Source organism: Desmodus rotundus, chromosome 1 (assembly GCF_022682495.2).
Source record: "Desmodus rotundus isolate HL8 chromosome 1, HLdesRot8A.1, whole genome shotgun sequence".
Taxonomy (NCBI): domain Eukaryota; kingdom Metazoa; phylum Chordata; class Mammalia; order Chiroptera; family Phyllostomidae; genus Desmodus; species Desmodus rotundus.
In genome coordinates, this window is record NC_071387.1 from 124,941,021 (window position 1) to 125,062,916 (window position 121,896).

The 121,896-nt window shown below is 38.2% G+C and overlaps 1 protein-coding gene and 1 pseudogene across 1 annotated transcript; one reads left to right on the plus strand and one right to left on the minus strand.

Annotated features, from left to right (window-relative positions):
- Positions 1–57,333: 57,333 nt before the first annotated feature.
- Positions 57,334–121,378, minus strand: DTWD2 (DTW domain containing 2). The gene is given in 8 exon segments (XM_053917042.1): positions 57,334–57,576; positions 63,966–64,065; positions 64,067–64,092; positions 85,997–86,189; positions 88,406–88,500; positions 97,653–97,743; positions 120,603–121,021; positions 121,289–121,378. Coding segments are annotated over 8 exon segments (1,257 nt in total).
- On the plus strand, positions 89,119–91,077 carry LOC112315020 (large ribosomal subunit protein uL18 pseudogene; annotated as a pseudogene).
- Positions 121,379–121,896: the final 518 nt, after the last annotated feature.

Genomic DNA, 121,896 nt, shown 5'->3' on the forward strand with positions numbered 1-121,896 from the left:
AGTCCAACCGAAATGATTCTTTCTCCTTGGAGGCTGTCCCTAACCCCAAGTTCACCATGGTCCTTAGCCTCAGGAAAGTAAAAAAAAAAATTATTCATCTATTGTATTTTTAATGTCTTTACCTCTTGTCCATGCACTGCCCTGTTTATAGCTGCAAAATGTTTGGGATCGGATGTCTGCTCCTCAAATCTGCTACTTTTGGCACTGCTTTCAGTAATACCTAAGGGTACTGTTTTGGACTATTTCAGGAATTCTCTAGGAAAGCTTACAAAGGACCATTCTCTTAAGATGCACTGGAATGCACTCTCATTTGGTACATTTTTATGAGCTCAGACAGACTCGCCTCTCCCTCTCTGTTTAAGGCAGCCGGGAAACAAAAGTATGTTGTGCCTTATCACTCTGAGACTCCTAGTAAATCACTCCCGAGCACACTCTGCTTTGTAACGTATTGTGTTTATTGTCTACCCACCAGCGAGAAGGCAAGCTCCACGGGGGGCAAGGATTTGTCTTTGCTCTCTGATTCACCCCTGTGGCCTGTGACAGAGCCTAGCACAACCTGTAAGTTCAATTTATTTGTTGAATTTATTAAGTAATTACCATCCTGTTAAAAAAGTTTAACCTAAATGCTTTGGCAGTTGGCATGTTGAAAAAAGATGTACATTTTCAATGGAGAAATACCTTGTGTGCTTTGGGGAAAAACTGAAAGGAAATCATGAGCATTCCATCCATTCATAATGGTTTGAATTATTCCATGAGGGATAAGAAACATAGTGTTTATTTGTTTCCCAAAATAAATCAAATCTGGCTCAATACCCCCCCAAAAACAAGGGTTTTTTTGAGAAATCCAATAAAAATCATCTTCTTGGACTACCTCCCCTTTCATTTTTTCAGATAAGAAATATGGAGCCATGAAGTTCAGGGAAAATGGGACAGGAGCTGCTACTCTATTTTGGTCACTGATGTTCTCAATCGGTGGTAAAGAAAAGGGCTCCACCCACAGACCTCTCTCCCTCCCTGCTCAGCCATGGGGCCTCTCACTGAAGCTCCTAAGACTTTCCACCTAGAGCCCAGTCTACGCCCACACGACCATCTCCCTGTGAGATTCCTATAGCCACAGAGGCATTGCTTTTCAGTGAGATCACATCTCTCTCCACTACTGACTGAAACTATAAACCCCAATTTCTTTTCCAGCCCTCAAGTAACCATCCAATATCCCAGAATTCCTTTCACTTTCCTCTTAAATCTGTTCCCTTCCCATCCCTCAAGAAAAGAAGTTATTTGTACCTGTTCTTCTATCTCTCGTGTTGTTTCATGACTTGTCCTTATAGGTGGATAGACATCAGCGTTAGAAACACAAAAAGGTCTGGTTTGTCTTTCTCAGGGAACAAATAAAATTCAGGCTGTAGGACATTCCTATGGTGATGGAGTGGGGGGATTCAGCTAGGTCTGGGTTCAGCTGCTTGTGACATAATCCCAAAACAACAACGGCCTTATAAAGTCAAATTTTTATTTTGACCGTATGTCCCTTAAAAGAAGTTCTGAGGTAGCCCCGAAAGCTGACGTGGGGGTCTCTGCCCTAACACTTCTCCAGCGGCAGCATGACGTTGCGTGACGGAGGACACCTGCTCAGACATCAACCAGGGGTCCTGAGAGGGTAAACGGCGCCCAGTGTTGTCACAATCTTTCCTTACGTCTCATTGGCCACTACATATCCACACAGTCAGACTAGTTATGCAGGAAGCTGGAAAAGGAAGTCTTTATCCCCTATGGCCACATTCGAAGGAGGTCATTTTCTGAGATAGGGGAAGGTGAGAGGTGAGTAAAGGGGACTTGGAAATTTGAAAAAAAGTCATTGAGGAGTGTGTGAGAATGAGAAACAAGAAACATAGCGAGATGCCAAGGGAGGGTTGAGAGCCCAACTGGGAGGCACGTTCATGTTCCTACATACTGGGTATGAGTGTGATATTATACCCCCCAAAGGTCCCTTGGGCCGGGAACCGTCTTTGTACTCAGATACGTGTAAACAAGTAGTGGGTGCTTAATGTATTCTCATGGTTTGTTTACTTCCAGGCTTCAGTACCAAGGATAGCTTTGCCTCTCAACTTACTACTCTGTTTCTTACGTTAGGAAATCAGTAAGTTCTGTAACATTTACATCAAGTGTTAGAAATGTTGTGCTCCATTTGTTACCCACTTATGACAGTGTCCGGGCACTTTGGCGCTTGTGGCATATACTTGGACAAAGCATTACCCTGATTTTATCTTCTTAAAGTATTTGTGTTTTTTCTTTTCTCCAGTTTTCTCCTTTTTTATAATATATTACTGGGTGAATATATTGAAGCCACATTAAGCTCCTTGTGGAATGAGGTAAGATGCAAATGATAAGTCAACAGTAAAACCAAAGTGTCACTTGGAATTTAATCTAATAAAAAATATAATAACTATTATAGATATAGATGTATAAGCGTGTGTATACAAATATAGATACACATGTATAGATACATGTAGATGTAGCAATGGTTGTTAACAATTCCTATGGAAAGAAGGAATATAAAACTTAGCTGAGTTGCTACTCTAATAAATAATAATAATTTAGCATTTTGTAGAAAAGGAAGATATATTTATCCATATATTGGTTTAAAGTTCTTCACAAAACTATCTTTATTCATTTTCTTTAAATTATAAGCAAGAAAAATTAGAATCCAAGATGATTCGATAAAATGGTGAGTTGAGGGAAATATAATTTTTGTTTCTTACAGTAGGTTTGTCACTATTATAAGAACTAGGGAAACATTTAAAATGATAGTCTCAAAACAACTACTTTTAGGAAAACAAATACTTTAAACTGAAGCTTCTTATATGGCAAAAATTATTTGTTTTCAGTGTAATTCACACTGAGTAGTATCAGTGCTGTCCTGACTGTGATTTTAACACATCTAAGAGAGAATCAGCATGGCGTCGTGGTTGCGACTGTAGGAACCAATCTCTATTTGACCTTTCTCTGCCTGTGTGACCACATGAAAAACCCCAAACATGCTTCACATCTGAATTGTTAAGACTGTACTTTCAGGGATCATGTCTATAGTTCATTACTAGATTGTTATGAGGATTCAATGAGTTACTATATGGGAAATGTGTAGCACAGTGTGTGGTGTATAGTAAGCATTTCACAAGCATTCGTTGTTGCTATTATTGTTGGTGTTGACACTATTGTTATCGTTTGTCACCATCTCCATCATCTAAAGTAGAAACTGTCTTTGCTGGTGTTTCTCCCAAGTGCCACCAGAAGCTTAACACACTGCAGGTAACTAATTTAGTGTAAGTGATAATGACTGAGGTGGATCCTTTGCCTTTAGGAACATCCCATCTGCATTATCAAAGGGGCAGAGCATACCTTCCTTCGTATTCAAAAGGCTGAACCAAAAAACTAATGATCCCAAGTTCAAGTGAAGGAGAGTCAGACTGGCCTAGCAGCCAGGGTGCCCTTAGCAGCATCCAAGCTCCTGTTTCACATGCTCAGCACCAGTGACACAGAAAGGCATATTTCAGCTGGCCTCCTCTGCCTGCCCCTCAGGTCTCTGAGCCCTCAAAGTGGTTTTCAGGAACCTTCAGACAAACTTCTAAATGCCAAAGTGTTCCCCCCAGGGAAGTCCTATCCAGTCCCTCAGGAATCATCTGGATTTGTTGGCAATTAAGAAGCAAACAATAAATGCAAATAGGCATCAGACAAACTGAAGTCGTCTGCTCTTCAGTTCTGCCACTCAATAACCAATAGCTTTTTCCAATCCCTTACGCTTTCTGAGCCTGTTTCCTTAGCTGTAAAGTGGAGGTAACTAATTAGAGATGTGGCCTGGGATAAAGCATCTGGGTTACCTTGGCCTGACGGTCTTGAGCAGAAACCTCCCACTTCACACTCTCTTCTGCTCCAGGACCCAGATCATCCTGGAAATCCTCACGTCACCCAGAGTCATATGTCACAATTAGCAGCCATTAATATATTCCCTGTACTATCAACAGTCAGAAGTTTCTGATATCAATCCTCTTGTTATTCCTTCCTGGAGTCTGAATTCCCAGTCTTCAGCTTAGAGCAGAGGCGGTTTAGGGGAATTTGAGGAAAAAGCAGAAACAGTGGTGGGTGAGAAGACTAAATGGTTCTGGTCAATTGTTCATACTACCTACAATAAAAGGATGCAGAAGAGTAGAATCCTGTATTGAATCACACTAAAAATTTTAAGAATTTGATTACCCTGGGAATAAAGGTATGTTATGAATAGTGAGGACAGTGAAAGACTCCTGGGGGTTTTCATTTATTATGATAAAGTATTATGATTGTGTCTTTTTGTCCTGTCCTGCCCACTGTAGTCACTTTATTGACAGCCTTTACATTGCAGTGCACAAAAATTCCTAGGTCTCTTTCATATTAATTGCTAATATCCAGGTCTTCTCGGTTGAGTTTTGGATCCTGAAATCAGATATATTGTACTTGTTAATGTTCTTCTCAGCAACCCCACCGCCCCCCAACTGTTCTGATGGGAGGTGATTTTATTTTGGGGGGATTTCTAGCTGTTTATTTTTTAATTTAAATTATATTTTATTGTTTATGCTATTACAGTTGTCCCAAATTTTCCCCCTTTGCCTAAGTCTACCCAGACCCCGATCCCAGCTCCCTCAGGCCATCCCCACACCATTGTCCATGTCCATGGGTCCTGCATGTATATTCTTTGGCTACTCTATTCCCTGCGCTGTGCTTTACATCCCCAGGACTATTCTGAAACGACCAATTTGTACTTCTTAATTCCTACAGTTTTTTCACCTGTCTCCCCAACCCCACTCCCATCTGGCAACCATCAAAACATTCTCTGTATTTTTAATTCCGTTTCTGTTGTGCTTCTTCATTTTGGGGTTTTTTTTTTTAGATTCAATTATTGATAGATATGTATTTATTACCATTTTATTGTTCATACATAGTTTTGATCTTCTTCTTAAAGAAAATGGTTTAACAATTCCTATAATAAGGGCTTGGTGACGATGAACTTCTTTAACTTTACCTTACCTGGGAAGTACTTTATCTGCCCTTCGATTCTAAATAATAGCTTTGCTGGAGAGAGTAATCTAGGTTGTAAATCCTTGCTTTTTGTCACTTTGAATACTTCTTGCTAACCCCTTCTAGCCTGCAAAGTTTCTTTTGAGAAATTAGCTGAGAGTCTTATGGAAACTCCTTTGTAAGTAATTATCTGCTTTTCTCTTGCTGCTGTTAAGATTCTCTCTTTATCATTAACACTTGGCATTGTAATTATGATGTGTCTTGGTGTGGTCCTCTTTGCATCCATCTTGTTTGGGACTCTCTGTGCTTCCTGGACATACACGTCTATTTCCTTCACCAAATTAGAGAAGTTTTCTTTCATTGTTTTTTCAAATAGGTTTTCCTTCTGGCACCCTATGATGCAAACATTGGTATACTTGAAATTGTCCTAGAGGCCCCTTAAATTATCCTCATTTTTTAAATTCTTTTTTCTTATTGTTGTTCTGATTGGGTGTTTTCTGCTTCCTTATATTCTGAATCTCTCAGCTCCACCCCTGTACTACTGTTTCCCATAAATTGTTCTGCATTTCGGTTAGTGTACCCTTCGCTTCTGACTGGGCCTTTTTTATGCTGTTGAGGTCCTTGCTAAGTTCACTGAGCATCATCATAACCAGTGTTTTGAATTCTCCATCTAGCAGACCACTTGTCTCTGTTTTATTTAGTTCTCCCTCTGGAGTTTTGCTCCATTCCTTCATTTGGGCTGGGCTTCTTTATCTCCTCATTTTAGCAGCCTCCCCAGTTTTCACATAGTAGGTAGAGCTGTTAGATTCCCTAGCTAGGTAGAGTGGACTAATGTAGTAAGTGTCCCATAGAGTCCAGTGGCACAACTTGCCCTATCACCCAAGCTGGGCAGTCAAGGTGTGCCAACTATGTGGGCTGTGTACATACCCCTCGTGCAGCCAAGCCTTGATTGCTGTTGGCTGGTCAGTGGGAGAGATTTACTCAGGCTGATCAGCTTCAAGGACTGGCAGTGGCCACTGACTACCAGTCTGTGACCACTGTGGAGGCTCAGCTGTGCAGGGGCCTACTCCGCAGAGCAGGACTTACTTCTGCAGGGCTCTAGTGCCCACTGAGTCCACCCCTTGAGTGTGTCACTTGTAGAAGTGGTTGATGGTGGTGCTCTGATGTGGTGTGTAGCTAACCACTGGGTATACAAGTCCTGAGGCCTCCTGGGAGGTGCAGGCCAAGGTCAGCCACCCCTGTGTTCTTTCTGGGGCCACCCAAATAAGCTACAAAGACATTTGCAGTTGGCTGCTACTTGTGCTGGGCTTGGAGGTTCCCAAGTGAGTCCAAGCTGTAAACCAAGGCTGGCTGCTGTTAGTGCTGGGCCTAGGGCCACTTAACGATAGTCATGGGGCATGCTGAGGCAAGATGCTATTTGTTTAAGAGAATTTAGGAAGATACAAAGCCTGAGGCAAGGCAAGCTGTTACTATGGAAGACATTGGAAAGAGCCTGGGTGGGCCAAAATTCAGGTGGGGCAGAGCCTCAAGGAATCCCCAGGGTGGAGCAAACAGTGTGAGCCAGGTTGATTGAGACTCAGATATGGAGCCTGCCTGCCAGCTCTGTGGCTCTGCAGGAGGAGGGCTTGGAAAAGGAACAGTGGCCTCTGCCAGCACTTCTGTCTGGGAGAAAGCTGCCCCCCAGCTCTCACCCTGATGCCAGACAATTCAGTTCCTCCCCGTATGTCTCTGATGCCATTGAAGCTGATGCCCTGTGCTGAAGCTCAGAGGGAGTGATTCCGAGTAAGTCTGTGTGTGGGCCCTTTAACAGAAACTGCCCAAGACTCTAGCAGTCTGTCTTCCACAGCCTCACTCCCTGCTGGTTCTGCAACCAGAAGTTATTACTTATGCTCCTGGCACTGGAACCCTGGGCTGGAAGTCCTGGTGTGAGGCTGGGACTCCCGCTCCTGTGGTATCCTTCCCAATTTTTATCCACCACATGTGGGTATGCGACCAGCCAGTTCAGTGTTTCCACCCCTTCTACCAGCCTGGATATAGTTTCTTCTTTAATTCTGTAGTTGTAGGATTTCCATTCAGCTTGATTTCTGACAGCTCTGAATGATGGCTGTTCTACAGTTTAGCTGCAATTTTGATGTGGTTGTGTGAGGAATCGAGCCATGTTTACCTACACCCTCATCTCAAACCCCCTCCTCTCTATGAGGGTTTCCCATCAACAAAGCCCTTGACACCTACAAACACAATCCATTTCTAGACAGTATTTTTTCCCCATCTTTGTTGTTGAGCATGGTTGAGCATGAGTACTTTCTGCACTGGAATGCTACACCAGCACCGAAACACAAGCTAACGCATTTTACTTTTATATAGTTAACTCACCAAGGCAAAATTCGTCTTTAAATGTGTCAGGGTTTCTTGTCCCAAGTTTGGTGAACAAAAAAACTATCACAATAGTTTTGGGTTAATTAAATTTTGGAGAATGCAAACAAATCTCATTATATTATCCTTTATTTTATAAGGGGAAAGATCACGTCTTTGCGTTATCTAACTACAATTTAGATAAGAAGTGGGTGTGCTTTCTCCTTATAGTCTTTGCCAGTCCATTGGTTTTATGCAAAGGATTTTGAGAGTCTAGGAGATGGTGGAGCCACAAAACAGGAGGAAGCTAAGGCCCCAAATTTCCACCCAAAGGAAAGTCATTTGCCTATGGACCAGAAAAACCCACTGTGTTATACAACTGAAATTTTGTGGCTTATTTGTTGTAGCAGCTGTTACTGTAACCAATACAAAAGTTATATTCCTCATGTAAATACTCCCACACAATTGCAGATCTTTCCTTTACATACCTACAATTAAGAATGAGATATAAGGGAATGGTACAAAAGGAGAATGTTAAGACATTCCCAACAAGCTGTCATATATGATTACTCTGCTGACTTCAATAACGTATTCTCACAGACAAATCGTTCTCCATTATTTTACCCACACATCTGAGAACTAGGATTAAATTCCCAGATACAATAGTGGATCTCAAAAAAAGGGGGAGGGGGACCAACAGGTAGAGACACAGCCTGCTTGTGAGGAAGAAGAGAGAGAGAGCCGGCTCCCCACAACAGTCCCATTGGGAATTCCTTCCTTGGGCCCAACTATATTTTCCCTCAATCTTTCTTAACATCCAAAAATGTCTCCAGGAACTATGTGTCCTGGAAGTACATCAGAGCAATTTTGTTTCAAAACCTTATAAGCAGCTCTATTTTGGCCTATGTTTCTATTCACTTAAATTAATCATAAAGGGGTAATTTTTTTTGAACACACCTCCATTTAGCAATCACAACCTCCCTCCCTTTGTCTGCTTTGCATCATTTCACTTTTCATTTCCAACTATTTGTTTGAAGCCAGGACTATGAGAACCGCCTGACCATCTTCTTCCCATCAGAAAATTTCTTCAACATCTGGTCTTACTAATTTTCTAGACTTCTCTCCAGACTCTGAACTTGAAGGAATCATATTTAAAAATTATAGAATTCCTTAAGGTGATCTTTGAAGAACTAGACACTGATTGAACCAGCCCTTTCTTTTCTAAACTTACATTTTAGACATATCTGATCAAACGGTTTTCAAGCAGATAAAAAGTGGTTTCCTCATATTCAACAATAAAAACTTCAGGTAAAGTAGAATTCGTGTTCATTTGAAAAAGGATTGGACCCACAGAAGAATTCTGGATGCGATGCAAGTAAAAGCGTGGTTGTTAATTATTCCTGGGGCTCTTTGTTTTGTTTGTTCATGAAAGGATAAGATACAGTCTTAGGTGTTTAGGGGCATGTTACTCAATTTACTGGGAATTCCTGAATGTTCTGTAATTAGAAGCAGAACAGCATGGAGGATATAACCTACATATGAACAATCTATTCACACAATTCCCTGGAAAAGGAAAGGGTGGCATCGATAACCGAGGCAAACGTTGCCAAGCATCCCATAGGCTTCCTGTCATTTACACGGTCACATTCCAGCCGCCTTCTGTTCTGTTTCCCTCTGCTGGATGCAAACGCAGCTTGACGAGCGTATCGAGTGTCTACTCCACGAGAGGCCAGGGGGATTCAAAAATAAGTAAGTCACGTCCTCAGCCGTCAAGGGGCTTCTGGTCCGGGTCAGAAATTAAAAGAAAGTAAAAGGAATCGGATGAAGGAGGACGGGAAAGTTCTGGAGAGCAACAGTGGTGCCTGCACACCAGTACGAACACGTCGTTGTCAACGTCACTGGGCCGCACACTTCGCAACAGTTAGGCCAGATGATTCTGTGTCATGTACATTTTACCACCACCAAAAAAAAAGGAGCAGAGACTCTCTTCTCCCTTTCTTCTGTCAGAGGTAAAATCAATCAAAGTAAAGCCACTGGCGCCAACATCATTCCTTGAGCAAGAGAAGAGCATGAGAAGCCAGTGTGTGGGGTTTCCTTTTAAGAAGCTGTCAGGCCTAGGCAGACGGTTAAGACTCAAACATGTCACAGCAACACCGTGGGCCTTCTCTTGTTCCTGGAGGGCAAAGTCAAAGTCACACCAGCAGGGAAATGTTCTTCCCGGGAGATGTGACCACGTTACCTCAAGGAAAAATTAATGACTTTAAATAGTGTGATCCTTGTATAGGGGACCCAGGAAAGCAGCAGCTGGGTTCCTGCTGGCACAGAAGAGCAGGGCCCAGCACACAGGGCCCAGCACACAGGGCCCCTATCTTTGGCTTAGGGCTCTGTTGTCTCTGTCTGGGAATTAATAATTTGTCCAACAAGAGGTCCCACCTTATCATTGCACACTGGGCTCAGGGGATTAGACAGGCCCCTCGTCCTCCATCCTCATCCATCCTCGTCCAGCGAGTGTGAAGGGAAGAAAGGAAGAGCAGTGCTCAAGAAGGCAGAGTCTAAGACATTCCGCAAACTGTGAGAAGCCAAAAGGAACCCAGGGAGAGAACTCTTTCGTGGAAAGGAGCAGCGCCGTCTGGTCAGACTGAGACCAAAGATGGGGTTTCGTGAGTACGTGTGTGCAGGATACAAAACTGGTCGAGAACGGGGACGGCATACACAGGTCCTAAGCTGAAATGCCTTCCTTTGGGGAGTACAGGACAACTTCTGAGTTAACTATGTAAAGTCTTGACCTCTATTAAGTCTTTCCTGCAGTACTCAAAACGGAGCTTTGTATATTGACATTAGAGCCAGTCATGAGGGTCTCCTGGAGGCTGATGGGACAAGCCCTGGGACAGGCTGCTTTGCTTTGACCCTGTCCTGCTGAGCCCCACTGGAGAAAAGCACGGGCACCAACAGCTCTAGCACCTCACGTGCCAGGCCAGCGGGGGGGTGTCTGAAGCAGCAGTCTCCCACAGCACAGGACGCCCCAAGGAGGCCCCAAACTTGGCCCACAGGGAGACCGCAGGAAACAAGACCCCCAGTGTTGTGTAGCAACGTAGACTTTGTCATTATGACGTAGTTAGTATCTCTTTCACTACTATTTCAAAATTTTATCATGGGTATATAAAACTGACTTACTGAGGACTGTCAACTCATTAGGATATGAACCTGATTGTTCTGTTTTGCCAGTGACTATTCCTGGATATCTTATATAAGTGATGCCTTCCTTAATATCATCTTGACCCAATTCCGTAAGTTTTCAGACATTTGGACTTAATACAAAGAATATCCTTCCACTTTCCGAGACCCAGCACCATTTATTTTAAAAACTACAGTATTCCATTTGATTCAGATCTCTTCTCTCCACCCACACTTCGCCACCCCAAGCACAGGCCGCAGCTTTGCCTGGACTGACCTGAAAAGGAGGGGTGGGTCGCACAGTCTGACTTTTGCTTCTCTCCTCTGCCCTTCCTCTGCTCACTGGCTTCTCCCCCTGCCAGCGTGGGCCTAGAGTAGCAGACGAAACAACAAAAATACCTCCCTGACCAGGCCAGTCACAGTCCTGCCTGAGGTTGGTGGTTACGCTGTTCTGCCTCGTTGTACTTGCAGTCCACATGGCCGGTGTGGACAGATGGTGGCTCCAACATGGGCCACTGGTAAACAGCTCACTCCCCCATCTGATCGTCCCAAATTCCCTGGCAAAGCAGACAACCTAAAACAACAATAAAAACGACAGTCACCCTTGCTGTAGGTTTACCTGTTTTTCCAAACAGGAATTCATTTGGATTTCCACTTGGCCTTAAGAAAAGCAAGCATCTCCTCCACCGACATGTGAGTGGGGAAATAGCCTGTCTTCTCCTTGTATTCTCAGTGTGGAGGGATGGTGGTTGGTAGAGAGCTTGTTCTGAATTTTTTTCCGTACTACCTACACCTGAGAGGAGAGAGCTGAACCACCTGTTGGCTTTGCTTTCCATCAAGAGTGTGGGATTTAGCATCACTCTGGGACAATTTGGGAGCTTGTGTCATTGCCTTTATTAAAAATAAAATAAAATAATAATAATACATGACCTGGGCAGTGATAATAGAGGTACACAGATAGGGCATTTTCATAACACAGTGGAGGGACACTTCGCCAAGCCCACAAGAGAAAGGATCAAGGGCAGTTTGCCAGAGGAGAAAATGTCTTCGTCATAATTGGAAAGCAGAAATTACGCTGCTGGCAACGTAGAAGGGCAAGGTTTCTCGGCCTTGGCAGCAGTGCCATTTAGGCCAGATAACTCTTTGTTGCGGAAGGCTGTTCATGCACCCCTGGTCTCCTACAACTAGATGACAGTAGCACCCCCCTGAAGTTATGACAAAGAGATATCTCCAGACATCCAAAAGCATCTCTCAGGGAGGCAAACTGCCTCTGGTTGAAAACCACTGGGGCAGACTCTTAGGGACGTCGTGGCCAAAGGCTCAAGGTGTGAAAGAGCACAGCATTTCTGAAGACTGCACGCAGTCCCTATTCCTGAAGTATGGAGAGCAATGCAGAAGTGGTGGGAGGTGAGGACGGAGAAGCAGGAGAGCCGGAACGAGGTCTGGTACAGCCTGCGGAGGTGGAGCAATGTCACCTTTAGTAATGATGAGTCTCAGAAAGAGAACGACATATGGGATTTGAGTCCAGACAGAAGGAAAGAGGACACAAGAAAAATAGGACTTTAGGCAGCTGGATCACACAGGAGCTATGTCAGAAGTGAAGACATCCAATGATGAAAAGCACCTGAAGGAGGAGGGGCAGGAGAGACAGGAAAGGCCAGAATGTGTGTAGGAAGCCTGGGTGGGTGGCCCTGCAGCAGGTGACAAGAGCACACAGAAGGATGGCTGATCCCGTTCCAGGACTGGGAAGATGACAAAAAGTCTGCATGTGTTGAATTGTGGGTGCCTCCTTTCTCTCTTGTTGGTTAATTTAAGAGCTTAGCCTATGGAAATCTATTTCGTCTTGACAGTTTACTGTTTTTTCCAAGGATGAAATGTTCTGAGATGTCAAGCAACTAGGACACTTATATTTTTATCTTTACCATCTTAGGCAACTTGTTCAACACACAATGTATCACAAACAAGACAGTTGTGCCTTATCAATAGTTTAGAATCCATCATTCCAAACACCACTGTGACATCACTCCAACATCGGCCCATTTACCAGTGAAGAGCTGTCACGGTTTTGATACTATCTCTGGCAAACTACTGAAAAGAAAACAGGAGGCCAAGGGAGCTCCTGAGAATTTGATACAAATGACTTTGCCCATATTGGTATTTTTTTTTCTTAGAAAAGAATATGTCTACAGCTTTGATGGGATGCATTATGAATGAACTCCAATGGAAACATTTCTGAAAAAGAAACCATGCGGCAACAGTGTGTGCGCACAAACAAAGCAACGGCCTTTGCAGAACTGATGAGCAAACATCATCAGCATCTTTAATGTAATGCATGGAGTGAATTGTGTGAAAGATTTGGCCCGTAAATCAGTTTTCATGATAAGCAACCTAGGAAGTTAAGCTCCCCTTATGAGCCTCTTTTCTGCTCTTCTCCATGGCCCAGATCATTTAAACAGAGAAGCAGCAGCTGAACTGCACTGAAAGCTCCTGAGAAATAGTAGCTCAGGGAGGGCAGGAAACTGGAAAAATTCAGCTCTAGTGACATAAATCTCAATGCAAATTCAAAGTCTGGCATGTGTGGCCACAATAGTGCCCCCAAATGACACAGAAAGGCATTTGCCTGATCTCTCAAGTATATTGTTCGCACGTTAATGTTACAAGGATGTAAAAAGGACTCCATTTCCTGCTTGATATGTTTTTTCCCAATGTCTTGCAGGTCCAGCTGAATATCTGGAGACTCTCCAAATGGCACATAATGACGTGAGAGGAGGAAGAAGGTGGATTTGGGAAGTGGGGCGGGAAGTTAAGAGCAATTTGCATCTATGTCCCCCACTTGTTTAACAGGCTATAATCAATATCACCACTGATTTGGCTTCAGCTAATGCTCAGGAAAGCTGATTTCCAGATAAATAAATAGTATGATGGAGAAGGATATGGGTGTCATCTATTAGGCTTTCCTTGGTTAATGCATTTCCAAGGCATCTGCATTTCATTCTTGGTTGCCTGATCCAAATTGCTTCACTTCTCTAAGTAGCCCCGTCCTCCTCATCAGTCAAGTGGGAACAATGCAGCCAGCACCATTCTGTGAGCAGCGGCTTTCTGTGATGCCTGATTTGACTGCTCTAGAAATACCTCTAGAGCAGTGCCCCTCAACATATAGCCCACCGACCAGTAGCATCAACATCATCTAGAATTTTGTTAACTATTCTGAAGGACAAGCTCCACCCTAGATTTACTGAATGACTCGAAACCTGCATTTTAACACGATATTCCAATGAAGTACATGGCTTGATACCCTCTGAGTAGCGCTGCCCTAGAACCACGTGGGTGACCGACACCCCTCCTGGTCTTGGCCACTGCTACATCAAGTACACCCTGGGAATAAGCATTTAAATCTTTCACAGTCATTTGACATTGTGCCACATCCAAGCACATGAGTGTGAACGCATGTCCTTCAAAAGCAATAGACCAATGTGGGGTTTCAGCACTTGCGTGGAGAATGGCATGCGGTACAAGCTTCCACCAGTCATGGACAACTGAACTCCCATCATCACGATGGGTTTTGAAAAAGAAAAGAAAGACTACTCCTTTGTCAGTGTGAAAAGCACCACTCTAGAGCCAGGGCCAGGAAACCCTTTCTGTAAAGGGCCAGATAGCTAATGTCTTACGCTCTGTAGATCATAACGTCTCTGTAGCAACTACTCGACTGTCATTATAAAGCAAAAGCAGCAGTGGATGATGTGTCAGCAAATGAGTAGGGCTGTGTTACAGTAAAACTCCCTTTACCAAAACGGGGGGAGGGCCAGATGTGGCCCGCAGGCTGTCCTGTGCCAGCACCTATGCTAAAGGATGACTAGTGGTCAGATACGATGCCACCAGAAGATTATGCTGAATCACTTGACCCAGCACAACTCTTGCCTTTGAGACTTGAGGAGGAGATGGAACAAATGGCCACTGTCTCGTGCTTTTGTCGGTGATTTTCCCTACTTGCAGTGGGCACAGAAATGGAAGCTGCTCCTCCCCTTGTGTTCCTATAATACTGAAAAATCTGTGAGGACAAGGCCAAGCACAACTGGGCAGCCCTCAGCTACACGCCAGCAAAACAAGAGGATCAAGAGGAAATGTCCGTATCAGAGAAGGAAAAGCTAAGTCCCCTTCCTCTAGCTCACGGGTCTGCAACAACGGCCCGTTGTTGAACGGCGACTCCCAAATCCAGTCTGCCATCTGTTTTTGTAAATAAAGTTTTATTGAAATAAATCCACGCCCACTCAATTACATATTGTCTGTGGCTGCTTTCAAGCTACAGTGGCAGACTGGAGTAGCTGCAACTGAGACCTTAAGACTCACGAAGCCTAAAATATTTACTGTTTGGATCTTTGCAGAAAATTTTGCACCCACTGCTGTACTTCCTCCCGTGACTGGCTGCCCCTGGTTCCAGGGGGAAAGGGGACAGGGTTCTCTGTTGCCCTCAGTAGGACGGACGCGTCTACTCCGTCTGGAAAACCTTCCTCTGCTGAACAAGGTGCTCACAGCCATGCAGGGACATTGCTGTGTTTCTCCCAAGTTTCTTGGTGGCTTCCAAGTTCCTTCTAAGTGAGTTCTATTCCTATTACAAACATGTAGACAGAGTTATTCATTCATGAGGTTGTCTATTATGGAAAGACAGTATTAACTTGGTGCCTTTTTACATTAAATCCATAAAAAGAACGTTAAAAGCCTTGATGAGTACAGAGCTTGACAGGATGGACGACAACGACCTTGCACCTAGACCCCTGGAACATGCCCTAAATGGGAAAACAGTTCCTAAACAAGCGAGTTCTCTTAATTCCCAGAGAACCGGGGTCTGTTTTTGTCAAAAACTTCAAAGAATAGAAAGCACCATAAACACGTGAAGCAAAATTCAACAAACACAACTTTCCGGCCTTTGAATTCATTGTAAGTAACTCTCCTAACAAGGCAGGGAAGTAGTCTGCAGTGGTGTGGGTAAAAGCACAAATCCACAAAAAAGCTTCTGTGTAGCACAGTGATAACAAAACACAGTTGTTTCACTTTTAGCCAGTTCGAAAGAAGTGCTTCATCAGTTACCTAGTGTTCTGCAGCAGCACCATGTAAATACTACTAGTGCCATCTTCTGGTCATCTGTTTCCATTGCATGCACCAGTCACATGTGGCCTCATTTTTCCAAGCCAGTGAGTGATGAGCATTGTAGAACCACGGGCACCTAAGAAGAGGCATCTGCAGAGATCTCTACAGATCTTTACATATTACAAGATCCCAGACCAAGTTGCCTTTTAATTGACTTTTAATGCTTCAAATGCTTCTTTGAGACCATAGTTTGATCATGTTGCAAAGACCAGATCACTTCTAACACTAGTTTTTTGCTCCGAAAGCTTGAGAATTCTCTGTCAGCAAGGGAGATATCACTGTACTACTAAACTTCTGCTCACTCACAGTTCTCCCCATGCCCCAAAGGGAGCCAGGCAAGGGCGGTCCTTGGAGAGGACGAGGTACGTTACTATTTGGAGCCGCTTCCCCCAATAGGAAGGAAAGTCACTCTCTGAGGTTAGGGACAAGGTTTCTTTAGCCAGGCTCCCGTACTTCCTCCCCCTGAGTGTATTTTAGGGGTCAAAGATTGGTAGGAAAAGTAGTTGCTCTTCTGTTTGGTAATTCTTGCTGCAGAAATCAGATGAAGTAAATAAAAAGAGCGCACAGAACCTGCTGGGGAAAGCCCACCTACACAACTACAAGAATAGAACCAGCCCTGCTCCTCACAGACAGGGGCTCCCTGCCTTGCCGCCTTCACCCCAACCACACTGTGGGAACAGGACAGAGCAGGACCGGGCCAAAAGGTTTCTTGGAGGAAGATCAGGAAAGGAAGGTTTCAAACATGATGGGGTGGGGGCAGTGAGACCCAGGGGGAAATGCACAAGGGCCTGGGGAGACAGAGTTCGGTTGTCTCTCCCTTGGCAGAGATACAGGCCTGGCCTGCCTGTGCAAAATCCTTTTGCTTCTGATTTGAAAAACATTTGACTTCCTGAAAAGTAAAAACTATTAGAGGCTTTTTCTTAATCCATCTTGCACACCCTCAGAGCTGAGGTCAATAAGCCACAAAGGGAGTTTCTACCAATCCTCCAAGGATGGAATAATGATGGCAAAGATACAGGCCCAGTGTGCCCCAGCATCCCCGAGGGGGAGGGAGGGAGGATGTTCACAGGGATCTTCTGGGCTCTGTCAGGAAGAGGAAGAAACACCTCCCTCTGAGGAAAAAAGGCATTTGTCTCAGAGAAAAATGGCTGCATTGGGGGAAATGTCATACTTAATGAAGCTAACCAATGGTAAAGGAAACAAGCTGCTATCTCTTCCGAATGTTAGAAAAACAGTGTTTGTGTTTAGAAGATTTTGTTATGATTTACAATTATAGCTGCCATTTATTGATGGGCACTGTTTTTCTTTCACCAGGCATTTACACCCGTTTTATACAGTGTGACGAAACCAAGGTTCAGAAAAGTTCACTCGCGTTACTAAGGTCAACAGGATATTGGTTGAAACAAACTCAGCTCCGTCTCCAAGCCTGCGTCCTGTTCACTCTGCCCTCTGCTTCCACGGTCAGAGAGGTTGGTTTGCTCTCACAGAACAAAGCCTGCACACGAGCACTCGCATTGAGATCCTCACATTTCTGAAATGAAGACCTGAAGCACAGATTTCTGCACTGGATCAACCACCTGCAAAAGCAGGCTGGAAAACTCCCTCCAACCTGCAAACCGCCAGCTGAAATGGATCGGGGGGCTCAGGGCTGGCTTTAGCAACTCTCTTTCCGCAGCCAGAGCCATGGTAGCTGCTCCAACTCTTGCCAGGTCAACAGCCCAGAATGTACTGCCCATTCTCAGCCCCACACAGTTCATCTCCTTTGTCGTCTGCACTTTCTGCCTGGACCCTTCCAGGGTGAGAAAGGGGCTATGATTTATAGCGGGTAGACGTTCTATACTGAGCCCTGACTAGGAGTTTCACCAGCTATAAGCTCCTACAGCAGATACCAGCAGGACACCAAATGACCAAGAAAGATAAGGAACATCTCCACAGTAACCAGAGAGGATCCAGACAGAGACTAGCTACCCTACACCGATTCCCTTGAGGCCCCCTCGCTGATACCCACATGGCACCTTAGGGAGCAGCAAGTGGAGGGGCAAATCTTTGAAAGGACAGAAATGCCCCATTTTTGGTAAAAAGTTCAATTCTTTTTTTTCTAAAGATTTTATTTATTTATTTTTAGAGAGGGGGGAGGGAAGGAGAAATAGGGGGACAGAAACATCAATGTGTGGTTGCCTCTCACCCGCACCCTACTGGCTACCTGGCCCGCAACCCAGGCATGTGCCCTGACTGGGAATCGAACCGGCGACCCTTTGGTTTGCAGGCCTGTGCCCAATTCACTGAGCCACACCAGCCAGGGCAAAACTTTAATTCTTGAATTTGAATGAATATTTTGTATGAAGAACACTGAGCTAACCTAACAGAGACTATTTAAAAACAGAAGAGATCAAATTACCAATATACCAAGAACTGTTTTAGATTTTTCTTGCTCCCAGATGGAATACGGAATTGAGGACAAGGTGAGATCACTTATGGAAAACAAAGAATACAGTTTTTTTCACATTTAAGTTGTAATGTGTAAATATCGTCCCACGTGTGTTTGTGTATGTAACTGTTATGTCCAATTGGCCCATTTTCTTTCTGACATGGTGAAGACATGCAAGGACTTCAGCAAGGCCTTTTTTAAAGTCTCCCATGGTGTCTCTGTGGACAAGATAGGGAAATGTGGGCCGGATGATAAAACACTATGCGAACTCTCATGCTGCCTATATTTTGTGCCTTTTGGACACCAAATTTTCAAGGAGACATTGACAAAGTAAATTTTCCTTTAAGAAAATGGCCAGAATGATGAAGAATCTGGTAATCCTATCCTAGGAAGGATGGAATATTTTATCTGAGGAAAAGGAAGACTCTGGGCGAAGGGGGAAGGGCTTACAGCTGCGACAGAGCAGAGTGAGTACTCTCTTGGAGGCAACCAACGTTCAAATAGTGACTCCCCCTTCACTACAAAATGCCTGTGTCATCCACATGCACTCACCGTGCTCTGTACCATAACTCCGCTGTTTGCGACTATAGCTACAGAGCAGGGGGCCAATGTAAGACACCAGGAAACAGCTAGAGAGAAGGGAATGGCAAAACTAGGACATCTGGGAGATGTCCCAGTTAACACCAGCCCAAGGGAGGTATTAACCTTTACAAAGTTCATATGCTAGATATAGCTTTTTGGAGTAATTCTGCTACTGATAGCCTGGAGGAAGATCTCCACCCCTGAGCAAAATGGTGGCATGGGGAGGTGTTGTATCAAAGAAACCTGTCCATCTAACCCGGGAAAAAGAAGGAATTGGTTGGGAGCCAGGCCTTCCCAAAGCATGTGGAAGTTTGGGCTAAGAAAACCACCTGGTCCAGCCCACACAGGAACCTAATAAAAACCCAGGGGAAGGAAGGGACACACTCTCTTGCTCACCTTGCAAACATACTGGCTGGTGTGTTTGCAGGACCTTCTGGCCCTGGAAGCCACGTGGCCAGTGCAGCCACCGGCCCCACACGCGGGTTCGAAGGAGAGAGGCTGAGGCCTGCCTGGATGACCACTCAGCATCCGCCTGCAGCTCTCAAGGGACATGTCATACTTGGAATGGGAGAACAAACTGGACACTGCCTTTGGCTTTGGTCTGGCTGAGGGCGGCTGGGTTTTCCTCTAGGTTTCTGGAGGGAATAGGTTTTTCTTGAGACAAGAGTCTGCCATTCTCCCAGACTGTGAAGCACTTGAATAAAGACCTCTTTATTTTTTCACCATCCTCTGCCTCCAGAATTTGCCTATTGGTGACAACAGGCAGCCAAACCCTCACTTTGGTTCAATAACAATTTCAGATGAAAAGCAATAAGTTTCTACCACAAAGAAACACAGAGAATGTGGCTTCAGAATGGTCAAATGGGTGGAGATGGCAGGAGGGCCAAATATGAAGTAAGGCTGTATCCAAGGAAGAACCGTTCAAGAACAGGTGGGGAGATTTGCAAACAGGGTAGAACCCTGGATGTGGACCTGGCAGGAACACAACTGGGAAGCAATCTACCAGCCTGGCTACAAGGGAGAATTTCTCAAACACTCCACTGAAGGAGCAAGGAGAAAACCCGGAGATAAAGGAATTTGCCTGCCCACGAGGAGATAATGAAAGCCACCTCTTCCTAGGCCTATTGCACAATAGCCTGAAATTCCACTTTAAGATGACCATTTCTTTGACGTAAATTTAAGTAAATGTTCCTTAAATGTTTCTTACCAAAATGCCAGCTTCCTTGAAGAAATAATATATTAAGCATTTCAGTGCATGAATACTTTAATGAGGCTTAGTTCCAGTAGTGGCAGCCAGCTGAGATCCAGACTTAAAGACTAGGAACCTACTTTGCTTATTTAGATGACTGGTGGGAACCTAAAGGCAGGCTTGCATCAAGCCCAGGGCTGGAGGGGAGGAACCGGGCTGCCTGCCTGCTGGCCTGAGAGCCCGCCTATCTGGAGGCAAAAACACAGGTTTTCTGGAGAATGAGGCAGGCAGCAAAGGTTCCTTGAGGCAAACCTCATCTACATCATAGTTCAACAGAGGGCCAGGCTAACCTATTGCTGCTTTATTTCACATCCCTCTGCCAACAGCAAAATAAACATGCATTCATTAAGTTTCTTTAATCATTTGAAAACATATTTTTAACAAAATAGCTGAATGAAAACCACTCGTTCGTTCATAAAGAATGAAGTCACTAAGATTACATTGTTTGATCTGAGGTCCTTCGAACTAAAAGTTAGACATTTGCCTTGCAAAATGAAAAAAAACCTTCATACCTCAGCTTTTCTTTCATACTCAGAACCCAGAAAATAAGAGAGGAGAGACACTAGGAAGCCAAACGAAATCGTCCAAAGTCAGTGCTTTAAACGCATGCACTTGGACGATGCACCAGCCGTTGCAGTCATCCTCACCTTAGAAACAGAAAACAGGAGGGAAGCCCAGGAGCCCCCTGAAAGCAGGTACACTGATAGTTGTAAGAGGTGACAGTTACCAGAAATAGAGAAATAACATAAAACTAAGAAAGCTTAACAACCTGGGGTCATACGCAGAGAGAGAAAGGGTGCTAGTTGCCTCAGAATCCCTGAGGACATGGGAATGTTGAAGTTCATGATTAAGGCAAAGTTATTAAGAAAAGAGAGAACAGAATTAAATGGCTTTAGGAATACTCACCTCCAGTTAAGCCTCACAGCCTTTATTATCTATATCCTATATTGGTGTCCTTCTAGTAACTGAAATTATTAATATCTTAAATGCATCCCTAGGCATAACGGTTAATAAAGATTAAACAGCCACTAAATTCTCAAGTCTTGGACCGATGAGAAGTAGTCATTGGTAAGATGCCATGCTAGGGAAAAAGAAAAACGTAAAAAAAGATTAGTATGTCACATAAATCCAGATGTGAATGGAACTCCAGTGTCTCTCCACAAACATGAAGACACAGAATTTGTTATAGAACTAGCATGATTCAAAGCAAGAGAAAAAAGAAAAGGAAAACCCTGTCTGTGAGTGAAACAGCCACATGAATTTCAGACATGTACTGCATCCCTCTATGTGAGTCCGGCACACAGCATTACTCGAAACTGACCACATGTTAGCCTGTCGGCTTCAAACCCAAGGCACAGCACATCAGCCTCGGAGCCAGTCCTGGGACCTCTGGGCAAGGTTAGCCCAGTCCCCTTTGGTTCAGTCCACGCTGGCTCTGGCTCTGTAAGGCAGTGCTCACAGGCTCTAAGATGGAGAAAGCCTTTAAAGTGTTTCTTTTTGTGCGGTTTCTATTGAAACCAAGAAAGCCTCCTCATTGTGGTGCTGACCTCACCACTCTGCACACATTCCCCAGAGGTATGAACAGTAGCTGGAGCTGAGGAAATGTCATTCAGCAGTTTTGTGCAAATGAGATTTGAGAAACTTGCACAATGCATGTGGAGCCCATTGTTTGCATGGAAGCTTACTAGCTGTTTTCCTCCGGAGAGCACAAAAGAGTTACTAAGAGGGAAAAAGAAATCCCATCAGATGAGGGGAAACCTGAGCGGCCTCCCGAAGGACCCTTCACTGCAGGCCTCATTTCACTCCCAATGAGTTCTGCGGAGGCCTGCTGAAAGGAGGTCACAGGTATTTACCTTTCCTCCCTGTCTCTTTCAATTTGTTTTATAAAGAAGAGAAAATGCCAACGCTCTCCCCATTCTTGAGCTCTCAATGCATTCATTCTGCAGATTTTTTTTATGGAAGGGTAGACTTTTAAAACAACAAAAGTCCTTGGAATAGACTTAAGCTTTATCCACAGATAGACTGACTTCTTACCTTAGGCACACTAGATTATATCTACTCAGTCTTGCCATTTTTTAAATTGATGGGGTGACATTGGTTAATAAGATTACAGAGGTCTCAGGTGTACGACCCTACAACACCTCACCTGCACACTGCATTGTGTGCTCAGCGCCCAAAGTCAAGTCTCCCTCTGTCACCATTTACTCCCAGTCTTGTCATTTCTTACAAGTCAGAACACAATAGTCATGGAGTTATGGCCTGACCCACCCTTCAACATAACCCACCCCGAATAATACTGCAACAGTATCCACACAGTGAATTGTACAAGGGGTGAGAAGAGGATGGGATAACAGATGACAGATGCCATTATTTGATTATTAGGCTAACGTATGTAGAACTATGTAATGTATGTAAAACCAAAAGGGCAGATGTTCCAGAATCTATCTGGTATATATGGTTAAATATGTCTGGTAATTAACCTCAATTCATATGTATATGTTTCCATTCAGCAAATATTAATTAAATGCATACTTTATGCCAGGCACTGTGCTAAGTACACACAAAAACGATAAAGGAATATCTGCCTTCAAAGGTTTCTTTCTCTGGTAAGGAAAACAAGAAAACAGACATGGTTCTATAAAGTCTAACTAAATTATATAGACTATTAAGGAAATGAACATGTATTAAGGTACAAGTATGAATAGAACAGGACACATGGCTAACTGCCACGAAGCTTCTCAGAGTGGCCTACGCTGATAAATTTCTGCATATCGGGCCTGGTCTACTCCCTGGGAAACTAAGAAATCCGATTGTAAGCACGCTGAGCATGAATCTGTCTCTGGGACATTAACATACATTAACTGAGCTTACCAACACGAATGCATAACCCAGAATTCTAATTCTAAACTAGTTTACAATAAAACTTGCATGGTCTGCAAAAACAAAATCGTTTAGAAAAACAAGCTCCTCCCTTCTTTCAGCTGTTAAAATTAAACTGTGCTGAAAAAGAGAAGAAACTTACATTTCCTTGAGAATTACAGGCAGAGGGCTGAAGATGACACAGCCAGCTCATTCTGCTTCTGAAAACAGATCTATGTACACACTCTCAACCTCATTTATACTCAGAAGAATGTTTATATGAATATAGGCTCAAAACTAGAGAAATTACTTGAATGCGACACATTTGATGACTTCAGGCTGCAAAAGCATGAAGAACCCATCTCCACAGGAGTGAGACCTGCTGAGGATACGTGAGTAGTTAAGATAACAGTCACCCTACCCCTGGCCAAGGCCACGGCACACTTTCCCTGCTGACCAACTTACATTCATATTAACTCATTTTTTAAGTTTTAATGTTATAATTTTAATATATGTGCATATTTTTTCTGACTGCAAATTAAAAACAAAATTAAAATGACCTATAATCACATCCTAGCTTTTGGAATACAGTTTCTCTCTAATCTTTACTATATTTGCATAGATAGATAGACAGACAGACAGACAATAGATGGATAATCATATACACATATGTGTATATATCCTACGGCAAGCCCTATGGTAAGCCAGGAGCTCTGGAATATTTCATGTCAGCATGCTGTCATACCCAGAGATATTTCAGTTCAGCATCGAAAATAATTGAAAAGCAATTTAATATCTTCAATAATCTTTTATAAAAAGAAGACAAAGCAGGAATATTTTAGCAAAAATCCTCTAAAACCTTTTTATCTCATTCGATTTATTCTCTCCATGCTCCTCACCTATAATTATCTCCCATCCCCCCCAAAAATATTTACCCCCTTCACAACTTACTCATTCCTTTCAAATGAACAAGTCCTTGCTCATTCCATTTTCTTCTTGGACCTTTCCCAGTGTAAATCCGGTTATTATCCCAGCAGCTTCAGTGCTGTTCAGCATCTATTTTTCCTACTAATCCATAAGCAGAGTGAGGAAAGTGAACATGACTTTCTTTTTCCCAAGCGAGCCCCTGTGCCAAGCAGTGTGATTGTGATTAACACATTCGTGATGACTGAACACACAAACACACACACACTCATGCACACTGTACACACAGGGTTTTATACAATAGGATTGAATGAATCCTCTGTGTACCTCGAGTCACTTACATTTCACATTGTAGCAATTCCCCCAAATCAACAATTTCTTCCTATAGACCACTTCTTATTGGCTATAATATTCCATTATATTAATATAATGGTTCCATAATCTCACCATTTCCCAATTTGGATTTTTCCCTTTCCTCTGCATACATAATACATCAATAAACATCTTTGCACAAATCACCTATGCTTATTCCCTTAGAATGATTTTCCAGAAGTGAAATCATTGGACTTGACTCAATATGAACTTTTTAAGGTCTCAATACAGACTGCCAAATTGCTTTAGAGAATAACTGCAATTTCAAGTTCAATCCCATAGCATGTGAGAGCACCCTTCTCCCTGAGCCCTACCAGCACAAAGTATTGGGGATTTCTGGCTTTTATCTTTTTAAAATTGAAATTTGAAAAACCACGTATTTCTTGAATATACCAATACCTTCAGTGAGGACTGACTTAACAGTACATATTAAATGTTATAGGTTATACAGTTAAAGTTTCCAAGGTGATCCTGTGTCCTCTATTTGCAAGTTGATTTCTTATATTTTTTTGGAACAAGGTAAAGTACAAATGAGTATATTCTCCAAGTTCTGGATGCTGATCCCAGGAGAGATAATTTAAGACTACCCCATGTACAAAAGAAATGCATAGGAAAATCTCTGGAGATGACACAGAAGGCTTTTTTAGGGGAGAAAAATGATCCAAAAGGTTTTCAACAGAAGTTATAGAACAGTTAGACAATGGAGGTGAGTACAACAGATTGTCCTGTCAGTGGCCCCCAGGGAAGCATGCATCCTGGCACCTGGACCAGTTCCCACGCTGCCTCTGTGCTTGACCACACGACCTGCTTTGACCAAGGGGATATTAGCAAATAGGACGCCAAGGAGGTGTATAGCACCTGTCCATTAGGACTCGCCCACCATCATATGAAGAAACCCAGAGCACAAAGAGAGAAAGAGGGCCAGTCAACTCAACTATTCCAGTTGAGGCACCAGACATATGAGTAAGGAAGGCCAAATTTGACCCTTTATCCTAAACTGTCAGCCAAGAACAGCCACATAAGTGAGCTCAAATGAGAACAGTGAGAAAATTATGCACACATATCTACAAGGGGGGACCCCCAAAAATAAAATTATCTTCTGGAGGATGGGCCCCTGGCAGGACAGGCTTTCCCTGCTAGGTGAGTGTTCTAGGGACCCACTTGTATCAGCGTACCCACTGGCATTATTGTGAGAGGCTGTGTTTGGCTTCACTGGATTTTTTTTTTTTTTTGAAGCCTCTTTCAGTGTGTTTGCCCATTTCGTGACGGGTGATTTATAAGCTCACCTGCCCACACTGCACTGAGTGTTCAACAGTTTTGGATCAAAAACAGCATGACCCCCATGCCCCACCCTCCCTGTTCACCCAATCTCACCCTGATTGACTTTCTTTTTGTCTTTCCAGATGAAAAAGTCCTCAGAGGGAAACATTTTGCCAATGTGCAACAGGTAAAACAAAAACTGGCAGAAGCACTAAAAGGCATCAAAATTGATGTGTTCAAAAACTGTTTTGAGCAGTGGAAAAAATGTCTCAATAGGTGTATTGTATCAAATGGAGAATACTTTGAAGATGATTGAAGTTTAAACGTGTAAGAATAAAAAAGTAATTTTTTATAAATAAATGCTGTTTATGGAATCCCCACTCATACATACGTTGCTTTCATCCATACATATAGTTTGTTATGCAGCAATTGAAAAGTGATCCAACCCTTTCTGGGCACAAGAAATACCATTCCTTCAATATTTATTGAGCACTTAGAGTGCACAGTCCTAAAGGAATGACTCGTGAGTTAATGAAAATACCTGTATAGTGTGACAAGGGCTGGAATATTTGATAGGTGGTAGCAAAGAGGAAGCAGTTGTCTACTCCACTTTGGTTAATCAGAGGTTTCACAGGAAAGGAAATACATGACCTTTGTCTTGAAAAATGACTAGGCAGACTAAGGAGGAAAAAATTCTAATAGGTAGAAGAAATAATACTGGTGTAGAGATGAAAAATAAAACAGGATGCTCAGGGACCACCAATAAGTAGGTGTTGGAGAGGAGTAAAAGATGCTAGCTATTCAGACTCAGGTGAGGGCTAAATAAATCCTCACAGCTATTATGTAGGAGAATGAGAATAGAAGTGAGTCTGTGCTTTTAAGCATAAGATGCCCCCCCCTTTATAGGATGCCCAGATTATTTGGATCTAAATGCATCATGGTTTATAAATGTCATGTTGCAGGTCAGCCTCGGGTGATGAGGTGCAAAGTTGGACAGAGGTAGTCAGCAGTGTTAGACCATATCCCACTTTGGATGGCTCATCCAGCAATAAGTTCATTCCAGCACATTCCTCAATCTGTGCTAATGTCTAACACATAATTAAGCAAGGTTTTAGAAAATTTTCTTAAAATTATTATAGAAACTTGATCTGATGTAAGCCAAAGAAACAAAGTTTAGAAGATTTGGGAAATGGATATAAAGATCGGAACGATATCCAACCAATCACACAAAACAAGCAGCTTTACACTTTAGTGAATGTACTAATTGCTTATACTAAATAAAAGATTAGGGCCAAACTTGCTTTAAACAGCCAATAAGACATTTTCTTTTTTAAAAAGTTTAATGAATTTATTAAGGTGACATTGGTTAAGAAAATTATATAGGTTGAAGGTGTACAATTCTACAATACATCATCTGTATATTGTATTTTGTGTTCACCACCAAAAGCCAAGTCTCCTTCCACTACCATTTTTACCCTCTTGTACCTATTCCCACCCACTTGGCCTCTGTGACTGACTGTACACTTGTCTATGTCTATGAGGGTCTTTTCCTTTGCTTAGTCCCTTCACCTTTTTCACCCAGCCCCACGACCTCCCTCCCCTCTGACCGCTGTCCGTCTGTTCTCTGTATTTATGAATCTGTTTCTATTTTGTTTGTTACTTTTGTTTAGATTCCACATATAAGTGAAATCATATGACACTCGTCTTTCTCTGACTGGCTTATTTCTCTCAGCATAATAATCTCCAGGTCCATCCATGATAGCAAAAAGGGTAAGATTTCCTTTTTATGGTTGCACAGTTTTCCATTGTGTAAATGTACCACAGCTTTTTCAACCACTCATCTACTAATAGGCACTTGGGCTGCTTCCAAATCTCAGCCATTGTAAATAATGCTGTAATAAACACAGGGGTGCATATATTCTCCCAAATTTGTGTTTTGGAATTTTTAAGATATAGTCCTATAAGTGGGAGTGCTGGGTCAACAGGAAGTTCCATTTTTGTTTTTAAATGTCCAAGATTTTACTGCCTATGATTTCTTCTAGGACTTTTTTGGTTTCAAGATGAACATTTAATCCATTTTTAGTTTATTCTTATGTATGGTGTAAGAAGGTGGTCTATTTTCATTTTTCTGCACATATCTGTCCAATTTTCCCAACACAATTTATTAAAAAGACTATCTTTACCCCATTATATGTTTTTGCCTTTGTCAAATATTAATTATCCATAACTGTGGGTTTATTTCTTGGCTTCCTATTCTGTTTCATTTTTCTGTGTCTGTTTTTTGTCAGACCATGCTGTTTTGATTAATATAACTTTGTAGTACAGTTTGATATCAGGTAGCATGATTCCTCCAACTTTGTTCTTCTTAACCAACATTGCTGTGGCCATTTTGGGTCTCTTATGGTTCCATATAAATTTTTGGAATATTTGGTCTAGTTCTATAAAATATGCCCTTTGTATCTTGATAAAAATTATTTTGAATCTATAGATTGCCTGGGTGGTATGGACATTTTAATAACATTAACTCCTCCTATCCATGAACATGGTATATATTTCAATTTATTTGTACCATGTTCAATTTTGTTCTTCAATGTCTTATAATTTTCTGAGTACAGGTCTTTTACATTCCTGGTTAAATTTGTTCCTAGGTTTTGTTTTTTTTTATGTAATTGTAAATGGGATTGTTTTCTTAGTTTCCCTTTCTGATAGTTCATTACTGATGTATAAAATACCATTGATTTATGGATATTTATTTTGTATCCTGCTACTTTACTGAATTCATTTATCAGTTGTAGTAGTTTTTGGTGGAATCATTAGCAGTCTCTATAGTGTCACCTGAAAATAATGAAAGTTTTACTTTACCCTTTCCAATTAGATGCTTTTTACTTCTTCTTCTTCTCTGAGTGTTGTGGCTAGTATTTCCAGTACTGTGTTGAATAAGAGTGGTGAAAGCAGACATCTCTGTCTTGTTCCCAATCTTTTGCCCATTGAGTATAATATTGGCTGTGTGTTTGTTGTGGCCTTTACTATGTTGAGGTATGTTTTCTCTATTCCCACTTTGCTGAGAGTTTTTATCATAAATGAGAGCTGGATTTCACCAAAAACATTTTCTGCATCTATTGATGTGATTATGTGAATTTTATCCATCATTTTTTTATATGGTGTACCATGTATATTGATTTGCAGATATTGCACTAACCTTGCATCCCAGAATAAGTCCCACTTGATCATGGTGTATGATCTTTTTGATGTGTTGCTGGATCCAGTTTGCTAATATTTTGTTGGGGATTTTAGCATCCATGTTTATCAGGTATATTGGCCTATAGTTTTCTTTCTTTGTAATGTCTTTATCTGGTTTTGTAATTACAATAATGCTGGCTTTGTCAAGTGAACTTGGGAGTCTTCCCTCCTCTTGATTTTCTCTGTAATAGTGTGGGAAGGAGAGGTGTTAGCTCTTTGAATGTTTGGTAAAGTTCACCTGTGAAGCCATTCATGTAGCACTTTCGTTTGTTGGGGATTTCTTGATTATTGCTTCTCATTCATTAGTTATAATCTGTCTATTAATACGTTCTGATGCTTCCTGATTCAGTTTTGAAAGACAGCATGTTTCTAGGAATTCATCCATATTGTCCAGATTGTCCAATTTGTTGATATAGAGTTGTTTGTAGTATTTTCTTAAAATTCTTTGTATTTCTTTGGTGTCAGTTTTTATGTTTCCTCTTTCATTTCTCATTTTATTTATTTAGGTCCTCTCCCTTTTTTTTCTTGATGAGTCTGGTTAAAGGTTTGTCAATATTATCTTTTCAAAGAAGCAGCTCTTGGATTCATTGATCTTTTGTATTGGTTTTTTTAAGACTCTATTTTGTTTATTTGTCCTCTGACCATTATTATTGTCTTCCTTCTGGTTCCTTTGGGCTTTGTTTGTTGTTCTTGTTTGGGAGCCCTTTAAGTGAAAAGTTAGGTTGTTTATTTGAGATTTTTCTTGTTTCTTGGGGTAGGCCTGTAATGCTATGAATTTCCCTCTTAGGACTGCTTTTGCTCAGTCCCATATATTTGAGATTGTTGTGTTCTCATTTTCATTTCTTTCAAGATATATTTTGATTTTTTCCCTAAACCTCATTGTTAACATTTTTATTGTTTAGTAGCATGTTATTTAGCCTCCTTGACTTTGTGTGTTTTTCAGTTTTCTTCTTGTGATTGATTTCTAAGTTCATACCATTATGGTTAGAGAAGATGCTTGATTTGATTTCAGTCTCTTCAATTTATTGAGACTTGTTTTGTATTCTAGCCTGTGGTCTCTACTAGAAAATGTTCCATGTGTACTTGAAAAGAATGTATATTCTGATGTTTGGTGTGAAATGCTCTAAAGATATCATTAAATCCACCTGATCTAGTGTGTCACTTAAGACTGCTGTTTCCTTGTTGATTTTCTGTCTGGAAGAACTAGTCATAGATGTCAATGGGATGGTAAAATCCCCTACTATGGCTGTATTACTGTCAATCTCTTCCTTTATGTCCATCAAGATTTGCTTTATATTTTTTAGGTGCTCCCATGTTGGGTGCACAAATCCATGTTTTCAAGGATTATGTGCTTTTGTTGTAATGCTCCCTTTTAAATTATGTATTATTTAAATATATTTAAATTATGTATTTAAATTTGTTAGGTGTAAGTATTGCTACCCTAGCTTTTTAAAAGTTCCATTTGAATGAAATATCTTTTTCCATCCCTTTACTTTTAGTCCTGAGGTGGGTCTCTTCAAGACAGCATATATATGGGTCTTGTATACTTACCCATTCAGCTATCCTATGTCTTTTGATTGGAGAATTTAAGCCATTTACATTTAAAGCGATTATTGATAGGTACATATTTATTGCCATTTTATTCTTTTAAATATGTTCCTCTTTTTTTATTCTTCTTCTTAAGGAAGACCCTTTAACATTTCATGGAAAATAGGTTTGATGGTAATAAACTCCTTTAGCTTTTTCTTGTCTGGGAAGTTCTTTATTTCTCCTTCACTTTTGAATAATAGTCTTGGTTGTAGGTCCTTCCTTTTCATCTCTTTGAATATTTCTTGCCAATCCCTTCTGGCCAAAAATGTTTCTGTTGAGAAATGAGCTGACGGTATTATGGAAGCTCCCTTGTAATTAACTGTTTTTCTCTTGCTGCCTTTAAGATTCTCTGTCCTTAATCTTTGGCCTTTTAATTATGATGTGGCTTGATGTGGGCCTCTTTGGGTTCATCTCGTTTGGGACTCTCTGTGCTTCATGGACTTGTGTGTATTTTCCTTCACCACATTGGTAAAGTTTTCAATCATTGTCTCTTTAAATCGATTTTCCATATTTTTGTTCTCTCTCTTCTCCTTCCAGCATCCCCATGATGCAGATGTTGGAATGCTTACAGTTGTCCCAGAGGCTCCTTACACTATTTTCATCTTTTTTGCATTATTTTTTCTTTTTGCTCTCATGATTGGGTGTTTTGTTATCCCACCTTCCAAATCATTGATTCAAGCATCTGCTTTATCCAACCTGTTTATTCTTTCTAGTGTATTCTTCATTTTAGAAATTATTTCTTCAATTCTGACTGGCTCTCTATGTCCTTTTTTATGCTTGCTGTCTCTTTGTTGAAATTCTCAATAAATTCCTTAGCATCCTTATAACCATTTTTTTGAACTCTGTATCTGCTAAATCGCTTGCCTCCATTTCAATTAGTTATTTTTCTGGAGATTTCTCCTGTTCTTTCATTTGGGGTATGTTTCTTTGTCTACCCATTTAGGCTACCTCTTTGTGTTTGTTTCTATTTATTAGGTAAATCTTCTGATTTCCAGTCATGGTAAATGGCCTTATGTAGTAGGTGTGTTGTGGAATCCAGTGGCACAGTCCCCTTGATCACCTGAGCTGGGTGTCCAGGAATATCCCTTTTGTGGTTTATGTGGATCCTCCTGTTATAATTTAGTCTTGATTTCTACTGGTCTGTTCTTGTGTGGGGTTGACCCCTAGGCTGGCTGCCTGTAAGAATTGATCTCTACCTCAGTGTAGAGATCAATGAGCTGCTGTGCAGGTGATGAGCACAGAAGTAGAATTCACCTCAGAAGCATCTGGTGCCTACCAAGGTCTTCCTTTGGATATGCCGCTTGTGAAACTAATTGGATGTTGCTCTGATGTTGTCTGAAGCTGGCCACTCAGTGTGTTGGTTCTGGCAGCTGCCCCCTGCTGAGATTGGCCTTGTGCAAAGAAGGCTCTGCATTGCTCAGGCATGTAAGGGGAAAATGGCCTCCATCCTAGAATCACTAGAATATACCTGAGAACACATCTGAGTTTGCCTTCCCCTGAGTTTCCCCGCTGAGTTTCCTCCATCCTAGAACCACTAGAACACATCCTAGAACCCAACTGAGTCTGTTCCAGGTTCTTCCAGGAGCCAAATCTCAGCAGGGTGGAGCTGCCAGGAGTCAGGGGGAAGGGACAGTGAATCTCCGATGAGCAGGAGGTACCAATCCAGCTTGGGGGAATGTGGTGGGAGTGGTCTGCCTCCACATAGTCACACAACTCAGTCTGTCCTGAATTCTGTCCAGACCTCAGCAGGACAGAAACACCAAGAGTTGGAAGAGTGTGGCGGCCAGGACAATGGGGCTAGCAGTCTCCCATGAGGGGGAGGTGCCAGACAAGTTTAAGTGAAAGTGGGAAAACTGGCCCCCACCCCAAAGTCATAGAAGTCAGTCACTGGTATCCCAAGTCTGTGTAGACTAATACCCCCCCCAGCCCAGGCAGCTAACTCCTCAATAGGGTGCAAGCTCTGCAGGTTGGGGCTACATGGAGTCAAGGTGTGGGGCTATTGCTTTCCCCCCAGGCTGATGTCATATGGAGGGGAGTACTCTACCCAAGAAGGATGCTGTCTACAGTATTGGAAAATGACTCATCACAGGTATTCTGGTGGCTGTCCCTTCAGCTCTCCCCCAGAGCCATAAATCCCAGACTTCCCTCACAGAACTCTAGTCTACTCTGCCCTCTCTATACCAAAGCCCAAGTGAATGGCTGGAAATGAGATTCTTTTTTGTGTTGGTTTCCTAAGAGGGGCACCTATGTCTCTAGCAGACTTCATCTCTTCCTGGAAGATAGAACCCCCCTGATTTTCACAGCCACATATTATGTGGATGCCTCTTCATGGCTCTGGTGCTCTGAACTGGGGACCCTGGCTTGATGTTGAGACCCCACATTTCTCAGGGGGACCCTTTGAAGCTGAACTATCTCTCTGGAGTCTCAGCTGCCACCTGTGGGAGTGGGGCCAGGCTTTTTTGCATCTCCACCCTTCCTACTAGTCTCAATGTGGCTTGTTCTGCAAATCCTTGGTTATTCAGGTTGATTGCTCTATGTTTCAGTTGTAATTCAAGTTTGGTCCCAGGTGGAGGTGAGTGTAATATCCACCTACTCCACTGCCATCTTGGATCTCTGCCACTAAGTTTTTTGTTACAAAGAAACTGAGCATAAAATGAAACAGCTAATCTTTAGCCAGTAAAAGTTATTTATTTATTGAATTTATAAACTCCATTTCCATATAAAGGCAGGATTTTACACTAGTAAATGTATAATGTAAAAAGTTAAAGAATAAAGTGAAGACAAATAAAATTTTAATTTGTAAATACCTGTATTGGTGTTGGCTGTCCAACAATTTGTTGTATGTGCAAAAGAGACAGCTATCACTTGTAATTTGCTCTTAGAAAATGTGCTAGGCACCAAGCTTCACACATGGTCCTCCACACAGACACAGTGGACCCAGAATAGATGGAGCCTCCTTTAACCCCTTTGGTTGTTGATATTTACAGAGAAGCCTCCCATTTGCTCCAGATAAGGAATGACAGACCATGCAACAAAATTAGTAAGGGTCAATAGAACAAGAGTCAGCAGTTAATCAACTATAGAAGGAAAGCTTCAGTGAAAGGAGCCAGACCCCTGTTTTCTCAGTATAATCAAATGCCTGACTCATGGAGACTCATGAAATTGACTTGTTTTTTATTGGTCTAATTGACTGATGCTTGGGTATTACATAAACCTTGTATGTCCTCAAGATAAGATAACTGTACTACTTTACTAAAACCAGACATCCAATTACTTCAATCCACTTGAAAATAGGCCAGTGGAATGGATGGATATCTCTCCCACTAAGACAAGCTTTTGTTTTGAAAGTTTCAAGGAACTCTGTGTGAGCCATACTGAGGAACACCTTCCGGAAGTCCTGACAATGAGATAGATCTTTAGTTATAAAAAGTAAAGAAGAAATTATAACTACAAAATACATTACATATATAACATTTATGCTTGATTCTGTTTTGTCTATTCAAAACTGATTCTAGTATGATATTTTCCAATTTTATATCCAATTGTAAATCTATAGAATATTAGACATAGGAGGGACTTTAGAATTTTTGTGGCTTAATTTATCACCCCCAAAGAGAAACCTAGTGTATAATATCTCTTGAGATTAAATATAAATGTGCATAATGAAATTAAAGAAGAAAAATAATTATTGAAGTAAAAATAAAATCTCAAAGTAGCACATTTCATTTTTAAGTAGTTCTAATTATTACAAAAATGCTCCTATAAATTGAGGCTAAATAGGATTCTTGAAATTTCTACCCAATGTCACCTTCTGGAAATGCTAGTTATTAACCTAGTACATTTGCTTTTGTGCGCATACAAAGCTGTATAACTGAATTTTGTTACATTTTGCTTTTGCAGAATTTTTAGTATTTCTGATTTAAGAAAACCTCAGTTTAACTTCTATATTTATACACAAACATTTTTCAAAACTATTTCTTTATATACTTAAAATGAGTAGTTTCTAAATGTGTTTTATCCAGTATCTCCATCAGTAAATATTTTGAATACTTCATATATATATAATATACAAATATATATTAGTACAAGACATATCAATATAAATATTTAATAAGATTGTTTAGGAAAATAAAGAGTTGTATACACCCATTAAACATAATGGATTATACATACACATTTATTACTACTCTCTTCCCAACCCCCAAAAACTGACAGTAGAAGATTTAGAGATGACAAAATTGGAATCTTGCAAATAATAGGGGTGAAGGAAGGAGATTGAGGGAAATAGCGTGACTGGAAAGGTCAGCTCACAACACTGATTTCAGAAGGACTTAGGAACTAGAGACACTGTGTAGAAGTCTTAGTTGAAACATGAGGATTGGCTGAAAGAATCCATCTACACTCTATTTGGCTAAAGGACTCCCCTCACCTCTCACTACAAACTATTTACATTCTAGCAGAAGACAATGAGGTTACTCTCTAGAAAGCTTTGCATGGTTCAGTAAGGCACTTTGCTGATAATGATGAAGTTAAAACATTGGGTTGGCCAAAAAGTCTGTTATATTTTTTCCATAACATAAAGGACACATGTTTTGTTTCACCGATATAACTTTTAGTGATTTGGATATTCTGAGTATGTCGGCTATCTTCTGCTATTGGCTTCTAGTGGGTAGAGGCCAGGGATGCTGCTAAACATCTTCCAATGCAAAGACAGCCCCACAGCAAAGAATTTGGACAAGTATCAACAGTACTAAGAAACTTCGCAAACCACTTTTGACAACACAATCAATCACAGCACCTTCTCCATACATCACACAAATCTTTTCATGCATTTCAGCTACGTTTTTACCTTTCTTGAAATAATGGTATGCTGAAAATGTTGTATTTCTTCCATCTTCAATATTAAAATGGTTGCACAAAAATTAACCGATTTTGATATTTTTCTTAAATGTATGCTGATATGATAGCCGTCACAATACAAGCTAACAAAATTGTTCCAAATGAAGTTAAAGACACCTAAGCACTACCAGAGCCATCATACAGAAAAAACATAATGGACTTTTTTGGCCACCGAATAGAAAGGAAAGACCTCCAACCCCCTCCTTTTACTCAGCAACCAGAATACTAGAAGTGAAGTTTATTCCATCCATGCATGAGACTGGAAATTCCTCTGAAGAAATGAAACCACCAAACGAAAGTTCCACTATTTGGCTATTCCAGTGTGAAAAAGCCTGCTCATTGCCTTATCAAGAAGCTCACAAACACATAAGCCACAATCCTGCACATGGAAATTTCATCAGGCTTTTTAGTGCATCACTCTTTAATATGCACAGAGCCAAGGAGCATCAGAAATTTGAGGCAGGCTTCTGACATACAAAATAGAGACTAGAACTAACAGAGAAAAAAGGCACTCAGAAAAAACAGAGCACAAGTTTAAAAAAAAAAAGGCAAACAAAAGAGCAATCTATGATTAGAGCTCTAAAAGAAGATATTATATTCATGAAATAAGAAAAATGGGTTATAATCGAAGAATAGTTGTAGAAAAAGAAAGACATCCATCCTAAAATTTAGAATCACTGGAGGAAAAAGGAACATTCATAAAAGTTTCCAGAGGGAACCAAAGGATTGGGAATCAATGTGGCATTAGATTTCTTGATAGCATCTCTGGAAGCTAAAAGTATACAAAACAAACCCTTACAAAGAAAAATAAGTTTAATTATATACTACTACCTCATCAAAACTATCCATCAAGGCATTTTCAGACATGTGAGTTCTTCAAAAGCTTCTCTCCCACATGCTTTCTATCCAGAATCCACTGGAGAATGGGATCCACAAAAATGAGGGGGGAAAGCAAGAAAAGGAAGAAATTAAACACAACAAGGTAGGAAACCACCACCACCACCACCACCAACAACAACAACAACAACCACAAAAGAGGCACAGAGAATTAATTCCAAGACAGTGAAGAAAAGTCAAAGGGATAATAGCTGTACCACATACCTAGAAAGCAACCAATATATCGCCTTTATAACATAAACAGTGAATATTAAACAAAACTTATATGTAACCCTACTGAGACAACAGCAGTAAGGCAAGAGTATGAGTAAGCAGAACACATAACAACAAAATGTTCATCTTTCATAAAAAGTAAACAGATAATGTCTATAATAGAAAAATCAAATAGAAGCATAGGGATAAATGGCCATGGAAATAGCCTTTGGGGAAAAGAAATGAGTGTGGTAATGCGTTTAACCAGAAAACACTAATTTTCTGTTATAGAATTTTTAATTTTTAAGCTTTGTAAATGTATTTCATTCCTACAAAGGAAAATTGATGGTTCTAATATTTTTCCTGGTAGTGAGAGGATCATGGACTCTGAGTATGCACGTTCCGTTTGGAACCGTCATTTTATGTAATAAGACAAATAAGATTTCACTTCAATAGCAAGGAAGGGAGTCACAGGAAAATGTAGAATCCAAACAGAGTGCTTTAGCCTATCTCAAATAATCCATTAATGACACTTCAGGAAGAATCAGGTAGTCTGCCTAGACCAAGTCAGTCCTAGGCATTCAGAAGCCCAGTTGCCTTTTCCCGTACAAAGCAAAGATTCTGGTTCCACAATTCCCAGAAATACGCCACCTGAAACATGAGTGAAAAATGCAGACTCCATGGATTTCTCTTTAGTAGACATTATAGCACTGACACTCAGGAATCTGTATGTTTACAATTGTCACAGGTGATTTAATGTCACCGATGCCCAGATCTTTAGAAAAATCATCAGGGTGTTCTTCCTAAGTTCTTTGCTTGAAGGGCAGGGTTTGGCAAAGCTTTTCTGTAAAGGGCCAGACAGTTTATATTCTAGGCTTCCCCTACCATACAGTCTTTATTGCAGATACTAATTGCCGCTATTGTAGTGTGAAAGCAGCCATAGACAATATGTAAATGAGTAAATGTGGCTACGTGTCAAGAAAAGTGTAATTGTGAAAACTGAAATTTTAATTTTATATTGCACAATTTTGATGTGTTACTAAGTAATATTCTTCTTTTGATTATTTCTAACCATTTAAAAATGTAAAGAACATTCATAATTCTAGGGCCTTACAAAAATAAATGGGAGGCCTGATTGGGCCCATGACAGGTAGTTCACTGACCCCTGCTTCAGGGCACCCCACAACCACTGGGTGAGCAGTAACCCCAAGGGCAGTACCTGGGGGAAGGGAGATCCAGAAACCAGAGCTAGAAAAGATCTGTGATTTGACATGAATCAGTCATGGAACCCCTGTTACCAACAAAGCAAACTGAGCAAAACTGGCCCTCCCTGCCTTCCACACACATGCAATTACGGAGAATGATTTATGAATTCCTCCCATGCCCTACAGTCTTACCCCTTCATCCAGAACTTTCCTCGATGATTGTATCAATCTGATTTCACCCAAATAAAAATCATAGATGGGAAAGTTGAAGTTCACAGTGATTTCCTCAGTCTTCCTTCCTTCTAAGATTACATTGTTTTCCAGAATCAGGCTTTCAAAGGGATTTAATATTGTGTTAACCATATGAGTTTTCAGGTTATTTAAGTAAGTCAGAATTTGGGGCATCCAGTAATATGTTTAAATTCTAAATTTCTCTGAATTACTAGATACCCTGACACAAAACCAGAATCTTAGTGTCTAAATGAATCATTAATTCTTCTTGTCATTGATTTGATAACATTTATTGTATGACACTACAGGATACAAGAGTTAATCATTACACTAGAAGGTGACTTAGAGTACTTGGTCCCTATAACTGAATGTGTTCACAACCATGATGATTTCTATGTCATTTTACGGGGTTTCCAAAGCATTCCTTTGACCAAAACATTAGATGATTCTTCTCTCAGGTTTTGGGCTTCCAGTAAGATGATCTGGTACCTGAAAGTTTTTCTCTCTCTCTTATTTTTTTCTTTTCATGCAGCCACATTTAGATCAACAACTAATTCAATTAAAGATGAGCTTCTAAACATCTGAATGAAGTTTCCTGTCCTTAAGGTTTAGCATGAAAACACACAGCCAAGGCTGACATACATCGTTTTGCACTGTTTCATCATTACTGTGTTGTCATGTCTTAGATTGTTTTCTGACTAACCAAATAAGCTTATCGTACATTTTTATATCTTCAAGTTATAAATGGGGATGCTTTACAGAAATATACTAAGTTAAAACTATTTCATAAATTAAAATTTGCATATTAAGAGCTTAAATTATATACCTTTGATTTCATCATGAAAGGCAACTGATACCCCCAAATGTAGTGCAACTTAATGTTAGAAGTTGAAAATACAAAGGAAACGGGTACCTCTGTGCGGTGTTTGTAGACTTAGTCAAAGCTGAAATAATTTCATGGCCTTGGAAATGAACCATTTGTAATCTGTTAGTAGCTCTGCCCCATGTGCTTCCTAGGTGCCCCTTCACATTGAGATGAACAGCTTTCAAAAAGTCAATTAAACTGTAATTTGCCCCATCTTTTCAGTAATTCTTAATGATTTGATCAATTATGCTACCTTGGAATTCCTTGAAAGACTAAAAACAAATGCAAATGTCAGTAGCAGCCAGGGGAGCGGATGTGTAGAAGGGTAGACAAAAGTCTGGCACTGCAACCCTATACTCAATCGCATCCCCCGGGTGCCTGAGCTATTTCCAATCCAGTCTGAATCCCTCCCTCAAATCACATACACACACACATGCATTTCCTTCCTCCCTCCCTCTCCCCACAATATCTTCTCTTTCATTCACTGCTCTACACCCACTCTACTCCTGATGCTCTCCAGAAAAGTTGGCCACTTTTACACTTACATTCATCTTCCAAAATCAGAACAGTTCCTCAGATGCTCACTTGGTAACATACGCTTTTAACATCTTAGTTCAACTTAGCAGTAAAAATAAATATAAAACAAAGCATCAAGATCTCACGTAAAAAAGTCCTCAGATTGATAGGAAAGCAACAGAAACGTAACCACTTTTGCTTTAGTCTCTGGCACACATCTTCAATACCCCCTACTTGCCACCCCCAAGTACAAACATTCTAGGAGGGTAGAGAGAACAATGAAAGGTGAGCGACCTCTGAACGTAGGATCAGTTAGAGCCAGTGCTGCGTGTGACCCCACTAACCTGCTGTCTCTTTCTGCAGTCCATGTGATACAACTATGAACCATTAAAGAACTTGTTCATTCCTAACTTGGTTACTATACATTCCTTGGGGTGTGTTCAAGACAGACACCATCCCTTCAAAGCAATTTGCTCATCATTCCTATACAATGAAATTTTCCTCAAGAACTGGACTTGGAATCAAAAGTATGTAGTATGTTTCAAGTGCAAATAGAAGCAGCAAGATATGTCCTCACCCTGCCTCAGCCCCAAGAAACACAGATTTTGAGCCACGCAACTCAGTTCCTATTAAAATATTGAAACACGATTTCCACCAAAGACTTATACTAGTACTTCTAGCAAACTTCCATGTCCACAGTAAAAGCTGAAGAAAAAGCTTAGAAGCAATATTCTCACAACTGTTAACGGTGTCCCATTGTTGCATCGTTCAGTTTGACGGAAATGGTGGGAGCCATATATTCGTAGCTATATCTACAATAAACAACCTAATGATGCCATTGAAAGAATGAAAACACTTTCTTAGTATCTTAGTTGTCTACAAGGAGATACATCCTTAGTAGGACTCTACACAACAGTGGTAGGCTCGAATGAGGGTAGGAACCAGGCAGGGCACCCATGTGACTGGGGTGGGCCAGGGACAAATGGAACCAAAGAGTGCCTGTTACAGGGGTTAAGCAAGGACCTCCACCTGACTGTTGCTGTGAAAGAATATAGGTTCAATGAGGTCAAATCTTTTTAACTTTTTGAAAGAAGTGAGAAACCTGAATTCTTAAGTGAGGTTTCCAATGTGAAATGCTGGCAACTATTTTTTTTTTTAATTAAGCAATGTGCAGGTTGGAAAAAACTTGTTAGTCCATGCTTCACCAGTCCATTCATCACAGCCCCTCCAACTCTGCCATCAGCAAGCAACTCTCCTGAATGAGCCTGTGACAAAACTGAGGCAGCCAGTGTCTCAGAATGCTGCCCCATCAACTCCCTTCCTTAGGGCTAATGACCGAATACTTTGGTAAAAGAAATGTAGCACTGTGATTAGAAGTCAGTTAATGCAACATTCGTTCTCTTCTTTCAAGAGCGAACTTAGTGCATGAGAGAGAATAGTAAACTAGGTTGAAAATGCAGGAGGCCCTAAGGGAAGGTGGCTGGCCTTCTGTAGATGGGCGACTTAGCAAACACCTCTGTAGAAGGCTGAGGGGATAGAACAAGGCTGCAAGACTGAGTTCTACCACGTCATACAGCTGTAATCCTAAGGCTTGGATTGCAGCTCCTGATTATGCCAGGGGAAGGGCTGATGCTTCCCCCCAGTAATTTATCTGCAAAGTCCTATATTCCAAGGTCTGGGCCCCTTGCCCAGAGCCTTTCATTCAACCCTATTGTATTTCTGTGCTCTGCCCCCAGAAAGTGAAGGGCATTGAGGAGCTCACATCTTCTATTGCTCCTCCTCCATTTGGCTTCTTCAAAATATGCTACCAAATATGCATCAAAATATATGCTTCAAATATAGGCCTGGGTGTGCAGTCTGGCCATTCACTCTTGAAAGGCCTCCAAGTAGATCTGGATGGAATTTTACGGAGAGAGCAAGGTCTAGCCAAGAAGTATCCAAAGAAGAGTCTCTGATGTTTAAATATGGTCAAGCTCAACTCCCAAAGGTTGAAAGAAAAATGGGGGTTTAGGTAGGACAGAAATCTAGCCACAAATGCATTTCTAGCAACTCTCCTTTGTCAGAACTCTCCATAATCAGTGACAGACAGGGTCCAGTGAAAGCTGGGTTTACAACTAACAATGGGAAGCTAATTATTTTTGCTATAGAAAAGAAGACTGGTTATAGCAGAGAATGCTGTAACATTACAACTTGCATTTACACAATGGAATGCTGCACAGCAGAAAGAAGGAGCTCCTACCCTTCATGGCAGCACGGATGGAACTGGAGAGCATTATGCTTAGTGAAATAAGCCAGGCAGTGAAAGACAAATACCATATGATCTCACCTATAAGTAGAACCTAATGAACAAAACAAACAAAGGAGCAAAACAAAACCAGAGACATGGAAATAAGGAACAAACTGACAGTGACCAGAGGAGAGGAGGGAGGGAGATAATGGTGGAAAGAAGGGGAAATGTCTAGTCAAGGAACATGTATAAAGGACCCATGGACATGGACAACAGGGCGGAGACTGACTGTGGGAGCTGGGAGTCGGTGAGGCGGGGGGAGAGTAACAGGGGAAAAATTGGAACAACTGTAAATGAACAATAATAGAAAGAGAGAAGAAAGAGAGAGAGAGAGAGAGAGAGAGAGAGAGAGAGAGAGAGAGAGAGAGAGAAAGAAAGAAAGAAAGAAAGAAAGAAAGAAAGAAAGAAAGAAAGAAAGAAAGAAAGAGAAAGAAAGAAAGAAAGAAAGAAAGAAAGAAAGAAAGAAGGAAGGAAAGAAAGAAGGAAAGAGAGAAATGGGAGGTCATGTGGCATAAAAAAATTATAACTTGCAATTTGCAGCAACATCTTCAAGATCAGCCAAGATCAGTTAATAGTCTTGCTATTGTACTTGTACATCCCTGCTATTTCAGGTCAGCATAAAAGTGACTGGTTATAATATTGGTCAAAAAACAATATATTTTTGGTAAAAGATATTTTGACCTGTTAAGTTTATCCAGATGAAGTTATATTAAGGTAGAGCTCATTGGCCTGTTCAGAAGTTTTAAAGAAGAAAAGATATCCACAGTTATACAAGAAGTGGTAAGTTGTCTAATTACCTGCAAGAGCCATGAAAATTTTCAACATGAAAATATTGGAAAGATAAGACTTAGTTTATTAAGACAGATTGGATTATTGGGGAGTCAAATTTAGGTGAAAGGAAACATAATTGTGAAATAAAATTAACATGAAAAAAGTTTAGCAATTATTTTGTTATTTTGCTCAATTATTTTGAGCAAAAAAGATGAAAACAACTTTTTGGCCAAAAAACATTTAATGTTACAGAAAATATTAATCAGTAAGTAAATGAGTCAGAAAAAAATCCCCAATTCTCTAAAAGCTTTACAATGTCCTACGTAATGTAAATGTTGACTTTTTCTTTCAAATTAGTGGAATCCGTCATGAAGAATTCATGCTACAAGGGCAATCAGGCTTAATGTACAGAAATGGTAAAGGGTTTGGGTTCTTTTTCAAAAGAAAGAAATATTTTCACAGTAAACCTAGGTTTACTTCCACTTTATTATTCTCAGCTAAAATGTTTGAGCACTTGAATAAATCAAATCAGTAATTAAGAGGTAATTTTCTCACCTTTAAGAACATAAAAAAATTTTTTTGATCTGGGTCCTAGATACAATTCAGTTCTAAAATATCACGGAATGTATAAACTCCTGAGCCAATTATGACAGGGGGAAGGGCTTAATACTCTCAAAACTGATGTCTGTAGGTGCAGAATTTTAAGGAACTTGAACTCGTCCTCCTTTGAACTACCTTTTGCCTCCCTTCTCTCCTGTTACCTCCAGTTTGTGAGGGTCTTCGTAAACCAGTGAACAGTTATTTTCTTATTTCTCAGTCATGTATTTTTTATCAGGAAAAGGTAAGTAAGGGAAGCCCCACATCTAGGAAGGCAATCCTAATATAGATCAGAATGTTAGGGTCCAGAACACCCATTCTGCACAGGGAGTGGCAGCATGGGTCAGCCTGCCCCAGGCTCAACAGGGTTTCCTTTGGGTGGTAAACTGTTAATTTACAGTAACAGTCAAGTACCCTGAGGAGCTCCTATTCACCAGTCCTGACAGTTTCTCTCTCTAGTGGTTTTCCTCAGATGAAGCTGCCCCCCTGTACTCTAATACAATGACTACCCATTAGCTTCCACCTTCAGCACTCAGCTGAAAACAGTCACAATACAAAGGCAAAAGGGAGTAATTGGAGAATGAACAGCAAGGCTTAAATTTAAGTGTAAAACGCTTAACCAATAAACTTACCCTTTCCTTCAAAAGGCAATATTTTAAAATTCCACATACTGCAAGGATGAAAGTTTCTCTTTGCTCTTCCTGACTTTCAAGCAAATTAGACAGTCTGAGAGCAGAATACTTGATATTATGATACAGATTTTAGCATTAATTTCCTATTTAAAAGGAGTGGGAAAATCCACCATTGACATGTTTGAGTTGCTGCCACAGAATCTGTTACAGAATTCCTATCAGAATTTTTAAATCAGGCAATCAGGAGCCTGGCTTCTAATAAACCAGACAAAGTCACGATAACTCAAGAGAGAGAGAAAGAAATTTCTGGATTATTTTGTCAAGTATACAGGCAAATAAGTTGAAGGAGGAGCAAGAAGTTGATGCAAAACCTTTATCTTGTAAAATTCTGCAATTTTGCATAGCTGATTGGTGGGATCCTAGCAATGCATAATGAGAATTTTATTTGTGAATTAGGAAACTCAGATTTCAGATCGTGATCATTTGAGAAAATGTTTTGCAGAAGGAAGAGATTAGAGACCTATGTGACATTTCTTACTTCACTTACTCTATGCAGTCCTAAGATAAAAAATTAAAGGTAGTTCAAACAAATGTATGATGTCCATTAATAAACAATTACTTTAGGATTCCTCATATATCACTCTATTTTCTTTTCCATATTATAAGAATATATTTGAGGCCTCTTTATTCCATAAATTAATCTCAGAAACGTTTATCTATATGTTTCTTCACAGATGTTTTTGGCTATGCCTACTTATCATAAATATCTAAATAACTAATGAAATAGATCTCATCAAATCTTGAAAATATACCCACTTCCATTGGTGCATGTTATGTATTGCACTGTACTTACAACCAGAAAGTATTTTTTTTTCCCCCTCACCTTCTGGGGAAACTCTGTATTCACGTGAAGTAACACTGGTTCAACTCCAGACAACAAGCACTCAAGCTCCTTCTGGCTCGATTTTAAGAGATTGTTTTGACAGCCGTAATTGTGGCATAGAGAAGAAATGCCTCTCAAAGACTGTTCTTCAGGACTAAGTTTATTATATATACTAAATCTGAGCTTTAAGAATATCATGCATTTTACATAGAATATTTTGGTTCCAACATGATTTCCTCACTGTAACCACTGGTCGGTCCAACCCCTTGTTACTATTACTTGAATCATAGGCTAGGCACGGCATTTTCCTGTGGAAATCAGCAAGTTAGCCGGAGCAACCTCTCTGCAGGAAGGTGCTGTTGACATGTATTACTATTCTTATTCCGAACTATATTCTGATGATGATAAAGTGAAGTAGGCTAAGAAAAGAAAACTAATTTGCTTTATAAGAAACATCTAATGAAGCTTTTATTCACTTCTGAAAGGGAATCACCACATGTTGAGAGCAGCACTCTGGACTTGGGGAAAAAACAGATTCCATTTTCCACTGAAAAAAGAAATGGATGTGACATGATTTCTGAAGTGGTAAATTAAGGAATTAATGACTAGATCACAGGAATTGAGACAAATAACTTTTATCGAACAAGATATTTAATATAATATTACTGTTGTATGCTTCCTTATAAAGATCCAGAGAGGATTACAGGATTTACTAAAGACCACGGATGCCTACCACTGTGATTAAAGGCATTTTTAAGTATTTCTTTTCTGATAGACATTTATAACTACAGAAAGAGAATTAATTGGATGGTCAGGTTGTACAAATGGATTTTTTCCTTTAAGAACATGACTTTTTTAGGAACATGTATTTATTTGAGAATGTCCTAATACTATCTAGTGTTCCTATCTAAAATCCGAAATATTGGAAAATGCAAGTCACTAGATTTTTTTACATACTTAAGAGAGTACCTGATACCTACTGTGTGTTAAACATATACTTGTTTAATGAATACTAAATAAGATGGACCAGAAAATGAAGAAAGTCAAGTTCTGCATGGTATATCTTTTCCCACCCTTTCCCCCTTTAACCTTGTCTTTATACAGGGTAGGTCAAAAGTTGTTTAGAGCTGTTCATATGAAAACTAATAAATAATAATAAAAGAATAAACTCTGTTTTGTATACTCACAACTGTAAATCTACTTGTGCCATACTCTGTAGTTAAAGTGCCTGGGGCTTCCTATAAAACGCATGCAGTTGGGGTTTCCATCGCCAGCTGTCACTAATTATCACGGAACTGCAAGTCAATTCACTGATTTGGTGTTGTGGGCAAAACACACACACAATGGACAAGTCCTTTAGGATTTGTACTGTATCTTAAAATTCATGGTTGGCCATCAATAGGGTGACTATGTATTATAATTTGCACATTACTCTAATACATTAGTGTTTTTCTAACATCCCATCCAATAGATAAAAGTATCCTCATTTATATAATAAATTAGACAATCAACTTAATTATCAGCAAACTCTCCTGTCCTCTGAGTGTCTCCCTTACCATAACTGCAACTTGCTGTTGTTCCCTGAGGACATTGCTTCCATTGCAGCCCTCTCCAGTGGAGGTCACTTTTCCTCTCCCTTGGCTCACATCTTCTTTGATGGCCATTGTCACTTCCCATGCTACTTGCTGGCTCTCTCTTCCTGTTTCATTAATAGCCTCTAGCCCTTCTGAAATGTCTCACTCACTGATAAATTCAGCACCTACTTCCCACTACTACTCTTATTATTCTTAGGAACTCCAACACCCCAAAAGTTACACATCCAATTCAATAACCTCTTGATTTTTTTTAACTATCTAGATAGAAAAATAAACTAGTCCTTTATCAAACCTCAGCATCATTTCTATACACACTGGAAATTGTTATCAGTAATGATTGTACCACCTTTGAAATTTCAATTTCAAACTTCATGCTCTCTGATCCTCACTTACAAGATTATTCACTATAGAATACCTATTCCAATAATTCTCTGACCTCATTAAGACCTGCAATCAATGACCATACTAATTTTCACTATCCATGATGCAGATATCCTTCTTCCCTCCTTACCCAGCCTAGATTCCCCCAACTCCCTGACCCTCTCTCCTTCCTTTGTGCCATCTAAAAACGCCCCACTCCAATTATCTGCTTACTCCAGAACCATGCAACAGAATGTCACACACACACACACACAGACACACACACACACCCATATAAGCATGCTGACCAGGTCTACTTCAAATTTACACTCATGTCTGAAAGGGGCACACAAGAATGCCAGATAACCCCACTTTCTCCCCCAGTAAACACTCTCTAGGTAACTATTTCATGAGCTCTCTATGCACACATCTCAATATCCCCCTTCACATTTAGTTGATAAATTTGCTATGCTATTCACAGAAAAAAATGCAATCAAATACAAATTTTCATATTTTTTCTTCAAGCAAGTCTGCCAATCCATACTAGAGCTATCTCTAAAATATCACATAACTCTAAAATTAAATTCCTCTCCTTTGTTTTCTCTGAACTATTATTTCTCTAAAAAAATTTTAACAGTTATTTCTATGTGTTCCCTTATTATTTAGCACAAAACTGAAAAGTCACCTCCTCCAGCAAGGCCTTTCCCACAATTGTGACTAAAGTCTTATCATACTATCTTACAGGACCCTTTGCAATAGCAGTTATCAATATGAAATTATTTTTCATTGTTCTTTAAGTACAGTTGTCTCCATTTTCTTGCTACCACTTTCCCCTTGCTCCACCCACCCACACCTCCCACCCTCAATCCTTCCCCCCTTTGGCTTTGTCCATGGGTCCTTTACCCATGTTCCTTGACAACCCTTCCCCTTCTTCCCCCCATCATTCCCCTCCCCACTCTCCTCTGGTTACTGTCAGTTGGTTCTTTATTTCAATGTCTCTGGTTATATTTTGCTTGCCTGTTTGTTTTGTTGATTACATTCCACTTACAGATAAGATTATATGGTACTTGTCTTTCACTGCCTGGCTTATTTCACTTAGCATAATGCTCTCTAGTTCCATACATGCTCTCACAAAGGGTAGGAGTTCCTTCTTCCTTTCTGCTGCATAGTGTTCCATTGTGTAAATGTACCATAGTTTTTTGATCCATGCATTTGCTGATGGGCACTAAGGTTGCTTCCAGCACTTGGCTATTGTAAATTGCACTGCTATGAACATTGGGGTGCATAGGTTCTTCTGGATTGGTGTTTCAGGATTCTTGACATATAATCCCAAGAGTGGAATTGCTGATCAAAAGGCAGTTCCAATTTTAGTTTTTAGAGGAAATTCCACACTGTTTTCCACAATGGCTGCACCAGGGTGCATTCCTGACCAACAGTGCACTAGGGTTCCCTTTTCTCCACATCCTCTTCAACACTTGTTGTTTGTTGCTTTGTTTATGATGGCCATTCTGACCAGTGTGAAGTGGTATCTCATTGTGGTTTTAATTGGCATCTCTCTGACAGCTAATGATACTGACTATCCTTTCATATGTCTCTGGGCCCTCTGTATGTCCTCCTGGGAGAAGTGTCTGTGTAGGTCCTTTGTCCATTTTTTAACTGGATTGTTTGTCTTCCTGGGGTGGAGTCATGTGAGTTCTTTATACATTTTGGAAATAAACCCTTTATCTGAGGTATCATTGACAAATATGTTTTCTCATACGGTTGGTTCCCTTTTCATTTTGCTGATGTTTTCTTTAGCTGTGCAGAAGCATTTTAATTTGATGAAGTCTCATTTGTTTATTCTTTGCTTTATGTCCCTTGCTCTAGGGGACATATCAGTGAAAATATTGCCGTATGCAATATCTGAGATTTTCCTGTCTATGTCCTCCTCTAGGACTTCCATGGTGTCATGACTTATATTTAAGTCTTTTACCCATCTTCTATCCAGTGGGAATTTATTTTTGTGTCCGGTGTACATTGGTGGTCAAGTCTCATTTTTTTGCATATAGCTGTCCAGATCTCCCAACATCATTTGTTGAAGAGGCTATTTTTACTCCATTTTATGCTTCTTCCCCATTTGTCAAATATTAATTGACCATAGAGACTTGAATTTATTTCTGGGCTCTCTATTCTGTTCAATTGGCCTATGTGTCTGTTCTTATGCCAATACCAGACTATTTTGATTACAGTGGCCTTGTAATATAGTTTGATATCAAGTATTGTGATCCCTCCTACTTTGTTCTTCTTTCTCAAAATTGCTGAAGCTATTTGGGGTCATTTATGGTTCCATATACATTTTTGAAATGCCTGTTCTATATCTCTGAAATCTGCCATTGGCATTTTAATAGGGATTGCATTGAATCTATAAATTGCTTTGGGTAGTATGGACATTTTAATGATATTAATTCTTCTAATCCATGAACATAGTATATGCTTCCATTTATTTCTGTCTTCCTTAATTTCTTCAGGGTTGTATAGTTTTCTGAGTACAGGTTGTTTACCTCCATGGTTAGGTTTGTTCCTAGGTAATTTATTTTTCTTGGTGCTATAGCAAATGGGATTTTTTTCCTCATTGCCGTTTGATATTTTGCTGTTGGTGTACAAAAATGCCTTCAATTTCTGAATATTGACTTTGTGACTTTGTATTCCGCTGCTTTGCCAAATTCACTTATTAGGTTGAGTAGTTTTTTTGTGGAGTCTATAGGGTTTTCTTTGTACACTATGATGCCATCTGTAAAAAATGACAGTTTTACTTCCTTCTTTCCAATTTGGATGCCTTTAATTTCTTTTTCTTGTCTGATCACTGTGGCTAGGACTTCCAATACTATGTTGAACAGGAGTGGTGAAAGCAGACATCCTTGTCTTATTCCTGATTTTAGTGGGAAAGCTTTTAGTTTTTGCCCATTGAGTATGATGTTGGGAGTATGATTATGGTCTGTCTCCAACCACCAAAACTTCAACTTCTTGGACACGAGGATCCTGTCTTCTACATCACTGTATTCTCTATTACTTAATATAGGATCTCACACATAGTAAGAGCTAAATAAAAACATCTACTAAATAAATGGTTTATTGGACTAGTTACTGAGAAACATTGTAAACCAAGATCTATCTATCCACTAATAGACACAAAAGACAGAACTTACAGACACTTTTACTATATATTGAAATCTGATATTTTTATGGATATCCAAGCCTACTTTACTAATAATATCATCATGTCCATTATCCAAAACAATGGTAAGTGCATGGAGGGATATGTTATCCAGTAAATTCTTTGATGTTAAACACTATGAATAATTCATATTTCTCAAATTAAATATTTATCTTTTAATAATGCTGTTATTGAGAATCACCACAAAATAAAACACAGCAATTACATTTTTACAAATAATTCAAATAACTTTTTTTCAATTACACTTTACATTCAATATTATTTTGTATTAGTTTCAGGTGTACAGCATAGTGGTTAGACAATCATATACTTTACAAAGTCTTCCTCTCAATATTTCCAGTACCCATATGGCACAGTACAGTTAATACAATATTATTGACTATATTCCCTGTGCTTTATTTTATGCCCCCATGACTGTTTTGTAACCACCAATCTGTACTTCTCAATCCCTTCACCTTTTTCATCCAGTCAGTCCCCTTACCCGCCTCCCTTCTCAACCATCAGTTTGTTCTCTGTATCTATGAGTCTGTTTCTGTTTGTCTGTTTATATTGTTTTTTTAGATTCTACATATAACTAAAATAACATGGTATTTGTCTTTCTCTGACTGACTTATTGTACTAAGCATAATACCCTCTTCTTTTGTTACACACAAAAAATAGTAAAAGCATTATTCAAAATAATTAAATCATTAGTAATTTAATTATTACTTTTAAAATAAAAATTAAGTTTAACACTTTATTAATAATTTACCAAAAATTTGGTATTCTAAATCACACATGTTTAGTTCTAAGTAAATACTATTATACACTATCAACAAAGATATTAATAAACTATAAGCTAAAATGAGGACCAGCTAAAAGTAATAAAATCAATTAGCACAAATGAAAACCAGTAAGTGACATCATAACCCATTTTTCTCATTGTGTTGGCCAAAAAGTCCATTTGTTTTTTCCATAAGATGGCTCTAGTAGCACTTAGCTGCCTTTAACTTCATTGCAAACAATTTTGTTAGATTGTATTGTGACAGTGTTCATATCATCATGCATTAAAACAAACATCAAAATTGGTGAATTTTGGGGGAGGCATTCTAATATTGAAAATGGAAGAAAGTGACATTTCAGCAAATCATGCTTTATTATTTCAAGAAAGGTATAAATGCTACTTAAACACAAAAAAAGATTTGTGCAACGTATGGAGAAGGTGCTGTGACTGATTGAATGTGCCAAAGTGGTTTGTGAAGTTTTGCACTGGAGATTTCTCACTAGATGATACTCCATAGTCAGGTAGACCAGTAGAAGTTGATAGTGATCAAATCAAGTCATTAATTGAGAACAATCAATGTTATACCACGCGGGAGATAGAGGACATACTCAAAATATCCAAATCAATAAAGTTATTGGTGAAATTAAAAATGTGCCTTTTATTTTATGGAAAAAAACTAAATGAACTTTTTGACCAACCCAATCCTTTAATACACTGCATAAACACTTTATAAATTAAAGGACTAGTCAATTTGTTAGTGTATTTTACCTTAAAGTTATTAATTATTTCTATTAATCTTTACTTTTGCCTCAATCACAAAATGGATATTTTTCTTTTATAGGAGATTACATATGTCATGGGTGAAATTATCTGTCATTGTTTGCCACATATTATTGGGATTTTCAAGAGTTCTGAGATTCACTAAAAAAGTATGAATTAAAATATGTTAAGACTGGTTTTGTTTCTATAATTGAAGATATTTCAGAAAAGGAAAAAAAAACAAAAGCTTATATTTTAGATCCAAAATCAAGGTTTTTCATGTACATTTAAAAATGTTTCTTCATTGATTCTGTTAGGAAGCAACTTTAGAAATAAAACCATTTAATAAAGCAAAAATAAAATACAATTTACATTTATAAAATCTGATGACCATACTGTAAATTATTGCCTTTTTCATATCAACCTTTGTTTCCCATAAAATTACACATACACAAAAAGAGGTCATAAGAGATTTTCCACCTCGTGAAAAACATATTTGGGAATGGAAATGGGTAAATGTGATTTGCATGCATAATCAAGGAAAAGTAGTACATCTGTGATGGAAATAATCCTAAGGCAGATGTACTTTTTAAAATATTTTAATTCCTGCCCTGGCCAGGTGACTCAGTTGGTTGGAAGATCACGCTGTATACCAAAAGGTTGCGGGTTTGATCTCAGATCAGGGCACATACTTAGGTTGCTGGTTCGATCCCTGGTCAGGACACACAAGGGAGGCAACTGATTATGTATGTTTCTCTCTCACATCAATGCTACTCTCCCTCTCTCTCTCCCCCTTCTCCTCTTACTAAAAAAAATCAATAAACATATCCCTGGGTGAAGATTAAAAAATAATAATAAAAAATAAAATGTTTGAATTCCTTAATATACTTTTAAATAACAATAATAGTAAATTATAATTTGTATTCAAAGGATATCAACTTGTTTTTAAAAATCCCTTATTAAAAAGCTTCTTTAACAAATAATGCTAATGTTGTTAATTCCAGTGAACAACTATTCAAGACTAAAAATCAATTACCTGATTCTCTAATATGCTTTTTTTAATAGAGTAAAGGAGCCAAGTCATCAGTATGGAGACGTCTCGGAGCACTGCCTGCCATCTTGCCCAAATTTTAATGTAAAAGTGTGATTTGGAAAGACCCCTATAGGATATTTTGTGAAGATAAATTCTTATGCAAGAATACATGAATACTTAAAAGAAAATTGGCACACAGGATAAGGTAGAAAAGGAAACCTGACTGGTGAGGCTCAGTGGGTTTAGCATCATCCTGCAAACCTAAGGGTCACCAGTTTGATTTCCAGTCAGGGCACAAATCTGGGTTGCAGGCCAGGTCCCCAGCTGGGGGCATGAGAGAGGCAACTGATCAATGTGCCTCTCCCACATCGATGTTTCTCCCCCTCTTTTTCTCCCCCCACTTCTAAAAATAAATAAAATCTTTTTTAAAAAAAAGAATAGTAGGAAAGTAAATAGGACAATGAGGACGATAAGAGAGGAAGAGGAAGAGTCTGGGAAGGATGAAAAAGTGTGAAGAGAAAGGAGGAAAACATAGGTGACTATAGTTTATAACATTGGATTGTATAATAAAATTTGCTAACAGGTAGAACTTAAATGTTATTGCAAAAAAAAAGGTAAATAAGTGAGGTGATGAATGTGTTAATTAGCTTGATGGAGGAAATCCTCTAACAATGTGTATGTATCAAATCATCATGTTGTACACGTTAAATATTTTACCATTATATTTGTCAATGATGCCTCAGTAAAGGTGAAAAAAGAGAAAGGAGGAAGAATATGCTAAGCAAATCCAATAAACAAAAATTTATATTGGACAAATTAAACAGTAGTGATTTATTCCATGCTATGGGATGCAATTAAATGTAAAGTTTCGTTACATCTAAAACAGTAATATTTATCTATAAAATATTCACTCATACCTATTTTTAAGGCATAGTAAAAGTCCAGACATATAGAACCTTTAGGTTTCACTAAGTCAAACCTAATTTTTCACTTAGAGCATCAAAACATTCACTTGTATACCAGTGACAACTGTATCAAAGAGTCAACTATTTACCTCCCTGATTCAGCATCATTCAATGGAAAGGAGTCTCTAATAACTCAATCACATTTTTAAACAGCCAATTTCAGGCTTTCTACATAAATAACTATAGTGGTAGTGATTTAGGAAAAGAAAAACCTGACACTGTAATGGGCATGGCTAAGGAAACTTAGGTTTGGAGTCTTAAAGTGAGGGAACATAATTTTTCCTACTATAAGTCTCATATTCCACTTAAAAAATATTGTCATCCAAGGTACAGAAAGCTGGCAAGCACTGTGACTTGCTTCATATACTATAGTCCCCAACCCTTCATACTGATGTGTGTGAGAAGCTCTCAAAATACCATCTATTACACAGTGATCTCAACCCACCAAAAACACGCAGTCACCCTGTATATAACACTACTTTCTAATTTACATGGTTTAAGTAACAATTCACAAAACCATCTCCCCACAAAGTGTAAGTTAAAGTGTACATGCAAAGCCTACTGTCGGTTACAAATCCACAAAACCAGGAATGAGTCCAGGCAAATAAAGGAAATAAAAAACATCTGAATTTAAAAGCCAACTAATAAAATTAAAAACTTTTAAAAGCCAAATTAAATTTTCAGTTAACCACCTCACATAATACTACATACTTTGAGAATTTTTGGAAACTGAAAATATTCATCACAGATTTTAAAACTGTTTAATGAGAGCAAGTAACTAAAGAAAACTTGTAGAGACGATTAAATGAAATTATATTGCCAAGAGGTCAGTAAAAATACAAATAGTAAAATAATTTAAGAGATCAGTAAAATAATTTGGAAAACTATATATATTTTCATTTTAAAATTTTATACATTTCCAAAATAATTAAATTTTAAACTTCGTTGCATTACAAAATACCCTAAAATTTTGTATTTAAAAGATAAAAGTAGTAATTACATAAAAATTAAAGTAAAATTTTAAGATTTAAATGGTGTCTTTTTTTTTCCCAATACAGATTTTTTTTTTTCAATTCACAAGGCAGACATAATAGTCTTATATTTGAATGCAGTTTAACAAATTGTCTCAAAATTTGAAAAGTGAAAATTAATAGAATTAAATGGTGAAATAGATAAATTCATAATCATATGGGAGAAATTAATGCCACTCTCGCAGTAGGTGACATAAGAAGCTGAAAAAAACATACATCAGAAAGGATATAGGAGATTTTTTTAGCATAAACAATAAAATATACTTTTTTTTGCCTTTCTTTTTTATTTTTTTTTAATTTTTATTCAGTTACAATTGTCTGCATTTTCTCCCCATCCCTCCACCCCACGCCACCCCGGTGTCTTCTGCAGGAACTTTCTTTTTCTCAAAGGTTTAAGAAATGATTATACATTATTATATACTATTTCTTTTCTATTATACCTACATAATCACTTGCCAATAGCCAATAGGTGGTTTAGATTCATGAGTTAATTTGTTTTTAAGTCCAAGGAAACTCAACAGTAAAAGGTATAAATCTAAATTTTAATATTTCAAAATATTTTCTGCAGTCTCCCCAAATATTCATCAGCATTCTAATTATGACCAGCATTAAAGCTTTTAATAGGGGTCTACTCCAAGTCAACAATAAACTAATAAATAAGGATAAAAATGGTTAGAAATATCTTGGTGTATGCTCACATATTTTATATGTATGTGTAAAAGTCAGCTTGATGTATATTAAGCTGACTTTTACATCGCATGTTTAGCTTTTCCTTACAACTTAAGACTGGACCCAGGAAACTCTAGAAGCCATAAAGACCAAAACAAAGTCCCCTCGTATTGGCAAAATGTGTACATAACTGAACTAGATGTAAGTTAGATATAAACACATATTAGATACATGTCTCTTATTCTATACAAAATCTCAGGAACTATTTTCCCAAGTACATGGGAGAAATGTCTTCTTCCAAACTGAAAGTTTATGCCCTCTAAAAGATTTAAATAGGCATAGTTACAGAAATATGTTCTTGAAACTACAGTTGTATTATATTCTACTTTAGTTATTTCTATATGAAAGCATTGATAAAACTTATTTATCTGAGTCAATAAAACTGTGCAATGAATACTGAAATTTTAAACTTCTCCAGAGTGATTAGAAATAAAAATGTGTGCTTTTTCAAAATTACACACACCTCTTTAAAAAGTTAGGGCTACTACCCAGAGCAATCTTATCAAAATACCAATGGCATTTTTCACAGAAATATAATAAACAATCTAAAACCTGTATAGAACAACACAATACCCCAAATAGGCAAATCAATCTTATGAAAGAAGAATAAAGCTGGAGGCATCATGCTCTCCGATTTCAAACTATCTTACAAAGCTACAGCAATCAAAACAGTAAAATACTGCCATAAAAACAGACACACAGATCAATAGAACAGAATAGAGAGTTCAGATAAAAACCTGTGCACATATGCTCAGTTAACTCACAACAAAGGAGCCAGGAATGTACAGTGTGTAAAGGACAGTCTCTTCAATGAGGGACTTTGAGAAACCTGGACAGTTGTGCACAAAAGAATAAGACGGGACCACTATCTCACACCAGACACAAAAATGAACTCAAAATGGATTAAAGACTTGCATGTACAACCTGAAACCGTAAAAATCCTAGAAGAAAAAACAGGCAGTAAGCTCTCTGACATTAGTCTTGATGATAATGTTTTTTAATCTGACACCAAAAGCAAAAAATAAACAAGGAGAACTACATCAAGCCAAGAAGCTTCTGCCCAGCAAAGAAAACCATCAACAAAATGAAAGGCAACCTACTAAATGGAAAAAATATAAATGCAAAGCATATATCTGATAAGAGGCTAATATCCAAAATCTATATAGAATTCATGCAACTGAATAGCAAAAAAATCTTATTTGAAAATGAGCAGATTATCTGAATAGACATTTTTCCATTGCATACATACAGATGGCCAACAGGTACATGAGAAGATGCTCAACATCACTAGTCATCAGGGACACGCAAATCAAAACCACAATGAGATACTGCCTCACACCTGTCAGAATGGCCATAATTTAAAAGACAAGAAGTAAGTGTTGGTGAGGAAAAGGGAACACTTGTGCACTGTTGTTGGGAATGAAACTGGTGCAGCCACTGTGGAAAATAGCATAGAAGTTCCTCAGAAAACTAAAAATAAAACTACCATATGATCCAGCAGTTCCACTTCTGGGAATTTATCTGAAGAAAATGAAAACAGTAACTCAAAAAGATATGTGTATGCACCCCTTTGTTCGTTGCAGCATTATTTACAAGAGCCAAGATATGAAAACAACCTGAGTGTCATCAATAGGTGGATGGATTAAAAAATTATATATAATATGTATATCCAAGTGGAATGTTAATCAGCCATTAAAAGAATAAAATCTCATAATTGTGCCATAGATGAACCTTAAGGGCATTATGTTATGTTAAGGGTATGCGTCAGAGAAAGACAAATACTATATGATATCATTTATATGTAGTATCATTTTTTTTTAAAAGGTCATAGGTACAGAGAATGATGGTTGCCAGAGATGGAGTGTGGAGGAGGGCAAAATGGGTGAAGGGGGTCAAAAGGCACAAGCTTCCAGGCAGAACATAAATAATTCATGGAGATATAACATATGGCTTGATGATTACAGTAAATACCGTACTGACTATTTTCAAGTCGCTAAAAGGGTAGTAAGTCTTGAATGTTCGCATCACAGGAAAAAAAAACTATGCACGGTGACAAATGTGAACAAGAAGTATTGTGGTGATCATTTCATAATACACAAATATCAAATTAATATGTTGTTTACACCTGAAACTAATATAATGTTATATGTCAACTGCACCTTAATAATAATTAGGGATATTAATAGAACCTTTAATCACATTAGCTGAGTTTAAGTTCAGTCCCTAAAGAATACTTATTCTGTTTCCTTATTCTGTTATACTGTTTTATGAAATAATTCAATTCAATTTAAAGTGCTTGATTATTATTATTTTGTTACTTATTTCAAACCATAACGTTCCTGTATACTATTGCAAATTGATGCGGGTACCCTCTAATATAGGTCTACACCTAATTATCTATAAAACACAAATGGAAACATTATTGTTCCAATCAGACACAATTTCCTTCCACTTTAAAATAAAAATTTCTAATTCAGCTCAACAACTAATCACACCTCAAACCAGGGATTTGAAAAAATGTATTAGAGGCACATTTTTAAAAATAAATACAAATAAAAACAAAATTTTGCTTTTCACTGGGTCTGTGCAAGTTTTGTTCGTTTGCTTTTATGGCTACATGGTTTATGTCGTTCTTCTGGGCAAGCTCAGCGTGCAGCCCTCGTTCTTTAGACACTCCAAAACCCCACAGGCTTAAACTGTATGAGAACTTAATCTGACACTGTCAGCCGAAGACACCATAAGTAGCACTGTAAGAACATTTATACTAAATTTATCACTGTTCATTAATAGCTCCACTTTCCTGAGTTTGTGTTTGTTCGTTGGCATTGGCTTAGGATATAATCCATTTTTCAGAAGGTGCTCCTTGCGGAGGCAAATTCAAGCAGCACACTGAAGCTGAAAAAATCGTAAAGGCTGAAAAGGGCAAACCAAAGTCTGTTAAGATTGGGAAAAAAAAAAAAACCCTAAAAAAATGCCTGGGACAAATCATGGTATTCTACCTAGAATTTTTCTTCAGAAACAAGAATTATTATTTATTATTATTATTATTATTTGCTTTTAACTATGAAAAGCAATAGGCACTCTAATAGATATATGATGATTTCCAAATAAATTATTTATTTATAACCATACTTTATATACCACTAAGTAACTCCAGTAAAAAGACCCAAATCGATTTTCCATATAGGTGATAAAGTCTGAATTTAGTTTTATACAATAAGGTATTCAAACCCCACGAAAAACTGTTGCCATTATAATTTAATTTGTAACAAGCAGACTGCAAGAAATTTTTAGATAATAACAATCAGTTGATTCGCTTTGCAATCACAGGAGGCTGCGTGCTTTATGCTCCCTGAGAACAATTAGATGATGGCAGTAACGATTTCCTAATGAAAGTAGTCCAGGGACCACACACAAGTTCGATATCCAGGTTCTGGTGCTTTCAAAATAACCCTAACTGTATAGCGCAATCTAAATTTAAATACCTACAGGGCCAGCCATTTAACATAAGCACGTGAACTGGGTGGATCCATAGGGGAACAGGGAACGGCGGAGGCTGTAAGACACCTGGAGCATATGCCTTCCCTAATGTTATTCAAAGTAATTTTTTTAAATAAAAACACTGTACTAGTTTTTATACCATACAGAGATGTCAGTGTTTTAAACACATTTTGAGTCAGATTCTTTCCTTGAGCCTGAGACCCCTTATCTAAATTTTTTAAATAACAGCAACACTTGATTAAGCAGATTTTTAATAAAAAACAAAGAAACAAAGAAAAAGAACAAAGGAAAAGACTAATATATTTCACTACAAAATTTCAAAATGTCTATGTGAAAATTTATTCCCTCACATGTACAACACAAGAAGTAAAAAGGGCTTAATAGCTTCAATGTACAATAAACTCTTACAAAATTGAGCAGTCACTGGGAATTGCTTCTTCACAATCCACCCATTGTTTTCTTCCTTATTAAAAAATCAAAAATTTTATTCTCGGTAGCAGTGTGTCCAGCTAGTAATACTACAGTGGGCAGTGGCACAGTCTATCCAGTGAGACGTAAGTGGGAGTCCTCGGGTGGGGCCGCCAGAGGGCCTCTTTGAAATGGGACAGACTCGGCAGGCAGAGGCTCGCTCTTTCTCCCTGACTGGAACAGCATTGTTAGAGGTGGCACAACCACCGTGTGTCTACAGGGCAATACACATGAAGTTTGAAACCACATACATACGATGATGATCAGAAAGACGGGAAAAGCTGGGTGTCTGACGCATCGCCCGCCCTGGCAGTTCGTATTTACAGGAGAAAAAGAAATTCCTGTACGGCTCACACACTGCGGTAAGTGCTCTGTTACATAAGAAAAAGACCAGTATCTTGGAAAAGTCTGCATGACACTGCTGTAGACAGTCCCTTAGATATGTTCTCATAATTTCTTTCAATGTCTTCATTTCTTCAAACGAGAGAGAAAATGTGGGAATGACTATGTATTACTTTACAGAGTTGACAATCATTACAGCGGAATGATTGGATTCCGAATCACCATACTTAGGAAACACATCTACGACTATATACAGACTGAGACAACTGAAGTTCTATTGCAATTTTACGACATTAAATTCTTCACGGACAGGAGAACACTAATACTCCTGTGGTTAAGGGCTCCAACTTTTACCTCCTGAAGATAAGTGTCTATTAATTTCCTGGGGTAACTGAGGAATGAACTTTGGAGACAGACAGACCTGAATGGGATTCCCCGCTCCACCTGTGCGGTACTCACCAGGGCTATTCACAAATACGCCAGTGCTCCCTGGTACATGATCAGACTGCATTTCCTAGCCCCCTTTGAAGTTAGGCACGGCTATGTACGTAGCTTTGATTAATGAAATGTGAGCACAAACAATATGTGCCACCTCTGGGAAGAAGCTTTGAATGCAGTATATGATTCATCACCTCCCCTTATCCCTTCTTTGAAGAGAGCAGAATGACATGTCTGGAGAGTGCCTCCATCAGCCCGGGTCCCTAGGTGATGCAATGAGCAGAGATCCTCCTGGCAATCTCTCTGGACAGACAGCATGAGAGAGGCATGAACCTTCACTGTACTATGTCAGGGCTGTCAAACTCATTTTCACCAGGGGTCACACCAGCCTTGCTTTCAAAGGTTGTCTTCAAATGGCCGAAGGTAATTTTAGGGTATAAATGTAACTACTCCTTAACAGTTAAGCAAGAGCTCAGTGCTGCCGCTGGGTAGAAACAAGGTACCAGGCCAGATAAAACAAGGTGGAGGGCTGGATTCGGCCTGTGGGCCTTGTGTTTGCCACCTGTGTACTACCATTCTAATTTTGGAGTTTTAAGTCATTGGAGCCTAATCCTGTTCATCTTTTTTTAATTGAATTTATTGGGGTGACATTGACTAATGAAATTATACAGGTTTCAGGTGCACAATTCTGTGGCATATCATCTGTATATTGCATTGCGTGTTCACCATTCCAAGTCAAATCTCCTTCCAACACCATTAATCCTCCCTTTACCCTTTGTTACCTCCCCCCACCCTACATCTCCTCTGGTAATCACAGTGCTGTTGTCTGTAATTTTTGAGGTATTTTTTAATTGTTTTCTTTTTTTTTTTTTTGCATAATTCCTTCACCTTTTTCACCCAGCCTCACAACCCACTTCCCCTCTGACAACTGTCAGTCTGTTCTCTACCTATGAGTCTGTTTCCATTTTGTTTGTAGTTTATTTTGTTCATTAGATTCCACATATGAATGAGATCATGTGGTATTTGTCTTTCTCTGACTGGCTTATTCCACTCAGAATAATGCTCTCCAGGTCCATCCATGCTGTTGCAAAGGGTGAGTTCCTTCTTTTTTACAGCCAAGTAGTATTCCATAGAGTAAACGTACCACAGCTTTTTTTATCCACTCATATCCTGATGGACATGTGGGCTGCTTCCAAATCTTGGCTATTGTAAATAATGCTGCAATGAACACTGGGATGCATATATTCTTTCAAGTTAGTGTTTCAGGCTTCGTATATATTCCTGGAAGTAGAATTGCTGGGTCATAACAACCCAGCCTATCTTGACGGATGTAATCATGTATTAGCTATACGTCCCCAAACATTATATAACCTCTCTTTGCCTCATTGTCTTCATTTATGAAATGAGGACAATAATGTCTACCTTGTAAGGTTGTTATTATGGTACAATAAGATGATGCATTAAATAATGTCTGATGCACTACTTGATAATAAATGATAATATTCCTATATAAATAACATTGTATCTGAGGCAATGTGAAGCTATGTGAGAGATAGACTGGTTCTGAGGAACAAAGAAAATCTTCTTATAAAATTAACAAGTTAGAAAAAGGTTACTTAGGGGGAAGTCAAAATTTTGTAAATCCTTTTGTCTGCAGGTTCAAAGTGAGTTTTCAAGGGACCGTTACTACCAAGTACGGGTGCTGAGTAGAGCTAAGGCATTTAGGCTATGGCACAAAGTTCTGCCACATCTAGTTATAAAAGTTCACAAGGTAAAACTTCCTAAGTAGAGATGATTCTATAATAAAAAAAATTCCCAAGCTCAAGGCTTCCAGGGTATGAAAAGCCCTGGTAAATATTATTGTAGCTGAACGAAAATCACCAATGTTTAGTTCAAAATTGTTGTCAATCCAGTCAGAAAGGCAAAAAAGGGCAAAAGGATTAACTATTTGAGTGTCTAGTGTCACTCAATTAACACACATTATTCCATTGAATTCTCACAACAACATTATGAGGTTAACTATTTTTTTATATTACAGGTAAGAAAACAAGCACAAAGAGATTACAAGAATCGCCCACTGGCAAAAAGTGATGATGGTAAATGACGAAGTGTTCATTGAAACCTGATTCAAAGCTCATAGCTTGCTACTTCAAGGGTTAGAAGAACTGCTTGAGAATAAAAGATGAGGATGAATCGACAGACTAAGAAGGCCATTATTCTGAGGAGCTCTCCCTCTGCAGAATGAAGCCACCTGAAAAAGTACTACTCTCCCCATCATCTTAAGGTTTTATGATGATGCTACTAAGTAAAGGTTACTGGGGAGAAATGTATGACATAGATCTCTTCCCCAGGAAAGAAAGAAAACACCTATGTTTAGAGCAGACAGTAATTGTGTTTCTCAGAGGAATGTACCAATTTTTTTATTATCGCTAGATTTGAATAGGCTGAACTCGGGGATCCCCCACTAAGAAAGCTAATTTTGCCATCTGTAATAAGCAACTTGGGATGTTTCATTACGCATTTCTTCTGCTTATACTCCAGCCAACGACCTTATCACCGCCTCACAAATCACACTGTCTGACTATCAAACGCCCTTTTCCTACTCCTGATGACGATGGTATGACTGCTGCTGACAGGTGACAGACAGAGGGCTCTAGGGCCTCACCACTACTTCGGCCTTTTATATTCAATTTTATCCGTAGATAACAATAACAAAAGCTAAAGACAGGAAGGGTCGTGTCTCCATTCTGTATCTTAAATTTTGTCTCGTTAGGTGTTACACTCAGAACATAAGACAGGGTCCCTGCTATGTGGTACATTAACTAATACCAGAAACATGCCTTACGAAGCTGGGAAGGGGAGAAGCAGCAGCGGCACTAGCAGCAGCGCTGCTGGCACAAACCCTGTCCTGAACCCCAGCCGCATCACTGGTATTAACCACCACCAATACCAGCATTAAAGCTTCTACTGATGATTGTAGTAAAGATCAAATTCCAATTGTGAGAATAAGGAATGTATGTCCATAAAGGATTCTTTTCAGAACCCAGAAGAAGGTGAGGAAAATTTTGAATCTATAGCCAAAGAATATTCTATTTTCCCCTCAAGATTTGAACTTTTAATCGGTCCTTGGTCTGATGGTGGATGATCATAGAGTTTCCCATCAACCCAAAGGGAAACACAAAGACCGTAGTACGGAAAGCAAGCTTAAACAACATTAAGACACTTAAAATAGTATAGTTTATTTTTTGTTGTTTGTAAAAGGCAAGTAGGGTAGTACGTTAAGTGTTATATGTCTATGGCCAGGTGCATGGAAGTAGGTAACATGGGTAGAATGGAGGGAGAAAAGTCTGAAAACACTTTCTAGTCATTTGGGGTAAGGATCTAGGGTCCCTCATAAATATTTTTCGCAAGGGAGAGGAACAGAGAAAGTGAAACTGCCTAGATCCCAAGCAAAGCGGACTTCTATGGACACACACATACAAAAAGCCTGTCCATGAAGAAACATCTCCGACTCTGACATTTCCATGTCTCAGGGTAGGGGAGAGGAGAGGAAAAGGCAAGGGAATGCTTGCTCCTGGCATTCTTTAACTCTCCTTGCTCTGAAGGCCTTTTTTGTCTTGCTTGGTAACTAGCCCAGTTACGCTGACCTGAGCTTGTATCCACTTTTGAAACTTCCTGCACGGCTAAGGCACCTTCTTATGTAACAGTAACCACAGTGTATAATGAGAGGGAGAGAGACGGAGGGAGTGAGAGCTCGCAGGAAAGAGTATTTGGTGTCTGTGTGTGTATGTGTGTTAGTTAAAAAAACTTAATTTAGTTACATTTGTTATCCTCTGATTTTTCTTCTTGAGTTGTATTTATCACATTTCAGTGATTAAAAACACTAACAACATAAGTTTTATTTTGTTATTTTTTTCTTTTGCCAGAAGTGCAAAATCACTTACATGTTCCAAAGATTGAGATGTTAATGAGTGCAATGAAACATTCTTTACTGATGATTATTAATTATATATGAATCATCAGGCTTTCATGAAAATTAAATAAAATGATGATTGCAGGTTATAATCTTTTCATATTCTGCAGGTGTTTTTCTTAAAAAGTTGTATCTTTTTTATAATCTAAGTATGCTTAATAAGATAAACAGGAAGTTGGTATACCTCCTCAAATAAAAGAAACAATGAAAAAAAGTAAGATGTCCTTCTTTTAACTAAAAAGGAAAAAGTAACATACCGAAGCATGAAAACTAAAAGGGAAATACAAAACACTAAAAGAAAATTCTAGCCCCCCAAAACCTATATTTAATGTTGTACAATTTAGCATATTGCAAATGTTGTTTGCAGAGTTTAGAATAAACATATAAATAATTTTAAATAATGGGATCTGAAATGCTAAACTAACAGGAAACCACCAGAGAGGAAAAGGTTATAAACATAGATAAACCTCTATCACCGATACATTCTGCTTTTCACTTGAGCTACAAATTTAACAAGCTATGCATTTCTAAGTTTCCTAAATAAATTTTAACCAAACTCCTACTTTCAAAAAACTACATAACCTTCCAAAGACATACATACCTCTTGTATGTAATTATTTTTCTCCAAGACGGAAAGAGCAACAGCTGCACACTCCGGTGTAGACAGAAACCTATGAGCTGGTTGCATCCAAATTACATAGACTAGAAATGCTAGTTTTTAACTGCACCTGAAACCGAAACACAGAGTAGAATGTAACTTTTGTATTAAATTTAAAACTATAATGTCTGTATTGTATTTTAAATACTAATTAATTTCCTTCTGAAATTGACAGTTTAGAAATAGTAAATGCACTGATATTTTCTATACATAATATCCTTATGTTATTGTCAAATAGTAGAAGGAGAGGATATTTTCACGTATATCTGATGAAGAAAATATATTCAAAATGAATACAAATTCCTACCAATCAAAAATGGATTGACTAATAACTACCTCTCAGTAGGCAAAAGACTGAATAGACTTCACAAAGAGGATATAAAAATGGCAAGTAGTTATGTGTAAAAGGGTTTAACATGATTTAATGTAAATTAAAATCACAATAATATAACATTTCATACTCACCAGAACAGTTAAAATCAAAATTATTAACAGCACCAAATAGGGAGGATATGGAGCAAATGAAACTCCCATACATTATGGTGGGAGGGAAAATGGTTTCATCATTTCATCACTTTGGAGAATTTATTTTATGGTTTGTCCTCCCACTATTTTCTTAATGTAAATTGATAGGTGTATGTCTGTGTGAGTGTGAGTGTATATAAACATAGAGACATACAGATATACATATATGTATATACATGTCCTCTTTTTTAAGATAAATATAGCATACTATATATATTTTTTATCCATGAAGATAACATTTTAGCTGAGACAATGACTGAGGCAGATGTAAGAAAGACAATACAAATGGGAGTGTCAACAATTTAGCTTTTATATTCCTATTTTAATTAAATTAAATTAAGTAATCTTATACTCATGAAGCCGTATTCTACCCCACACTCTGATGAGAATCACATTTAAACATGTGTGGATGAGAATTTCAGTTTTTACTCATAAAATACATAGGCATGGGGATTGAAGGTAGTGGTGTCTAAGTACTACACACAGCACCTTCCTAAAATCAGGGGTTTTACTTCCCAGTATCTGTAGAGTCCTGTGAGTCTCTCATTCCCACACCGTAAAGTTCTACCACCCACGGCATCTTGTCCCTGAATCCCTCCCCTCCTCTGTTTCTCATTCAGTCCCCCAAGGATGAGAAATACGGGTCTTCTAATAAAAGTGCTTTTTGTTCAAGTAATTCTTCTCTCCAACTTGTTTCCTTTTTTTCCTCAGAAACAGGAAGAGAGAAGAGAAGGAAAGAAGATGAAGGGGAGAGGGAGAGGGGAAAAAAGGGAGGGTGGAAGGAAGGGAGAGAAGTAAAGTGGGTATCATAAAAGATTCACAACAGAATGTATTTGGTTTGAGAATACATCCTTTAAACCATATTTGACTAATAATGTTTTAGATATGATCATGTTAAAGTTATTCTGCATTTCTACCAATAGACAAGATGAAAAATAGAGGCAGGGAGGAAAAGAGATGGAGAAAAGTGATTGAGAAATACGTATAATGATAAAAGCCTATGATTAAATAACTGTAAGAATAATTTATAATGTTGCTTAACTGTAATTACTAATGGCTTAATATTTCATCAGGTCAACTTACACAGACAACTACTGTTTCAACACTCAATTTCAAATCATCACCTGAGGAATTTATAATAGGCATCTGATTATAAGAAAACCTTTGGAAAACATGCAATACTCACAGTAAATTTTGTTTATTGGAATGACTTTGATTTTTAAAATAAACTTCTTATGTCAAAGAGGTACTTTAATTCTTACTGTGACCCACATGGCTACATGCAAACTCAGAATTTGAAATTTATCATCTGCTACACTTCATAAGCTATGCAAATGTCTAATCACGGGGTTGTATACCTGACACTAACATAACATTGTCTGTCAACTGTAATTTAAAAAATTTAAAAATTTACCCTGACTGGCATGGCTCAGTAGGCTGGGAATCATGCCACAAAACAAAAGGTCACCAGTTCGATTCCCAGTCAGGACACGTGCCTGGGTCGTGGGCCACATACCCGGATGGGAGTGTGCGAGAGGTAACTGATTGATGTTTCTCTCACACATAGATGGTTTGCTCTCTCACTTACTCTTTTCTCTCCCCTCTCTGTAAAATAAATAAATCATTTTTAAAATTTAAGGAAATGTTTAAAAAGCTCATACATGGCCATTAAACATCTTTATAAAACTGGAAAAAAGAAAGGACCTGTGGAAAAAAATCAGACAGCTGGACCTAAGGGTGTTAAAACCTATCTTTCAGCAATTAACCCTAAGGATATATATCACATATATATATTGATAATTATATATTAATCTATTATATATCATAACTATTCACATATATTATAAAATAATAATAATATATATCATCTTAATTTCCAAATTTTGGAAGCCATGCTGAACAAAAAAATGCTTCAGTAATTTTGAACTTTTTGGAAGTTGGTTTTCTATGGGAATAAGTTGTTTGAGTGTAACTCCTTTCAAAACAGGAAAATCATTGGTTGGTGTAGAATTCTACCAGTATAAAGTGAGCCTATAACTTCCATTTCAGAAACAGCCAGCTCTTCCACATCTTATTTTTAGACTTGGCTTCAGATCTTTTCCATTCATTCTCTGAACTGACTAAAATTTGAATTCTTGGAAATTCTTTTGTTGTTATAATACCTTTGCTTCTTCTCTTCCATTAAATCTTAAATATGCAAGATCTCTCCAGAAAATGTCCAGCCATGTGACATGAAAAATAGAGACTTTTATTGATGAAGATACAAGATACCAGAAACATTGTACACAGGACAATGACGCCTCAGCCCCCTTCAAAGTAGGCATCTTGGGAGCTCACACAGTTCTACCAATCGCTAACAGCTGCCCCGTCATATTTTCCTGAGTCTCATTAATAGTCTGAAATCTCTTCCCTTTCAAAGGTGATTTTAGTTTTGGAAAAAGCCAGAAGTCATGGGCTTCAAATCTGAGCTGTAGAGGGGCTGAGTGTCCTGGGTGATTTGATGTTTCACCAAAAAACCATGCACGAGACGCAATGCATGAGCAGGTGCATTGTGACGAAGCTGCATCACCAGTTGCCCTTAGCTGCTGCCGGCTGAATCATCTGGATATTTTCCACAAAGGAATGTTCAAGCTTAACACAAAATTTGATACAGATTCATTGCTCTACTCGTTGTCATTTTTAATGTGACTGCCACACAGTACACATGCTCATTCAATGGCATCTACCTCCCCCACTGACTAGTACAGTGAAGGATTGAAGTTGTCATTGTTCACACACACACATTCCAGTCCACTCTCCTTGGCTGCCAGGTTAAATCGATGTCAGGCAAACTGTTGTTGTTCTATTAACAATGTTTGGACTTTCCCCAGACTAGACAAATATAATAGCTGTTGAAAAAGTTTTTGTGACATTTACTTTCTTTATATGACTATACAACTTACATTGCATGACATTTATTCCCTTTAGAATTTTTTTCTCCAAAGTGCTCTAAAAATGTCACTTTGAATTAAAGCATAAATGTTTGGAAAGGATAACTTATTTATGTTCTTGATGTAGATTTCAATAACATGCTGAGTTTTGCTCTAGTTGATTTTTTTCTGTATCCCTAAAGAAATTGCTGAGAATATTTAGATGTAAGGTTTTCAGGTTTTACATTTATAGAAAACAATGTTAGAATTGCACAGAATAAAAGAAAGTAATCCTTTTAATATTCTTAGAAAAGGACTGGATAAACACTACATACTTTACATGTAAACACACTTAGTGTTTGATCCATATGACCTTTTCATAGATTGCTTAAATGTAGATGTACTTTTTTCGGGCGGCTTTCCTGAAATACCCAGGGGTTTTTTTGCCTCTTAAACCCATTTTATTTTTTTTTATTGTTGTTCACTTACAGTTGTCCTGTCTTTTCCCCCATTGCTCTCCTCTGCTCCATCCCCCCGACTCCCACAATCCCCCCCATAGATGTACTTTTTAAAGAACGTGACAAATTGGCTAAATTTCTAGTTCTTGTAGGATTTGTGTGCCATCAGTGGGTTCTCCCTTCCTTACAATCTTACTAACATCCCTCAAAAGAGATAAATTCTGACTAGTACCTATTTCCTAATTCCAAGATTTTAATGTAAAAGTTAATAATTGACTAAAGCAGTGTTTTACCAACTTAAGTTTAAATTCAGACACAAATCCCTAATGTCTTTATACAGGTCATTTCTCCACTTCTCATTTTCACATCTGCTTCCCCAGCAAAGTCACAATCCCCCAGATTTAAGTATTAACTTGTGGGTGTAATTCATAGCTATATTCAATTTTCTCATGGCTGTGCTCATTAATTCAACCAGTGTTTACTGAACACCAGCCACTGTGCTGGGCACTGGTGCTTACACCAGATTACAGTGGCAAGGAAGCAAAACAGACAATCCACGTCCGGGTGGAGTGACATCATGTGGCCGTAAGTAGCCGTTTAGAAGTATATAATTACAAATTAAAATGGTGTGAGGAGAATATAAGGGTGCTTTAAAATGGGGATTAGATGGAAGCTGGAGTTCACAAAGAACTCGCTAGCATTTGAGAACTAAAGGGTATGTAGTAGTTAGCGAGAAAAGAGAAGGGTAAAGAAATTTTCGTACTTAGTCTTTTCCCACATTCTCTTCATTGCGGATTTTAGCTATCAGCGTGTCACTACTTTTTGAGAGATAATTATTCAGGCTTATATGTGTCATTAAAACAAATTTATTTGTCAAATACAGTGTGTGACATTTAGGCAGACATTTTTCATACTACAGAGTTCACAGAGTTCTGCCATCTCTCGGAGGGGAACAGGTTGTATCACTGATGGCCAGTACACAGGACTTTTTGTTGAGCTTGAATGGATAATTCCAGAAACACCAATTCGGTTTTTGGATGTCACTAGTTTGCTTAAATTGTCTGAGAAAGTAATTAATAGAACAAAAATATAGGTATTCTCTAACATCTCAATATGTTGACTATACTTGAATGGACAGTAGTCAATAAAATTAAATTCCACAACACCACAAAATATAATGCATATTATATTTCTCTTTAATAACTTTTCAGCTCTCAAACAGAATGATTATTGAATATTTGAGTTTTAAAAACTTATTTATCAATCAGCGGCTATTTAAAACCTATCATTTTGTTAGGCTGATGAGAAGATAGTAAATTCAGGGTCACGATTTAGCCGATTACTGTCCTTTAAACAATGGCCAAATATTATGTTTGCATTTCTATCTGCTTGACATTGTATGTGCAGTTTGGTTCACTTTGCTATACACCGAAGATGGAAAGAACACGCATGTGATTCAGTCAGGGTGCTGACAGTGTCAACCTCAGTGACGGGAGATAAAGAGCATCCCAGAATGTAGTGACATTCCTGAAGGAATCTGAGAGATGGACTTAAATCAATTATTTCATGTATTAGAAAAGTAAGCAACCTATGCAATGTTGCACAGCCAATTAATGACAACTATCCTCTGTATTCCAATTTGATTTCAGTGTTTTGCATAGCAGAGAAAACTTTTAGTAGTAAGAAAGGAACATTTGAGCTAATACCTATCGAGAGAATTATAATAACGAGTTTTATTTTCAGTGTGCATAAAATATATGTAGAGTAAGAAACACTTAGCACTCTTATAACCATCATTCAAGTCTAGACGGAGAGCACTGCCGGCACCCCCCAAGGGCCAGGCCCCTGTCCCCCGGGTGTCACTATCGCCTTCGCTGCCCTTTTTCTTACCTCTAGAGGGAACCATAGCCTGACCTTATGTAACCGCCTCTGTGTTTATGTGTGAATGGATGCATGCCTGAATGCTGTCGTTCCGCCTGTTCTTGAACATTATTGGCACAAGGTGGCTAAATTGAAAATCTTTCATTTTTTTCTGTAAAATATCTTTTTTCTAACAATATTTCCACAACAGAAATAATTTCTTTTACCATCTCACCATGTAAAAATGACTTACATGTGCTCATGTAGTTTTTTAAAAACCTAGGAAATCTATTAAAAACTTACTGCAAATGATAATTTAGAAATATCTCTGGCAAACAAGGTCAATATACAAAACTGAATTGTATTTCTATATATTGGCAGCAAACAATTGGATATTCAAATCAACAAAATTCATGTCATTATATATAATGGCACCAAAAAATGTTTAATACTTATAGATATATTTAATAAAATACTTGTATATGCAAGACCTACACACTGAAAACCATAAACTGGCTAAAACAAATAAAGAAGAAAAATAAACAGAAAGATATAGCATGTTCATGGATTGAAAGACTCAATTTTCTTAAGATATCAATTCTTCCAAAACTGATCTACAGATTTAACACAATCCTAATCTAAATTACAGTAGGCATTTTGATATACTAATAAGGTTCTAAAACTTACATGAAAATACAAATGATTAGAAATTAACCAAATCCATTTTTATTTTTTTTAAGATTTTATTTATTTATTTTTAGAAGGGGGGGAAAGGAGGGAGAAAGAAAGGGAGAGAAACACTGATGTGAGAGAGAAACATCGATGGGTTGCCTCCTGTATGCGCCCCGACTGGGGAATGAACCATCCAGGCATGCACCCTGTCCAGGAATCAAAACTGTGGCCTTTCACTTTGCAGAAGAATGCCCAACCCAGCCACACTAAGAAGACCCAAATCAAGCTTTACAAAGAAAAAGGCTGAATGACTTACAATACCAGAATTCAATGGCCTAAAGGTACAGTATTCAAGATAGTCTGTTCTCAGTATAAGGAAAGGCATAGAACAATGGTAATGAATATAACATCTAAAAATGGACTTACACAATAAAGGTTCAAATGATTTTGTTTGAAAGGCTGCTAAGGTAATTTAATGAAAAAAAAAGATAGTATTTTCTACAAATAGTGCTGGAACAAATGTTGGATGTTCATATGGGAAAAAAATTAAACTCAACTCTCACCTCACACTTTGAACAAAAATTAACTTAAAATTGATTATCATAAAGGCAAAACTACAAATGTTCTAACAGAAAGTATAAGAAAAATCTTCATGATTTGGAGGTATAAAACTGTTTCTAAGGACACTAAAAATATGAACCATAAAACAATTATAAATTGTACTTCACAAAATTATAAACTTCTGCTCTTTGAAAAATAGGAGAAAATGCAGACAACTGTAAATGAATACTAAAAATTAAAAAATAAATTTAAAAAAGAAAGATAATAGTTATAAATAGAAAGACAAAATGGAAGAAAACCACATATTTTCTATAAATAGAAACCACAAAATGGAAGAAAATATTCATATTGCACATATCTGACAATGCACTAGCATCCAAAATATTCACAGCTGAATTTTAAAAAGAATCCATAAGAAGATATATGAATGGTCAATTCCCAAACTGAAACCACAATGATATACTACTAATCATCCATTAGAATGACTAAAATTTAAAGAAAACAATCTATACCAAGTGCTGTCAAGGATGTGAAGCAATTGGCTCTCCTAAACTCCTGGCAGGAATGTAAAAATGGAATATATTTAGAGAACAGTTTGATAGTTTCTTAACACATTAAACACATACTTATCAACAATTTCAGTACTAGGTATCAAACCAAGAGAAATGAAAACACATTTGTATAAAACTTATACAAGGATGTCTAGCTAAAATCATAAAGCAAGGATGGAAGCACAAGAAAACACAGCTTGTCTCCTTGCACAACCACATCAAAATTACAAGTAAACTATAGAACCACCCTCATTCAGAACTGTCAGAAATTGAGCTGGATTGAAATCTACAGCCACGGAATTAAAGAAGAAACCACAATGTGACTGGTAGGAGGGGTAGAGACATGGAATGGGCAGTTACCAACATGCGGCAGATAAAAATCAGGAGCGAGATCTCAGAATCAAAGGGTCCCAGCCCTACACCAGGCCCCATGCCCATGGTTCCAGTGCCAGGAAAAGAAGTCTCCATAACTTCTGGCTATAAAAACTAGCAGGGATTGAGGCTGTGAAAGATAGAAACTGCTGGACTCCCTGGTAGATCCTATTAAATGGCCCATTCACAGACTTCCTCAGACTTACTCCCTCTGAGCTCTAGCACAGAGACATATGGGGAGGGACCAAACTGTCCAGCACCAGGGAAAGAGCTAGGGGGCCACTTCCAGACAGAAATGTTGGCAGAGGCCATTGTTTATTTTCTGAGCCCTCCCCCAATGGAGCCACAGAGCCTGAGGGTGACATATCTGAAACTCCATCAACCTGGCTCACAGTTTGCCCCACTCTGGTGATTCTCTGAGGCCTTGCCCTATCCAACTTTTGGGCTCACCCAAGCACCTTCTAGTGGCATTTCCAGGGAATAGCTTGTCTTGGCCTATGCTTCAGATTTTCCTAATTTTTCTCACGCAGTAGCATCTGGCTTCAGCAAGCCCAGTACATCTTGCTAAGTTACCCCAGGCCCACCACTAGCAGCAGCTGGCCTTGGTTTACAGTTTGGCTTCTCCTGCGCACCTCCAAGCCCAGCACATGTAGCAGCCATTTGCAGATCGCTTTGTAACTTACGCTGTGTTACTCCAGACAGAACACGGATCATGGCAAATTTGGTTGTACCAACAGGAATCAAGGCTCAACTACAACAGGATGGTGTACACAGTCCACATAGTGCGTGCACCTTGAGTACCCAGCTTGGGTAATAGGGGAGGCTGTGCCACTGGACCCTGAACACCTACTACATTAGACCACCATACCAAGACAAGGAGATGTAATATGCCTACCTAATACATTGAAACAAACACAGGGAGGCTTCCAAAATGAGGAGACAAAGACACATGGCCCAAATGAATGAACAGAATAAAATTCCAAAAAAAGAACTAAACGAAATGGAGGAAGCAAGCTGCTAGATGCAGAGTTCATAACACTGGTTATAAGGATGCTCAGTGAACTTAGTGAGAACTTTAACACCATAAAAAGGAGTATGGAGTCCATAAAAACGAACCAGTCAGAAATGAAGGATACACAAATTAAAATAAAGAACAATGTACAGGGAATGAACAGTAAAGTGGGGGAAACTAACAATCAAATCAGAAATTGAAAATATAAGGAAGCACAAAACACACAATCAGAACAAGGAGAAAAAAGAATTCAAAAAAATGAGGATAGTGCAAGGAGCCTCTGGGATACCTTCAACTGTAGCAACATTCCCATCATGGGGATGCCAGACAGAGAAGAGAGAGAGTAAGAAATTCAAAACCTATCTTAAAAAATAATGACAAAAAAGCATCCCTAACTTGGTGAAGGAAATAGACATACAAGTCCAGAAAGCACAGAGAGTCCCAAACAAGATGAACTCAAACAGACCCACACCAAGGCTTACCATAATTAAAGTGCCAAAGGTTAGAGACAAAGAGAGAATCTAAAAGCAGCAAGAGACAAGCAGTTATTTACTGACAAGGGAGCTCCAATAACACTGTCAGCTGATTTCTCAAAAGAGACTTTGCAAGCTAGAAGGAATTGGCAAGAAATATTCAAAGTGATGAAAATCAAGGACTTACAACCAAGATTGCTCTACCCAGCAAATCTATCATTTAGAATCAAAGGACAGGTAAACAGCTTCTCAGAGAAGAAAAAATTAAAGGAGTAAGTAACCACCAAACCTGTATTATATGAAATGTTAAAGGGTCTTCTTGAACAAGAAGTAATACAAGAAAGAAGAAGTAGAAAAAGAAGATGACAACCACCACCACCACCACCACCAATAAAATGGCAACAAACACGTATCTATCAATAACTGAATCTAAAAAACAAAATAAATAAGCAGAACAGAAACAGAGCCATAGAGAGAATATTTTGATGGTTGCTACCGCAACTGGAGCGGCTGGATTGAGCAGGTCCTGGGGGAAGGCGATGAGGGACTAAGAAATAAAGAGGAAGAGTCACAGTGGGGTCAGATGGAATCCCTTCTCTGGGATGCAGAGGAGGGAACTGTTTATTGGTGAAGTCAGGCTGTATTTATTAAGCAAACTTTGAAGCAGACTGTGAGAAAGACAAACCACAAGGCTAGGTACATTTTATTTTTCTAAGAACATTTCTTGCTCCTTCTTGGTACAGTGATGTAGCAAGCAGCCAAGCCATTCTTTTCTTGCAACAATCAATCTTCTGGGGCCTAGGGCAGCTGTGCAGAACCCCAGGCCTGTATTCCAGCTCCCTTGGCACACATTATCCTTCTTGGCTCTCCATAGTTGCCAGATGGCAGGGGTCATTAGAGGAATGGGGGAAAAAGGTGAAGGGATTAATAAGTACAAATTGGTAGTTACAGAATAGTCATGGGGATGTAAAGTACAGCACAGGAAATAGAATAGCCAAAGAACACATATGCATGATCCATGGACATGGACAATGGTGTAGGGATTGCCTGGGGAGTGGATGGGGGGATGGATCAAGCAGGGCAAAGGGGGGAAAACTGGGACAATTGTAATAGTATAATGAGTAAAATATAATTTAAAAAATAAACAAAATAAGTGGAATGGGTCTATATACACTAAAAATAAATTTCAAAAACACATTGTTGACTAAGAAATTAATAAAATATATCATAAAGCATGTAAATATATGACAACTACAACCCATTTATCTTTAAAAATTGATCACATACTGTATCATAAACTGGTAAGAGTACCCAGATTTCTATAAACCAAAAAATTACGTTTTGAAGTCAAACTGAATATTTACAGTTAAATTTATAGTAACAATATTTCCAACTACTTATAAATTTTGTTCAACATAACTGTCTCAATGAATCTTATTCACACATAGAAGATATACATATTTAAAATGTTTCTGATCAAGGCATAGAATAAAACCAGCACTCATTTTGGAAAAGTAGATTTAATACCCACTAGAACCAATCTATAATATTTTTAATATATATGCTATCATGTATACACAAATCACTGCCATATGGATCTTAACATTTGGACTGCCTGCGAAGTCATTAATGATCCAAAGAACCAGATGCTCTAAGCTTATTAATCATTAAAAAGTTGATGATATCCTTTCATGCCACATGAAGGGATTTTGGTACTACTGTATGATCTTTTTATATATTTGACATAACCATTGGGTGTGTCTATACATTATATCACATAATCAAAACCAGATTTTATAACTAATTAATCTTTGTTTTTAATTTAGTCATAAAATATATTCAATATTATTAATTATATTGAAAACAATGCATGCTAAAAGCTCTTTTTGTCACCAAAAATGTGGTTATTAATATTCACTGTCCTAAGTAATACAAACTTAAGTCAGTATTCATCCAAAACACTGACAACAATATTACCTAAAAGGTTTTCCTGAGAAGCAAATAAGATAAAAATTAAATACTTTTGAAAACTCTGAGGTGCCACACAAATGGTAAGGATTACCAGTGTGTTTTCATAAGTACAAAGAATGTCAATAATATTTCTTCTTTTAAAAATATAAGGACAGGACTTATGAGAGAGAAATATACAGTGTACACCATTTTAAGAAGAAATAAACAGCCTCTTTTTTGTACTTCTCTTGTTTTCCTTTAATTTTCTTAAAATATTAGTTAAAAACTATAATCTAAAGGAGATACTAATCAGTGTTCTGGAGTTAAAAGGATTTTAATTCCAAACACTAAAAACTCAGTAATAGTTGAGGCTGGCTTGATGATCTGGTCCTCCGAATCCTATTAGAATATTCAAGTAGAGGGTAACACCCTCCAAATCTCTACCTAGCTTTGTGGCTACCCCTGTATGGCCTTTAAAAGTTGAGTATTGTATAACAGCTGATGAAATTAAAGCAGTATTCAAAAAACTCCCTACACACAAAAGCCCTGACCAGATGGTTTCAAAGGAGAATTCTACAAGGCATTAAAGGAAGAGCTACCCCTATCCTTCAAAGACTATGCCAAAATATCCAAGAACATGGAAGACTCCCAAACTCTTTATGAAGCCAGCATCATCCTAATCCCAAAACCAGATAATGACATAACGAAGAAAGAAAACTTCAGGCCAATATTGCTAATGAACATAAATGCTAAAATCCTCAACAAAATATTGGCAAACCACACCCAGCAATACACTAAAAAGATCATACACCGTGATCAAGTGGGATTCATCTCAGGGATGCAAGGATGGTACAATATTTGCAAATCAATAAACGTAATACGTCACATAAACAGAATGAAAGACAAAAATCACATGATCATGGTAATAGATGTGGAAAAAGCATTTGATAAGGTACAGCACCCATTTATGATTAAAACACTCAGCAAAGTGGGAATACAGGGAGCATTCCTCCACATAATAAAGGCCATATACAAGAGACCTACAGTCAACATCATACTCAATGGGAAAAAACTAAAAGCTTTCCCACTAAGATCAGGAACAAGACAAGGATGTCCGCTTTCACCACTCCTATTCAACATAGTATTGGAAGTCCTAGCCACAGCAATCAGACAAGAAAAAGAAATTAAAGGCATCCAAAATGGAAAGGAGGAAGCAAAACTGTCATTGTTTGAAGATGACAAGATAGTGTACATGGAAAATCCTATAGACTCCACCAAAAAACTACTCGACCTAATAAATGAATTTGGCAAAATAGCCAGATACAGTCAATACTCAGAAATCAAAGGCATTCTTGTACTCCAACAATGAAATATCAGAAACAGAAATCAGGAAAAAAATCCCATTTGACATAGCAACAAGAAAAATAAAGTACCTAGAAATAAACCTAACCAAGGAGGTAAAAGACCTATACTCAGAAAACTATACAAACCTGAAGAAAGAAATTAAGGAAGACACAAACAAATGGAAGCATGTACCATGCTCATGGATTGGAAGAATTAACATCATCAAAATGTCAATACTAACCAAAGCAATTTATAGATTCAACACAATCCCTATTAAAGTACCAATTACATATTTCACAGATATAGAACAAACATTTCAAAAATTTATATGGGACCATAAATGACCCCAAACAGCTGCAGCAATTTTGAGAAAGAAGAACAAAGTAGGAGGGATCACAATACCTGATATCAAAATGTATTACAAGACCACTGTAATCAAAACAGCCTGGTACTGGCATAAAAACAGGCACATAGACCAATGGAACAGAATAGAGCACCAAGAAATAACCCATGTCTCTATGGTCAATTAATATTTGACAAAGGGAGAAGAAGCATAAAATGGGGTAAAAATAGCCTCTTCATCAAATGATGTTGAGAGATCTGGACAGCTATATGCAAAAAAATGAAACTTGACCACCAACTTACACTGGACACAAAAATAAATTCAAGATGGATAAAAGACTTAAATATAAGTCATGACACCATGGAAGTCCTAGAGGAAAACATAAGCGGGAAAATCTCAGACATCCCAGCAACATTTTTACCGACAGGTCCCTTAGAGCAAGGGACATAAAGGAAAAAATAAACAAATGGGAACTCATCAAATTAAAAAGCTTCTGCATGGCTAAAGAAAACAGCATTACAATGAAAAGAGAAGTAACTATTTGGGAAAGTGTATTTGCCAATGATACCTCAGACAAGGATTTGATCTATAAAATATATAAAGAACTCACACAACTCCACTCCAGGAAGACGAACAACCCAATTTAAAAATGGGAAAAAGACCTGAACAGAAATTTCTCCAAGGAGGACATACAGAGGGTCCAGAGACTTGTGAAAAGATGCTCAGCTTCACAAGCCATCAGAGAGATGCAAATTAAAACCACAATGAGGTACCACTTCACACTGGTGAGAATGGCCATCATAAACAAATCAACAAACAACAAGTGTTGGAGAGGATATGGAGAAAAGGGAACCCTAGTGCACTGTTGGTGGGAATGCAGACTGGTGAGGCCACTGTGGAAAACAGTATGGAATTTCCTCAGAAAACTAAAAGTGGAACTGCCTTTTGACCTGGCAATTCCACTGCTAGGATCATGTCCTAAGAACCCTGAAACACCAATCCAAAAGAACCTATGCACCTCAACGTTCATTGCAGCACAATTTACAATAGTCAAGTGCTGGAAGCAACCGAAGTGCCCATCAGTAAATAAATGGATCAAAAAACCATGGTCGATTTACACAATGGAATACTATGCAGCAGAAAGAAGGAGCTCCTACCCTTCACAACAGCATGAATGGACCTGGACAGCATTATGCTAAGTGAAATAAGCCAGGAGGTGAGGGACAAATACCACATGATCTCACCTTTAACTGGAACCTAATCAACAAGCAAGCAGAATATAACCAGAGACATTGAAATTAAGAACAATCTGACAGTAACCAGAGGGGAGATAGGAGGGAATAATGGGGGGAAATGGGGAAGGGTTTTCAGAAATAACTATAAAGGACACGTGGACAAAACCAAGGTGGGGGTGGGAGCAGGGGAGGGAAGTAAAAATGGCTGGGGGGGGGGAGTGGTGGGAGGTAAATGCAGATAACTGTAATTGAACAACAATAAAATAATTAAAAAACAAAAAATAAATAAAAGTTGAGTTTTGTAAACTATATGTATTATCATTATGAAGATGAAATCCCATTAAAAATAAAATTGAATTCCCCAGAAATATTTTAAAAATTGTGATGTACCAGAAAAAGAAATAATAGAATCTCTATCATTTTCATCATGACATAATCTTATCTACTAATGAATATTTCAAATTCAATCAAGTGAAATTGAAGACTTAAGGAGAAACAACATTTTGCCTTAAAATATAACACTTATATTAGGTAATTTTTGAGGACCAAAATCTCTAGATCGCCTTATTTTTTAAGATTTTTTAAACTGTTATTCTATTACAGTTGTCCCTATTTTTCCCCTTTCCCTCCTCCGCCCATTCCACACACCACCACCCCCCTCCCCCGGTCAATCCCCACACTGTTGTCAACGTTTAGCATTATAACCAACACCTTTTAATGCACACCATTAGCGTCTATATTAAATTTGGGATTACATACAGCAAGAATAAATAATTTGATTTAAAAGCCATGAAACAATCACCAGATACCACTTTATGCCATCATATTACCAAAAATAAATGATAAAAGAACAATGATAATATAATAGCTGGGACTGTTGAGAGCATGAGATCACCGGTAGTTTCAAAGACTGTTAGGGGAGACTAATCTGGCGGTGCCTTTGGACCTAAAATTAACTTCCAGGAATCAAATAAAAATTCTCACATGTTCAAAGAGCTAAAGCATTCAAAGATGTTCACTAAAATATAGCCATAACAACTTAAATGTTCAGTAAAAGTAATGGTTAAATGAATTATATTTTTAAGTGGTATTGACATAGAAGATGCACAAAATAATGTCAGTACAAAAAAGAAGGTCTAGAGTAATATCTCTAAATAGGAACCATTTTTAATACATGTTTATATAGCAGAACTAAAATATTTTTTGTTTATTTTGGAACCAGCTGCCAGTGTTTAGGAAAATTCCTTAAACAAAATGTGATATACGAAGAGACAGTGAACCAGGGGCTTCTGGTCAAGATGACAGCACAGATAGAGGCATGCCCATCACCAAGTGGCCCCAGGCCTGGCATGAGCAGCAGCAAGCTTTGGTTCACAACTTGGTTTCCCCTGGGCACCTCCAAGAGTGGCTGAAATAAGAAATACTGCCCATGAGCCAAGTGTTGTCAAGGATATGAAAAAACAGAATTTCTTACAAACTACTAATGAAAATGCAAAATGGTACAACAATTTGGTAAAACAGTTTGGCAGCTTTCCAAAGTTCAACACACTCCTATCATATGATTCCAGGGATTCAACTCTTAAATGAAAGCAAAAGAAAAGAAAGCACATGCCCATATGAATATTTTTAATAAATGTCAATAGCTACTTTATTTGTAATAGCCAAATCCTGGAAACCACCAAAATGATCATCAACAGACACACAGGTAAACAAAGTGTAGTATATCCCCATAATAAAATACTACTGGGCAATAAGAAGGAATGAACTTATGATTCACCCAACAAGAATGAATTTCAAAATTATTCTGAGTGAAAGTATTCATATTGTACCAAAAATACATAATATATGGTTTTATTTAAATAAAATTCTAGAAAATGCAAATTAAAAGTGACAGAAATAAAATCATAGGTTGCCTAAAAATGGGGGAAAGATGGGAAGAAAGGGTTACAAAGCTCAAGCAACTTTGGTAAGTGATGGATATATGTTATCTTCATGGTAGGGATGGTTTCACAGCTACATACACATGTCAAGACTTGGCAAAACATACCCTTTAAACATGTGCAGTTTATTGCATGAAATTAAAAAATAAAAGAAAAAAATTATACACTGTCAAAATTATACAAGGCAATGATATATGAAATTTTAAGAGGTTTTATGAGAAGAAAGATAAATGTGTGGAGATTATTCGTGTAGGCATTTATACACCAGAATAATCCAAACAATGGAACTGCAGTGACGATGTGCTTACTGGGCTACTGATGACCAGTCAAGGATGTCAGGATAGACCAGTTCACTATCCTGAGGACAGGATAGTGCAAACGACAACGAACAACTTAAAAATTACCTTTGGAGACTATGTAGCAGTGATTAAGTAGGAGATACTCCAACACAGTGCAAAAAGATATTCGAAAGGGAAAACAAGGACAAGGAGACCAAAGGAAATTCTGTATCATGCTCTTCTTTTTTATCTACAGAAAGTACTATAACAAATTTTTAAGGAAAGTTATCTTGCTATATATTTCTAAAAGATCAACAAGAAATTCCAGATAGATCAAAATTTTAATTTAGTTTATTACTGACTGATTGTTTTTGTCATTCGTTTCTCAGGAAAATTTCTGTGCATCAAAGGACACAATCAACAGTAAAGAGGCAACCTGCTGCTTTTCTTCCTGTTTCCAGTTCTGTACCTAAAGAACTTGGAAAGTTGTCACTCATCCTAACAATAACTGAAAAAAAGCTAAAAAAGCTTTTCGGGGATGACAATGTATATGCATTACAATCCCATTTTCCTTTTAATGGGAACATGTCTCCAAATTACCGTATTTTTCAGACTATATGACGCACCGAACCATAGGACACACCTAGGTTTTAGAGGAGGGAAGTAGGGAAAAAAATGTTGAAACAAAAAATGTGGTCCTGCTCCTGCCTCCTGTGACCCCACTCCACAGCCACCCCTGTCCCCGCAGCGAGCCAGGTAAGCTACATTCAGACTATAAGATGCACCCCCATTTTCCTCCCAAATTTGGTAGGAGGAAGTACCTCTTATAGTCTGAAAAATACAGTAATTCATAGAGATTTGTCCTAGCTCAGGCTGCTCTAACAAGATACTTACAGATTAGCTGTCTACCATCATCTGGGAATTCTGTTGTTATGAGACTTAAATATAAAATTTAGAGCTCAGCTAGTAACTATGTATGGTGTAAGGTGGTACTGGACTTATGGGATCACTTCATAAGTTATATTAATGTCTAACCACTATGCTATGTACCTGAAACTAAAAGTATTATATTGATTGTCTATTGTCATTAAAATATTTTTAAAAATATTTTTTTAACAAAAGAAACCTAGAGCTCAGAATGTAAATCACCAGTATTGAAAACAATGCTCTGTGAATATTTTCAGGTTTCTGCATACTCAGGGTTTTGGGGGCACAGAGCACTGGCCCATTGGTTAAAGGATGTCTGAATGGGGCACATGCATTAAAAGTGAATGTATATATGTTATTGTATTGTATATGAGCACAGAAAAAATTTGGAGGCAAACACAACATAGTCACAATTCTAAACACCTGAAGGTTCTAGGTGGAAAGTGTAGTTATGAGGTTACCTGGAAGGCAAAGGCAAATACTAACTTTTACTTTAAACACTGATTTGTTTCAACAATTGATAGGCCTCCTATTACCACACATACCCAGAACCATCGGTTTCCCTCTCCTCTTTCTAATGTAAAATATTTGGTTCATGAAATTATATCTTTTCATGGATTTAATGAGTTGTCTAAAAAATATAAAGAATGTGTAGTCCGTAATAAAAGTTTCCATGCATAATATGATGTTAGCTGATAATTACCACTTAGATATGGATAAGTGTGTGCAACTATTTCTAATCTCTCATGAGAAAGGTATATAAAATATATCTAAAAGTTATGTAGGCAAGTATAATTTAAAATCACAAAAATTAAGCCTATTTAATGGATTTCCAGAAATAAAACACTTGGAAAACATACTGGCAGGGATGAGATGCTTAGCCAAATTGCAGCAGATTCTCCAAAGCAGCCGTACCCATTCTCAACATGCGTCTGTAAAACAGCCTCCCGTAAGGCATCCTCCCTGTCCTTCCCTATGATTAAAATTAGGGGTTAGTCTTAACCTCTTAATATCAACATCATGTTTGATACAGAAACTTTAAAAATATATGCTATAACTCTTTGCTGGTTCCACCACTTAGTAGGTATATGACCTTGGGCAAGTCATACTTAACATTTCTGTACCTCGGTTTCTGCTACTACAAAACGGAAATCATAAAGATACCTGCCTTACAAAATTTGTTATGACAATAAAATTACTTAACATTTGTATTTAAAAAGTGACCGACATAGCAACCACTATAAAAATGTTTGGAAAAGTAAATCAAATTAAATTAAATTAATAGAGAACAGATTAACAGGTTTTTGACTTCTGAAAATATTTCTAGCATTTGGTACCCAGGGAATCTTAAGCACTGCTCCCAAATGTGAACTTTATTTTGTACTCAAGGCCTCCAGTATTTTTCTCCTCGCTCCTTTTTTGCTGAGTATTAAAAAATCTAATAGTCAATAAACAAACAAACAAAAGATAAATTGAACTTCATCAAAATTAAAAGCACTTCAAGAAACACAATCAAGAAAGTAAAAAAGACAACCCACAAAATGGGAGAAAATAATTTCAAGTCACATATCTAATTAGGAGCTGTTCTACAGATCACTTACAACTCAACAATAAAAAGAAAAATAACTAGATTTAAAAAATCAGCTAAGGATTTGAAAGCTATTTCTGCAAAGAAGATACACAAATGACTAAGTACATAAAAAGACACTCAACATCATTAGTCACTAGAGAAACACAAATCAAAACCACAATGAGCCCTGGCCATTGTGGCTCAGTTGGTTGGGCATCATCTTGCAAACCGGAAGGTCACAGGTTTGATTCCCAGTCAGAACACGTGCCTAGGTTGCAGGTTCAGTCCCCAGTCAGGGCATGTATGAAAGGCAACTGGTCAATGTTTCTCTCTCATATCAATGTTTCTCTCCTTCTCTTCCTCCCTCCCTTCCTCTGTCTGTAAAATCAATAAGCATGTCTTTGAGGATTAAAAATAAAAAAAACACCACATAATGAAATATCACTTCATACCCACCAGGACAGCTATAATTAAAAACAAAATAGGACATAACTAATGTTGGCCAGGATAGGGAGAAATTGGATCATTCTATATTGCTGGGGGAAATGTAAATGTAAAACAGTATAGCTGCTTTGAAGAACAGTTTGGCACTTCCTCAAAAAAGTTAAATATAGAAGTCATACATGATCCAATAATTCTAATCCTAGGTATGTTCCAAAAAGAACTGAAAACAAGTATCACACAGCAACTTGGACACAGATATTTATAAAAGCACTATTCACAATAGCCAAAAAGCAGAAACAAACCAAATGTCCATCATTTTACCATGGATGAATGGTAAAATATGGTGTATGCATACCACGGTATATTAGCCATAAAAAAATGAATTTCTGATATCTGCTACAACATGGATGAACTCTGAAACAAAGGTCCAAAGAGTTAATCACTGATATAGTAAACCTCTGGCATTCCATATTTTACGTTCAACTGTTCTGACTCTGCCCTAACGACACTGAAGTTTTGGAATGTGAAATAAATCTTTTGCCATGGTACTAATTTAAAGCATCCTTATTGTAGGGTACAGGCTAAATTCAAAGGCTAATCTGAAGAAAATGAAAACACTGACTTAAAAAGATATGTACAAGCCCACTCCCATGTCCACTGCAGCACTATTCAAAGTAGCCAGACATGGAAACAACCTAAGTGTTCACAGATGAATGAATGAAGAGGAGGGAGATTTTGTTATTTTTAACAACAGGAGAGAAACCATTGTGCTAAGTGAAATTAATCAAAGAAAAACAAATATTATATGATATCACTTATATTTGGAATCTAAAACCAAACTAAAACAAACAAACAAAAAACAAGCTCATTGATACACAGAATAGATTGGTGGTTAAAAGGGGTTGGGGATAGGGGGTAGGTAAAATGGGTGAAGAGGCATTAAAGGGACAAAGTTCTAGTTTTAAAATAAGTAAGTTTTGGGGATCTAAGAATAGTGACTATGGTTAATAATACAGCATTGTATATTTCAAAGTTGCTAAAGGAGTGGATCTTAGAAGTTCTCATCAGAAGAAAACATGATAACTATGTATGGTGATGATGTTAACTAGACTTACTGTAGAAATCATTTTGCAATATATGTAAATATTAAAACATTATGCTATATACCTAAACCAATATGTTATATTTTGATTATAACTCAATTTAAAAAATTAAAAGAATGATAAATTTGAATTTTCAATAGAGCAGATACGTAACATAAACCAGTTTGTTACAGCTATATGTAGACACAAGAAAAAGTTTTCAGGGAAATGTCTCAGCAGTGAGTGTTCCCAACAGTGTTCTGCTTTTCAGGTGAGAATTGAGCTTTAAGTGGAAGTTTAAAAGACAGTAGAATAAGGAAATGCAAATACTCACTGAAAACAAGTTTACGAAGAAAGCCAAATGTCTCTACAGACATTTCCATATTCACCTTGGATTGACTCCTAACAAATGTCAAGAGTTTCCTGGGAAAATTCCTCTGAGGGAAGAGATTCACTGCCATGTGGTCTGGATGTATTAGAAATCCAGATTAAAAGGAGGCCAAGAAATGGGTTTGCATTACATTTCTTTCACTCCTTAATTATGTAAATATGAAGTTAACATATGGTTACATATTTGGAAAATAAACATATTTTTCTGTAAAGAAAGCAATGTTTGGATTTTAATTCTTATTTCTCTTTTCTTTCTATTTTCTCTCATGCATATGGAGCAAAATTTTTAATTTGCTACAGAAATTGAATGGATCAACTAAACTAAGTAACAGCCATGAAAAGTTTATGCAAAAAGCAGGTATATGGGTGTATCTATATTCAGGGGGTGGTAAAAGATGACTAATTATATTTAGAAATAAAATCTAGTTAACTTAAACTATACTATTTATGTATGTGGGAAACTTAGACAAGAACTGACCTAAATTTTCATTTTACACTTTCATTTTTACTTGGTGAACAAGATTAGAAGAGAGAATTATTAAAATATTTATATAAAAGCAGTACAAGTGTCCATCAGTAAATGAGTAGATTAAAAAAGTAAATGAGTAGGTACATTTACATAATGAAATACTATGTGACTATAAAAAAAAGAAGGAACGCTAACCTTTTGCAACAGCAAGGATGGATCTGGAGAGCATTATGCTAAGTGAAATAAGCTAGTCAGAGAAAGCCAAATACCATATGATCTCACTTATATATGGAATCTAATGAACAAAATAAACCAATGAACAAAATAGAAATAGAAGCATAGATACATGGAACAGACTGACAGCTGTCAGAGGAAAGGGACTTGGGGGGACTGGATGAAAGAAGGTGAAAAGAATAGTCAAAGAACATATATGCATAGCCCATAGACACAGACAGCAATGTGATGACTGGCAGAGGGAAGGAGGGGTGCAGGGGCTGGATGGAGGGGAGCAAAGGGATGTGGGGAATGGGAACACCTGTAATAGTGTCAACAAAAAAACAATAAAGTTAAAAATAAATTCACTAGTTTTAAGAAATACTACTGGTCTACCTGTTTGGGCAATGGGAACAGGGAACTCTTATAGAAAATGTCCTTAGCCTGCCTCCATGTACCATCGATGATAATCCCTGTGGAAGGATAAATAGGAGACTCTAACATAAATTCTTCCAAATTAGCAGCTTCAGCCCCTGGATATAATACTAATGTACTAGACTTCTGACAAACTGTTGAAAGTTCAGGATCTCTAAAAGATATTTTTTAAGAAATCTTTTTAACCTCGTAGGTTAATAAAAGTTCTATTATTCTTGTTGAACTTCATTCAAAAATACAGATAAAAAATACATATCAAAGCATTTTGGGACTGGAGATGTACCAATAAATGGGATAGCCTCTGTGTACAGGAAACAAAATAAGCTTGAGGGGAAAGGAGACAAGTTAAAGAGCCATTTAAAAGACAATAAACAGCATCTTCTTCAAACCAGTAAAAGGCATCTACAAAAATGTACTGCCGATATTATATTTAACAATGTTCTTTGAGACTGGGATTGAGGTAAATATGTTGTCTTTCACCACTTCTAATATACATGGGACTGAAGGTTCCAATTATTGTAAAAAGGCAAGAAAAAAAAGTCAAAAATGTGAAAGAAGAAGTATAAATGACCCTATTTGCATATAATGATACTTTCATAAAAAGACCTAGGGAATCTATGAAACAATTTCTACAACTTAAAAATCAATTTAGAAAGTCACTGGATACAGTGTTGATATGTAAAACCTAATTGTTTTCTTACAAATAGAGGTAAAAACTTAAAAGTAAGTATTTTTATGTTTCATTTACAAAGGACACCAAAAGTAATATGTCTCATAATCATTTCCCTATGGTTATATCACATACTCTAAGAAAAGCTTAGATTAATAATTATCAGATTAATATTAAGTCAATAATCTTAATGAGCTTCAGTAAAAATCCATCAGTGTATAGGAATTTACTGAGTAAGCACTATGCTAGGCACCCTGGAAAAAAACCGAACTAGTTAATATAGTTGGCTCAAATAGGATGAGCTATTTGGAAAAGTGTCAAACTTCTCATCCTCAAGCACATTCATGGAGGAGTTAGATACCCAGATAGTTTCCAATTTTACCACCATAGATGCTCATCACTTTTGCAATAAAATAACCCAGGTCCAAGTTGGCAGATTAGGTGGAAGAAATTCCACCTACATATGAAACCCACCCAAGAATTACAGAGAAACTATCATTATGAAGAATCTCTGTGTGAAAGGGGTGTCACAGTGTACCTGATGTGGCTGCTCCCCATATGATGAGCTCTGAACCTCGTTTCCATGCTCAACAAAACAGCAAAATTCCCAATAGCAGCACCAAGCCCAGAGCAAATTTCTCCTCTACGAGCAAGGCAATACAAAATCTACAACAGAAAATTCCATATGGGAAAATTGTGCCTAATCAACACTTTTAGAGAACAGAAAAAATGATTATATAAAGTTCTAACATGATGTTATTTTCGTAACATGAAGCTAAATTATAAAGGAAGCTAAAATAACACAGGAAGGAAAAAGCTTGGTCAATTCCCTAGGCTTCATACTAGAACAAGTCTTAATTTGCATTTTCATAAGTGAACTGAAAAAAGAAATCTCCATATTTTCAAGAGACATTAAATTTTGCATCTAAAAATACATTTAACTATGTAGACAGGATCAAAGTAATTTGTGAAGGCTTTATGAATGGACAGAAAAGCAACAAAGATGATTCAAAGGTATAAAAGACTTGTAGAAAGATTTAATATATATAACACCTATTTGTACATATTTACGATAACAGGTTATAGAATGTGAAATAAGATCCAAGAACACTATAGATCTGTCAAGGAAGATATCAACTAATGGATGCTGTATAATAGCCATATCAACCACAAAAACACTGGGTCTCATCAAAAAGGATAATTTAAATATGACAAAAGAAGGTGTTTTATCCTTAAAATATATATATGATGTGCCTATAACTACAATACTAAATATAGTACTAGTTAGTTACTGTATCTTAAGAACGTTTTAATGGGTTAGAAATAGATATGTGTTTATTTATATAAATGTTTATCTTATATAATATAAAAAAAGAAAAAGCTAAACTAAAACTAATACAAGTACCTACCATCCTGAACAAAAATGAAATAAGCAGGAAATATAAATATACATTCCCTTTTAGGCTCAATATGTGTATCAGTACAGAATTCAGATAATGCCATCATTCCTTTGTTTATTGCACTTTGGTCTGTTTGGGGAGGTGTTTTGTTTATGTTTTGCTTAGTCTTGTATTATTTCGAGAGAAAAGGCAGAACTTAAATTTTTTGACCACTTACAAGGTATAATGTTCTACGTCTAAAGGAGAAGCTTCAAAAAGTCATTTTTAAAGACCTGTGTGGAAAAAATTATTTTAAATTACCTTTCTTCACGGAAGCGACGGCCAGTCTTGACTTTACATTTGCCCTGGGGGAGGCGTGCGGCTGGTAGAGGAACTGTCCGCAACACTTGGCTTTCCTTCAATTAAAAAATTAATTAAATGGAGATTTTCTGAGAAAAACACACTTTAAAAACTTTTATGATAAACATTTGTTCCATAACATTACACAGAATTTTCACAAATCTTTTACTACAGACCAGAGTTTCATTAAAAAAAAACCCAAAAAACTGTAGGTTCACCGTGACTGGTGTGGCTGACTTGGTTGGGTGTCATCCCACAAAGCAAAAGGCTGCCAGTTCGATTCCCAATCAGGGCACATGCCTGGGTTGTGGGCTTGGTCCCGGTCAGGGCTCACACAACAGACAACAGATCAATTTCTCTCTCACATCAATGTTTCTCTCCCTTTCTCCCCCCTTCTCCTCTCTCTAAACATAAATAAATAAAATCTTTTAAAAAAACCAAAGTTTCTTTAATATATCAGTAGTAAATATACTAGAAGTATACATTTTTATTCCACTTGGGTATGTTAAGAAGTTTACTGATCAAAACAAGATTATATAATAAGTCATAGTTAATGAAAATGTAAATTTGTATCTAACTAAATTGAATCATTTATTCCGACAAACTTTTTACTCTAATAGCAGTTATATTTCGTACAGTAGTATGTAAACTGGAAGGTAACTGCCTAGACCGTTATGCCCAGAAAGCGAGGAAGGGCTCAAAAAACAAAACCACGGGGCCCACCCACGGCGCACAGAAGCAGATCGTAAGGAGCTCTCAGCGGCCCACTGGAACAACTTGAGCAACCAGGTCAGTCGTCTAGTATTCGGATCATAACCCAAAGTATAAAACAAATAGAGAGTCCTGACCAATATAAACAAATAAATGGGAGAATAAAGACAGATCTTCCTATAGAAGAATACCAAGGAATAGCAAATATTACTTACTGTACTTTAGGAATATCATTTACCTAGCAAATTAATACACAAAACAGTAATGTTACATATTAATTTACTAAAATAGTTGAAAATAAATTTATAATTACTTGTTTATAACAGAAAGAAAACATATTATGCGGAACATCCCCCACCCCCACCAGAGTTGCACTGGGCCTGCAGGTCTGGGGTGAGCTGTGGATTCAGGGCTCTCTTCTGCAGGGTGGGGTTTGTTAAAGTTGTAAAAAATGAGGCCTGCTTGAAGAGATACCAAGTAAAATTTAGAAGACAACAACAGAGAAAAACTGATTTCTATACCTAGAAACTCTTGGTAATCCAGGATAAAAATAAGTACAACACACCCAAACACAGGATGATGGCTCATGTTGTCACCAACAGAGATAAAATTTGTCAGTGTGCTTATGCCCATATGGAAGGAGATATGATAGTGTGGGAGGAACTCCGGCCTGCAGAATTCCTCCTGTCCACAGCGGATGAGAAAGAAGTCATCTCGGACACAATCTTGCTGTTTGGTAGGAAAAGGGGTGGTGATTCCCTCCAGTGGGGAATGCCCTGAGCCTTTCTCCCAAATAGCTTTTATTTGGAATGGTATGTGTAGGTGTACACAGTATACATGCATGGCTCATCAGTCAATGTCAAAAGGGTATAGTCATACAAAAACAGGTATTATCTATAGACAACAATTGAAGGAACACAGAGATATGTCACAGGTCAGAGTCTGTTAGTCATGATGACGCCAGAGGGTCTTTAAGATGTGTTTCATGAGATAAGGAGTTTACTCCTTATGCCTGGAACTTAAGCATCCGGTTCACGGTTCACATCAACAGAGCCGTACAAAGCAAAGCCCAGCAGGTTTCAAAGAATACAATGTATTTATCAGGCCTGATTCCCACAGGAACCCTCGGTGTTAGAGTCGGGTCATGGCTACCACCTGCATTACCTGGTTTTCCAGGGAGACTTACTAGCCCCTTTCAGAGCCTGCTCTTGCAGGGCTGCAAACTCTGAAACCACACAGAGTGGTCCCCGACATGACAGTCTGTGAAGACTACACTCGTGAGCTCCCAAAGCATGGTGTGTACAATGGCCTGACAAATTGTGCTCCAGCACATTGCACTGGCCTGTGGCAGGTCTGCAGGCTTCTCAGTACTACGGGCATGCGCATTATCTTTGAAGGCCATGTGGAGGTGACTGAGATGAATACAACGTGGAAAGTACTGATGGTCACCCTGGTTCCCGCACCTGCTATTTGGAGGTAGACCTTGCCAGAACTACTGGAAATAAAGTTTTGGGGTCCCTGAAGGGAGCTGTGGATGAAGGTTTGTCTATCCCTCACAGTACCAAACAATTCCCTGGTTAGGATTCAGAAAGCAAGGAATTCAATGCAGAAATACATTGGAAGCACATCATGAGTCAAAACGTTGCAAATTATAGGCATTACCTAACTTGAGAAGATGAAAATTCTTATAAGAAACAATTCTCTCAGTACATAAAGAACAAGGCAACTTCAGACATGATGGAGATGTGTAAGAAAGCTCGTGCTGCTATGTGTGAGAATCCAGTCTATGAGAAGAAGCCTAAGAAAAAAGTTAAAAATAAGAGGTGGGACCATCTCAAAATGTCTCTTGCCCAGAAGAAAGATCAGGTAGCTCAGAAAAAGGTAAGCTTCCCGGAGCTCAGGAACAGGCTGCTGAGAGTTAATAAACCAAACCACAATTTTCTGTAAAGATTTTTCAGATAAAGACAATAATAAACTAATTGACCAAGTGGCAAAAAACAAAACAAAAAAAGGACTGTGGTAACAGTATTCAATAACCACAAACACACACATGTATACACATACACACACCCTTTAGGGTCATTTTTGTGTGTCCTTCTCTTGCTCCTGGGTTCCTGGAGTGTTGATTAAAATAACATATAAAAAATAAATTTACAGATGCTTCGAGTAAATTCATCTACCTAATAAAAAGTCAGAAAAGAAAACAGGAGAGTAAGAATTTGCTGGGATTAAAATAAAAAGAACACAAAGCATGCTGGAGTTCTAAGTAAGTGTGGAAACAGCAATTTGGAGCAGCTAATACATAAACGCAACTAGGAGAAGACAGGTGAGATGGAGCCTTTGAGCACGTTTTGCACTGCTTCATACTGCTCTCTTCCCTCCAGACCATCACGAGAAGACTTTGACACATACTCAAGTCACTTTCCAAACTTTTATCAAAATAACACATCTACATATGTCAAATTAAATAGTGCTAAAACATTTATAATGTTCCTTGATACACTCCCCTATCCCACTTTCAGAGGCAATCACTTTTCCACTTCTAGTTATATCTTCTGGAAGTTATCTCCATATCTCTAAAGAATATGTGTGTTCTGCTGCTTCTTGCTTTATCAGTTTTATAGTTTATCAATCATCTACAAACTATTTATCATCATATCAGCTAAATTTAATGTAATAATTCAAAGTGTATTTTATATGTAATCATATATATATAGTTTACTATTCACAGTAAACCAGTAAAGAAGTGTATCTTTTAACATGTCCATTTTACTAATGACAAAGCTAAAGAAACAGGTTAATTAACTTGCCCAGGGTTACAGTTTAAAGAGTTATAGATTTAAACTCAAGCGATCTGAGGGTAAGGGTTCCTGAGCCCTTACTCTCATCTACTGCCCTTTATAACTACAGCTCCATAATACCAATACTGTAAATGAGGACTCAGCTTTCTGACATGACTTCTTACACTCATGTCTTCAGATATTTTTAGTTAAATCAATAATCAGTGTTTCCATCATTATGGTTACATATACATTGCTCACAAAAGGCCAGAAGTGTAACATAATATCACTTTCCTATAAAGCTTTTTGTTATTTGTGAAAAAACTGTTTTGTTTTTATCCTTAAATAATTTATACACATAAACACACATGCTTTTCAAAATGCTCCATCATATCACCTCCAGATCATTCATGCCACTAAGTCTCCTTAACTTAACCACCTCCCATAACCACCATAACCACCTCCTGGAGCCTATCCGGATGGTTTTCAATCACCTTTTAGAGGGAGTCATCAAATTGGTATATTCTTTTATTGAAAATAGTGTGCTGAGATTAGGTGCAAGGCAGCCCAGTGTTATTGAGATAGATAAAAGATCGGAAAAGTCCTTGGGTGGTAAGGAAGACAATATGGATGCCCTGTATACACATAAAATACATTCGGAGCACACAATCATGGAATGATTACTTAAACTGTGGATTAACAAGGCAGGAAGGGAGGGAGGGAGGAATTAAAAACATTAAAGTTGCCACAAATCAATGAATTCACCTACGCTTTAAAAGCCATCTTATGTCTGGAACCACATAATAATAAAAAGACATCACATTATGTACTCTGAAAAATTTTAATAGCATTCACCATCTAAAGTTAAGCTTTACCCAAAACTGTTATGGCCAGGAAGCTATCATTTCATGTAAATTTGAACTGCACAGTGTTTTAAGTTTAAATGCAATAAAATAATGCTAGTGACCAAGCTGTCACAATTCTGATCAAAATATGTTGTTGTTAACACTGAAACAAAGTTTGTCCAATAAATGGAATATTTAACAATTCGCAACTAAAGAATAAGTGTTTCATCATTTGGAAAAGGAGAAAAGATGGATTGATACCTTTTACATCTTTGTTCAAGTCTTCAAGTGGTATAGGCTTCAGAAATTTTTTTTAAAAAATCAGTCCTTCGCCTTGGCAGGTGGCTCAGTTGGTTGAAGCATCATCCAATAACTGAAAGGTTGCAGGTTAATTCCCAAGCAGGGCACATACCTAGGTGACAGGTTCAATCCCCAGTCCAGGCACAGGCACGTGTGACCGCCAGTCTGGACTGTGCAATCCCCAGTCCGGGCACGTATAGGAGGCAATTGATAGATGCTTCTCTCTTGCATCAATGTTTTCCTCTCTCCTCTCCTCTCTGTTTCTAAAAGCAATGAAAAATAAATGTCCTCAGGGAGAATTAAAAAAAAACTAGTCCTTCAAAAGCCTGGTTCAATCCATGATGTTGTGAGTTCCTAAATGCTGGAACAGTGAGTTCCTAAATGCTGGTACCCTGCAATGACTAGTTTTCTTTTAAAATAATTTTCGGTTGTCTCTAACTTCCTTTCCTCCCCTCTTCATTACTGCAGTTAATCAAGAGTTACAGACACATATATACACATATACTTCCTAATATAGGAAAGTATTAATTAAAAACTATATACAACACATATTCTATAAAATATACATATTTTCTCTCATGGGGCTAGTCTCGGAAGCCACACAAAGCGGTCCCCAACACAAAAGGGCCCCAGGCAATAGCTGACCTTGGCCTGCATGTCCCAAAAAACCCCAAAAGCAACACACCCAGCGGCCAGCTTCAGACCACACCAGAGCACCACTCAGCCACCACCACACCACAAATGACACACCCACATGGCATACTCAGCAGGCACCAGAGCCTGGCTAAAGCAAATCCTGCTCCTAGGGTCAGCCCCTACAGAAAAGCTTTTCCACTGTAGTCACGGCCAGAACTCACAACCAATCAGCCTGAGGATCAATCTCTCTGATTGACATGCCGACAGCAATCAAGACCCAATACAACAGGAGGGCATGCACAATGCACACGAGAGACAAACCTAGAATACCCAGCGCACGTGACCAGGGAGACTGCGCCACTGGGCCCCAAGGAACACTTACTGCAGAAGGCCATTTTGCCTAGACCAGGAGATGGGGCAGCTCTGGATAATACCTAAAAAGAAACACAGGGAGGCTGCCAAAATGAGAGAGAAAGAAATATGTCCCGAGTGAAAGAATAGAACAAAACTCCAGAAAAAACAACTAAACAAAATGGAGACGATCTACAAGATGTAGAGTTTAAAAAACTGGTCATAAGAAATCCTCGATGATCTCAGTGAGAACTTGAACAAGAAGACACAGGAAACATGAAAATGGAGATAGAGCCCATCTCATAGTCAGATTATGAAAATGAAAATGTATATGGTATGCCCTAAAACTATAAGTGAATTTTATATTAAATGCAAAATATAGAAAAGTGAGATAGGCAAAAAAAAATTGGATCATAATAGCTCATAAGCTAGAAATGATCCAAAGTGGTTTTCTTTAAAAACCCCTAAGACCCGACTGCCTCCCATTTGCCTACCATTCACTTTGGAGAAAAAATTCGGCCTGGACTTCCCTCCAAGGTTACAGTCTTGCCCCATCCCCAAAGGTTCATCATTCAGCAAGACAAATGCTGACACTGAGACTTCCCAGGAATGAGCCTTCCTAGCACCATGGGACCTCATTATCCAACCAAAAGGCTGCTCATCAAATGCATCCTTTGGATTAATTTAAGAGCAAAAGGGGGACGTGTGGACAAAAAGGAGCCACATACAAAACCTGATAAGCTCAGAGGAGGCCTATGTGGCAGGTCTACAAATCAGAGACTTAAAGAAACCTAAAATGGTCTGAAATCAAAACTTTTTAACTAAAAGCAGTTCATGGTGGGTAGTCATGTCCTAGGATAGAATTTTCCTGACAAAGTCAATCTTTACCTTAATTGAGCCTATCTATTATCTTTTTGCATCTATGATAACATATTTATGGAATGTCAAGGTAACTTCCCTTTTTTTGAACTCCTCAGGCACAACCATGCACCAGAGAGGAGACTACAAATCCCCTCATTATTATTGGAGACCACAAATCCACTCATTGTTATTGTTACCACAATAATTGTTGATTTAACTACCATGTACCCACCTACATAAAAGAAGTATGAGTCTATCATTTTACTTTTTACCCAACCCCAGAGATTTCCCTGCTTTGCTTTTCCCAACTCCCCAATCTATCACCAATGGATTTCATGTTACCGCCTTATGCCTCCTCCTTTGACTGTAATGTATAACAAAAGGTGCAAAACTGCCACTTTCCAGAGCATTTTCTCAATCTGTTGAGATTTTGATTCCTGGCAATTATCATCAGTTTGGATCAAGTAAACTCATAAAAATTCTTAAAAAAAAAAAAAGAAGCAATCAGAAATGAAGAATACAGTAACTGAAATGGGGAATAAACTACAGAAAATCAACAGGAAGTAGATGAAGCAAATAACCAAATCAGCAATTTGGAAAACAAGAGCACAGAAAACACCTAATCACAAGAGCAAAAAGAAAAAAGAAACCAAAAAAATAGGGATAGTTTAAGAGGCCTTTGGGACAACATCAAGCATACAAACATTCACATGATAGAGGTACCAGAAGAAGAAGAGAGAGAGCAAAAAAACTGAAAAACTATTTGAAAATTATTGATGGAAAACTTTCCTAACATGGTGAAGGAAATAGACATATAGGTCCAGGAAGCTCAAACAATCCCAAACAAGATGGTCTCAAAGTGGTCCACACCCAGACACATCACAATTAAAATGCCAAAGATTAAAGCAGTGAGAGAAAAGCAGATAGTTACCTACAAAGGAGCTCCCATAAGACTGTCAGCTGATTTCTCAACAGAAACTCTGTAGGCCAGAAGGGATTGTCATGAAATAGTCTAAGTGATGAAAAGCACACACCTATAACCAAGATTACCCAGTAAAGCTCTCATTTAGAATCAAAGGACAGATTAAATTTCCCAGACAAGAAAAAGCTAAAGGAGTTCATCACCACCAAACCAGTATTACAAGAAATGTTAAAGAGACATCTTCAAGAAGGAAAAAAGATTTAAAATATTAATAATAAAATGTCAATAAGTACCTATCTATCAATAATTACTTTAAATGTAAATCAATTAAATTTTCCAATCAGAAGACATAGGGTGGCTGAATGGATAAGAAAACAAGTGTGGTGCCTACAAAAGACTCACTTCAGATCAAAAGACCCACAGTCTGAAAATAAATGGGTGGAAAGAGATATTTCATGAAAATGGAAACAAAAACACACAAAAAGCTGGGGTAGCACTACTTATACCAGACAAAACAGACTTTGAAACAAAGGCTATATAATAATAGGCAGGGGATCCAAGATGGCGGAAGAGTGAGTGGACCCTACACTAACCTCCTCCCAGGATAAATCTGGAATTACAACTAAACTGTGGGGAAATCATCTGGCATAAACAACTGAATAGCAGGAGAGAAGCCTTATAACCACAGACAGACAGAAGAAACAGCTTCAATACAACGTGCCTGGTATGGAGTGTAAAGGAGATGTGAGAGGGCTGGCCAGGCAACCACAGGCGGCAGTCGAAGTGCTGGAGGGATATTTCAGACTGTCAACTGATTTCTCAAAAGAAACTCTCCAGGCTAGAAGGGATTAGCAAGAAATACCCAAAGTCATGAAAAGCAGCAACCTATAGCCAAGATTACTTTACCTAGCAGAGATATCATTCAGAATAGGAGGATAGATAAAAAGAGCTTCCCAGACAATAAAAAACTAATGGAGTTCATCATCACCAAACCATCATTATATTAAGTGTTAAAAGGAGTTGCTTTAAAAAAAAGATCGAAGCTATGAAAAGTAAAATGGCAATAAATATATATCTATCAACAACTGAATCTAACAAACTAAGCAAACACGAACAGAGACAGAAGCATGGATGTGGAGAGAATTTTGATGGTTGCCAGATGAGAGGGGGTGTGGGGGAATGGGTGAAGAGGTGAGGGGATTAAGAAGTACAAATAGGTAGTCACAGAATAGCCATGGGGATATAAAGTATAGGATGGAGCAGCCAAAGAACTTATACAAGGGCCCATGGACATGAACAATGGTGCGGGGACTGCCTGAAGGAGTAGGGAGTGTTGAGTGGAGGAGTGTAAAGGGGAAAAAACTGGGACAACTGTAATAACATAATAAAATATAATTTAATAGATAAAAAGAAAATAAAATGCTGAGCTTTACTTCTATTTTAACAAAAAACATCAATGAATATAACCTATAATTATAATTTCAAAAGCACTAATTATCCTAGCTTTTTACTCACAAAAATCTCATTTTTCCTTCTCACAAAATTGCTAGAGTCCTAAATTTATATACTATTCAACACAGTTTTTATAAAATAACACCATTTTATCCATCTCCAAAGCATACAGAACTACACTACCAAATAATATATTAACAAAATTATTTTTCCCAAAGAAAAAGCATTTATCATAAATTTACTTCCAAAAATGCTAAAGAGTTGGGAGGAATGAGTATGTTCATATGTGTGTTTCCTCTTGTGCATTAATACTCTGTTTGAACTTGTGTATTTTACAAAATCTTACTCGCCTCTGCCAGATGCTGAATTGTGTACAAGTGGGTAGGTATTTGCAAAGAATGCACTGGTAGAAATGGGCACAAACACACTTTCTGAGGCTGGCTAAAGGGCAGGAAGAAAAAAAAGGCCTGCAAATGTTTAGAATACAATGATACAACAATAACCTAAAACTTGAACATAACCCAATTTCATTTTATAAAGACATTTGCTAAAGGCATTCTTTTAAAATGAAACACCAAGAATGTAGTCACTCAGACTTTAGATACAAGACTTTGAAAAAAGCTTCAAGTAGATTTTTTACCATTTATACAGATCAAAGTACTTCAAAAAATCTTGTCTTAGTTATCTGTACTAAAACAATACTTCTAAGTCACTGCCATGGTCTTTTTATTCATGAAGCAACTCTTCTACTAACTTGTATTCCAAACCAAGAACAGATCTCACATTAGAGAGAAACCTAGCAACTTTTCTAAATCATCTGAAGTTGGAGGGAACAATATAATGACAAAAATTAGAACAGAATTTTTACGACCTAGAAGAGTGTTCTAATCAAATTTAGCCATCGATCAACATGGAGAACTTACAAACTGGGGGGCTGCCCAAACAGCAGCCCCCCAATGATAGCTGGCAAGAATTATGTCCACAGACTGTCTGCCTGTTTTCCCTCGTGCCACTGCTTAGTGCTTTACTACTGTTTGAGAAACACTCACACTCATTATGAAACTCAGACAGAATGAAAGGGTGCCTTCCCCAGCTGAGTCCTCCAGCCTAGGGGATCCTCTTCTCCGGGGGCAACCGATAACCAGTTTCTTGTGTGTCCTTCCCAAAACTATAGGAACATACATGGATGTTTTAGCATTAAATCCTACATTTTTGATTTGTAGGATGAAACTTCATTTATAGTATGAAGTCCAGCAAGCAGCCAGACATAGTATATCCTGGAAGTAAATCTTCACAACAGATCACTATTACAGACAGATGTGATATGACATTACAATAATATACAAGTGAATGCTACATAAAAGCGAATTCCCAACACCATACTAACTACTAACTACTACAAAACTGACCGCTATCTACTCCTTCTGTGACTTTGCTTATGCAGAGTTATAGCCTGAGGTAAAAAAAAAAAAAAAGGCTTATATTAATAGGTGTTTGTAAATTAGTTCAATTATAGCTACCACCTTATTCTGCAAGAAACTATCAAACTTATGCTCCTGCTGAAGAAATTACACCAGAGGAGGCAAACACAAGGCCCGAGGGCCAAACCCAGCCCTCCACCTTGTTTTATCTGGCCTGACACCTAGTTTCTACCCAGTGGCAGTGCCAAGCTCCTTAGTGCCAAGCTCCTTAAGTAGTTACATTTACATAGTCCTAAAATTACATTTGGCCCTTTGAAGGCAACCTCAAGGCTGATGTGGCCCCGGTGAAAATGAGTTTGACACCCTGCTTTACATGATGATCTTATGCAGAAGTATAAATGTGTTTTACAACAGGACCCCACTCCCCTCTCCACCATCGAAACTAAACTGGATGATTAACTCAAGGAAAACCAATATACTTTCCTTCCAGTGACACATGAAATGATTTGGTATGATCACTGTCCTACCCTGGATTCCCTCTCAGGAACAGGAGCAGGTTTTAGGAAGGGAGTCATTCAGTGGTGACAAAAAGAGTAAACACAAGTAAGCACAGAAAGGAGGAGAGAGGGACCAACTGAGCTAGGTATATTGACGAGCATATCAAGGGTGACAATTGGAAGGAATTCCTCATTCAATACAATAAAAAAAATGAGGCACATTCCACTTCTAAAATTTTAAGTTTCTGATTTTTTATATGAAACTCTATATATGACTGAAATTCACAGATGTCAGTAAAATTCTTTTATAAAATAATTTCAGATCAGATGAAGCCATTTAAAAGTTCAGAATTTAATTTCATATCAATTTAAATATCTGTAAGTTGTATGATTCTAAGGATACAAAAGAATGCAAAAATATCAAACGCCCTACGAGGAAACACCCACATGCCAACGGAGCCAAAGAACTGCCAAGTCCAATCAAGTAAACGCACTGGTGGGAAGCTGCATGTTTCCGTGGGTAGCAGAACACTAGGTAAATAAGCCATGAAAATAGCATCTTTAGCTCATGATATATACAGTGATCACAAAGTCTTTAGTATGAGTTAGGGTAGTGCAAAAACTACTCTGATATGGGTAGCTCTGGGTTTTATGTCTGACCAAAACCTCTGTTCAGAAAAGATAAGGAAAAAAAAATAGTCAATTACCTGGGATGGTAATTTCCTTACTGAGAAGACATCTTTGAACTTTAGGAATATGTAGAATTAAGTAGTTTGGAGAGTTTCACTTCCAGTGATACAAGCAAAATTGGCAAAAACTATTTTTAAAAAACAACCATTTAAAGTCTGCAAATTGTCCTAAGGGTGTATTTGAACAAAGAAATATTATTTGAGAACATCTACTAAAATTTGGTATTGGGACAGTTTATGGCATCTGAGCCATACCCTGTTTCCTGCCTTGTCGCAGCTCAGGTTGACAGAAGCTCCATTCCACGTAGTGTGGCCCAGAGAACAGAGATCCCTCTCAGCTCTTAATCAAGGCTTACCGTCTGTCACAGAGAAAGGTAAGTCATCAGCACTTCTCATCCCTCCAACTCCAAGTTAAAGAGCCTAAGATCCTGGTGACTGGCTAAGACAGTAGAGGCTCCCTTCCTCCACCCAGCCTCCACCTATAAAACAGAAGCTTCACCACAGTGTGGTAGGCTGAGATTGCTGGGGCCCCACTGTCCTCACCCCAGTTTGCTCATAGGAAACCAGAAGCAGCAAGCCAGAGGCTGCTGCCCAGTCCTGTGCCCAGGAAGGAATGGTGCTCAGAGGGTTTGCCCTGGAGGACAGGCAGACTGTAAGGGCTCTGAAGCTCTCCCAAAAGTAACTGACTTTGAAACAGAGTGCGAGGAAGTTCAACCCTAAGGGTTTCTTAAAAACAATAACCCCTCCACCTTTAACAGGAACCTAATCAACAAAACAAATAAGCAAGCAAAATATAACCAAAGACATTGAAATTGAGAAAAGCCCACAGTGACCAGAGGGGAGAGGGGAGGGAATTTCAGGGAAAAGGGTGAAGGGTTTGTAGGAACAATTATAAAGGACACATGGACAATAATGGGGTGGGGGGGGGTGGGGGGGTGGAAACGGGAGGGAGGTGGGGAGGGATGGGGGTTAGGCTGGGGTGGGGGGAAAAAGCAGAGAACTGTACTTGAATAACAATAAAATTAGAGATAAAAAAATAACCCCTCTTCATTGACAGCAACAAGCCAAATCATAAGTCAGCTAGTTTATGAGAAAAGAGCAAGGAGATGAAGCTAAGAGCACACCTACAGTCAGAACAAACCTCAAAGAGTTGCCACAAAAACTACCCTACTGTAATTTAACGCCAGACTGCTGAGTAATTTATGCCCTGGCACCAAACCAAAATGCGGAGCAGTCATCTGGTAATTAGTGGAGCCTAATGGGCAGGCGGCCAAAAGAAGGCAGCATTCAGAGAAAGATCTGGAAAAGAGACACTCAAAGAGAACTCCACTAAAACTCGGCTAATAAAACAAAACAAAAAAAAACCTTCTGAATTGCACAATTTAAAAGGATAAATATCATGGTATGTGAATCATAATAAAGCTGTTATTTTTAAAAAACGTAAAATGCAATGGAAAAAGAATGTTCAACGTAATTAGTAAGAGAGAGGCATTCTTATCACAATTTGACACTATGTTATCTCAAGGTGGGTTTCCTCCCTACAAGGTAAGCTACATGAGAGCAAGAACTTGGCCTACTTTTTTCACTTTTGTATCCCAGCCTCTACATAGTAAGCCATCAATAAACACTGCTGAATACATGAAGGAATACCTGAATGCCTTCTCCTCCTACATAATTTCTTATCCTATCCCTTCTTTGTTATAATTTGTGATCATGCCGGTAAGCAATAGTGTAAGAGGCAAAGATACTTACTGGACAAAATATTTACTAATAAAAGAACAGCTAAGCACTTTATGTGTAAACACTGTAACTGTGATTTAAGTTAAAACTAATTGTTTTGGCTTATGCTGTAACATGCTCATAAAACATCGTTGCCTATTTATTTTAAAGCATGTCTCCTTTATTAACCTAAGTCTAATTCTATTTACCTCAAACTAATAAAACGATAGCTCTTCAAAACAGTTTGCATTACAATCGATCGACTTTACATTCAGCGAGTTACTTTACAATATGAACTTGCACTTATTAGTTTGTACTTTAACAGCAAGCTTCCTCACACTCTCCTCCTCCTCAGTGGTCTGCATACACGTGCTGGTGATGAGTTGTCCAAATGTGAAGCCATCTCTTAACAAACTAGTGGGTAAGTGTACATAATTGCTCTCCTCATTCTAAAATCCTTTTCAAAAGAACAAAAATTCTTCCTACATCCACACTTACCTCCTAAATATTTAAATAACCCAAATTGATAATGGATTAAATAATTTATAAATTCAGCAAATTTTTATTCTAATATTTACTGTACACCTAACTATGTGCCAGATATCAGGCACTTGGGACAACCAAACAAGACCCCTGCCCTCTTGGAGCTTGTTTGCTCTCGTTGTGCCAGAAAGCTCCTTCCTTCCTTTGAACTCAGATGGTTGGGGGGGGGGGGGAATACCAGAAAACTACATATCAAAACATTATTTATAAATAATGAACATTCACTTTTCAAAAAGTCAAACTACTTCTAGAATTTGCATACATCTAAGAAAGAGAAACAGGGTGTGGCTTGGGGAATAACTTACTAAGATGTGTCCCTGGCAGTGTCGTTGTCTTGCCATGTGATCTTGAGCACGTTCCAGGTCTTCCAATTCCCTCCCTCGTGAAACTAGTAATAAAGCCCCAGGAAAGTTCTGGGGGGAAACTACTGCACACTTGTAGGCAAATATTATAAAATTGTAATCATTTATGACTAACATTTTTTGGCTAATGTGTAGTAAGATGACTAAAGTAAGAGCTGAGGTTTTTCCCTCTTCCAAATGTATAATAAACTGGAAATGTATTATAAATACTGTTTTCCATCATTGTGGTTTATCATCTTTAAGATATATACAGCCCAGTTAATGTAAATTATATTCTTAAAATATAAATAAAATCCTCAAATAATTTCCCTGAGGGAATTTTATAAAATAAGCTTTTTTTGCTTTCTCATTAAGGATTATAGGAATAAATACGTAGGACTCCTGTCAGACTAAGACAGACCGGCTTCCGAAGTGCATGCTGGAGCACGAGGTAGTCTGTTACTCTGGGCAGGCTATCTCTGACAGCCTGCAGGCAACTGGAATTATAGCTGGCATATGACTGGAAATGCTGGAACCTACAGAAATATTTTTCAAAAATTTAATTAAATTTCTTACAAAGTATTCACTGAAAACTAATTTTCTCATAATACTAATTTTAATCAAGAAAATCTCACACCTTCGCTGGTGTGGCTCAGTTGTTGGAGCGTCATCTCGCACGCTAAAACGCTGGGGGTTCGATTCCCGGTGAGGACACATAGCTGGGTTGCAGGTTCTCCCCCCAGTTGGGGCGCATATGAGAGGCAACCAGTAGATGTTTCTCTCTCACATGTCTGTCTCTGTCTCTCTCTCTCCCCCTCCTCCCTTCCTCTATTTCTAAAATCAACAAGCACATTTTAAACTTTTTTTAACAAAGAAAGAAAATCTCACATAGACACACTGTAAAGATTAGTGAATACATTTGTAAGAATTTCTATTTTAAAAGGATTTCTTTTACCCACTTAATAAAAGGAAATGTAGGACACAGAAAAATAGTGCACCTCATTTCCAAATACTCAACAAAATTTTTATAGTCCCAACAGAGTAAAAAAGCAAAGAACAAAGAGTTTCATGCCTTCAATAAGTTGAATAGAGACACTCCATTACACAGAAAAATGCCAACTTGGTAATTTTAAAACAAGCTTCGAAAAACTAAATACCACAGTGCCCTCTACTGTCATTTTAAAGAAGGTTAATCTCTATAACAAACCAGTTTTTACATTTCTCAAACTATAGTCAATATAACCAATTAAAGAAGAAACAGCTCTTCTTAATAATTTATTATAGTAAATTTTTATCTCATAAAGAGAAGAAAAATAGGTAACACTGTATCTCATCTCTTCAAGTATATAGAGAAATAATATTCTCATACCCCCCAAATTGTTTTTCTTATTATATTATTTTATTTTATAACTGCCTTCAGGAGTAGAGGAAGGATAAGCTTAGAACATAAAACCATGCTGTAGGAAAGGGAGCAACTCTATAAAGGGAATAAATATCTTTTTTATTGTTATTCAATTACAGTTGTGTGCCTTTTCTCCCCATCCCTCCACCCCACCCCAGCTGAACCCACCTCCCTCCCCCACCACCACCCTCCCGCTTGATTTTGTCCATGTGTCCTTTATAGTAGTACTGTAATCCCCTCTCCTCACTGTCCCCTCCCCAATCCCCCCTGACCATTGTTATTGTTCTTAACTTCAATGTCTCTGGTTATATTTTGTTTCCTTTTTTCTTCTATTGATTATGTTCCAGTTAAAGGTGAGATCATATGGTATTTGTTCCTCACTGTCTGGCTTATTTCACTTAGCATAATGCTCTCCAGTTCCATCCATGCTGTTGCAAAGGGTATAAGCTCCTTCTTTCTCTCTGCTGCGTAGAATTCCATTGTGTAAATATACCATAGTTTTTGGATACACTCATTTATACCCTAAGAACTCTGAAACACCAATCCAAAAGAACCTATGCACCCCAATGTTCATAGCAGCACAATTTACAATAGCCAAGTACTGGAAGCAACCTAAGTGCCCATCAGCAAATGAGTGGGAATAAGTATCTTTAGTGAGACCTTCAGAGACCTGTGCCCCAGAAGACATGCCTAAGGCAGTGCTCTCCAAAGCAGGTTACGTAAAATGTCACAATGGGGCGCTAAAGAAAATGTTAACAGTCCCTCCTTGGACTGGCAGGTTAGATGATAATGAATAAGGACGTGTGGTGTCCTGATAGGAAAGGAGAAGTTCCATAACAGGGAGTGTTAACAATGGCACTCGCAAAGAAACTGGGTACACCCACCAAGAATCTATATTGAGGAAAGTCAAATTACACAATCACAACGAACAGGTACATGACAGAGCTGTTTCTTTCTTAATCCCACTTCAAACTCTTCACCAGAATTAAAAATCTAATCAGATATGACAATAACTTTAAAAAGTAGAAGTTATAAAGATTAATTGCACTGTAGATTCACATTTCACTATCATTAACTATGAACCTCACCAAAAGCATATATTAATGCCTCAAAATAATGAATAATGGTCCATCACAAATAGCAAGACTTTTTTTTTTAATCCTCACCTGAGGACATTTTTCTTTTTCGTTGCTTTCAGAGAAACTAAGGGAGAGAGAGAAACATTGATATGAGAGAGAAACATCGATTGGTTGCTTCTAATACACGCACAGACTGAGGATCAAACCCACAACCTAGGTATGTACCCTGACTGGGCATTGAACCTGCCACCTTTTGGTTAGGGGACAACACTCCAACCAACTGAGCCACACTGGCCAGGGCAAGGCATTTTTAAATAGTTTATTTCATGTTATCTCTTCCTTTTTTTATATCTATTTTTGTGCATGTTTTATGAGGCACATCATACATTAATATATAGGAACTGTATTTAATCACAGATAAATACATAGTATACCTATTAGAATTACACCCTTTTTTAAAAAATCAACTAACTATGGTATGTAATCAAAATAATTTAGAGTTCACTGGCCTAGAGATACCCTTGTCCTTTCCACAGAATCTATAATTAAGAAAAATTTTAGTAAGTGTTATTACAATTAAAGAAGGCTTCAGAGGAACCAGATGCTTGAAAACAAAGACTTGTGCACGGAGAGATGACTATTATCAGAGCTAAATAAAGCCCCTCCTGTCAACATAAAAGTGACAGATCAATGACTGAGGAGCTGATCACAAAGTAGTCACCTGTATTGTTAGGCTATTATTTACTTTCTGCTCTTCTATTTAAATACAAACGTAAAAACGGCAAACATCTGTCTTAATAGTAAATTAAGTTAATCACTCTTTCCTCTGTACACTCCCGTTTTATATTTTCATACTTTATCTTAAGTACTAGTTATTTAGGTATGTTTTCTCTCACACTCAATTCACTGAAAATTCTAGAGAAAACAACTTCTTGCTTATGTTTCTATAACCCAAATTGTGTACTTATTGGATATTGGCTATTAAATAAATAATGAGTGAATGAATAAAGACCTTCCACAGGATTTATCAATGGGACCTTCCAGGTCCATGTGTAGCAGAATTCTATGCTCCTTATCCACTGGCCAACTAAAGGGAACATCATAAATGTCCATCCTGACAATCAGGAAGTCAAAGGTTACAGTGGTCCCAAGGACCAGCTATCCCCTCAGTAGAAATATTTTACAAAGAATAGCATATAATGAAGGGACCATGTTAGTAGGAAATATATATATTTTTAATCCTTATCTAAGAACATTTTTTCATTGCATTTTTAGAGGGAGAGGAAGGGAGAGAAACATCAACATGAAAGAGAAGCATCGACTGGTTGCCTCTCATGCACGTCCCGTCTGGGGACCACATGCACCCGAACCACAGGCTGAACCCACAACACAGGCATGTGCCCTGTCTGGGGATTGAACCCACAATCTTTCGGTTACAGGACAACACTCGAACCCACTGAACCACAGTAGGCAATATTTTTACTAGTCTATTCTTTCCTCTCCTTTCCCTTACCTAAAAACTGTATTTTAAAATACAGACTTTATATAAGCTGATTTATTAAGAAAGTATTCCCCCTAATTTTATATAAATGTTCATTTCTTCAAAATAGCAAAAGGAGATTGAGTATTTTCTTTGATGTTAGAAAGAAAATATAATAAGTTTTAAGTTAGAATTACTTGAATACAGTAATGCAATGAATAAGCCATTAATTTTAATGGCCTTCAAAGAAGTGTTTTTCCCTCAATTCAAAAGAACCTGTGCACCCCAATGTTCATAGCATCACAATTTACAATAGCCAAGTGCTGGAAAGAGCCTAAGTGCCCATCAGCAAATGAGTGGATCAAAAAACTGTGGTACATTTACACAATGGAATTCTACGCAGCAGAGAGAAAGAAGGAACTCCTATCCTTTGTGACATCATGGATGAAACTGGAAAGCATTATGCTAAGTGAAATAAGCCAGGGGGTAAAAGACAAATATCATATGATCTCACCTTTAACAGGAACCTAATCAACAAAAGAAACAAGTGAGCAAAATATGACCAGAGACATGGAAACAAAGAACAAACTGACAGTGACCTAAGGGGAGGGAAAGTGGGGGATAACAGGGAGAAGAAGGGAAGGGGCATCAAGGAACATGTATAAAGGACCATGAACAAAGACAATGGAGAGGATTAAATGTGGGAGGTGGTGGGGGGACGGGTTGGATAGGACCGGGGAGAGTAATGGGGGGGGGGGAAGGGGACAACTGTAATTGAACAACAATAAAAATAGAACAACAATAAAAAAAGAAGTGTTTTTCATCAATGTAACATTTACTTGCAGCTCTTGAAAGCCCCAGAATAAGGCAATTTATGGTGACCTGCAGCATTAACACATGCAAAATTATTTACTGTAGAATAAATAGAGCTATAAAATACCCTTAATCTCAGAGTCTAGACAAACTACTACCCCAACATGTTACATACACTATGCTAAATACTTTACCTTCATTTAACTCCCATAAAAACCTGTCGAAGAAAGTAGTATTATTGTCCTAATTTACAGATGAAGAAACGAAGGCTTAGACAGGTTAAGTAAATTTCTCAAAAGAAAACAGAGCTCGATCTAGAACCCAGTTCTGTCTAATTCAAAAATACCCTTAATCAATACTTTTGTTGACTCCATATAAACATTTAATGTTCGATGAAAAGTTTTAATATATAATTATATGTAACTGTCCTCGGTCCCAGAAGGCTCTGCACCAGAATTAAAACATTTGGTGATAAACAAATAAACCTAGGCATCTGAAAGAGATGATCAAGAAGTAAAAGATAAAAGCCAAAACATTCATAAAATTCTCCAGTATAAAATGACTACAGGTAATTAAGGATATGTGGTTAAAGATTCAAGAATAAATACAAAAAGGCTAAGCTGCAGGAACCAATAGTATTGCAGAGAAAATAGACAGAAATTAGCAAAAGAAACATTTCAAACTTGGAAGACAGTGGAAAGGATGATAAATGTATTTGAGCTGGACCTGGAACAGAGAAGGATTTCACACAGCAGAGATGAGGAAGAAGCATTTGATACAGAGAGGATAACAGAACAAAGGCATACAGCAAAACATAAAAAACACCTGTTTTGGGAAGTAGTTCCGAGTCCCTGGAGAAAGTGGTTTGTGAAGGGTATGGTGGGGAAAAGAGATGAGCGGGCAAGCGGAGGTCTGACCTGCAGGGCTTTGGATGCCACTCTAGAGTCTGAACTCCGTTCCTTACCTGAAATGTAAGCATGGAAGGTATCCAGATAAGCAATGAAATAAGTAGACCCAGATGTTAAAAGTCTAATTAACTTTCTGAAAGGGAATTGGAAAGATGGCAAAGTGAAGGTTAGAAAATTACTTCATTTAGTACAGAGCAATAGCACTGAGAAAAGCCAGTACTGAAGAATAGTTTAAACACCACCTCCACACCCTGGCCAGTGTGGCTTAGTTGCTTAGAGCATCATCCTGTAAACTGAAAGGTTGCGGGTTCAATTCTCAGTCAGGGCACAAACCGAGGTTTGTTCCACCCCACCCCTTCTCTAAAAGCAATGAAAAAATGTTCTCAGGTGAGGATAAATAAACACCACCTCCACTATGAAGATCCAGGTAGTGGGTCCCTCCCGCCTCTGTCCTCCTAAAACACATGATTCATGTTATAATTACTGTACAATTGGCTTATATGAAGTCCTCTCCTTAAAGTCCCCTGAAGGCAATAGCCAAGTTCATTCATTTTAATACCCCCAGTCCTAAGGATGAAAGGCTCTAGTTTGGAGGCAGTAAATGGCTTTCCTTGATACTTTGGCCAAAAAGTTAACTTTATACTACCAAAACCCCACAAAGATTCCTGGTATCTTCCTTAGTTTTCCAGACATATAGTTAGATTGGGCTGTTTCTCTACCACTTTGCCAGATTTACAAGGGTAAACCTCTAAAGGCAGCTATAAAATGATCCAGTTTAAAAAGCATCAGACAGTTACCTGATCCATGTGTATGGGTGGTGGTTTGTCATAAAGGGTTGTGAGGAATTTCTATATATGCTCCATTATATATTTCTATAATGGGTAACGGTTTCTACTGATGATACACCGTTTGTGTTTTAAGAAAAAAATAATGTTTTCAAGAAGAAGCATTAAATAGATGCCACCTCAATAACCTGTGGTTTTCAGATCTTTTCACCATTTCCTTATGATCATACGCACATAAGTTAGTTGATGCGACAATACTAGTCTTGTCTCTTTAGTATGTATATAAAGTCAAAAATAATTCTGAAAGAAAACAATCGAGAGCTATACTGAAGCTAATTAAATTAATAAAAGTAATCACCATTAGAATCTATCTCCTGGTGTGCTGTTTTCCCTAGTAGTTCTCTAGAATTACAAATTAAAATTCAATCAGTAACAGTGGTATGGGTTATAATTCTGAAACGGTTATATGTATACAAGGGCAGGACACACACAAAAACAGAATTATATTGGACAGCGGGTCCCTTGTAGTAGGCGTCTCCTGCTAGGTGAGTGTTCCAGGAACCCATCTATGTCAGTGTACCATCTGGCATTGTTGTGAGAGGCTGTATTTGGCTTCAGTGGATTTTTTTTGAAGACTCTCTTTCAGTGCATTTGCCCATTTCCTGATGGGTGATTTATGAATATACCTGCCCACACTGTGCTGAGTGTTCAGCAGTTTCTGACCAAAAATGTCATGCCCCACCCTCCCTCCCTATTCACCTGATCTCATCCTCAGTGACTTTTTTTGTTTGTTTCCCTGGATGAAAAAAGTCTTCAAAGAGAAACGTTTTGCCAATGTGGAAGAGGTGAAACAAAAATAGCAGAAGCACTGAAAGGCTTCAAAATCAACAAGTACAAAAACTGTTTTGAGCAGTGGAAAAAACATTTCAGTAGGTGTACTGAATCAAATGGAGAATACTTTGAAGGTGACTGAAGTTTAAACATGTAAGAATAAATACACAATTTTTGATAAATAAACTGGGTTTTTGGGGGTCCCCCCTCACACTAGGATTAAGCAAATAATATGACGAAGATATGCCATATATGCTATAGAACAGAAAATGCAATACGCTATATGCTATCGATAATGCCATAGACATCGAGAGCAAGGTCTCTCACTGTCAAAGGAAGAAGTCACAAATAAAGAAGGCAGGCAGGCCAGAATGAATCCTGTGGTATTTGATGAACTCACGATATGCGTGTATATGTACTGGACTGCAGAGACACAGAGATTCAGAAGCAGAGACGTAGAAGTATGCATGGGTCAGTATACAAACACAGATATCCCAGCTCTATCCCCAACATCCCAGCGATAATGGGCAAACTAGAGCCCAGATCTTACTTTCTAACACCATTCTCCAATTAAGCAGGTCTTCTTGGAAAAGCGGTTGATTCTAGGTCTGGGACAGGGGAAAATACAGGGTGGTCTGGACCATCCTAGGGCGCCAGAAAGCAAGTTCTCAAAAAGAGATACGCCTGCCGAAAGAGTCCAGGAGCGGGCCTGAACGAGCTCCCACTGGCCCAAGAAAATAAACTCCGCAACAAAATAAATAACAGTACCACTGAATTATAACCCAGAGAACAAAATAAATATCCGTAATTCCATACAGACATAAATAAATTTAATAAGTAAATAGGAAAAAACAGTTTTTCCATATGGAAAGTTCCCATCAACAAATGTAAAAATAATGATGCAAATAGAAAATCATCATTAGAACACCACAGCAATAACTGTTACAGGCGAGGTCTACTGATGGCTGCAAAAACTAGCAGGCAGAAATTTAAAACAGGAAAAACAGAACATCCGGACAGTCTCAAAACACCCCCTTCCAACTTATTTATTAATTGCAAAGGGAGAAAGGATAACTTTCCAGTAAAGAACTCGGCAGACACTACCTTCACCAAGTGACCAGGGTTAATCCCATCATAGTAAAACGACATCACACACCTCTGTGCTAACAAGGACATGTCACACTGTAGTTATTTCTGCCAAAAAGGAATAGCCTCATTCTAATCATGGAGAAAATATGAGTCAAACCCAAACTGAGAGGCATTCTCCAAAAATAACTGACCGGTATTCTTCAAAAGCACCAAGTCCCTGAGAAACAAGAAGGGCCTGAGGAGCCATCACAAACTAGAGGAGACAAAGATGATACGACAATTAATGCAACACAGGTTAGATCCTGGACCACAGTAAAAGGATGTTAGTAGGAGAACTGGTGAATTCTGCAGCAGTTAATAGTGTTGTATCAATGCTCATTTCTTAGTTTAGATAACAGACTTGCAAGTGACGTAGCTGGTGAACTGCCTTTGAAAACTGAGATGTCTTCCAGCTGGAGCAAAGGGCAGGCTTGCCTGCAACCATTATAAAAGATTCAGGAACCCTAAACTCTGGGTTCTTTAGCCAAGATGCAAAACCACTGGGTGCACAGCACCCACCTAGGCCCCTCTGTGAAACCCCTACAGGACTTAGCATAGGAGGGGAGAGCAAGGGGAAGTGCCAAACGGGAAGCTCATACTCAGTGCTGTGCCATGAGTAAAAAAAATCTTTGTCTTTGACCCAAGAACGTCTTTTGCCAGCACCCATGACACAGGCAGGCTGACATGTCCACCTGCAAATAAGGTAAAGCCTCAGACCCTTTACAGTCCGTGGCAGCACTGTTGTTATGTTCAACCACCATACTGGGTTATTGGGAGAAGGGTATGTGGGAACTTCAGTACTATTTTTAAACCTTTCATTAAATCTAAAATTATTTTTAAATTTAGAATTAAATCAATCAGTATCCAAATACCAACTCCTCCATTCCAAGTAATCATCATCATCATCATCATCATCATGGAGGCGTCACTGCCATTGTGTAATTTCTGTGTATTACATTAGGTTATCCTCTCATAGAATCCACAATGCAGGGATAGGAGAAATGGGTGAGGGGACAATGGGTAAAGGTGATGCAATGTATAGCATAATGACTGTAGCTAACAATACTGCATTTCATATCTGAGAGCTGGTCGGAGAGTGGATCTTAAACTTTCTCATCACAAGAAGAAACAAATGTTTATGTCATGTGAAGAATGTTCCCTAGACTTATGGTGATCTTTCTGTAATATATACAAATATCGAATGATTATTTTTACACCTGAAACTAAGATAAGGTTATATGTCAATTACACCTCAATTTTTAAAAAGTCGGGATTTGCTAGAGCAATGGTAATCACTGCATTTCTGTCAGTGATTTCTTCTGTCTGGGGGTTTGCTTTAAACATGCCATTTCAAGTACAATACATTAACGGTCATATCTGTGCCCTGTTTGTTAACTATGCGCCATCAACTTTGTGGAGAAATTAACACCCTTGGGCATTGCTTGTGGGCATGTAAAATGGTTGAAGCTTCTATGGAAAAGAGTTTGGCAATTCCAGAAAGTGTTAAATATAGAACTACCACATAACGCAGCAGGTGCACTCTGAGGTATACATGAACGGACAATGAATAAACGAGAGAGCAGACAATGGGTAAACAAAAGTGGTACAACCATACAACTCAGCCATTAAGAGGAATGAAATTTTCATGCATGTACGGACCTTGAAAACCTTCTAAGTGAAACTACAGGCACAGAAGGACAAATATTGTATGATTGACTATGTGAAGTACCTAGAATAGGCAATTTTAAAGAAACAGAAAGCAGAATAGAAGTTATCAGGTACTGCGGTGAGGGGAGATGGGAAATTATTATTTAATGGGTACAGAGCTTATGTTGGGAATGTTTTTAAACTTTGGGGCATAGATAATAGTGATGGTTACATAACATTGTGAATGTATTTAATACCACTGAATTGCATACTTATAAATGGTTAAAATGATATTATGTTACGTATATATTAACATAATTTTTAAAAAAGATTAGCCTGCCAAGTAACATGTCCACACAAAGAGATCAGACATATTTCCATCAGGCCAGTCCCTCTCACCCTTTAGGAGGGGACTCATTTCCATTCCTTTTTCCCTTTTTTCCCTTCAGGACTCATGGAATGCCCTCTTCCATGCTTACTTCACTTCACTGCTCCCTCTTTCTCCACAGCCTTTCACTAGGCTTCCAATAGAGAAAATTAAAAATAAGCCAACAAACAAAAACTCAACAGAAGGAAAAAATTCTCAACAGCAATCTTTTTGATATTATTTTCTTTTTAAATTACAGTTTACATTCAATTGTATTCTGTGTTAATTTCAGATGTACAGCACGGTGATTAGAAAGTCATGTGCTTTAGGAAGTGGTCTCCCCAGTGTTTCAAGCACCCACCTGGCGTCCCACATAGTTATTACGATACTACTGACTGTATCCCCTGTGCTGTAATCTGTATCTCTGCGACTATTCTGTAACTACCATTTCGCACTTCTTAATCCCTTCACCTTTTCACCCAGCTCCCCAACCCTCCTCCCCTCTGACAAATTTGCCTTTCTAACTGAAAAGTGAGAAATCACTAATACAAATGAGAAGCTGACCATAAGCAGATAAAGGACTCAGGACATAAAAGCTCTATCTTAAAAAGAGACAATAATTAAAACTGCTCATCCCAAAATAATTAAAAGTAGCCAATTACAAAGGAAAATAAAAAGAATCCATGGATTACAGACAAACACTTCATTCAAAATATTTATTATGTGCAAGAGGAAAACAAAGGCAGTGACACTATTAATTTCAGTATAACTCATTACTATGTGGTATTCTAATAAAATATGAAAGCTACAGCAGCGGTACTCTTACTAGTCACCTGACCTTGAAAGTCTATAAAAGGAAATAACTATTCAAATCACAAAGTTATCTTATGTATTAAATACAAATATAAATGCAAAAGCAATTTGTAACCTGTGAATTCTCAGTAATGCCAAATTTTAGACTATACAATTTCTGAATATGTTTTCTCACACATAAGCACTAACAGGACTATAAATTATTAATTCCAGGCAAATGTACCTGAAAGAATTAATGTACTTTGATGTTCTTTGAAGAAAACTTCTATCTATCAGAGTAATTTGGGGGAAAATAAATCAAACATTTAGAAAGCTCTAAAGTTATTTTTAAAATTGGTCACTCCTCTTTGGAGACTTCATTAAGTTTAAGGAAAAAAATTCCCTTTTGACATATACCATCTGCTCAACTTCAAACATATGATTAGTTTGCAAAGCAATCTGTAAATCAGTTCAATTTCCACAAATATTACAAATGAACTACTTCAAAGAATAAACATATTTTCTACATTAACAGAAAAGAACACATTAACTTAATAAATTTCTCTTGGGAATAAAATATTTCTGAAATGAACAAAGAATTAAATTTGCAGATTATCTAAGTTTTTACCCTAAGAGTTATCGTCAATAACCTACTTGATTTTAAATTTATCAAAACAGTTTGTTTTCTAATTCTAAATGTTGATAACAATTCAACGATCTTAATTATTTATTCTAAACTGCCTTGGGAATTACCATTTTCACTTCTACCTACCAAATAGGCAGACTAGCCACAATGACATCCAGAATCAGAAGCAAATGCCTAAGCCCTGGCTGGTGTGGCTCGGTGGATTGAGTACCAGCCTGTGAACCAAAGGGTCACTGGTTCAGTTCTCAGTCAGGGCACATGCCTGGGTTACGGGCCAGGTCCTGAGTTGAGGGCATATGAGAGGCAACCACACATTGTTTCTCTCCCTCTCTTTCTCCCTCCCTTCCCCTTTTTCTAAAAATAAAAAAATAAAATTGTTTTTTAAAACGGCATTGGTAATTATGTGAAGATAGCTAACACTCCCAGTGGTAATCATGTTGCAATATATAAGTGTATCAAATCAACACATTATAAACCTTAAACTTACATATGATATACTTCAATTACATCTCACTATTAAAAAGAAGAGGTAGAGAATACTGAAGTTCAGGCAACTTGTCTAAGCTTGAAGTAAACATACTTCAGCTTAAAAAGTACAGAAATTAGAGGTATTCCTGCAGGCTCAATGGCTCCACTTAACTGTTGACTACAAGTGCACTGCAAAGAAAATCATACGTCTCCTTCAGTAAGTGTGAAGTGTGGAGCAATGTCAAGTGCTTGCATGCGCTGGGAACCAAGTGCCGCGGAGCTAGAGACACGATTCTGCTGCTCACTTATCACCTCCGCCTCCTCATGATTTCACAGTATCAGCTCTAAAGTGTGGTTATAAGAAATGTCATAAATGAAATACCTAGGCCAAGTAGGTAAGTTGCAGTTGGTCGGTGCTTAATACATGAGTGCTAACTATATTGGGGCAGTTTAACAGAATCCTTACAACTTGGTACTTTTGAGGAAGACAATATTGGAGAGAGAAATAATTTTGTCTCCAGGTCTAGCTGTGTCAGTGTGTGTGCTCTCCCTCCTTCAGATGGATAAAAAAAATACTCTTTACTTAGCTATTATTCCATTGCTTTTATGACCAATGATTTGCAAGTGGCTTCCACATCTTGTCCTCAGGCCCAGAGCAATATCCATGGAAGATATAAAAGTATAATCAAGATGTTTAGCATCTTCACTGGAATGAGGTCCTAACTCTTCCCAGTCAAGCCTTTCACCACTGTATCACCATCCAGTTTGCATTTGTAATGGAACAGAGTATAAATTATAATACCTAAAAGCCATCTATAGAAGTCGAGCTTGTCATCACCATCCAATATAAAAATATTTCAGTAACTGGTTTGGTGGGTTCTTGTATTAGGCTCAAACCACCTAACACAGCTTATTTGGCCCTTCCCAGTGTAACCACCACTAATCTCTGCAGTCCTGTCCCTCACCTCAGGTGGCCAGACTCTCCAAACACATCATACTCCATACACCACACCACTCTACAGGTTGCTCCCTGCAACAGCGACATGCTTTTCACAAAAGCTGCAGCTTAACAATAACAAATCAATTTGGGATCTTTTAAAGATTACTCCATTCATGTGTAAGATACATTGTATTTCTAAAGAGCATGATTTTGCTGAGAAGTTAAAATGGCTTTAAACTTCCCGAACAAAAGCAATTTTTAAAACTTTCTAGGCTGTAACAATTATAGTAATGAGTTTAGAGAAATGAATACTGTCTTAAATAAGTAGCCAAATAATTGTAACTTAGCGATTACTCAAATCTAAGAATGCTTTTACAATTTTTTTTTGTCCTCACCTGAGGCCATTTTTTTCACCATTTTTTAGAGAGAGGGAGAGAGAAACATCCATGTGAGAGAGAAGCATCAATGGTTGCTTCCTGGACGTGCCCAGACTGGGGATCTTAAGCATCCAGACTGGGACTGAACCCAGAACCACAACCTAAATATGTGCCTTGACCTGGAAATGAACCCACAACCTTTCAGTTACTAGATGATACTCCCACCAAACAAACCACACCAGCCAGGGCAGAATGCTTTTTAGATTTTAAAACTACTACAAGCAGAGGCTTCTGGCCAAGATGGAAACATAGGTGAATACACTTTGCTTCCTTGCACGACCAAAAGAAGGATAACAGCCAATTTGAAAACAAAAAACAACCAGGATAGCCAAAAAAATTGAACTGTATGGGAGTCCAACCACCAAGGAGTTAAAGAAGAAACATTTGTCCAGACTGGTAGGAGGGATGGAGATGGGCAGCCAGGGCGGAGCGGATGTGTAGCAAGGCAGCAGCTATAAGACTGAGTGGAAAGCTATCCAGCAAAACTATCACTTAGAATGAAGGGCAGATAAAGTCCTTCCCAGATAAGGTCAAGTCAAAGGAGTTCATCATCACCACGCCCTTATTATATGAAATGTTAAAGGGACTTATCTAAGAAAAAGAAGATCAAAACTATGAAGAGTAAAATGATAACAAACTCACAACTATCAACAACTAAACCTAAAAAAACAAAAACAAAAATCAACTAAGCAAACAACTAGAACAGGAACAGAATCACAGAAATGGAGATCACATGGAGGCAAGAGGAAGGGAAGAAAGGGGGAAAAGGTACAGGAAATAAGAAGCATAATTGGTAGGTACAAAATAGACAGGGGGAGGTTAAGAATAGTATAGGAAATGGAGAAGCCAAGTAACTTATATGTACAATCCATGGACATGAACTAAGGGTTGAAGGAATGCTGGTGGAAGGGGGGGTGCAGGGCGGAAGGGGATAAAGGAGAGAAAAAAGTGGGACAACTATAATAGCATAATCAAAATATACTTAAAAACAATAAAACTACTATAAGCATAAAGGTAAAGAAGTTCACCCATGAAGCTAATAAAACCCTCACAGCCAAATGAAATAAAATATAAAGAGTTATCAATGTTTATATTTCATTGATAACACCACAGAGTCTCCAAATTTCTAGAATTTCATTCTTACCAACTAAAACAAACAAAATGCATAACAAACCAACAGGGAGAAGAGGTTTTATTAGGTAGAAAATTTCACTAGAAAAAGCAACATGCAGAAATGTTGAATCTAAAATCATGACCCTAAAATATTAACTAAATGTAACTGAAAACAAGCTAAACTCCAGCAAGTCATTTTTATTTTTTAAAAAGCACATCATGTTAGGTGGTGTGGAGGGATGAAAATGCAGAGCAAAGAGGATTTTTAGGGCATGAAAATACTCTGGATGATATTATACTATAATGGTGGATATGTATTATTAGACATTTGTCCAACTTAGAATACGTACAACGCCGAGAGGGAAAACTAATGTAAACTCTGGGCTTTGAGTGATGATGACGTGTCAGGGTGGCTCGTCAGCTCTAACAAGAGCGCCACTCTGGTGGGGGATGGCGGTAATGAAGGAAACCGTGATGAGTGGGAGCAATGGGTATATGGGAAATCTCCATACCTTCCACTTCAATTTTGCTGTAAATCTAAAACTGCTCTAAAAAATAAAGTTTATTAAAGAGGAGAAGCAGATCAGAAAAGCCATAAACTTTTGCTCAGCATAGGAGACTATTTTTCTTAAGTACATACAGCACTTATATTGGTAGTTTTAAATAGACTAAAAACTACATGATAAAGCTAGCATGAAAATTTATCCCTGGACTTATATTTGAAACACTTTTCTTTCAGCATTTTTAAGTATTATCTCCTAACACATTTAAACAACTTGTTTAAATAAATTGTATTCAACACCCATTTTGCTCATATGTACAGGAGAATGAATGAAATTATTCATTCTCCTCAAAAGTCTATTGAGCATCTACTATATTGGGTTGACCAAAAAGTCCATTTAGGTTTTTTTCATAAAATAAAAGACACATTTCCATTTTCACCAATAACTTTATTAATTTGGATGTTTTAAGAATGTTGGCTACCTACCACATGGTATAACATTGATTGTTCTCAATGAATGTCTAAGTTTGATCCCTATCAACTTCAACTGGTCTACCCAACCATGGAGCAGCATCCAGTGAGAAATCTCCACACAAAATTTTGCAAACCACTTTTGACACATTGGATCAGTCACAGCACCTTCTCCATACACTGCATAAATCATTTTGTGCATTTCAGTTGCATTTTTACCATTCTTGAAATTATAAAGCATATGTTGAAAATGTTGCAAATTTTCTTCCATCTTCAATATCAAAATGGTGACACGAAAATTATCAATTTTGATAAGTATTTTTAAATGCATGCTGATGAGATTCTGTAGCAATACAGTCTAACAAAATTGTTTTGAATGAAATTAAGGACAACTAAGTGCTACCAGAGCTATCTTACAGAACAAAACAAACGAACTTTTTGGTCAACCCAATACATATACACTTAGAAAACATAAAAGATCCTTACACTCAAGATCCATTCTTCTAAGGCCTCATGATCCTGTCATGGGAAAAAGTAAAAATGTCCAGAGGAGGATACTCCAAGCATTCGATGTTACAGGCCCACAAGTCTGTCCTACACCCCTTCTTGGAATGCTTTTCTCCTGGCTGGAGCCTTCTCATCTTTCAAATGTCAATATACATGCTCTCTCCTCAGAAATCTTTCCTGATACCCTCCTGCTATTTTCTGTCACAGCAACCCATGCCTTTGATTCACTGTGCTTTTTCCTCAAAACCGTAATCACATATTTGGTTTCTTGTTCATTAGTTTATTATCTGTATCTAATAACAGACTGAATACTCCATATGAACACAGACTCTACTGTATTACCAGTGATTAGGAAAGCACTCAATAGACACTGGTTAAAGGACTGCATAGTCTGGTACTCAGGAGAAAGGTATGGGCTAGAGCAGCAATTTTCAAACACTGTGCCATCCCTTAGAACGTCAAATTAAAATAAAAGTGGCAACAGACAACACGATAGCCATCTGGTGTGAATGAATCAAAATTATACCTATTTTTTCCTTCAAACCAGCAAAAAAATATATATTTTTGGTGTGCTGCAGAATTTAAGTAATTACTTTGTGTCATGAGATTTTTAAAAAGTTGAAAATCACTGGGCTAGAGATATTGGGGTAGAAGTAATAACTTACCCATGAAAACTGGTAAGATCACCTGTGGGAAGTGTGTGGGGTTGGAAGAGAAGAGAATCTAGATTTAAGACCTGAAGAAGCCCAACATTTAGAGTTTGAGTAGAACAAGCAAAGACAACCAGGCAGGGAAGTCAGATAAATCAAACGGGAGACACAGGAAGAGTGTTTCAAGAAGGGACTATTCAACTGCAGGATGCTGCCAAGGGGTCTAGTAAAAAGTGAACAGAAAAGGATCCACTGGACTTCATCTCATGGAGATTACTGGTGACTTCAGTGAAAGCCATCTCAGGACAGTGTAGGATCTGATGACAAACTGCAGAGTGATTCCGCAGTGAGGAAGTACAGCCACTATCGAATAATTAAAAGTGTGAAGAGCAGCAGTGAGGTAGGTGATAGATGGAGACCTTCAGGAGCCAAGGAACGTGATCCTGAACACCCAGGAAGTAAAGAGAATAGTACATGTAAACAGCCAAAATTCAAACACGGAAAGCAATCCTCACAATCCTTTAGTGCAGCAGCACCACGGGGTATTCCTGAAAAGTACTTCAACAATCAGGCACACTGAGAGCATTCAATCATGTTACTTGTTGGTGGCTTAATAAGTTGTCTCTTCATTAGACTGTAAGTGCCCCAAAGAGGACAGAGACCATATCTGTTTTATTCATGCCTGCATTCCCAGGACCTAGCACAGTGCCTGGCACACAGTAGGTGCTCCATAAATATTGCCGAGTGAATTCATACTTCTGAATACAATCTTAACTACTCAAGTAGCCACTGTGACTGTCTCTATCTTCTGATTCATTGTTTTTTTTAATTTGTGAGACGACTGTCACTTAAGCACGCTCAGAGTCTTTTGGAAAGGTTAAATAATAACGAACCTAGATAAATGGCTTCTTATTAAAGAACTGTAACAACAATTTCACAGTGATAGCAAGGTCAACCGCCCGGCCCGCTACCATAAGTGAAAAGTTGCCAAAGCCAGCGCGCTCCTTTGGGCCAGAGCCGCCTACCCAGAAGGGGGCGCTGCAGCCTCGCCGCCCCGGGCCTGAGGCTCCGTTCCCCCCCCCCCCGCCCCCCCCCCGCCCCCCCGCCCGTGGGCCGTGGGTCACCTGCAGCAGCTGCACTGGGACCTCCCTTAAGCTGGTTTCAATGGCTGCTCCTATAGCCCGTCCGCACTAGCGCCGTACGCTTCTCCGAGGCCCAGGGCAGCCACCGCCGGCGCAGCCTCAATCTCCCGCCGATCCTCCTCTTTAGGCGACCCCGAGGCTGGCGGCCACTCGACGAGGTAGGTAGCTGGGTGTTCGCGTTGCTTTCTGCTGCTACAAGGCAGGCGCTCAGATCCAGCTGTAACACTGACACCCGTTGCCGCCAGAGGGCGCCATATGCTGGGGAAACCTTTAGGCACCGCTTGGAGCCACACACGCACGCCACGTACAAGGGCGGGTCTCCGAAGCTTGTGCTCGAAGTCCCGCCTCGCAGCAAAGAAGGAACGAGCCCATTGGTCAATAGCCAGTGGGACTTTTACAGTCTACCAGATTGGGACGTGTGGGTTGGCCTGGGGAGCAGTTGAGAAGAGGTTAAAGGTGACCCTCTGAAAATGCTGCAGGTAGCAATGAACCTCCCTTAATTTCACTTATTTAAAAGTGAAAATAAAATGCAATTCTCCACTTTCTGCCTTAGTGTGGCACTTTAAGAATTAGCTGGGTGAGTGGGCACAGCAGTTGCAGCAACTGACAAAAATAGTTAGTAGGTAAAGGCCAACACAAGAGAGGTATCTACTGAAAATTGGATTCACCTTTGTCTCATGCCGATTTCTTGCTCTAGAAGGGCACAAACCTGTGTCTTGTATCTTGGACTTCTCGATATATCTGCTAGCATCAAGCATACTGTTATACAGTAGACACCAAATATTGGTTAAATGAGGTTTTAAATTTTCCAAGACCCCTAAGATCACGAGGCAAAAGGAGGGCAGGGATTTTATGGATGGAGGGAAAAAAGCCACAGAAAGAGAACTATCTTGTCCAAGTTTGTATAGCTCCTGGATCACAGCAGTATAGCCCACAGTTTCTGTAAAGCCAAAATGAAGCCCACCTTAGAAAGAAAGCAGAAATTCTACTTTCCCAAAATTGCTTCTTTTCATTCGGTAATACTTTATGTTACAGATACCAATAAAGTAGATATATCACTAACAGTAATAGAGCACTATTATATTTCTTAAAGTGTTAGTTTCACTATTAGGTTCTCAGTTATCTTAAAATTAAGCTTGCGAATAGAGTACAGCGCTACTGTTTTCAACTATCTTGCATTCTTTCCCCCTGCAAACAGCACCCATCATTTCTTTTGGACTACTGTAAGGGAGGGGTAGGAAAAGACTGAAATATCCACAGGTGATGGGAAAAAGAA